Source organism: Rosa rugosa, chromosome 1 (assembly GCF_958449725.1).
Source record: "Rosa rugosa chromosome 1, drRosRugo1.1, whole genome shotgun sequence".
NCBI lineage: Eukaryota > Viridiplantae > Streptophyta > Magnoliopsida > Rosales > Rosaceae > Rosa > Rosa rugosa.
Genome location: NC_084820.1, coordinates 45,685,740 through 45,828,152, shown reverse-complemented (window position 1 = coordinate 45,828,152; position 142,413 = coordinate 45,685,740). Strand labels below are relative to the sequence as shown.

The 142,413-nt window shown below is 40.2% G+C and overlaps 9 protein-coding genes, 2 long non-coding RNA genes, 2 other non-coding genes and 1 pseudogene across 32 annotated transcripts; 9 read left to right on the top strand and 5 right to left on the bottom strand.

Annotated features, from left to right (window-relative positions):
* The first annotated feature begins 9,860 nt into the window (after window positions 1–9,860).
* Window positions 9,861–9,935, top strand: LOC133727578 (small nucleolar RNA Z267). Its single transcript, XR_009855259.1, has one exon. It is a non-coding gene; the product is annotated as a small nucleolar RNA Z267 (small nucleolar RNA).
* Window positions 9,936–39,073: 29,138 nt separating this feature from the next.
* On the bottom strand, window positions 39,074–40,304 carry LOC133738740 (protein LURP-one-related 12-like). The gene is made up of 2 exons (XM_062166333.1): window positions 39,894–40,304; window positions 39,074–39,669 (listed from the first exon to the last, which is right to left on the bottom strand). The coding sequence occupies exons 1-2, from the start codon at window positions 40,113–40,115 to the stop codon at window positions 39,277–39,279; spliced, it is 615 nt and encodes a 204-aa protein (XP_062022317.1). The 5' UTR covers window positions 40,116–40,304; the 3' UTR covers window positions 39,074–39,276.
* A 16,298-nt stretch (window positions 40,305–56,602) lies between these two features.
* LOC133738734 (uncharacterized) lies at window positions 56,603–58,005 on the top strand. The gene is made up of 2 exons (XR_009860253.1): window positions 56,603–57,190; window positions 57,337–58,005. It is a non-coding gene; the product is annotated as an uncharacterized LOC133738734 (long non-coding RNA).
* Window positions 58,006–59,897: 1,892 nt separating this feature from the next.
* LOC133725102 (uncharacterized) lies at window positions 59,898–64,771 on the top strand. Of its 3 annotated transcripts, none has more exons than XR_009854261.1 (5): window positions 59,898–60,162; window positions 60,749–60,830; window positions 60,957–61,183; window positions 61,846–64,091; window positions 64,669–64,771. It is a non-coding gene; the product is annotated as an uncharacterized LOC133725102 (long non-coding RNA). The 3 variants fall into 3 exon arrangements; XR_009854262.1 differs by having other exon boundaries at window positions 60,749–60,877; XR_009854263.1 differs by lacking the exon at window positions 60,749–60,830 and having other exon boundaries at window positions 60,148–60,162.
* Window positions 64,772–67,282: 2,511 nt separating this feature from the next.
* On the top strand, window positions 67,283–69,927 carry LOC133738722 (uncharacterized). 2 transcript variants are annotated; one of them, XM_062166316.1, is made up of 3 exons: window positions 67,283–67,824; window positions 68,041–68,388; window positions 68,541–69,927. In XM_062166316.1, the coding sequence occupies exons 1-3, from the start codon at window positions 67,473–67,475 to the stop codon at window positions 68,570–68,572; spliced, it is 732 nt and encodes a 243-aa protein (XP_062022300.1). In that variant the 5' UTR covers window positions 67,283–67,472; the 3' UTR covers window positions 68,573–69,927. The 2 variants fall into 2 exon arrangements, with proteins under 2 accessions (XP_062022300.1, XP_062022292.1); XM_062166308.1 differs by having other exon boundaries at window positions 67,285–68,388.
* A 1,696-nt stretch (window positions 69,928–71,623) lies between these two features.
* LOC133738712 (pseudo histidine-containing phosphotransfer protein 6) lies at window positions 71,624–73,537 on the bottom strand. The gene is made up of 5 exons (XM_062166295.1): window positions 73,243–73,537; window positions 73,012–73,142; window positions 72,745–72,888; window positions 72,441–72,513; window positions 71,624–71,949 (listed from the first exon to the last, which is right to left on the bottom strand). Exons 1-5 carry the CDS (start codon window positions 73,309–73,311, stop codon window positions 71,890–71,892), a joined length of 477 nt encoding a protein of 158 aa, XP_062022279.1. The 5' UTR covers window positions 73,312–73,537; the 3' UTR covers window positions 71,624–71,889.
* Window positions 73,538–85,874: 12,337 nt separating this feature from the next.
* On the top strand, window positions 85,875–87,669 carry LOC133729036 (uncharacterized). Its single transcript, XM_062156514.1, has 3 exons — window positions 85,875–86,238; window positions 86,324–86,875; window positions 87,113–87,669. The coding sequence occupies exons 1-3, from the start codon at window positions 85,875–85,877 to the stop codon at window positions 87,667–87,669; spliced, it is 1,473 nt and encodes a 490-aa protein (XP_062012498.1).
* Window positions 87,670–87,703: 34 nt separating this feature from the next.
* Window positions 87,704–88,180, top strand: LOC133729028 (uncharacterized). Its single transcript, XM_062156508.1, has one exon. The coding sequence runs from the start codon at window positions 87,704–87,706 to the stop codon at window positions 88,178–88,180; it is 477 nt and encodes a 158-aa protein (XP_062012492.1).
* A 6,716-nt stretch (window positions 88,181–94,896) lies between these two features.
* LOC133725100 (palmitoyl-monogalactosyldiacylglycerol delta-7 desaturase, chloroplastic) lies at window positions 94,897–97,081 on the bottom strand. Its single transcript, XM_062152219.1, has 5 exons — window positions 96,329–97,081; window positions 96,080–96,220; window positions 95,832–95,972; window positions 95,627–95,733; window positions 94,897–95,364 (listed from the first exon to the last, which is right to left on the bottom strand). The coding sequence occupies exons 1-5, from the start codon at window positions 96,923–96,925 to the stop codon at window positions 95,172–95,174; spliced, it is 1,179 nt and encodes a 392-aa protein (XP_062008203.1). The 5' UTR covers window positions 96,926–97,081; the 3' UTR covers window positions 94,897–95,171.
* Window positions 97,082–97,238: 157 nt separating this feature from the next.
* Window positions 97,239–101,101, top strand: LOC133725101 (protein POST-ILLUMINATION CHLOROPHYLL FLUORESCENCE INCREASE, chloroplastic). Its single transcript, XM_062152220.1, has 8 exons — window positions 97,239–97,481; window positions 98,176–98,302; window positions 98,519–98,603; window positions 98,683–98,761; window positions 99,876–99,989; window positions 100,082–100,194; window positions 100,579–100,689; window positions 100,785–101,101. The coding sequence occupies exons 1-8, from the start codon at window positions 97,379–97,381 to the stop codon at window positions 100,896–100,898; spliced, it is 846 nt and encodes a 281-aa protein (XP_062008204.1). The 5' UTR covers window positions 97,239–97,378; the 3' UTR covers window positions 100,899–101,101.
* Window positions 101,102–101,322: 221 nt separating this feature from the next.
* TRNAQ-CUG (transfer RNA glutamine (anticodon CUG)) lies at window positions 101,323–101,394 on the bottom strand. Its single transcript has one exon. It is a non-coding gene; the product is annotated as a tRNA-Gln (tRNA).
* Window positions 101,395–107,998: 6,604 nt separating this feature from the next.
* LOC133738658 (uncharacterized) lies at window positions 107,999–111,753 on the bottom strand. Of its 16 annotated transcripts, none has more exons than XR_009860224.1 (12): window positions 111,425–111,753; window positions 111,229–111,277; window positions 110,961–111,118; window positions 110,213–110,304; window positions 110,053–110,088; window positions 109,544–109,686; window positions 109,339–109,433; window positions 109,088–109,225; window positions 108,910–108,994; window positions 108,581–108,682; window positions 108,360–108,452; window positions 107,999–108,278 (listed from the first exon to the last, which is right to left on the bottom strand). XR_009860224.1 is itself a non-coding variant. In XM_062166240.1 (4 exons), the coding sequence occupies exons 2-4, from the start codon at window positions 111,084–111,086 to the stop codon at window positions 109,921–109,923; spliced, it is 378 nt and encodes a 125-aa protein (XP_062022224.1). In that variant the 5' UTR covers window positions 111,087–111,118; window positions 111,229–111,753; the 3' UTR covers window positions 109,693–109,920. The 16 variants fall into 16 exon arrangements, 1 of the variants encoding a protein (XP_062022224.1); XR_009860233.1 differs by having other exon boundaries at window positions 110,961–111,079; XR_009860226.1 differs by having other exon boundaries at window positions 111,513–111,753.
* A 7,108-nt stretch (window positions 111,754–118,861) lies between these two features.
* On the top strand, window positions 118,862–142,175 carry LOC133725099 (disease resistance protein RPM1-like). Of its 2 annotated transcripts, none has more exons than XM_062152217.1 (4): window positions 118,862–118,987; window positions 119,769–119,846; window positions 119,957–122,658; window positions 141,963–142,175. In XM_062152217.1, exons 3-4 carry the CDS (start codon window positions 119,995–119,997, stop codon window positions 142,032–142,034), a joined length of 2,736 nt encoding a protein of 911 aa, XP_062008201.1. In that variant the 5' UTR covers window positions 118,862–118,987; window positions 119,769–119,846; window positions 119,957–119,994; the 3' UTR covers window positions 142,035–142,175. The 2 variants fall into 2 exon arrangements, with proteins under 2 accessions (XP_062008201.1, XP_062008202.1); XM_062152218.1 differs by lacking the exon at window positions 141,963–142,175 and adding an exon at window positions 122,947–123,256 and having other exon boundaries at window positions 119,957–122,737.
* LOC133726444 (disease resistance protein RPM1-like) lies at window positions 133,416–141,086 on the top strand (annotated as a pseudogene).
* Window positions 142,176–142,413: the final 238 nt, after the last annotated feature.

The following is a 142,413-nucleotide window of genomic DNA, read 5'->3' as shown; positions in this document are numbered from 1 at the left end:
GGAACTTGTTGTAGTTGAGAAAAGTGTTAGGCTTGTTGAGTAGATGTTGTGGCTGAAATATGGTGGCCGGAGGTGAAGTTGGTCGGCGGCGCGTAGGCCCCTCACGCCACCACTATACGTCGCGCGTGGAGGCGCGTAGGGCAGCTTTTTAATTTCAATTTTCAGCCTATTAAATCCTATAAATGTTGTAGAGCTTATATATGAAGTTTGGTGAAGATTGGCGAAGTTTTGAATCAATTATAAATTCCTGGAAATTTAGAATTTCGGTTATCGATTTACGAGAATCCGACCGTCTGATTTCTCTCGAATTTACTTTAGAATTTGTAAGTCGACAAATAGAAATTATTGATGAAGTTTGGATGGAATCCTAAGTGAATTGAAGGAGTTGAGGTTAAGGGAAACGTTTAGAATTTCAACATATAATTATCGTAAATTTAGATTTCCCCGTCCTGTAATTATTTATTTACGAGCGTTATATTATACAGGACGTGAGGAGGAACCACACGGGGAAATTTTGAATGAACGGCAAGCTTAGCCTGTATATTGTGAGTGGACTTTTATTTTGAAATGCGATGCATGCGTTTATTTCTCAAATTAATGCTCTATTTAATTATCATATTACATTTCGAGCATATGATTTGATCTTGGAAAATTGATTTTTTCTATCTCGATTATGATTTGGGAAATGGATTCGTGATATTATTTTTCGGATATGAAACTCTTATACTCGGATTTGGACTTATGATTTATTTTCGGACATATGATTTAATTTTCGGAGATTAATTATGATTTATTTCAATTATGTTTCGGAAACGGATTTTGAGCCTTCGATAGTTTATCTCCGATATACGATTTTAATTGAAATCATGAATTATGTGATTCTCGACGAATTATTTTCCGAGGTGATTTCCGGAATTTAGTAATATATTTTATTCGTCGATTTTGAGATTTCTGCCATATTATCGGACTGGAGGTTTTTTGTAAGGATTGTTATATTAATTATTTCTCGCCTATTTGTTTATGACTTCAAGAATGTTTTGGCTTGCGGGGTCACGTCATTGGGAGATATTTTTTTCTTGTGAGATATTGGGGAAGCTTTATGGATTTATGGATTTACTGGTTTAAATTATTTTCTTCACCATACTGGGGTCATTCTATACTGTCTCCTCCTCACTTACTTTGTGTTTGTGAGTGGCAGTCGAGGATTCTCCTCCTCACGTGAGTGATAGTCGAGGTTATTAGTTCTCCTCCTCACACAATCTATGTGTGAGTGGCAGTCGAGGGTAGAGCCTAAGGGGCTCCTTTACCCGTATGGTGATATTTCTTCCCCATATCCTATTATTACTTGACTAGCGGGGCTAGTCCGATTTCTCTTAACCAGCGGGACTAGTATGTGTACATACCTCCAACAATATGGAAGATTTGCTACATCACCAAGCATAAGTAACACCCTCTTGGGGGGGGGCCTACAAGCCATGGTGGGGCCCAACCGAGACATGCATCCCATAGGCCGATGTCCAAGCTACGCCACGGTAGTCGGAAGTGGCCAATACCTCTTCGGGAAGCCACCTTCCCGGCCTTGCCAACATGCCTCCACAATATGGCTTTCTAGACTAGAATAGTGATTTTTACATCCCACATCTAAGAAAATGTAAATGAGAGGGGTTCCCTTACCTATAAAAGGGACCCCTCCTCCCACTTAAACATCATCCCATTACATCTCTTGTAATCCCCTTGGGCCGCAAGGCCCAACACACATAGTTAAGCTTTCAAGTGGACATAGTCTCCCGCTAAGGCGGGAGACAAACCACTATACTTCTTGTGTCTCTCTCTCTCTAATGTTAATTAGACCCCTCGGTCGCTTACATTAACATTGGCGCCGTATGTGGGAAGCCAACACAAAGGTTTCGTCACCTACCACGAACTTTGACCCGTAAGCGTCGAGTCAACGCTCGGTCAACATCAAATCAGGGCTGGTCAACGCCCATCAGAGTTGACACTTGGTCAACTCCCATCTAAAAAGTCAACGTTGGTCAAATGCCAACTCAAAAATGGTCAACGCACTACCTAAAAAAAAAAAATTCTTTGGCAACTCGTCCTCGTCAACTTTGGCTTGCTGCTCCAGCGTCAACACCATTCCATCTTTAGCAGTGAAACACACACACAAAGGCACTTGGCGGTAACACCAAAAAAAAAAAAAAAAAAAATTGGTGTCAATTTCCTTTGGACACCCAGAAGTATGCTTTGGGCACCCGGCCTCCTCCTTGGCTAATCGCACCACCAAAGCTTTGATTCCTCTTGATCCGCTAAGGACAGACCGCTAGCGGAAGCAAAGCACCGCCAGCAGGGAACACATCCATGACGAGCTTCTCCTCACCGCCGAAGAAGGCCCGTCAGCGGCAAAGCAGCTTGTCGCACTACCGCCAACAACCAGCTCCGTCAACGAGGTTACCGCTAGCAAGAGCTCTGCTGATCGCCAACCATCTTGACGCACCATGCAAGCCTCCTCTGCTAAGCTTTATCAGCGGCATCGCCAGGCTTCCTCCGTTAAGCTTCATCAGCGGAAAACTTCCTCCGTTAAGCTTCGTCAGCGGGAAACTTCTTCCGCTAAGCTCCAACAGCAGTATCGCCAAACCCGCCAGTGACAACCGCCATCCACTCCCTCCTCTTCATGACGAAGCATCAACTCCTGTTCTTGGCGCACGCACAGCGCCAAGCGCTATCTGCCATCCGCTATACGTCAAGCACCTCCGCCAAGGAAAACACCATCAACAACCCATGTTCTACGAACTTTCTTCGTTACGTTCAGCAGCACACCAGATTACACGCTCGCTCCCTCTGACGCAGCGGCTGTAATTTTCAGCGATCAAAGCTTGCATTCGCAACCCCTATGCCTGCACTCAATGTCAATCATCAGCTCACCCATGACGAGCTCTGTCATTGATCAACACTCATCCATCATCGGTCAACGCCCATCCATGAACTCCATCACTGGGCATTCACTTTATCCATTTGCTGGTCCTTATTTGAACACACAACTACCTCCTTCAAGCTAACTTTCATTCGAAAGCTTCACTTTACTACTCAAGCAGTAGTCGTCGACCCAACAACACCAACCTACCTTCGAGCATGGCTTGGTACTCTAAGCCTTGACTCTCGAACTCCTCCGACGGTCGAAGCAACAAACTATTATGAGAAAAAAAAAAGAGCCAAGCCTTTCATTCTTCCTCTCATTCCTTTTCATGCACCTCGCATCTCTATACATATGCTTACTGAGCTGCTAAGTTACTACCATCAGAACTATATGATTCATGTATAATTGGCAATCTCACCATCAATTAACTTGTCACACCTGTATACCCATGCAAATGCGCAGCTCACCGCTTCGTACATAGCTACCTAGCTTGAGAGAGTCTTACGTACGGCACCCGCACCACGTGGCAGTAGGGCGGGCCAATCAGTGCCCAAGTAGGGGGGTATTTTGGGTATTGTATATTAAAAAACAGGGGCATTTTCAGAAAAGAGGGAAAAGTTTGAGATTTTTGATTGGAGGGCCGCAAGGCCCCACCACGTGGCATCCCCTACCCAAGACTTTTTCACCTAGCTTACACATATATGTCTAATGCATGCCTGCTAGCTCGCCACATGTCTCAGTAATCGGTCCATCGACCACATTATTTTAATTACTTGCTGCCTTGCGGTGTCCATTAACCATCTCTACTACAAGTATATATGCTTTGATGAAATTCTATTATCTCAAATGCATATTTAACTTCATGATATGTGTGCTCCCACCGCCCAGGTGCCAATGAGTGTTGTACATTTCAATTAAAGTGACCACATGCATATATTCTTGTATAGTTCCAAAATAAGAAATCAACTCCAACTTGCCTACTTGCTGAGTCATGAAAATTCACTCTTTCAAGTTTGTTTTTTCATACCATGTCTATGTTTAATGGCCGCTGGCGCAATCACACTTGGTTAATAGGCATACAAACGTGCAATTGTTTGAACTCATGCCGTGTAGACATTTAGCTTCTTTAGTGTATAAAAAGCCAGCAAAAGTTCATGCTTCTACCATATATTTTGTGGGCAGGGACCTATATACATGTGTATAAGCTGCTGCATATGTATATCAAAAAGATTATCTCACTGGTGCCATATGACTAGTGCATTTACACATAAATGATGCCGTCATTACTATGTTCCAATTATCATTGCACATAATGAGTTCGGTAAAGCACAAATTTGACATTCAAAATAGATATATATGCATGTTATTTGTCATCAAACACTACATTTTCTTATACACTTCGCTTACAATTTTATCAAAGTACATATGCAAATTATTGATGTTTATTTTACAAATACACATATTAATCATCTATTTTGTTTTAAGGAAAATCAACTATTTATATCAAGCATTCAACCGCAACTACGACTTGACGTACATTATCGGAACACTTATCTAGGGATGGCAAAAATCCCCAGCGGGGTGGAGCTCCATTGGATACCCGCCCCTAATGGGGGGAGAATTTGGGGACAAATGGGGAAAGGGGATGGGGATCCCCAATCTCCGTTATCTAAGATTGGGGATGGGGCGGGGGTGATATTGTGATCCCCATCCCCAAACCCGCCCCAATAATATATACATATATATTTAATATATATATATATATATATATATATATATATATATATAAATTTATTTTTTATAATATAAATCACAAATATATACATTTACTACTTTACTTTAATGGCTACACTTTCGCTTTTAATTTTATTTGTTGTAGATTTTGATTTTAAAAAAGACAATATGAGAAAAAAATTATTTTATTTATTAAATTCTTATTGGGGATTTCGGGCGGGTTTGGAGGCTTAGTCCCCAGTGGGGATGGGGACGGAGAATCCCCAATATATTTTTATTGGGGATTGGGACGGGGATGGGGATGGTATTGTGATCCCCATCCCCAACCGGCCCCATTGCCATTCCTACACTTATCCGCCAAAGCAATGGAGCGTCATGCTTGGACAACTCCAACATGATTTGGGCACTTGTTTTAATTTCAATTCCGGCCTACTCCAAACCGGCACGAGATAAGTAACTATATCTTCTTTTTTACGCTCTTTCAATTTGAGCTAGTGGCATGCCAATGCCATGCTTTCATAACTCTTGAGCATGCCTACAACATTTTGTAGATTTGGCAATACTTTGTAGGCCTTACATGCTAGATATGCCATGCTTCAAATATCGATCTCAATGATCCTTAAGCATGCTTACAAAATGCAAAAATGTTATTAGCAACTTCACTACAAGTACATGCTATACACATACCATGCTTAAATCAATTTAATGTGACACTCACTTAAACAAACTATACCACCCCTAGAAGCTTGTGACACTTATGACTTAATTAAACATGCTCGGATAAACACTTGCAACGGTTACGACTCGCTTGGGTATCGAGCATGGCCACGACTTGGTTAGGCCACGCCCCGCATGCTCGCACAGCGCCTATTCGCTCAACTACACCCAACTTGCTCGAACACAACCTAACTCGCTCAAACATATCCAGCATGCTTTAGTTAAGCTCTAGGTTCACAATGCTTCATAGCTTTCATCAAGAGATACTCCTAAATTTTATATGGACACCCATTACACTTACAATTATCTAATATGCATGTCACATGGCCATAAGATCCATTTTTATTACTTGCTATACTTATTTGTCATTGTTCATACAATTACAAACTGTACATATACTCTATGTAAACATATGGTCTAGCCTCCGGGCACCATACTTTGTCAAACTTTCCCCACGGGAAATAGACCTAAACAGGTCTAGACTCCACAAGTCTATGGTCTACGGCCAACAGCCAAGCGGTAAGGCAACGCCTCATAATAACAGTGACCGCTACGTGACATTACAGTCAAGCTTTTCTCTTCCGGAAAAGAGCAAAGGGACCGGTTAACGCAGCCCAAGGCAGCCATTGATCCGGCAGTTAACACTCGACGCTTGGGTATCAAAGATTAGGTTCGCTACCTAACACCCACTTCTTAAACGCAGCTCCCCTCATCAAACAATTTTCTGACCATACAGAGGTCTATAGCCAGGAGTGGGGGACTCCTTGGAGGGCCTAGCAAGGGCCCACCCGAAAGGGCATAAGCGTTCGCTCCAGCAAATTTTAGATGGACGACGCACTTGCACTAATTATGCTCGATATACGGCACAAAGCTACGCTTTGGTATCAACCTCGCAAGAAAGCCCTCCTTCAACGGGGACTTCGGGGACTTGTACATACAACCTAGCATAATTAGCAACAGTTACATTTACGCCTCAGCGGCAACCTCGAGCTTTCACGCTCTTGCCTCAGCGGCACCCCCGAGCTTTCACGCTCTTGCCTCAGCGGCACCGCCGAGCTTTCACGCTCTCGCTTCAACTGCATCCCGAGCTTTTACTCTCTCGCCTCAGCGGCATCCCCGATCTTTCACGCTGTTGCCTCAGCGGCACCGCCGAGCTTTCACGCTCTTGCCTCAGCAACACCGCCCAACTTTCACGCTTTTGCCTCAGCAACACCGCCGAGCTTTTACACTCTCGCCTCAGCGGCATCCCGAGTTTTTAGGCTCTCGCCTCAGCGGCAACCTCGAGCTTCATTTCACGTCTTTGCAGCACCCCCAAGCTTCCCGCTCACGAGATCTAGTGCTCATGCCTTCACGGCAACCTCGAGCTTCCGCTCACGCCTTCGCGGCAACCTCGAGCTTCCGCTCACGCCTTCTCGGCAACCCCGAGCTTTCGCTAACGCCTTCACGGCACCCCCGAGCTTCCCGCTCACGAGCTTTCCGCTCATGCCTTCCCGGCACCCCCGAGCTTCCCGCTCACGAGCTTCCCGCTCACGAGCTCCCCGCTCATGCCTTCCCGGCAATCCCGAGCTTTCCGCTCATGCCTTCCCGGCACCCCCGAGCTTTCCGCTCACGAGCTCTAGAGCTTATGCCTTCGCGGCAACCCCGAGCTTCCGCTCACACCTTTGCAGCACCCCCGAGATTCCGCTCACGCCTTCGCGGCAACCCCGAGCTTTCGCTCGCTCCTTCGCAGCACCCCCGAGCTTCCTGCTCACGAGCTTTCCACTCATGCCTTCCCGGCACCCCCGAGCTTCCCGCTCACGAGCTCTCTGCTCATGCCTTCCCGGCAACCCCGAGCTTTCCGCTCAAGCCTTCCTGGCACACCCGAGCTTTCCGCTCGTGCCTTCCCGGCAACTCCGAGCTTTCCGCTCATGCCTTCCCGGCACCCCCGAGCTTCCCGCTCACGAGCTCTCCGCTCATGCCTTCCCGGCAACCCCAAGCTTTCCTCTCACGCCTTCCCGGCACACCCGAGCTTTCCGCTCGTGCCTTCCCGGCAACCCCGAGCTTTCCGCTCACGCCTTCCCGGCACCCCCGAGCTTCCCGCTCACGAGCTCTCCGCTCATGCCTTCCCGACAACCCCGAGCTTTCCGCTCACGCCTTCCCGGCACACCCGAGCTTTCCTCTCATGCCTTCCCGGCAACCCCGAGCTTTCCGTTCATGCCTTCCCGGTAACCCCGAGCTTTCCGCTCACGGCTTCCCGGTACACCCGAGCTTCCCCCTCACGCCTTCCCGGCACTCTCGAGCTTCCCCCTCACGCCTTCCTGGCACTCTCGAGCTTCCCCCTCACGCCTTCCCGGCAACCCCGAGTTTTCCGCTCACGCCTTCCCGGCACCCCCGAGCTTTCACGCTCTTGCCTTCCGGCATTTCCAAGTTTTACACTCACATCCCCTCGACATAATACACATTAATGGAACATTGAATTCTTCTACCATTTGTCCTCTGCAACAAATCGAATTCTTTTCGCGTTCCATTAATACGAGCGAAAACCAAACAAACACAAGCGTTCACGTATTCATCGTTCACGAATTACAAACGCTTGCCTTCATGGCACTCATGCAACTTAAACCGAGTGTAACCTCGTCAACTCAACCTCGTTCGTTTTCTTGCGCGCATCACTCATTTATCATATGCAATTCATATGTTCACACAACCACATGCGTGCTCCAGTTTATACGTCATACTCGATAGTACTCAGCGCCATTCACATGTATACATCAACATGTATCATGCACCCCGCACATTCGTATATGCCAACGCATATCGAAGCAACTCACGTACGTTGCCCAATACAACAAGCATTCTACATATGCACGTTTTTGTTGTGCAGGTTAACGAGTCCCTTCTTGCTTACGGAGTTCAGGGACTTGTAGGGGCTAGGCGCCTCTCGGACGTTACTTGTGCTTGACGACATCATATGTATAACTCCCCAACCAAGAAGCTCCTCTTACTTGGGGACTTTGGGGACTTGTACATACCTCCAACAATATGGAGGATTTGCTACATCACCAAGCATAAGTAACACCCTCTTGGGGGGGCCCACAAGCCATGGTGGGGCCCAATCGAGACATGCATCCCGTAGCCCGATGTCCAAGCTACGCCACGGTAGTCGGAAGCGGCCAATACCTCGCCGGAAAGCCACCTTCCCGGCCTTGCCAACATGCCTCCACAATATGGCTTTCTAGACTAGAATAGTGATTTTTACATCCCACATCTAAGAAAATGTAAATGAGAGGGGTTCCCTTATCTATAAAAGGGACCCCTCCTCCCACTTAAACATCATCCCATTACATCTCTTGTAATCCCCTTGGGCTGCAAGGCCCAACACACATAGTTAAGATTTCAAGTGGATCGAGGTTTTATAAATTTAAATAAGTGGGAAAGTATTCAAGTTTGCTTCATTTAAATTATCTTAATTATTTATTTTTGTCCACTCACACTAACGTGTTTTTCAATACTTTTCCCATGGGCCCTTCGGTTTCAAATGCCTAGTTTGAAGGCTAGATTAGTTGAGGTCGGGCGTACATGGAGTTGAGGCATAGTTGTCACTGCTTCCGCATTGTAGGATTTACTGATCTTTTTCCCTCTTTACTTTTTATTCTATTATACCTTTTGTTTTAGAATTGCTCTGATAACCGTGGAATTAATGTTATTTAGTTGAGAATTGTGTAATGTGAATTGGAGAATGTTGTGATTTGGAGAGCAGGGTGGCTCCAGGAGAATAAGGATGGATGGTTTAGAAGTGTAAAAGTCTTTCTACAGGTTTTGGATAGTCCATTTTTAGGGGATGTTCTGCCAAATTTTGGTAGAATTTCTTTTAAGGTGGGCCCTGCAGGGCCACTTCGGATTTCATGGTGAAATCCGGGGCGGGTCCTGTCACACAGTGTCGTTTTGGGAAGCATCGAATCGTTTATCATAGAACTATTGTACACCGGAAGCAGAGCCTCTATCGCCACCAGTCATGAATGGCACAACTTACCCATTCTGAGGTGCCGAGCTTGAATGGTCATTGAGATTTGGATCAACAATTTGTTATTGATCGGAATCAGTTGTTGTGGTTGTTGATCCGACAGCGGCCGAGCCCATGATGAAGGGGATGATGGGAGGCAGATCTTGGTCGCGGCGGAGACGGTCGAAGAAGGAAACAAATTTGGAGATCGCTTCTTTATAAACTCTAATTTGCAACTATATGAAAGAGGGGATAAGTAGAAAGAAAAAATAGAAAATTACATAGTAGCACATGACCAAAGATGTAAACACAGAAAACCTACTTTCAAAAAAATTTATACAAATAAGGACATAAGCCCAAGCCCAAAAGTCAAATGGTGCAAGCCTGACTCCCAATTTTAATGGAAAATGACCAAAATGCTCGAGTTTCATAACAATTTACGGGCATTACCACTGACCTAGTATGACTTTGTCGATTGTTTCCTCATTCCGTCTGTTTTCTCTTTTAGATTTGTTGATGCCTGTGATGGTGTTAAATATACTTTGCAGATTAGCTTCTATGAAAAAAACTTCAAATCTGAGGTAATAGGCTTTTAGATCTTTCTATTCTACACCGTTTTGTCTCTTTTATTTTTTGCTCGTATTTGGGCTTTGATTTTTCTCTCTGATTGTTAGTGTTTTTGGATTGCAAGTGACGACGACGGCGATGGCGTCATGACCAGGATATCCTAGCCCCAAATCGTCACTCGCGGCAAGCAAGTCACCTCCGACGCCGGCTACGTCGCCAAGAAGCTACTCAAGAGCACCGGCAAGGCCGCTTGGATCTTCGGTACCACCTTCCTCATCCTCGTCGTCCCTCTCATCATCAGGATGGACCTCGAGCAGCAGCTCACCGAGCTCGAGTTCCAACAGGCCAACATCCTCGCCACCTCCGCTCCTCCGGCCAAGTGAAATCAGACCGGGTCGAGCCTGGTCCGAGCAATCGGGTACCTTACTGTGGGGATTTTGAAATTGGTATACAGTTGGGGATTTTGTATGATGCTTTTCTTAATTTGCTAGTTTTAGTGATGAGATTCTGCTCTTAATAATTTTTAGTACTTACTATGGTTCCTGAACAATTAAATCACAGGTATGTGCTTTTTTTTAAGCTCTGCAATTTAATGTCCTACGAGTCAAGTTTCGGAATTCGAAGTAACTCAGCTTGGTGGATTGAGGGATGACTGGTAGCAGCATAGAGTTGTTGATATGTGGTTTATGTTTTGCGATGCTATTATCAAAGTGTTGTTTATGGGAACTGATCTCGGTTGGGACTCAATTGACTTGATTAGCTTAATGTTTTAGTGATGAGATTCTGCTACTGTTACTGCTCCTGCAGTCCTGCTACTGCTACTGCTATTACTACTACTCTTGATAATGCTACTATTACTGCTCCTGCTACTGCAAATGAAGCTGCTACTGAACCAAGGACACGTTTAGCAATAAAGAAGAAAAAGAAGTTTGACGAAGAGCTCTGAGATTCTCTCTCTTAGCAACATGTAAAAGGAAGAGATATATATATATATATATATATATATATATATATATATATATATATATATATATATATATTTTATTATTTTTTCTTCTTTTTAGAAGTAACATAAAGGGATTATTCTCATGAAAGTGATTTTTGGTTGCAAGATAGCTAGTTTCTGCATGATTATTAGCAGTGGCAGACTCAGGATAAAAAATTAGGGTGGGCTAATTTAAGTCGGTATAATTTTTTTTTTGTACATAATACTTTTAAAAATAGACATTAAAAATTAAATAAGAAAAAAATTTGGAAATTCTTTGCTAGTCTAGATCATGTTGTGGATCTTTGTTTAGATGAGGCTCCTGCTCTTATACAGGATGTTCTCTATGAGGCAGTGTTCTAAAAAACGGCCGCCCAGGCCGCCTAGGCGTTGGGCGGCGGGAGACCGAGGCGAGTATTGGCTAAACGGAGCTCTTAGGCGGAATTAATTTAGGCGGCCTGGGCATCCGTCTGGGCGGTCTGGGCGTCCGTCTGGGTAGCTGGGCGGCTGGGAGGGTTTAAATTTCTTTTTCTTTCTTTTTTCACGACACGGAAACCCCAAATCGACCAGATCTAATCTGCTAAACGCCTAAACCATTCGATCCCCACAACTCGTATTCGCTCTCCCCCACCAAGCCACCGCGTCTCTGCACCACTCCTCCACCGCAGCTCCACCGCGCCTCTGCTCCACCGCTTTATCTCGGCCCCAAACTCCCTCTGCTCCCCTCGAGCCACCGCAGCTTCTCCCCAAGCCACCCCCAACTTCACTTTAAATCAAGATCTTGAAATCTGATAATTGAAACCTTGTTTTTGTGAAGTTATTCACGAGGTGATTGAACAATGAAGAGAAATATGAGACTGTGGAGGGTGGTGGCTACTGGTTTTGCGCAAGAGAGGAAGAAAAGATGACAATGAACATCAGAACATTGCTGAGAGAGAGAGAGAGGGATGGCTGCTGTTTGTCGAGAGAGAGAGAGAGAGAGAGGATTCTTTTTTGGTCAGAGAGAGAGAGAGGATAGATGTGCAAGTGGCTGCATAATTGAGTATGTTTGAAACTTTGAATATGTTAGGTGGCGTGTAAGGCTTCCATGTTTCCCATACAAATTATATAAATATTCAATCAAGTTGTTGGAGAATGGAGGGAGAGTGGGAGGGACAGAGATAAGTATTCATATATTAGGCTATATATACTCGTATATATATTTTTATATGATATAAAAATAAATAAAAATTTAAAAATACAAAACCGTCTAGGCGCCGCCTAGACTCCTGCCTAGGCGCCTGGGCGCTCCTCCCCAGCCCACCGGCCGACTAGCGCCTAGCGATCTTTCGAACCTTGCTATGAGGATAATTGTAACGCAACTATGCTTGCTCGGGGTTTAGGTATTACATCCCCCCCCCCCCCCCGGTTGTAGCAGAATTTATTTAATAATATAAATAACGGCCGTGGGGCTAAGCCTCCCAGTTAGATTGGGTTTCAAACCCCAATTCAAAAAAAAAAAAAAAAAACACATCAATGGAAGTGCAGAACTAAATAGTGAAACATTTTAGAATTTTTTTTTCAAAGAAGAACAAATAGAAAAGTAAAAAAGTGGCAAAGAAGGAAGAGACAAGAAAATGAGAAGGAAAAAAATAGAAAGAATGACGCAAGAAGTAATCTAACCAAGAAGAAAAGATCATGAAGTGCGAGGTTGGTCAGTTGGTTATGCAGCCGAATTATCACATCTTTGGTATAGTGTTCGACACTTGGTAAAGACCCCATTTTTGTACCAAAAAATAAAAGAACAAAGAAAGGAGAAAATGGGGGAAAAGCATAAAAAACGAAAAAAAAGTAACGCAACTCGAACCTTAGATAAGTGGAAACAAACACAAATGCTTTGCGAATTAAACCAAAGCTAATATCTTTACATGAGAGCACTTATATGTTATATATTATATCAGGAATTTTAGGTTGGACTTCAGCCCAGGTAGCCCACTACACCCCACTAAATAGATACACCCCTGATTTTATTAGTTGATTGCAGCTGAGTTATTGCACAATCTTTGGTCCATTGCTGTTGAAAATCATGTAAAAATTTGGTTGCTTCCGGTCGAATTTAAGTTTAGTGAAATTGCACTAAACTATTGCGTAGTTTTAGGTTAAATCCAGCCTATCCTTCTCAAATTGGCCATTCGTAACACTAGCTTTGTTTACTTTGCCAGGATCGTGGTGTTGTAACTAGGCTAAACTGTGTGGACTTTTGCCGAATTAAAGAAGTAGTATCGAATTAACTATACCCAAATGAACTGAGTAACACAACTAATACTGCTCAAGCCTCAATGTCACTCCGCAATATTAAGCAAGTACATTCATTTTTCTGAGCCCTACCCAATTTTACACTATGGCATGAATGATATGGCTCCTTGCATAATGAGTCATAGACCTTGTTCCTAAGAGCAAGTTCACCCGTAGTCAAGAAATGTCAAGGTCGAGAAGTCAAGAATTCGACCAGTCAAGATATTGTTCACTGTCACTGGACATGGGTTTACACCTGTTGTTTTTCTTGACCGGTCAAGACTGGTCAAGACTGGTCAAAACTCCACCGAACATTACCGTTACAATTAATTCCTATCAATATTAATTCATCCACCGTCGGATTGTTCACCTTAATTGAAACCAACGGCCCAGATTAAAGGACCGTTGGTTTCAAATTTTCTGAAAAGCCAACGGGTCGATGCCACCTGTCCCCTGCCACAAAAGCAATGTCGCTATGCAACAAAATACTGATATGCAGAAGGTGCTAGGCCACATGGCGCTTCTCGATTGGTCCGTGGCCTCCACTCCCGCGTCTGTCTCCTTGCATCCGCACCTGACGTCACCCACGTTCTCCTCTTTGGCGAGCTGGCAGCTCCATGACCTTGGGCAAGAAAATAGTCAGAGGTTTGCCCATTTTTTTGGCCTGGGTCAAGAAAAGGCAAAGCTTGGCTGGTCATGCATGGGACGGCGGAAGCATAAAAATCAATTAACCGGTCAAACACATCATCATTCCCACCTTTTGCCCGGGCAAACCGATACCGCTGAACTTGCTCTAACACATACCATTCAACCATTGGACAAGGTCTCTAATTCAGAGTATCAACCGCTTTAATTATGAAAAGATTGGGGAGTTGAACACTGTTTTTGCTTTTTTCATAACTTCCTTTTAGAACCTCAAAACAGCAAGACTTCATTGGCAAAAGTAAAATTGTTAGAGCAAGTCCACCTGTTGAGGTTGGCTGGTCAAGACTATTCACTGCTTTTTGCCTTTCATTTCCACCTTTTTTCTTGACCAGTCAGATACTGTTCACAAAAAGTCACTCTGGGTCAATTTCTTGACCTGCCAACTGACATTTGGTGACTTTTTGTGAACAGTATCTGACTGGTCAAGAAAAAGGGTGGAAATGAAGGGCAAAAAGCAGTGAATAGTCTTGACTAGCCAACTTCAACGGGTGGACTACCATAGAAGAAGAAGAATAAAGAATCCTTTGAAATTAATTATAATTTTGTGTGCCTCTTTCTCTTTTATATGCTATAGCCAAATATTTGCTCTCTGTTTTAACATAAATATATGTTAAAATATATCTAAGTTAAATGTGATTGCATATCAACAAAATCTTAGGAGAATACAACGAATAACCGAGTCAAAATTTTGGTTCCGCCGCCGACTTAATTTTCCAACAAAATAAACCGTGTACAGACAAAAATTCGATACATTACATGTATCCGTAACTTGATATTCATTTCAATAATGCAACAAACACAAAAAAGCAAATCTCAAAATTTTGAATTCAAAGTGATATGACATATTGTTTGGAGTCATGTAGGTACCCTAGCTAGCTAATAATGCTAAGGTATGCTAAAAAATATGTATAAATGACTCACTACCCTACGTGTTGAGAACCTTGCTACATTGATATAGTTAGCAAAGGCAAAATCAATATCCTCGATCATCATCTACGTACTAATATGAACACCTAGTGACCTAACCAAAAATAATTTCCACAATTTGGATTTTTGAATCTAAAAGCGACAAGTAATTGAACCTACAATAGCACTAGTTTATATACGAACCTTTAGCTAAGCTAGTCCCTCAAGTCATGTCATGTCATGTCAATGCATGCCATAAACGAAACAATTTGGGACCTTCCTTCTCATCTTTTTATCCTCTTTTCTCCTTTTGATTTTTTTTTTTGGCGAGTTTCTCCTTTTGATTTCGTTTACGTTGGCTTGAAATCTTCCTCACACAGCACACGTATTAGATTCGATTTGCATGCAAATAATTTATTAGCCTTTAATAAAGTTCATGTCTAATTGAGTGGGTGTTCTGAAAAGCTGTTTCAAAAGAGTGAGAACGTCCCACTTCAAATTGCCTTTCCAATTTGCTGTGTTTCAATTTGTACAGGGTACTAGAACAGCGTAAAGAGAGTCACGTACTTTGAAATGGAATAGGATGCCAAAAGGAAAGGAATGAATGAAACCCTAATCTCACAAAAGCATTCTATATTAAAAAAACTGACTTTAAGTTATGTGTCAACTTAAAGTATATTAAACAAAACCCCACCCGCACATTGTATTCCAGATATCGAATAATTTTTCAAAGATCACATCTAAACATGCATGAACATCAAAATATGATTTGTATATCGTATTTTTTCTTTTTTCTTTTTTCTTTTAATGAAACTCATAGATGGGTAGCTCATTTATAAAGTACTTCAGAAATAAATGTAAAAGAGCCAAAAAAATAGTCACCCAAAACCTAAGGCGAAAGGCCAAGAAGCCAAGACAAAAACCAAATTCTTATTAACTAGATATGTTGTCTGCAAGTATTGCTAATAAAATAAATTAATAACTAAACATGAAGTAAAAGAAAACTGTCTTAACTTTTTCTAAAAAAAAAACCTAAACTAAAATTATAAATCCAGTACCTTAAAACTGGTCAAAATAGAGGAGCAAACTCAATAGGGAAAAATTCTAAATGAATGCACCACTTGTAGCCGAAGTAATTAAAGAACAAACCTAACAAAATTGAGTCAAGGATTTAGATATCTTCAAAACAAAATTTCTGTAATTTTTATCTTATGTATACTTTGGAAATTCTTCTATACACCAGCGGTGCAAGTGACCCAACATTTATTAGATAATTTCAACCCTTGATATTTATAGTCAACATTTTTTTAATAACCAAAGTGTATTTAATGTTATCCAACCGTTCATTTGTGTTGGTGCAAGTGCATGTTGGTGTTATGAATCATTCCCTTACTATACTTAAGCAATATCCAATATTTTCGAAACTAGCTAGCTTATGTACAAAAGTACTAATATTTATCAATATTTTCTAAAATATTCCTGTAAATATGAATTCGTAATATATCGACCAATATCATCTTTAAAATTTAGTCGATCGATCTCATGACTTGTAGACCAAATTGAGTCGGTCATCAATCCTGGATTCCTGGACTTGTCCTGATAATACTACTTAAACTCCAAACATAAACCGTGTATTACAATTCTAAATCTTATTGTCATCTACACAAAATCCCAACAAATGCACCAAACCGAAAATCGACCTATCCCTACTCACTGAAATTGACATAATATCTCTCTTGTGCATTATGTCAAAATTATAGTTCATATAAATATAGACGTCGGGTACTACATAGTACTTTAGAATATTCAGATTAATCTGGTTTAATTAGAAAATAACGTTGGTGGCCCTGTTGGTGATGGAAGAAAAAACAGCTGCATGTGTACTATTATTGGTGAAAACAAATAGTTTTTATGACTGTTTTGTTTTCTGTTCGAGTGATAGAGACTTTACATGGATTTATAGATATCAGATATATATCCTGTTGATCTTATATCTTGAAATTAATTCATCAAGTTGATGATAAAATACATGGACGTTCCAGTGATCTAGCTTCATACTTACTTGTATCGTCTCATGCAAGTTTGAAATGTCAGTGTCAGATTGTCAGTAAATGTATCCGATAACAAAGTTAAAAACGTGGAGGACAGGCGTCAAAGATTTCGGCCTCACACATGGCATACAGAGAAAATGGGGACATAGCATTTATAGATATATTTTCTTTTGTATAAACGTAGTTATACCAAACTAGTAATATTTATAAAAATAAGAAAATGACAACTGTGTTTAAGTAAATCTAGAATATGTGTCTGGCTCAAACTATAAGTTACTTGACCTAGTTGTAATAGGGTTTTGAATTAGAGATATTGTCGGAGATATTCATAGATATCCGATTAATTGTACAATTATTTTTCCTTGTACAACTCTGATTCTATGTCTTGTAATCCTCTATATAAAGAGGCCCATATTATCAATGAAAATAAGACTCAATTGTCTCCCAATTTCAGTTTTCCTTAAACACGTTATCAACACGACGTCCTAACCCTAAAACCTAATAGCCAAAACCCTAAATCCGAATACAAAACCTTGATACATTTTCTGCCTCCGCCACACAACTTGAAGGCCTTGACCCCAAGAATCCAGAACCGGCTGCAGAACCACCATAACCGGCCTGAAACTTATCGAACCGGCCACCGGAATCTCTAAATCACCCGCAACAAATACTCCACCGGTTCACCACCTTCCAGACCTCCAATTTCTACCAAATTTTTTCAGCAGAAGCTACTCAGACCAACAATTCAGGAACCGGAAGAATTAGACCAAAACCCGGTCTGGAACATCCTGAACCGGCTACGTAAACATCCGGCAGAAACCCGAACTGTGGGGTTTGTGCTCACTCCAAGCTTGGAGCTTGTAGAGTCCTCCAAACTTAGAGTTTGTTGAGAAGAAAACGATCGACCACATACATCGTTGTTTCGATCTAATCCAAAAACCGTCTTGGAACCGAATTTTCTTAGAAACGACTACGCTCAGAAATCCTTAATTTCTTGGAAGCGACTACGCTCAGAAATTTTTTATGTTTTCGTGGTAGCTTTTTCCGCTCCGAAACTAACCCTTTTTCTTGTTCTCTTTCAGGATGAGTAACCTGAACAAATTGGACTTTGCTCCATTGGGAACAACTGGCTCTGGATATCACAGGTGGGTTCGTGATGTCCGCCAACATCTCAAGGCCGAACGAATCTTGGGTACGATTCTCGAGCCTAGCCAGGACGTGCTAACTGTTGAGCAAGCTCAAGCTTTAGAAGCAAATAGAGCAGCCTTAGAGGCAAATAAGGTGAAAACCATCATCCTAATGACTCGTCATATGGATGATTCGCTCCAGTACGAGTATATGAATGAAGAAGACCCCAGAAGGCTGTGGGTCTCACTCAAAGAAAGATTTGGCAACGTCCATGACTCTCTGCTTCCTGACCAAGAAGTGAGATGGCATAGCCTCCGCTTTTGTGATTTCAAGTCAGTTCTTGACTACAACTCGGAAGCACTTCGCATTAAATCCTTAATGGAATTCGGTGGTAAAGAGATCACAGATGCAATGTTGATTGAGAAGACTCTCTCTACCTTCCCCGTCTCTACATTGATGGTAGCTAAGAACTATCGAATTGATGTTACTGCAGGACGGATCACAAGGTTTCATGACCTCATTGGAGCTATGAATGTCGCTGAAAAGCATGACAACATCCTTGTGAAGAACTATAATTCGAGATCCGTGGAAACAGAGCATATTCTGGAATCCAATTATAGTCGCGCCTCTAAGAGAGGGCGCCAAGAGCGAAACCCTAATGGTCCATATAATCGCTCTACTTGGGAAGGTAATCGCCAAAATAGGCGAACACGGAACCGAAGAGGTCAATGTGGAAAGAGAGAGGGAGGCAACGCCTCTGGCCATGTTAGTGGTGCCACCAACACTAGGAGCCATCTAAATGATGCTTTCAAAGCGCCTCAATCAATGGAGTCTGAGCAAAGAGATGTATGTTCTCGATGTTGAGTATCTGGTCATTGGGCACACATTTGTAGAGCTCGTGAAGAAATTGTCACCGCCTACAAAGCATATTGTGAAGCAAGAGAAGCTCACTATATGGAACAAGAAGATGATCTAGAGTGAAGGGTTGAAGACTACAAATCTGGCTGGGATCAATAGACCGCCAATTCTGTTTTAAGTCTTTATTTTCCAAGAGATGTAATAGGCAATTGCCATATACTTTGTACTAAATGCCGTTGGTTTAGTTTTTCTTCACATAGGCTCATCCAAAATGAGTATGATGTCTAGGAAGGTTTTGAGATAAGTGGTACTTAAGCGAGCTTTGCTCCACCGACATCTCTCTACTCACCTGGTCATATTTATTTTGGAATTACCGAAAGAAGTCAAACGACTACCTTTGTTTTGCATTAGCTAGCATTTGGATTAGATTCTCCTAATGGTTAAGAGACAATGATGTACTTCGTTGGCTTATGAATAAAATTTTGAGTTCTTTTCATGAATACTCCATTTTGATTCTGAGCACATTACTTTGTGACTACGATGGCTAGGCCATAAGTGTTAATTCAAGGACATGGAATAGCCCAAGTTCCCCTTGCCAAATGGCACCTTGATTACTGTCACAAAAACTCTCTACGCTCCTAGGGCAAATCGCACCTATGAATAGCCAACAGATTCCATGCGTAAACGCATGTAGAGAACGGAGATGAGTTCCTTTGCAATATCTCTAATGATTGCGAAGAAATGCGCATCTTAAAGAAGTTTATGTGTCTCTCTAGTGGACTCTATGTCACTATTCGAGCTATTAAATCCAATAAAGTTATGAGAGAAGATCTCTTGGATTTAGACACATAATGGCTTTGTCACGACAGGATAGATCATCCTAGTCATGATGATCCGTCTACTAAAGACTTCACACAGACATCTATTATTTTGAGCGAAACGAAGCATGAATCAAAAGTTGATTCCTGGACTAAGTATGACCGCCGCCGCTGCCTCTGGCATCGCCACCGTCCACCACCAGCCCAGGGCTGGAACAGTCCCTATCCATGACGCCATGGATGGCGTCCATCATGGTGATGGCGCCCCAGGTGATGCTGTAATCACCAATTTTGCTTCAAATAGCGTTTCAGACGCTCAGGCCCAACCACAATCCTCATTGGTTGCTTCTAAGGCCTATCGCTCAATTTACAAAGCCTGTTCCTTAGGGAAACTAGGACTGAGACCGTCCTATGCAAAGGATATGAAAATACTCATTTTTGTTCTTACATAGAATTCATGGGGATTCTATGGACTAATTCAATCAACTTGCGGACGTTTTAATATCTCATGATGTTGGTTGACACGTAAACACGTTGGTCACGTATTGTGCCATTGTCCATCTGTAAATGCTACTTATGCTACACTCCTAGCACATATCATATGACAACGGGGTCACTCCCCGAATCATCCTATTTAGTCAATTGGATTTGACTATGCTAGAGAGTTTACATTGAAGACTTATGATGGTTATTGCGTTGGGACTGATGTTGGACATCATATTCCCATGAACATACCCAATTGGTCTCGCAAAAACGACTACGATGGTAGTCTGGACATTGGTAATGTGCACCAATCTCCTTATATCCGCTTGGGGTGTTGCAATATCGCATGCAGCTATGCTAATTCGTCTACGACCCACCGCCACTCAATCTACCTTTGTGTTACAGCTAGTGACTGGGTACAAGTATCGTACTTACGCACATTTGAGTGAGCCATTTATGTGCCAATTGCGCTGCCACAGCGCTCTATGATGAGTCCTTACAGACGAATGGGCAACTATGTTGGATTTGAGATTCCAACAATCTTCCGCCACTTAATGCCCTTGCAAGGCAATCTCCTTACCGCTAGATTTGCGGGTTGTCACTTTGATGAGACAATCTTCCCGTCGTTAGGGGGAGATAAGAACACGAATGTTCAGCAGGAACGACAAGAATTGTCGTGGTCTGTCCCCACTATGTCTCATCTCGATCCCTGTTAAAGTGACGAGATCACACATCTGCTACAAATATGCCTGCAAGGAAGGACGTCCTTACGAGAGGACGTAGCGCCGCCATACATGGAGGTAGGCATGGCGCCAACGCCAAAGAAAGTGGCACTCTGGTGTTACAGGCCATGGCCCTAGCTAGGATGCATGGGAGGCCCGTGGGTTCGAATGATACTTTGGCACAACCCAATCCTTTGATCATCGACACTCAAAATCCGTCTCATGAGTATCTTCTAGATTATGGTTATCGTTGGGGGACGCCTCAACGTCAGAACCTATTCCTGAGAATATAGAGTTCTATGAAAATTACACTAGTGTACATGAGACGTGGGATAGAAACTCCACCATAATTGATGATGTAGTTGCGTATGAGTTTGTTGAGTCCAATGATATCGAACCACGCTCCGTTGATGAATGAATGCTAACGTAGAGAAATTTGGCCTAAATGGAAAGATGCGATCCAGGTTAAGTTGGATACTCTAACGAAGAGGAAGGTTTTTAAGCCAGTGATTCCAACACCTCCTAACGTAAAACCTATTGACTAATGGGTCTTTGTTAGAAAGCGTGATGAGAAAAAAGGATGGCAATCTCGCCTTATGGCACAAGGCTTCTCAGAAAATGCCCTAAAATTGACTACGATGAGACATATTCTTTCGTAATGGATGTCATTGCACTCCACTACCCTGTCAGTTTGGTAGTTTCCACATAACTGAACATGCAGCTTACAAGTGTGGTCACTATGTATCTCTATGAGGATCTAGATACGAAATATACACAAAGGTTCATGGTGAACTTCATTTACCAAAGTCAAGTGGCTCTAGACCATGGAGCGCGTTTACAAAGAGGTTGAAATGCTCACTAAAGTGACTACTTGATTGAGAAGGGATATGCCCACGCGTTTCCATAACAAGTTTCGGATTCTATCGCGGTTCATGTTGGACATGATCTTCATTAGAAGCCCTTAAAGAGTTAAGGGAAACCGCTGAACACTTGAAATCCGAGTTTGAGATGAAGGATTTTGGGAGAACACGATTATGTTTCGGTTTGGAACTTGAGCATCGTGTTGATAGATGCTTAGGAATTTTGACAAGGTCAAGCCTTCAAGCACCACCATGATCGTCCATAGTCTTGATCCTGAAAAGGATCTTCTTCGTCCAAAGGATGATGACAAAGATGTGCTAGAGGTAGAAGTGTCTTACTTAAGTACAATAGACGCATTATTGTACTTACCCCAATGCACAAGACCGGACGTCTCATATGTTCTGAACTTGTTAGCTAGATATAGCTTTGCGCCATCGCGATGCCATTGGATTGGTGTAAAAGATATCCTTCGGTACTTGAGATGTACAATTGATATGGGCTTGTTCTACCCCTACAGAGAGACGATGGATTCGGTACCATCACACACCAGGAACGCCGCCAACACTGGCCTGCGTCCACTATCCCCATCCCAAAACGACATGTGTTTTGGAAAGTTTTGCTGATATTGGGTATCTCTCTGACCCACACAAAGGTCATTCCCAGACTGGTTAAGTGTTCACCGTGGGTAAAGACCGTGATATCTTGGAGGTCTATAGAACAGACCCTAGTCGCTATATCTTCGAACGATGCAGAGATCATTGCTCTTCACAAAGTCGTTCGTGAATGTATATGGATTGGATCCATAATTACGCATGTTCGAAAAATTGTGGTTTAAAGTCTACCATAGATGAGCCTACAAGCATTTAGGATAATGCTGCTTGTTTTGAACAAATGAAGCAAGGCTACATCAAAAGCGACAACATCAAGGATAATCAGCAACAACAGACTCTCCTCAAGATCAAAGTGAACTAGGTTCAATCTGAGGACAGTGTGGCAGGCTTGCTCACTAAGTCATTTCCTAAATTCCACTTTCGAGAAACATGTTGGTAGCATCGTTTGCTGAAGTTATATATCCGAACTCTCATGATCGTAGTCATCAGGGGAAGATGGGGAGATGTCTACATGTATAGTCTTGAAACGTTAAGGGTGTGTTGTGCTCTTTTTCCCCTTCGACCGAGGTTATTTTGTCCCACCGGTTTTTGTTACTTGGCAAGGTTTTTAATGAGGCAACGAGAGGACCACCACATTTGGGCGACACAAGGGGGAGTGTTTAAGTAAATCCAGAATATGTGTCTGGCCCAAACTCTAGGTTACTTGACCTAGTTGTAATAGGGTTTTGAATTAGAGATATTCTCGGAGATATTCATAGATATCCGATAAATTGTACGATTATCTTTCCTTGTACAACTCTGATTCTATGTCTTGTAATCCTCTATATAAAGAGGCCTCTATTATCAATGAAAATACGACTCAATTCTCTCTTAATTTCAGTTTTCCTTAAACAAACTGAGAATATTATCAATATTAATATCGTATAAATATTTATAATTTTATATTACAAAACCTACATCCTATATCCTCCAGGCTGCTTCTTCATGGTTTTTTTGTTTTTTTGTCTGTTTTTGTTTCTTAGTTCCAATGTAAAAAAAAAATTACAGTGATTTTAGAAACATTTAAAACTCGAGTATGATTTGATTCTTAGCTTGGGAGATTAATTCACTTTTTAAAATTTATATTGCGGATCATTTGAAAACTATATCGAGAAGTTTTAAGATGATATCTAGACTTTAAGAGTTAACAATATGATACCTGGATTCAATTTTTCTTGTCAATGTAGTACCTATATTAGTTGATTGTCAGTAGTCTGTTTTTTTTTTTTTTTTTTTTTGACTTTGTTAAGGGGACCCCAAAGGCTTCCTAGGCCCAAGATAAACCCCTTCGGCGCATGTAAAATGCTCCAACTGTGCATTGCAGCACAGTGCCTCGCCACTTTGACAGCTTCGGGGTTCGAACCTAGGTTGGGGAGCACACCCAACTAGACAAGAACTACTAAGCCACTTGCAGTGGTTAGTAGTCTGTTAAAATGAAGCATGTGCTAGGGAGGTGATTTGATTGTCAGGGTAAAATTATCTTCTTACATCAATTTATTAAAAAATAATAATGATAAAACCATTGAAAATTCTTCAACTTTTTTTTTTCTCTCGGGTAAAAAATCGATGAAATTTCATACTCATCTAGAATTGAAATCAAATTCGCAATAAAGACAGCTACTCGATCGAATATCTTCCCAAAGTCACCCAATCTTCCCAAATTCACAACAGAGACTGATTAAAACCCCCATTGTCTCTTTGGCTCCATTGCCTCCACAATTGCAATCCACAACTACCCTTTTTCGGTTTTTCTCCTAACCAAATTTATACTGTGACTTATTTTCATTTCTTTTTCTGGGTTTTGATGATTGTATTAAATGGTTTGATGAAATTTTTTTTTCATCGTGTTTTGACAAGTTTCGTAATCTTGCCAAACTGAAAAGATTCCGGCTTTGAAACTTAATTTTCAAAAATGGGAATCAGAAGCAGTAGCGGTGGTCACGATTGGAGGCGGTCAAGTCTCTGAGATCGGATCTGAGGCGGAAGGTTGGGGTTCCATCTGAAACATAATACATTCTTCACCTTCTTCCAATTCACCCAATTCTCCTCCAGTTTTGACCCAAAGGCATCGACCTCTCCTCTCTCTCCATCTCTCTCCCGAAAATCCACCACCTCTCTCTCTCCAACTCTTACTCTTACTTTTCCCCGACCTCAAATTCAAAGTCATCTTTCTCTCTATGCATGCTTTACAAAATCAACAATTCAATCAATCTGGTACATAAATCAACAGCAGTAGCTGAATTTTATAGAATCTGGTCAATGTGGCCGAGATTTGATAGATCAACGCCCCTCTGCGGTTGCAATTAGGGATTCGTTTATGAGGAGAACTCTCTGAGCTTGCAATGTTCTCGGCGACCTTGGCCTGGTTGATTATACTCTTAGGCTTTCTTCAATCAACTTGCTTAGCTCTCCGCTAATGTCGAAAGCATGTTCATGGTTAATGGTTATGGAAATTATGCGTTGAACTGTGACTCATTAACTCTCACTGACTAGATTACAAGTGACGCATTGAACGGGTTAGAGAGCTGTAATTGTGAACATTGGGATCCATTTCTTCAGTTCAGGAGGAAGATGTCGACACTCAACAGTGGGGGGAGTGTAGAGGAAGAAGCCGAGAGGTCTGCATAAGAGGGTAGAAAAAATGATTAAAAAAAGAAAAGGTAAATAGGTTATAATGTCAGATGTAGGATAAATAAGTCTGTTTCTGTGGTAGAAACGGGGTTGTCATGAGAGTTTCCACCTCCGATATCTGTACCTGCCAACCATGAACAGAGGTCAGAGGGAAGACCGGGCTAGCCGGCCTTCAACCCTCTGACGCCTAAGAATACATGTAAGAATGTAGACTAGGTAGGAGTAAATGGAGAGTGGTGGCTTACCTTGAATGAGTGGAGAGACATGTATTTATAGTGTGGGGATGAGCTTCTCACCCCTTTATTTCCAATGTGGGACTTGGTGTGGCCTACCCGATACCTCAAGTGCATGGTATCGGCATCGTCTTTGGGCATTATCGTCATTGCTTCAAGTGGCTAACGAGCCTTGTGCTGTCGATACTTGTGCCTGAGAGGTATCTATACCAACAAAGTCTATCTTTTTACCTTCATTTTATGTCTCACGTGCGCCACACGTGGTAACTTAACAGAGCCGTGACGAAAAATTGACATAGGTACTACGTTGATAAGAAAAAATGAGCTCAGGTATCACATTGATAATTTTGAATTTCCAAGTATCATCTTAAAAGTACTCAAAGTGTCTAGACACTGGTGGTGAAAAAAAACCTATGGAAAATGGTTGGAATCGTTTAATTGTAAAATAATTAGATAATTAACTATTTTTATTTAATTTAAGATTATCTCAAAAAACACTTTGAAAATGGATCGTTCTAATTATGAGATAACATTTTGGATAAGAAATAACAAAGAATTTATTTACAGTTAGATGATTGAACTTATTCCGTTGAACTTTTTTAATTAAAGATTGTTAAAGTAAAATGACAATTGGAATTGGTCTACTCATTTCATTTCATAGCCCCTTTATATAGAGAGAGAATTACAACGGAAATATCAATTACAATGATGACATTAATTACTGATTGGTCCTTGATCCATGCTGATTGATGGTGATTGCTAATTACTTGATTCCCTCTCCGTCAATCACTTTGACGAAGGCACATAATGTGTTTTTCCTTTAACACTCCCCCTTGTGTCAAGTCAAAGATGAAATGGTGCATGAGTTGTTGCCTCACTAAAAACCTTGCCAAGTAACAATAAAAACCCTGTGGGACAAAAAATACACCTTGGTCGAAGGAAAAGAGCACAACGCACCTTTTACATTTGAGGATGACATGTGTGTGTTAGACTCCCCCTAACGTCTACACCTCCCCCTGATCCTTACATTAATCAAGGGAGCTTGGAAAGTCTTCACATTCCTATGCTTTTCACATGTTTCTCAAATATGGCCTTAGGCAATGATTTGGTGAACAAATCTGCCACATTCTCCTCAGACCTTACTTGATTCACTTGAATCTTGAGGAAGGCCTGTTGTTGCTGATTGTAGAAAAACTTTGGTGATATGTGTTTTGTATTATCACCCTTGATATGCCATAGCTTCATCTGTTCGATGCAAGCTGCATTATCTTTATTAATGCAAGTAGACTCTTCAGTGGTAGAACTCAAACCACTAGTCTCTCGAATATGTGTGATGATAGCTCTTAACCATACACACTCACGAACCGCCTCATGTAGAGTAATGATCTCTGAGTGGTTCGAGGAGGTAGCCACAAGAGTTTGCCTGGTTGATCTCCAAGATATTGTCGTGTTCCTAATGGTAAATACATAACCAGTTTGGGAACGACCTTTATGTGGGTCAGAGAGGTACCCAACATCAGCAAAACCAACCAAAACGTCATTTGGCGTTTTGGTGTAGTGAGTGGCGCTTTCGCCATCAACATTTCCTTTAGGGATTGCAGTTCCATCTGCGGTCCCTCATGTCTCTCTATAGGGAAAGAACAGTCCCAAGTCAATGGTTCCTTTTAGGTATCGAAAAATGTTCTTGATACCATTCCAGTGACGCTGCGTTGGCGCTGAGCTAAATCTAGCTAACAAGTTCACTGAGAATGCAATGTCTGGTCGAGTACATTAGGCTAGGTACAATAATGCGCCTATTGCATTTAGATAGGGAATTTCAACTCCCAACACCTCTTCGTCATCTTCCTTTGGACGAAATGGATCTTTCCTTGCATCCAAGCTTCGACCGATCATGGGAGTGCTAGCAGGATGCGCTTTGTCCATGTTATATCGCCTGACTTTTGGACATACACAGACTGGTGGATTAGTATTCCACAAACTCGATGTTCTAGTTCAAGGCCTAGATAGAATCGAGTTTTCCCAAGATCCTTCATCTCAAATTTAGATTTCAAGTAGCTCGTGTTTTCTCTTATTTCATCAAGAGTACCTATTATGTTCATATCATCGATATATACTGCTACAATTGCAAATCCGGAACTTGTTTTCTTTATGAATACGCATGGGCACAATTCATCGTTCTTATATCCCTTCCCAATCAAGTAGTCACTTAGACGGGTATACCACATCCGCCCAGATTGTTTCAATCCGTAAAGTGAGCGTTTCAACCTAATTGCAAACGCACTCCGTGGTTTAGAGTCACTTGACTTGGGTAATGAAAGGCCATCAGGCACTTTCATATATATCTCTGAATCTAGATCCCCATAGAGATATGCGGTAACCACATCCATAAGCTGCATTTCCAGTCCTTCGGAAACTACCAAGCTAACTAAGTAATGGAACGTTATAACGTCCGTTACGGGAGAGCATGTCTCCTCGTAGTCAATTCCAGAGCGTTGTGAGAAACCTTGCGCCACAAGGCGAGCCTTGTACCTCAGGACTTCATTCTTCTCATTACGCTTTCTGACAAAGACCCATTTATGTCCTACAGGCTTTACACTTGGTGGGGTTAGCACTACCGGACCAAATACCTGTCTCTTTGTCAGAGAATCTAATTCTGCCTGGATTGTTTCTTTCCATTTAGGCCAATCTGCTCTTTGTTGTCATTTTGCAATAGAGCGTGGTTCAATATCATCGTGCTCTATGATTCCTTGAGCAACAGTATATATCATCAATGTGTATGGAAGATCTTTCTATCAACTCATACGCACTCTCATAATCCTCTGAGATTTCTTTGTTCTCTGGAATCATTTTTAACATCGGAGCGTCCTCCAGTATTGATTAATGGACATAACTAATCAGAGACAATCTCATGGGAGGGATTCTATACATTGATGATTGGTTTGTGCCTTACTCACCCTCTTCTTCCTTGGGTGAGTGTCAATCGAACCAAGTGGCCTCCCCCTCTTCCTTGGAGAGCCACGGCCTCAACCACACCTCCACTAAGTGTGGTTGCAGTGCCTCTATCTGCGGCACCGTGCCCCTTGTTGGGGACTTCTAACCTTGCAGGCACATTTGCAGCTGGTATATGTGATCTCGTCACTTTTGCGATATCAGTAAATGCATCAGGCATCGAATCTGCTACGTTCTGAAGATCGATTATTCTTTTCACTTCACTTTCACTTTGTGAAGTGCGGGGATCAAAATGAGACAGAGTGGGGACAAACCACGACAATTCCTGTCGTTCCCTTGGAAAATCCTTTTTCCTATCTCCCCCTAACGACGAGAAGACTGTCTCATCAAAGTGACGACGGGAAGACTGTCTCATCAAAGTGACAATCCGCCAATCTAGCGGTAAAGAGATCGCCTGTCAAGGGTTTCCAAATAACGGATAATTGTTGGGGATTCGTATCCAACATAAATACTTAATCGTCTCTGAGGACCCATTTTGGTGCGCTGTGGGGGCGCAATAGGCACATATACTGCGTAACCAAATATGCGTAAGTATGAAATGTCAGGCTCATATCCAGTTACCAACTGGTACGCAGAAAATGGTTGGCTAGCAGTGGGTCTGAAACGAGTAAGTAAAGCTGTGTGCAATATTGCATAACCCGAAGCAGATATAGGCAGGTTGGTGCGCATAACCAATGCCCTAGCCACCATCTGTAGCCTTTTGATGGTGGCTTCTGTGAGACCGTTTTGTGTATGCACATGGGGTACAAGATGCTCTACATCGATCCCAATAGGCATGCAATATTCATCAAATGCTTTTGATGTAAACTCTCCAGCGTTATCAAGTCTTATAGACTTGATAGGGTGATCAGGGTGGTGAGCCCTTAAGCGTATAATCTGTGCTAGGAGTTTTGCAAATGCAGCATTTCTTGTGGACAATAAAAACGACATGTGACCAGCGTGTCGAAGCATCCACCAGAACCATAAAGTACTTGAATGGTCCGCATTCTGGATGGATAGGTCCACAGATATCTCCTTGTATCCTTTGTAAGAATGGAATGTTTTATGTTATATCTTTAGCATAGGGAGGTCTCGATCCTGTTTTTGCTAAAGAGCAGGCTTTGCAAAACGAGTGATGTGCCTTTGAGATAGTCAATGAGGCATAATGGGAGGGAGGTAGTGCTTCTGGTACTTCAGAAGGCAATGACTGCATTTGAGCAATACTAGAACCGACACCTTGCAGTGTGACGGATTTTTGTCCCATTTTATGTTTCACTCGAAAGAAGGGATGTCCATATGAGTTTTTTTTAAAATACGGATCATCATGTCACGACCGGGGTGCCCTAGGCGGTCATGCCAAAGCTTGTATGAGTCAGTGTCCCACATTTCATTATGGGTGACAATCTAGGATTCAATGATCCGAATCGTAGTGAGGTACAGTCCACTACATTGACTTATGAGTTTCTCTAAAATGCGTTTCCTTCCACATTCATTAGAGGTAATATAAAAGTATTCAATTTCATTCTCACAGTGTGTTTTTACATGATAACCGTTGGCACGAATATCTTTGATACTTTAACAAGGTTCGGTTAGCTCTTGGTGCATATAGAGCGTCTGTGACTTTAAATATATCTCATATTCTTTAGAGTATTTCTATTTTAGTAGAATGATAATCTTTTCATTCAAATAATTTTTCTCTAGATGTATTGCTTTACATCTTTATAGTGCTATTTCGAACAATGTAAATATGTGTAGTAAATAAAATCGAATAAATTCAGTGCTTCAGAATAAAATTCAAAATTTATTAATAAGCTAACGATAATCAAATCAAGGTCTTTGTTCAGAAATCTAATTCATCAAACCATTCTTTAAGACCAAATAATAGTCTAATTAAAAATGAGGCATTATGCCATCACAATTGTCTTTGGAAAATAGATAAAGCAGGTCAGTCAAAAACTAGTGCATCCATTGACTGAGTAAGTTCCTTGTTGCCATTGAGGTCTGCAATTGTGAGGTTGACATCTGAGTCATGGCCTCCTTCTTCCATATAGTGAGTTTCTTGTTCTTTAGACTCTCTATATCTCTTGTAAGTGGCTGCAACTATGTTGCTTGCTTGACAGTTCTTGTACCAATGCCCAATGACTCCACACCTATAGCATGGTTCATTGCCAACTCTATCCTGTTTGACTGAAGGGTTCTTAGGTGCCCTTTGCACCTTGTTTCCATGACCACTAGGGCCAGCACCACCATCTCTGCGCCATACATTGGGAGGGCCTCCACGACCCATATCACGACCCCCACGTCCCTTGCCACGTGGTGCATTGTTGCCACGTGGGTAGGGATCAACATGTCCAACCCCCTTTGCATTGGGGTTCTTTCCACATTTCACTTTGCCATAATTAGCCTCGGGAATTTTCTTTGTCCCAACAGGCCTGGCATTGTTGTTCAAAAGAACCTCATTATGCCTCTCAGCCACTTGCAGTAGGTTGATCAGCTTATTGACTGTTGTGATTCTTTTATTGTCATACTCCAGCCTATACTGGTTCGCTAGTATAATTGCTGAAGTAGGAAAAGTAGAAAGAGTCTTCTGGATCATATCATCTTCTGTGATTTCCATTCCACAGAAATTGAGACGTGCCTTTAAGCGCAACATATCCTTGTTGAAGTCATTGACCCTTTTATAGTCAAGCAAGCGGATTTTATTCCACTGAACAGTTAGTTCTGGGAGCAAGGTGTCATGAATGTTCCCAAAACGTCCCTTAAGGGCATCCCACAGTTCTTTGGGTGTCTTCAACTAAAGGTACTTCCAGCGTAGGCTAGGATCAATATGTCGCCTCAGAAACATTAAGGCATTTGCTTTCACCTTGTTAGATAGTTCATCATCTTTGGGGTCGGTAATGGTGGCAGTGTAGTCTTTTGCCACAAAGGCAGTTTCTACATCGGAAACCCAACGATGGTACTCAAGTCCGTCTGAGTCCAAAATGTCAAATTCAGGTCGAGTTGGATCAGCCATCTACATAAACAAGAGAGAATAAATAAATTACGCAGTCATAAAGACATCCACGTTAATTATTTTCCAAAACATATGAATTAGATTTCAAGACCAAGATTCGTAATGGTCACATTTTTCGATGCTATGTGAAAATGCTTTATCACAGTAAATGTGTGTGTGTATAATGCGCATGAATTTTCATTATCATGGCAAAATGAAATTTTATATGTTGCATTACAAAAATAATTATAACACATTTAATAATAAATAAATAAAATTAATTACATGACATGCTCAAATTTCACAAACATACAACAAAATATATGCTGCATATAATAATAGCAATAATATATCATGCGTAAAGTAAAATACAAACGATAGCATAATATAAAGGCATGCTTAGGAATAAGCATAAATCATTAATGAAATAAAAATATGCTCAAAATTTCATAAATAATATATAACAAAATGTATATATATATATATGGCATGCATAAAAATATATATATATATATATATATATATATATATATATATATATATATATATAAACAATAAAATATATAATCATTCTTAAAAATAATCATATAAAGCATAAATAACAATACATGCTTTAAAATGATCAAAATTATTTAACTAAACATGCTTAATAACAAAATATAATAAAGGCATAAACAATATGGTATAAAGCATGCTTAAAAAAAAAAAATATCACATGCTTGGTTAAAATCATAAAATAAAATAAAGAAAACATACTTGATTTCTAGAAAATAAAACGATCCTAGCGCACGCGCGTGTTGATGCAGGCGTGCGTAGCGATGTTTTTAAGCTTGAGAAAAACTAGGCCGCTTCCTTTCTCTTTTGAGCATTTTTTTTTTCTTTTTTTTTCAGTCTGGGCCGGGTCTGCTCTTTGGGCTGGCCCTTTTACTTTGGGTTGAGTTTCTTTTTCCTTTTTGTTTTTGTTTTTTTTTTTTTTTTTTCTCTCTAGGCCTTCTGTTCTTTGGGCCTTTTTTTTTAATTTTTTTTTTTTTGTGGTCCGAGGGGCCTGTTTCCTTTTTTTTCTTTGGGCCGGCTCTTTACTTTGGGTCGGGTCACCCTATTTTTTCTTTTTTTTTTCTTGTTTTTCTTTTGTTTTTTTTTTCTTTCTCTCTTCTTCGCGTCTGCTTCTGGTTTGCAGATGGGTAGAGTTGTGCGCAGATTGGCTGGCAGCGTGCTGGGCGTGCGCAGGCGGGGTGGCGATGGGATAGGCAAGAGCTGGGCTGCGCAAGACGTGGTTGTGCTGTGTTGCGCAGGCAGTGGGGCGGGGCTGCAGGGCTGCCGGATTCTGCAGCGATCTGTGTTGCGCAGGCGGCTGGGCGGGGCTGCTGGGCTGCCGAATTCTGTAGCGATCTGCGCTGTGGGCTGCGAGGGTGGGCTGGCCGCGTGGGTAGGAGGATGGACTAGGCTGGAGCAGGGCGGCTGGCTAGTTTGGATCGGTGCTGCAGGTGAGGCCGGTTTGGCCGGGCTGAGCGAGGAGCGGAGTTGGAGGCCCGTGGATGGGGAAGAAGAAATCGTTTTTTGAGTGGCGGCAGAAAAGAAGAAACAATTCTTTTTCGTCTAGGGTTTTTTCTTTGGCTATTGGCTCTGAGCGTGCTGATAACGTGTTAAAGTAAAATGACAATTGAAATTGGTCTACTCATTTCACTTCATAGCCCCTTTATATAGGGAGAGAATTACAACGGAAATATTAATTACAATGATGACATTAACTACTGATTGATCCTTGATCCATGCTGATTGATGGTGATTGCTAATTACTTGATTCCCTCTCCGTCAATCACTTTGACGAAGGCACATAATGTGTTTTTCCTTTAACAAAGATTATATTGTAAGACTGAACATTTTAAAAATTGATTACACGCATTTCTATACATGTAATCGCATCTTAAACACTCGAATTATGCTAATCCTCAAACTAATTATTACGTAATTAATCCAATTTTATATGTTTGTAGGGAATAAGTGGAGTTGTAGAAACTGAAAGGAAATAGCACAAAATCGGAGCAATTGAGAATTTTCGACAAGTGGATGAAATTATCGACGTGGTCAACTGTAGTCAATGCCGATAGAGAGAAAATAAAGGAAAAGAAAATAATATAATTATACAATTAATTAAGGGAAAAAAATACAAACAGTACCCAACTTAAGGGTCACTCCGAATTTCTATACCCAAATTTTCGAAACTATCACAATGGTACCCGAAATAGCCAGCCCGACCCAACTTTCGTACCCGCCGTCCATGACGGCATTAACCCGCATGCTACGCGCCAAAATTAGATGGGTATTTCGGTAATTTTCTCACCCAACCCTTGTTTGTCTCCTCCATCGAAGCACAGTCCCTTTTCTTTCTCCCTCTCTGCTTTTCTGCCTCTCTCTCTCTGTCTCTCTCCCTCCTCTCTCAGATCGCTTCACACCATTGACGGTGGAGGAACAAGCCTTAGCTTTTGAGCTCAAAAAAATCTTCCTTTACAAGCTTCTTCCTTCCATCTCTTTCACACTCTCTCTTCACCATCACAACGCCAAATCTCACTCTCAATCTCCGCCATCACCGCCTGATGCAGCCCTCTCTGGTAATGCTATTGGAGCCAACAACCAGCGATTCCGCCACCGAGATCGCTCACCGAGTTCTCTAAACTCTCTCTCTCTCTCTCTCTCTCTCTCTCTCTCTCTCTCTCTCTCTCGTTGAAAATAGAATTTTTTTTTCCTCCTAATTTTCCATTTGAAACATACACACAAGATTTATTTGGGTTGTAATTGAAAAATGAATTTGAGCCTATATTCTTTCCCTAACCTCCCCTAAAGATGCTTGCCGATTAGCCTTGGACTCCTCTGCATTTGGATCTGCAGATGGCCAAATGGTCATTAGAAGCCATTGACAGGGGGTCATAGGGGTAATAGGAATGTACTACAACTGGGGTTGGATGTTTGTTTATTGTAGCTTTAGTTGGTTCATTGAGGAATGCAGATCACGTGTTTGTGAAAATGCTTGAGAGGGATTGGAAAAATTTATACAGATGAGAATTGGGGAAGAAGAGATAGCTGGGTTATTGAAATAGGGGAGTAAGTGATGGACTCAATCCCAAGTTGTTTGGGAGCGTTTTTTAGCCTCAGACCACCGAGACCAAAGTGATGATGACTAGTTAGCAAATGATCAGTTGCTCACCATTTGGATCAGAATGGCTTCATATCTGCTGCTGAGCTGCGTCATGTGATGACAAACCTTGGGGAGAAGCTCACTGATGAGGAAGTGGATGAGATGATTCGCGAGGCTGATGTTGATGGTGACTTGGTGATGGAAAGATAAATTATGAGGAGTTTGTGTGATGACGGCCAAGTGATAACTCACAGCAGATCAAAAAGAAAAGAAAAAAAATGAGAATGGTGGACTTTGGAGGGTTGGTTCAAAAATGACATGGTGGGAACTGGGAATGGTGGAGGTGAAGACAGAGGGTCGGTTTTACCCCTAAGAAAATGCCACGTGGCATGATAGTTAACGCCGTCATGGACGGCGGGTATGAAAGTTGGGTCGGGCAGGATATTTGGCGTACCATTGTGATAGTTTCGGAAACTTAGGTATAGAAATTCGGAGTGGCCCTTAGGTTGGGTACTGTTTGTATTTTTTTCCCATTAATTAATGAACAGCAGCTTGGTTAATTGAAGCATGCTACACGTGATCATTGCTTTGGCTTATCCAGTAAGCCACTGACATGTGGCAGGAAAGAGGGGAAAAAATTCTCTCCTTTCTCTCCTTAATTCCACGCCACTGATCATATTTTGTCCCTTAAAAATCCCAGCCAGATTCCTCTCCCATTCCTTTTTCTGAGGGCAGCAGTCACAACCTATTCTCTATTCTTCTCCCCTACAAACAGTAGCCGCATCCCACCTCCATATCTCTCTCTTCCCATTTTAATTTCTCATCACCAATTTTCGTTGTTTTCAAAGATTTCAAGGAAACCAAGGGGCTTTTCACTACACATCATCATGGCTTGATTGGCTTCATCACCACAAAGAGATTTTGGCTTAGTAAAGAGTGGAGGCTTAATCTCAAGTTGGGTTCATATTTGCATATAGCAAATTGTGAGTTTAGCTTGCGTTCCCTCTCTCCTCTATCATCTCTTTCTTATGTATTTGATAATGAGTTGTGAGTAGTTCAATTTTGGGAGTTACAGTTGTGAAGCCCTAACTCATCTTGTATAATGTTGATGCTTTAATTTTAATAAATGCAATTTTCCTTGTGTATACTTTAAATCCGAATTTTTTTGTCATTGGAAGCATGCTTCTAGACTTTGTCACCCTTTGAAATTATGTTGTGGGCAATTGTGATGATTTGATTGATAAATTTACAACTTATTAGTCTATGACATCTAGGATTTAAGTGTGGTAACCATTAGCTACCTTAATTTTAGCTAAGCTTGCTTGGGTCTCTATTATCTTGCTCTCTAAGCCTCTAATGTTAGATATTGCGGCCTTAACCGGCATATATAATGCCTAAATTAGAGAGTCGATTGTGGCCTGAACGGGCATAATCAATACACTAAAAGGATAATTGGTCGAATAGCCTTAACCAGTATTAGATACGAGACTTAACACATATGGAAAATGCATGCATTTGTGAAAATGACATCGTATTTGCAAGATAGTTAGTGTAAATCACCCCACACTCCCATATTCACATTAATTTGAAAACCCAAATTTAATTTTCTAGTTCGATAATTAGTTGTTTTGATGTAGGACGAGAATGAGCCTGGTTTAGCCGGAAAACTAGAAAAATAAAGAAGCGGCGTGAAATCAAGAAGAGTGATTAGAAAATAGGTAATTCACGCATAATGAGGTTACGAGTCGCTGCAATATCCAAGAAAGTTTGGTTTTGGACTTTTCAGGTTTCTCGTGCGAAAAGTTAGGTTCTGGATTGTGAATCAGCTAGATTGGAGTAAATTTTGGCCAGAATGTCCGTTTGAGACGCATGATACCTTTCCAGAATGGGAACGACGAGATCTTCAAGACTCACTTAAGAGAGCCCTAACAGATTTAGGCCAAAATATATCGTTTAATCATCCAATTCGGGATTTAATATTTTTAGGCTTGTCTTACATTTGTTTTAGGATTCTTTTTATTTTAGGTTTTTAGTTTCCTTTTTAATTTGGATTATTTAGGATTTCTTGTTAGAATATGATTTAGGGTTTTGGATGCCTATATAAGCACCATTATGCTTTCTACTATAATCAGTTTATCATATCAAATTTAATAAAATGAGAGATTTTTCTCAAATTCTCTGGTGGACTCCAGATTTTTGTTTTTAGGGTTTATTGCCTGTAAACCCAGGTTACTTCCGACTGCGTCATGTTTAGTTTACTTTTCGGTTGCGTTTAATTTGATTAATTCCCAATTCACACTTCCCAACAAAATTCTACATTTCATTGTGCATAATCTGTTTTGGCTACAAGTTAGTGCCTTTGATTAGGCTTAGTGTGAGTTAAGTCGAGCATTGCCAAGACTTGATGCCTTGATTGTTTATAGTTTTTATTTTATTTTATATTTTTATTGTGTGCTTTTAGCATCCTATCGTCAATTTCCTCGGTTAGGTCCAACACCTAATTCCTGAGGTACGATAAACTAAGGTCCAAATACTTCCCTAACTTGACACGATTCGTACGCTTGTGAGAGTATATGCATCAAGTCAAAAATCAACCGTAATTATGAGATAACATTTTGGATGAGAAAGAACAAACTATTCGCAGTCAAATTAGAAAATTAGAAAATTGTAGTTTCAAAATAATGTAACCGAGATGTCAATGTCTCGTGCATTATGCATATATGCATGTATGATGTATGATGGATGATTCCCCAACTTCATTTCCAAATCTATCTTCGTCTATCCTCATTAATCTGGTACCACCACCCTCTGTGCCCCATTTACCAATTTGATCGACGATTCAAAATTTTCCATTCATCCTTTTAATTTAGAATTGATGGCAAGCGTCACCATCCAATTATAATTCCGTGGTTCAAATTCGAGAATGATAATGACCTTTTGCAAAGCAAAAATATCTGCATACATGATACATGAATGCCTCTGTCAAATTATTCGGTCGCCAGTTTCTTAACTACGCTAAATTAAAAGCTAATTACATTACAGGTTTTGCTAGAAAAGTCAGGAGGAGATCGTCCTTGGTAATAGAAAAGAATCTCAGCTCTCACTTCAGACAAATGGAGCTCACTTATTACACAAGCCTACAAATTGAGAAAAATTCTTTATCCCAAATCATCTTGCATTATACTGGTTTAAGAACTCCATCATCAATTATTGTACAAACGAAATGTCATCTCTTAAAAACTTAATAGCTGTCTCTCCTGCCTGCTCCCCCAGTCTGATTTTTCTTTGCGGCGTTTCTATATTTAGGATGTTCTTTCGCTTCTGTGTTTTAAAGTTCAGTTTGTACTGGGTTTCACTGTTCCACAGCTTTTTCTTGCTGTTTTGGATTTCAGTGTTCCAAAATAATAATAATAATTAATAATTATTATTATTATTACAGGTACACCTGCCAAAGTTTCTAATTTAAAGACAGCTACCAATTCCTAGTCAATCAAGCAAACTTAGGAATCATGATCTGAAGTTGGATACTAGAAGGGGAAAGTATATATATAATTAATTGGTTGATATTTATAAACTAACCAAGGTCGTCCTCCCTTGGCTAGTCCTTAACAACCACCAATGCGTGAGCGCACCAACACGATTTCTCTCCATTGGAACCAGACTGTAGATGCTAGACTCGGCGTGAATAGTGAGCTTGGCTTTTAGTGTACTTTTTGAAACTAAAAATTGACAAACCGCACCGAATGGGGCAAAAATGCAATTGAAATTGAACTGAACTAACGGTTGCAATACATTTCGGTTAGTACTTGAGATAAACTGACAAAAACATAATCAAAAGGTTACAGTTTAATTAATTCAAATTTATGTTTTAATTATAAGTAATTAGTGTTTTTTTTTTTTGATGAATTATAGGTAATTAGTTTCTATGATTTTTTATATTAGATTGTAGGTTCTCAAATATTAAATCATCGTCCGTGACTCTAACTATATTCACACGAATGAGCTAGTTAAAATAAAAAAAATTCACTACCTAAGAAATATCATCTATCAATTAGTGACAGTATGAGGAGACAACTCTTAGTATCACTTTATCTCATGACATTAATACATTAGTGCTTATTTTGTATATGAAATGCTATGTATTTGACTCACAATTAAACTCTTAGTATCACTTTGTCTTATGACATTAATACATTAGTGCTTACTTTGTCGTACATTTTCAAATGTGATATTATCATGTGTTTATTAACATTTTTATTAAAAAAGAAAAAAAAAAAAAGGAGACAACAACATAGCAATAACGCATGGCCAAACCAAAACAAAAGACAGCAAGAACCCCACTGTCAAGGACCTTTCACATAGAAGAATCTGGGCAAACCTCTACCCCAGCAACAATTCGATCAGTTGTTTTCAAGGACAAATGATACAGTTATACCTTAATTAGCACAAAAATTAGCTCACCTAATTTTTTTTCCCCTTCTAGCTGCACAACTTAAACTAACTCGATCAGCTGAGGGCCGACTACCATGATGGGGAGAGAAAACGAAGGCACAAGGTCAACCCTGCCATGGAGGCCGGATAGGAAGGTTTTTGAGCCAGAGCTCCCATGGAGGCCATTAACGGAAAAAAAATGACAAGAAACCACATCTAAAGACCGAATCGACATCGAAACGGCTAGAATTCAGGCAAAAACCTAATATTCTGCGTTTGTAGAAGACAAAGAGATGTCAAGAGCATCAGGTGCAAAGTAACATCATGTTGTTAATTATTATTAATTATTTTTGAGTGAGATACGAAGGAATAAAATTTTACATAATCTCGTTTTTAATTAGCAAGTGCAAGAAAAATACAAAGAAAGATCTACAACCAAGACAAGAGGTTCCCTCCCCGCTAAACACTCCAAATATTCAGCTGTACGTTTCAGTCCACCCAATCCAACTCACACTATTCCTCTGCGGTCAGGTCCATCTCCACCTCCTCCTCCACAAACCCATCGCCGTTGATCTGGTCAAGCACGAGCACCAGTCCCATGGAAAAAGCTGCATCGAATCCAGGCCTGAGTGCGAGAGAGAAGACGTCCTTCCCAAGCACCACTTGGGTGGAAGCATCCACTTTGCGTCGGATCTCAGCAACCGGTTCCTTCTCAGCGTTGAAGATCGTGCAGCAGCGCTGCGCGAACGACCCTTCGATCTGGTACTCCTCCGGTGACTCCCGGAAGACTTCCACGGTCACGCTCGACCGTCCGATTATGGACGAGCGGCGGACGCTGAAGATTGGCTTCTGGCCCTCCATCCTCTCCCCGACATACCCTTCCCACCGGTGATGCAGACTCGGCCTCTGTAGGGATTCATTCATATTTATTAGACTTAACTCACTGAGTTATGAAATCGAAAGTTGATTAACACACTCATTACTCGAATCGAAAAGTATCAAATAATGCACCCAAAAAAAAGTGGGAAAAGTGAAACAGTAAATGCTCGGCATGCAAGAAGAAAATTTTCACGAATCGCCGAGCAGACCCGGTGAGTCGACTCGGTGAGGGTTTTAGGGGTACGGGGTACCTTTCGACGGACGGTGAGAAGGCAGCGGCCGGTGGCGTCCATGAGGACGAGCTCGGTCCTGTCGTGGGGGTCGGGGCCGTACGAGTCGACTCGGAAGACGAGTTGAGCGTTGCGATCGTAGACGGAGAAGCCGTCGCCGGCGAAGAAGAGGGAGGTTTTGGAAACGGTGAGGTAGGTTTCTTCCTCGAATACGAAGGCAGGTTCCACGAGCCCTTCCTTCATCTTCTTGCTGTGCTTTGGCTCTGTCAAATGGATAGATGAAGAGCTCTCTCTGTGTGGTTTTGGGTATTTTGAGTTTTGTGAAAATGAAGGAGTGGTGAAATATGAACGTTATGAAGAAATTTCAGCGTCGAAAGGGAGATATATGGTGGGTTTTGATTTGAGAGAGACAGGGTGTGAACTCGGAGTTAGCTTTGTCTAGTATATGTGTGTGATATATATAACATAAGGATATATAATTAATATGCATGTGCATTAATATCATATGGTGTGGTTTATGGGCATGGACGAATGGGGCAATACTATAATTTTTGGTATGGACCATGGGATAGTATCACGAATCTGGGACAGATAGCTACGCCGGCCCGAATGATACTTATTATGACTCCATTGATTTTTCGGAGAAATTATAAGATAGTTTCAGTCTACAGATACATGATAATATGTAATTTTTTTTTTCAAAAATAATCTGTAACAATTTTATTGGTTTACGTTGTGTTATATTGACATTTTAATTGGTGGTATTAATGTATTGGTAGAGGATCACAAACACTAACAACGGTCAGAAATGTATACTATAATTTCGGACAACACAATAATTATTCGGACTGTGTTAAACCGGAGCGAGTTGCGAGTTGAGAATCGGGACGTGCATAAATTGATTGGAGTTGGTGGATTGCCCGTGGCTTCGGGTAAATGGCCTAAACTCTTTGGCCTCTAGTGCTGTCAGTTAGATGATACAGTTGCTGATTGCTAATTCATTCATTCATATATAAATGGGGTTTGGGTCGAAAGGAACAAGTGATGGTGTCACTTCACTTACCTCGCTGGGCCTCATCTGTGGCTTGCAATACCTACCTTAGTACCTCTGTACAACTACAGAAGAATCTCAAAGGTCCAGAACATAACATGTACGCAGCTCTAGTAGCCATATCGTCATGTAATCATTCAATTATTACTAAATGAGCTACTAATTAAGGATGATTAATTACATGTACTATTTTAACCGGTCAATCATCACTCAGTAATTTGAGGAACGATTATTACATATGCATGACCTAAGAGCAAGTTCACCCGTTGGGTTATCAGATCACATACTATTCACTGCTTTTTAGTGTATATTTTCATTCTCTGGGTCACGTAATACACTGTGTCCGTGACCCAGGGCACGAAATACACTATGCAGGTCACCATGGTGACCCAAAAAGTGATCCAGGGTGACCCAGAGCACGAAATACACTATGCCAGTGACCCAGAGGGTGAAAATACAATAAAAAACAGTGAATAGTAGGTGACCTGGTGACCCAACATGTGAACTTGCTCTAAATCACTTTGTGGCTAATCAAGACTCTCGCTTGTGCTCACGCCACTAGATATGGCTCAGTTTGGGATTGCTGTGCTGTGGCCAGAAGTGCTTTTAGTTTTGCTGTGAGAAGAAGCAGCGAGTGTTTGGTAAACTGTTTTTCAAAAGTGCTGTGAGAATGAAAAGTAGTTTGAAGGTGTTTGGTAAATTGAATCTAATTCTAATTGAGAGGAATACTAAAAGTACTTCTAATGGAGAGGAATCTCATTAAGAAGCTTGTATGATACAAATGGGAAAACCATAGTCTCATAAGAAAAAAAATAAAACTTGCTTGATTAGAATCCCCCCAAGTTCTCAATTAACAGCATCATGAAAAGATAAATTATTCAAGAAAATCTATCTAGCTGAGGAAGACCTTCAAAAATGAAGGTTGCCTAACGTAACAGATTCAAAGAATGAGTTCCATTGCCTTTTCTTTGAGTTTTGCACTAAAACACAGCCTCGAAGTTGTTGCTGGTTAACAAATTGGATCTTGGAGATAGGATCCTCACAACTCAAATCATGGAGAGCTTCTCTTTCATGTCATGATCACATAAATGCATCACCTTGTAACTTCTAGAGTAACAAAACTCTCTATGCCCTCAACGCCAGAAAAATTGCAAGCATCCTATAATTAGACAATAATAGGAATTGAGTATGATCTATATATGTAAAAAAACTATTTAAAGAAAAGGGGTGTAAGGGGTTCAAACTTAAAATCCCTGAAAGATGTACTATGCATATAGGGCTTAAAGAAAACAACAAACCAGAGGATTTGTCAAAGCAAAAATCACACAAAAGAGAGCCAAGAATCTGGAAACTAAACTCAACCAATATTGTGAAACTTCTCAGAGCAACTCCAACAGATTCCCTATATTTTTATTTTTCTCTACTTTAGGGAAAAATAAGCCTATTTTGCTCCAACAGATTCCCTATAACTATCTCTATTTTAGGGAAAGTGAGGAAAGAGAAAACCAAATTCCCTATATTTACAGCAAACTCTAAAATTTTAAGGAAGAATATGGGGATTTTAGAGATTGTTGTAAAATAGGGAATCTATTGGAGTTGGAGCAGAAACAGAGGCTAAAGCTTTGACTTTTGCTTCCCTATAATACAGAAATTATAGAGAAGCTGTTGGAGTTGCTCTCAGTAACTAAGTTCTCAATTAATAATAGCACTGCTAAGCTAACAGATGATGCATGAAATTTCAAACTATAATAATTCTCTCAAGCAACAAAGACCCAGATCAAGATTTATCATTCTTTCTTATAGATTCAGTCAATTCATCACTATCGCATCTGAGTTTCAATCAAACCATGTAAAGAATAAAGTTACCTGTTTCAAGAATTAGAGCAAGTCTTATGAAAGGCTTGGAGACTGAGATTGCTAGCAACAGTGAGAACCAATCCAATGCCTAGACCTTCAAACAGAGAAGTTGTGTTCCACTTTTTGAAATACCCAAATATTCCTCCACCCACCAGCAACAACCTGTAGAGGATCATGAAGAAGAAATCATGCATTTCTCAAACTGTGTCTGGGCTTGTTTTTCTGGGTAAACTCGGATTCATGGGAAATTTCAAATTTGTAAGCTTTCACAAACCAAATAAAGAAAGAAAAAGGCTTTGGCTTTATATTGTTGTACTGTATTTGTGCCTGAAATGAGGTTGAATGCTCTTCAAAAGGTGATCAGAAGTGGAAGTTCTCTCAATTTTCTGATAAGGATGAATGATGCTGCTCAAATTTTTTCAGCGACAGCAAAAGAAGGAGGAGGAGAAGTCGATCAGTAATAGAGGCGAGGCAATTCATTAATTTCTCCGTGTTTTTCATTCTTCCCGCAGAAGCTGTTTTCAAAAGCTACGAAATGTAGCTTCTCAATTTCCGCTGTTGGAAGAAGCTAGAGTGACCAAAAGCTGATATCTAGGATTTTACCAAACAGCCTACAATAGACCCAAAAGCAGTTTTGATCCCAAAAACAGTTTAGGACTCAATCCCGAACTGGGCCATAGTCTAATTTACAAATGTTGGGTGAAAAAAACAACTCACGGTTAAATTTTGTTGTGTTGGGTTGAAATTTTGATATGATAATTTTTATGCGTTTGAGATTATCCGACTCTTTTACTTAAAATTGGAGTTATTGTCACCATAACAATAAAGCTTAGAGTGCTCAAAGAAGAGAATGAGTTACCAAAAGAAAAAAGAATAGAATGTGGTAAAGATCAATTCAATTGATGATTGGAGATGGCAAAAAAGTGAAAGAGAAAAAAACATAATAATTCCATTTCTTCACGTGTACAATTTTTCATTTGTCATGATCAAATAAAAGTGAGACATTGACGTGGACTGAATACCAAAGATGAAGAGGCAAAATCAAGAGCAATATCTAGATTTGTGAAAATTGAAGGATAATCTAATTAAGACTGATTAATTTTTTTTTTTTTGAAATAAGGGCTGGTGCAACTGCCCTCAAGCCTTCATTAATGAAACTGCTGAATACAAAAAGGGGGGGATGTAAAGCCTAAACCTCGAACAATTAGTAATAAAGGAACATCCTGAATAATAACAAGAGCTCCCACTAATTCTATGTATTCAAACATGCATCAACTAGCAAGGGTTGACATATCAGATATCTGGGCAACTCCATTTGTTTCACAACGGTGACATACTGGAAAGATAAAACTCATACAAAGCCATAGAACAATTAAACTTGTTTTCCCACTATGCTGTCGACTAGAATTAACTCCAGCGACACTAGATTTCATCTTACCACTAAGAGGTTACAACCATTTTACAACGACTTACCTCCTCGCTAGGTCAGACAAGACATATTGAGTTTGCAGTCTGGGACACAAACACATAGCCTTACCAAAAATTAATAATTCTTATAGTAAGTTTGAAATTACTATTACATTTTTATTACTATTACATAATAATTCCATTTCTTCAGGTGTGCAATTATTCATTTGTCATGATCAGATAAAAGTGACACAATGACGTAAAGACGAAGAGGCAAAATCAAGAATTGCCCTGTAAAATATCTAGATTCGTGAAAACCAAAGAGTAATATAATTAAGGATTCAACGAACCGTTTAAAAAATGAATAGTTCTTTAATAAGTTTGAAATTACTATTATGGCGATGACTTTCACAACTTATACAAATCAAAAGCAAAATTGCATGTACATTTGTTTGTTCTTTATTTGTTTATCTTATCACATATAACAGTGAATGTTATTTTTTCCTTGAAAGGGAAATGTGAATATGATTAAGAATTTTGGACCAAAATAAAATATTATTAAGAATTCAATGTAGTGGCTTAGGGTTTATATATACATAGAAATTGACAATGTGTGCATTAATGTGATATTGCAAGCTCACCTTTGATATATGTCACCATTAACCAACAACAAGACAAATGAAACTTGATAATATTTTAAGGATTCAATTATTTGAACTAAAGATCTCTTGGTGTATCCAATCCTCATATATATTTAATATTTTATTTTATAATTTTTTATTTACTCTCTTTTTAATAATTAAACAAATAAAATAAAAAGGTAAATGTTCAAGTAAATCCCTATTTTGTGTCTGGCCCAAACTCTAGGTTACTTGACCTAGTGGTAATAAGGTTTAATTAGAAGAATCTAGAGATTCCTATTCAATGTATGATTACCTTTCCTTGTATGGTTCAGACTCTATACATTGTAATCCTCTATATAAAGAGGCCCCTATTATCAATGAGAAGACACATCAATTTTCTCTCAATTCCCGTTTCTCTAAAGCACGTTATCAGCATGAAGCCCTAACCCTGAAACCCTAAATTCGTAACCCTCAAATCCCAGAAACCTCCGCCGCCCACCTTGAAGCCACAGACTCCAGGAACTCAGAACCGACGGCGCCACCCCCAGAACAGGCCGAAATCAACCTGAACCGGCCGTTGGAAGTGACTGAACCGGCCCCAAGAAGAATCCGTAAATCCCCTGCCTGGTTCGCATTCTTCCCATCCATTTTTCACCACCATATTCTGTCAGAAGCTGTAGCCCTACCCAGAATCCGAGAATCGACCAAAAGTCTCCCGGAACCGGCCGTAAAAACCCTGAACCGGCCAGTAGATCCTCTGATGTTCCTAGCCGGTCTGCATCTGCCAGATTTTTGCATCTTCACCACCGAGCCCAATCCAGAAGGAAGCCCTAGGCCCAGAAGCTAAGCAGCAGCCCATGACCCAGAAGCACAACAGGCCTGAAGCCCACTGACGTCAGCTCAGAGCCTGATCCACGTCAGCATCCGCGTCAGCACCCACGTCAGCATCAGACTGCCACGTCAGCAGCCGGTGCCACGTCAGCTCCGGCGACCTCCGGCGACTTTTTTCAGGCCAAATTTTCCAGTGACCTATTTCGAGGTTTTTTTTTTGCTAAAAGTTCCCTTTTTTTTAGAGTTTTTTTTTTATTCAATTTTTTTTTTTTTTTTATCGGGGACTTGCAACCTCCCTTCTTCTACCCCCCCCCCTTTCTTCTTCATAGGGGAGACCAAAAGCAGAACTGTGGGGGTTCGTGCCCACTCCAAGCTTAGAGCTTGTAGAGTCCTCCAAACTTAGAGTTTGTTGAGAAGAAAACGATCGACCACATACATCGTTGTTTCGATCTAATCCAAACCCCTCTTGGAATAGGATTTTCTTGGAAGCGACTACGCTCAGAAATCCCTAATTTCTTGGAAGCGACTACGCTCAGAAATTTTATAGTTTTTCGTGGTAGCCTTTTTTCTGCTCCGAAACTAACCCTAATCTTGTGTTGTTTTTCAGGATGAGCAACCTGAACAAGTTGAACTTTGTTCCACTGGAGACAACAGGCGCAGGATACCATAGGTGGGTCCGTGATGTGCGCTAACATCTTAAGGCTGATGGACTTCTGGAAACCATCCAAGAGCCAAGTCAGGACGTGCTTAGTCCTCAACAAGCTGTTGCTTTTGAAGCAAATAGAGCTACGAGAGAGGCAAATGAAGCCAAAGCCATCATTCTCATGACAAGGCACATGAATGACGCGCTCCAAAGTGAATACCTCAACGAGGAAAACCCCAGAAAACTATTGGTGGAACTTGAGTAGTGATTTGGCAACGTTCGTGACTCCCTACTTCCGGATTTAGAAGTGAGATGGCATAGCCTCCGCTTTTGTGACTTCAAGTCTGTACTTGATTATAACTCGGAAGCCCTTCGTATCAAGTCTTTGATGGAGTTTTGTGGCAAAACCATAACTGATACGATGTTGATCGAGAAGACTCTCTCCCTTCCCCGTCTCTGCACTGATGATTTCTAAGAATTATCGGATTGATGTGAATGTAGGACGTATCACATGGTTTCATGAGCTTATTGGTGCCATGAACGTAGCTGAGAAGCACGACAATATCCTTCTGAAGGACTATAATGCTAGACCCGTGGGAACCAAGTCTATTCCGGAGTCTAACTATAGTCGCGCCCCCAAAGGAGGACGTAAGGAGCAAAACCCTAAGAAAAAGGACAATTCTGGACGTTCTGGTCCATATACTTGCCCCAAAGAGGAAGGAAACAGCCAAGAGAGGCGTGCACGGAACCGTGGAGGTCAACGTGTGAAGAGAGAGAGAGGCGGAGCCTCCGACCATGGTGGTGACGTCACCAAGAGCAATGGTCATCCAAATCGCGCCCCAAAGGCGCCTCGATCAAGGGAGCCTAACCATAATGATGTTTGTCTTCGATGTGGATCAACCGGACATTGGGTCAAAGCATGTAGAGTATCCCAGAATGTTGCAGACACATACAAGGCGTATCGTGAAGCAAGAGAGGCACACTACATGGAGCAAGAAGATCAAGAGGACGATCTCGCTCTTAGGGTGGACGACTTCAAGGGCCAAGAAACTGGCGATTTTGATTAAGTCCTTTTATTTTCCCAGAGATGTAAGCAATTGCCATATTATTTTTGTAGTAGATGCCAATGGTTTAGTCTTTCTTCAAAGTAGGCGTACTCAATAAAAATGTGATGTCTATGAAGGTTTTGAGATTAGTGGTACTTAAGTGAGCCTTGCTCCACCGACATCTCTCTACTCACCTGGTCACATTTGCATTGGAATTACCGAAAGAAGTTAGACGACTACCATTGTTTTGCATTAGCTAGTTTTTTGGATTAGATTTTCTCTAGTGAAAGAGACAATGATGTAATCCCGTTGGCTTATTAATAAAAGTTGAGTTATTTTCTTTATGACTCCCTTTTAATTACGAGCTTTTTCTTTTAGGAATGGATTCTGGAGAACTGCAATGTCTTGCGGATAGTGCGACTACGCACACCACTCTCCGCCATAGGCAATTATTCTTGGAGATGTTGCCTACATATTCCTCTATGACTACGATGGCTGGGCCATCAAAATTAGTTCAAGGACATGAAATGGCTCAATTCCTATTGCCAAATGGCACCTTGATTAAAGTCACAAAAGCTCTCTACGCTCCTAAGGTAAATCAGACCTTATTGAGCTTTAAAGATATAAGAACCAACGTATTCCATGCGGAAACGCATACTGAGAATGAAAAAGAGTTCATTTGCATTACCTCTAATGATTGCGGATGGAAGCGCATCTTAGAGAAGCTTATGTGTCAATCTAGTGGACTTTATGTCACTACAATTCGACCAATTGAATCCAATAATGTGATAAGAGAAGATCTCTTGGATTCTGACACATACTGGCTTTGGCATGACCGACTAGGACATCCTGGTCGTGACATGATGATCTGTATACTGAAAACTTCACACGGACATCCATTCTTTAGAGTGAGACGAAGCAAGAATTGAAAATTGATTCCTGGACTTAGTACGACAGCTGCCACCGCTGCTTCTGGCGCTGCAGCTGTCCTAAGCCGCCCTAGGGCCGCCCAAGTCCCCTGTGACGATGCCATAAATGGCGCCAATCATGGACATGACGCCATGAATACTTCTCCCCATGGCCAAGACGCCATGGATGCCACTTTCCATGGTTCCAACGCCATGATGGGTGATGTAGTCACACATTTTGCTTCTAATAGCGCTACAGATGCTCAGGCCCAACCAAAATCCTCATTGGTTGCTTCTAAGGCCTCTTCTCATTTTGCAAAGCTTGTTCCTACTGGAAATTAGGACCGAGACCATCCTACGCAAAGGATCCTAAAATACTCATTCCGTTCTTACAGAGAATCCATGGGGATATCTGTGGACCAATTCAACCATCATGCGGACCTTTTAAATACTTTATGGTATTGGTTGATGCGTCGACATGCTAGTCACATGTCGCACTGTTGTCCACTCGAAATGTTGCTTATGCTAAACTCCTAGCCTAGATTATCCGTCTACGGGCTCACTACCCAGACCACCCAATTAAGTCAATTCGACTTGATAATGCTGGGGAGTTTACATCGAAAATGTTCGATGACTATTGCATGTCACTGGGGATTGATGTAGAGCATCCAGTTTTCCATGTTCATACCCAAAATGGTCTCGCGGAAGCCACTATCAAACAACTACAGATGATAGCCCGGACATTGGTTATGCGCACGAATCTCCCTGTTTCTGCTTGGGGATATGCAATACTGCACGTAGCGACGCTAATTCGTCTACGACCCACTGCCACCCAACCTTACTCTGCGTTACAGCTAGTGACTGGGTACGAGCCTGATATCTCGCACTTACGCATTTTTGGGTGTGCCATTTATGTGCCTATTACGCCACCACAGCATACTAAAATGGGTCCACAAAGATGAATGGGCATCTACGTTGGATATGAATCTCCAACTATCGTCCGCTACCTTGAACCCTTGACATGCGATCTCTTTACCGCTAGATTTGCGGATTGTCACTTTGATGAGACAGTCTTCTCGTCGTTAGGGGGAGATAAAAACACAGATGTTCAACAGGAACGACATCAATTGTCGTGGTCTGTCCCACTATGTCTCATCTCGATCCCCGTACCGCACAATCCGAACTTGAAGTGCGAAGAATAATCGAGCTCCAGAACGTAGCAGACACTCTGCCTGATGCGTTTTCTGATGTTGCTAAAGTGACTAGATCACATATACCTACTGCAAACGTGCCTGCAAGGATTGACGTCCCAAATACTGGACGTAACACCACTCCCGTGACACCAGGAGATGGAGCCACTGCCCATAATGGCAGTGATGTGGCGTCTATGGTCGCAGGTCCCGCAAGGAAGCGCGGTAGACCGATTGGTTCGAAGAATACTCGCCCTAGAAAGAAAGTGAATGAGGCACAAACAAATCCTTTGATCATCGATACTCAAAATCCGTCCCATGAGAATGTTCCGGATTATGGTTATGTACATACATAGCACTTGCCGGCCATAATCAGCACTTAGACTTGACCATGTCACCTTGTCGGAGTGACTTCAAAAATTTAACCCCTGGACACACAGCAAGACAACCTCCACCGGCAAGCCAACTCTAGGCCGAAACATGACATGACGCGCCGACACGCGCCACCCAAAGTTGTCTCTGCGGAAAGGACCAAAACTCAGCAAACTGAGGTGTGTCATTCCCACATCGAAAACAAGACTGAGGTAACTCACTATGTCACCTATAAAAGGTCAACTTCTCTCTCTTCATTAACTACGCATTCAATAGCTATTTACCGCTACATTTGTCAATACAAGTACATCGTTTAACTTTAGCATCGGAGGAGCGAAGACCGCCAACCGCGGTCTCCCCTCTTGACGCCGTTGTATTTCTCTTGACAGATTAGCGGGATTTCACGAACTATATACATATCAGAAGATTGGACCCCTGTCCACGTTATCGGAAGCCGACATCATATGGCGGTATTCTGAGCATTAACAGGTTATGTCCAAGAGACATCTTTGGGGGACGCCTCAATGTCAGAACCTATCATTGAGAACGTAGAGATCTCTGTAAATTACACTAGTGTACATGGGACGTGGGAAAGAAACTCCATTATCATTGATGACGTATTCGCGTATTCAGTAGCGCGTGAGATTATTGAGACCGATAACATCGAACCACGCTCCGTTGATGAATGCCAACGTAGAGCTGATTGGCCATAATGGAAAGATGCGATCCAGGCAGAACTTGATTCTCTAGCGAAGAGAAAGGTATTTGGGCCAGTTGTGCTAATACTACCCAACACCAAACCAGTTGGTCATAAATGGGTATTCGTTAGAAAGTGTAATGAGAGAAACGAGATTGTAAGGTACAAAGCTCGCCTTGTGGCGCAAGGCTTCTCACAACGCCCTGGAATCGACTACGAGGAGACTTATTCTCCCGTAATGGACGTTACTACATTCCGCTACCTTGTCAGTTTAGTAGTTTCCGAAAAACTGAACATGCAGCTTATGGACGTGGTTACTGCGTATCTATATGGGGATCTAGATACAGAGATATACATGAAGGTTCCAGACGGACTTCAGTTACCCAAATCAAGTGGCTCTAAACCACGGAGCGCGTTTGCTATAAGATTGAAAAGCTCACTATATGGATTGAAACAATCCGGATGGATGTGGTATAACCGTCTAAGTGACTACTTGATTGGTAAGGGATATGGCAACAATGAACTATGCCCATGTGTGTTCATTAAAAGGACAAGTTCCGGATTTGCAATAGTAGCGGTTTATGTCGATGACATGAACATATTTGGCACCCTTAAAGAGTTAAGGGAAACCGCTGAACACTTGAAATCCGAGTTTGAGATGAAAGATCTTGGGAGAACACGGTTTTGCCTCGGTTTAGAACTTGAGCACCGTAGAGATGGTATCCTGATTCATCAATCAGCTTATACCCAAAAGATGCTTAGGCGTTTCAACACTGACAAAATTAAGCCTTCAAGCACCCCAATGGTCGTCCGTAGTCTTGATCCAAAGAAGGATCAATTTCGTCCAAAAGATGACGATGAAGAAGTGCTACAGGCAAAAGTGCCCTACCTAAGTGCAATAGGCGCATTATTGTACTTAGCACAATGCATAAGACCAGACATCTCATTTGCTGAACTTGCTAGCTAGATATAGCTCTGCGCCAACACGACGACATTGGACTGGTGTTAAAGATATCTTTCGATACCTAAGTGGTACGATTGATATGGACTTGTTCTATCCCTACAGAGAGACAATGGATTCGGACCCATCAAGTGCCAGGGACGCCACACATGGTGGACTGTGGTCCCTCTCCCCATCCCAAAACGATATAAGTGCTTTGGAAGGTTTTGCTGATGCTGGGCACCTCTCTAACCCACACAAAGGTCGCTCCCAAACTGACTATGTATTTACCATAGGAAAGACCGCGATATCTTGGAGGTCTACAAAGCAGACCTTAGTCGCTACCTCTTCGAATCATGCAGAGATTATTGCTCTTCACGAAGCAGTTCGTGAATGTATATGGCTCCGATCCATAGTGACGCATGTTCGAAGTAATTGTGGTCTGAAGTCTACCACAGATGAGCCCACTAGCATTTATAAGGATAATGCTGCTTGCATTGAACAAATGAAGCAAGCCTACATCAAAGGCGACAACACCAAACACATATCGCCTAAGTTCTTCTATAATCAGCAACAACAGAAGCTCATCAAGATCAAAGTGAACCAGGTTCGATCTGAGGACAATGTGCCAGACTTATTTACTATGTCATTGCCCAAATCCACGTTCGAGAAACATGTGGCAAGAATTGGCTTGCGAAGATTATCTGAACTCCCATGATCATAGTCATCAGGGGGAGGCACAGACATCAGGGGGAGATGTCTACGTGTTCATCTCGAAACGTGAAGGGTGTGTTATGCTCTTTTTCCCCTTCGACCGAGGTTATTTTTGTCCCACTGGGTTTTTGTTACTTGACAAGGTTTTTAGCGAGGCAACGAGAGAAGCACAGCGTTTGGGCGACACAAGGGGGAGTGTTCAAGTAAATCCCTATTTTGTGTCTGGCCCAAACTCTAGGTTACTTGACCTAGTGGTAATAGGATTTAATTAGAAGAATCTAGAGATTCCTATTCAATGTATGATTACCTTTCATTGTATGATTCAGACTCTATGCATTGTAATCCTCTATATAAAGATGCTCCTATTATCAATGAGAAGACACAGCAATTTTCTCTCAATTCCCGTTTCTCTAAAACAGTAAATGAAATTTATACTTCCTATTTTACAATCTAATTAAACTCAATGTTTCATTTTTTGGTATATTAATTTTATCTTTAAAAATGTGAATTTCATTTTTCAATAAAAATATTCCACACGTGATCGTCGACCACCAGGATCACCTCCTCTCTGCGCCACTGTTAGACACCTCTAAACCTAAACATTAGTAAGTGCTAGTCTTGTGGCTCTCTTTGCGCAAGCTAGTAATCTGGTTTAGTGATTTTTTTCTTAATTGGTTATGAGTTTATATGTTTAATTCGTCAAAATATATTGTTAAGTAATTAGTCAAAGCTTCACAAATTACATATAAGACTTACAAGTGTGATAACCTAAACACGTCGGTGAAATTTTGTGGGTCAAAGCTTAAATTGGAGTAGTGTCACATCCTAATACAACTGTGAGTGGGTACAACAATCCTCATAATCTTGGTTACCATTCTAACACTTTAAAGAATAGAGTATTTATATAGATTTTCAGTTGACCTATCCTCTTGTGGAACTTGTTGGAAGTGCGGATATTACGGCCAAATATTAATATACAGGGTCAAGTGGCTGATTTAGATCTACTGAAAAATATCTATTTTGAGGTCTTCCAAGACCCTGGAAGACTGGAAGTAAAGAATAAAAAAGCTTCTCATAGAATAAATCCTGAATAATATTAATTTATCACGACTTGCAGATCAAGTTTTAACTAGTTAGCTAGCAACTACGTGGAGAACCATATTACCAGTTCTTGCAATTTGTTCTGCCATTCTTTTGGTATTCACAATCTTGAAAGATTTTTTTTTTTTTTTTGGCAAAGAGAGAAATATATTAAACCAACAGAACGAAGTACAACACAACGAAACTAACAAACAGACCCAACACGTTGGGCCTAGAAACAAGAAAACCAAAATACAAATGGGCTTAAATCAGGCAAGCCCAGGGATACAACAACAGAGCAGCAAACAAAAGGCCCAACAGAAGGCCGAAGACTGTCCTTCACAGCGGCGATGCCGTCGAGAACGAAGTCAGACTCGCAATCTGGCCTAAACCGGAGAGGAGGAAGAGTGAAGCTTGCTGCACCTGGACGATCCGACACCAGAAAAGCTCCAATCAAGCACCCAAACAACTGCAATCAAGATACAAAGGCATGAAATCCAGGACTCAAACCATCTCCGAAACAGAGAACTTCTTCTGCCAAATTATCAACCAGAAAAGCCAGTTGAAGGGAGAGGGTGGTGAGATCCAAACATGGATCAAAGGGACAGGCACCCAAAGGGCGTTCAGTTCCTTGTAGCATCCCCCGATGCACTAACGGGACAACCCCGTTTCAAACCAGGCTCCTAGGAGCATATTTACAGGCTATGGCAGAAGGAAAGGGATAAGAGCCGCCACGGAGAGCGACCCACGATGACATCAACGGGTTTGAGAGGAAGAAGAACAGATCTGGAAAGAAAAGGATTTGGGTCATGAGGAACAGACTGAGAGGGAGATGAAAAAGGAAGACAAGCAACATAAGGAAAAAGCCGAAAAACGGAAAAGAGAGGCACGGAGCCTCAGATCGGAGACGAACTCCGGGCAAAAGCGCCCATAGCGGGCAGGGATTAGCGCCACTGACTCTCAAGGTTGCGGAGAGAAAAAAGGGAACAAAACCCTAAACGATTATCCACTTGAAAGATCTTATTTTGGAGTACAAATTGCAAGAGTGGTAGTATGGTTCTCCAAGTGATTACACAATGAAGAGAAAAGAGAAGGAAACCAAAAGGTAATTACTGTCATCATATGTGTTTTATGTAACTAGAACCGTGCAGAAGACAAAGCTTGATGAGGAAGAGGAATTGAAGCTAATTAACACACCTTATATAATGATTAATTTAACTCCTGCTGTTTGTTTTGCATGACAAGTCTATCAAACAGAGTAGTTCACACGGTTTGTTTGCATGATAAACCCTAAAATAAAACTTTTGTTGCTTTGGATCTTATTTCGGTCGAATCTCTGGACTCTCGGCTCGTTTTCTTTAATGTATGTTTTAGAAAAAAAAAAAAAAAGATTTTTTTGGAGAAGAACATAAACCCTTCAAACAAGAATATTATGTCTACTTATAATGAATATTATGTATTAAAAAAAATGAAGATACTCGATTATGTAGTTGTTTTTACTATGAGTATGTGATTTAGTAAAACATATAAGGGTGGCAATTTCACCCTGTAAAAAAAGTGTCTGATAACCCTGTGACACAAATAAAAGTGTGTTTAATTGGTCAAATTTTATCGGAGCATGGTTTAAAACTTAAATTGGATTGTCAAACCCCTAGCCTAGTACAAACTATAATTAATTTTTTTTTGAATCAAGGAAATAACTTTATAAATAGAAACTCAAATAGAGTTGATTACAAGCATATCGTAACACCTCCAGATAGCATTCGTGAAGTGTTATCAAATTACTAGAAATTTGTGTTAGCCTAAGGCCAGAGTAACCATTACATACCATTCCGCTGCCATCTACAGTCAGAACAAGAAGATGTGGTAGTACCCACTGTGGTACGTAGAGATAGGTCCACTCATTTGACATGTCATGCTCTGCCATTACAGAATAGCTTGAATCCTCCTTCAGTACTTCTCCAGAAGATTCGCAAGTACCACCAAACATAGCCGTAGTTTGTTGGATCAAGCCGCTGGGATGCCAAATACGATACCCTAGAGAACTAGAGCCCATCATTTTGGTCCACGAATGGGCCCAAATCCAAGCAACATTCTTAAAAACTTTGAACACTCCATTGGGCCTCAGAATTGGTTTGGGCACCCAATTGGGCCTCATAATTGGTTTGGGCCTCATAATTGTTTTGGCCACCCAATTGGGCCTCATAATTGGTTTGGGCACCCGATTAGAGTTGGGCCTACCAACTAATCTGGTCACCACCAATACCGCCGCCGTCGACTGCTTACCGACAGCTTCCACGCCAACTTCCACCTGCGTTTCTGCTTCCATCGGCTCCGCAACAATCCCAATCAGACCCACTGCCACTGTGCGGTGGAGAACACTGCAGATCCGCGCCAAAGCTTGCTCTGCACCCCCGCGTCCCTCTTGACCGGCAAATCCCACCCCGATCCACTTCATGCCCTGCCCCAGACCTGATCGGACCTAGAAACGGTCCCAAACAGCTCCATAATGCAGTTTTGTAACACACCTCACCTGCCATCTCAGCCCACACAACTCCGGCCAAACCCCCATGCCAAGACCATGGAGATTTCGAAAAAAATTCACGAGTAACAAGAGGTTTGAGTCTTCCCTTCTGTGGTCAAATCCGGAAGCCAGGAAACCAAGCATTCCTATCACTGCTCTCAACCAGATCCATCCCTCTGTCCTCATCGTCGCGCCCTTGAGAAAACGATTAGGTAATGCCTAGAGCGCAATGCATTTCACGAGTGATCGCCGGAAAAGGACGATGCTGGAGGGCGGGTGTAAAACCGCAGAGGTAGGAGAACAAGTCTCCACTTAGGGCGGAGATCAGAGTCGATCGCTAGATTAGAACACCATAGCCCCGGCGGCTAGGTTTTGGATAGAGCATTTTTTTTTGTTTTGGGTTGTCCTCCTTAGAGTTATAATTGAACGGTTGGGTTGTACAAACTATAATTAATATGATCGAATTTAAGCGCTTTAAAGTTAAACTATAATTCATTAAATTGAATTGCAACAATCCTGATAAACTTCACAATATTCTTGTTTGAGAAATTTTTAACAACAGTACACGATAAATGGGTGACTCCGAACTTCGGTACATTATGTTTTAAATAAATCATTTTGGTACATAAAGTTGTAATCCAGACCCAAAATTAGTACATGCCGTTGTATGCTCCGTTAGTTAGTGTGCCATTCTGAAATAATTAAAGGGTAAAGTTGTATTATCATATGTTCCAACCATCAACATCATCAGGTCTGATTCTATGAGCTCTCATAGAAATATATCAATAAAATAAGAGAATACAAACTTGGACCATTTTGGAACGTCGGATCAGGCAAACTAGTTGAATCAAGTAGATGAGAAGGAGCCACCGCATTGAATCTTTGAAAACCTGAGTCGACATGTTGTCCTCCTGTTTTTTTGGTCAGAACATGTTCTCTTCAAACCACACTTCTATCGCAAAATTAGACCTCTTTATCTCTCTTGAAGCTCTTGAGAAAATCAGTGAAATGTATGGAACCCAGCTGAATTTCTAGTCCATTCAACCTAAATTGAGAGAAAGCTACGAGATGAAAACTTTTTCAGGAGTTGTTTCCGTTAGCCAATTTCGAGGGTTAGAAACTACAATTTCTGATCTTCATTTCATAATGACTTCTACATGAAAATTGTTCAAAATCGTTTCTTATTTTCGTTGATCGAAAATCATCATGATCCAACTGTTAATTCGTTCTCAATCAAGGTGAGATCACTTACTGTTTGATGAAAATTCTGTTATGAGATTCCACTGATCTTTGATTCTAATTCGAGTTTTTACGCCATATCTCCTTTCAAATTCAATCTGTCCTTGCAATGGGTTGTATCCCTACATTGATAATGAGTTCAATTCATGAAATATCATCTTCCATCTTGAGCCAAAATTCAGAAATTTGATGATCGGTATGTTGGCTTGAACCATTGTAATTTCTGAGCTCGTTTCTTGCTTTTGAAAGTTGAAATTGGATTGTAATACTTATATATGTCCGTTGATATGTATATGTGATGATACTAAAATGGTTACTAATTAGACACGTTGTGTATTGTAGCATGAGTGCACAAGAGAAATCGAGGCCTTTGATATTGTCATCTTCGAGACATAAGAGAATTCTCATATATATATGTGATGATGTCTGTTGATGCATTCTGCATAGATGATTTTGGGATTCCAAGACTGGCCTCTCCCAAATCCTCGCCTCTCCGAATTCACCGAGTTCTGCTGGATCGACGACACCGATCCAAGTCCAAGCTCACCGAGGACAAAATCGACAAGAAAATCAAGGACTAAATCGGATTCCGGTGCCGGTGGACTTACAACAGAAGAATCGGAAGGAACAGGTGGATAGGATTATGGAGTCGTCGGTGTTCTTCTTGAGCACTGGGACTTCGACAAGAGAATCAAGGACCAAATCGGATTCCGGTGCCCAAAGAGAGAGAGAATCCTAGTTTAGTTTTTTCATCAATCTTAAAGAGACGGATTTACCCCTGAAAAATTGACCGAAAGCACACTAAATAACGGAGATTGTAATGGCGTGTATATATTTTGGGTCGGGACTTTAAGTTCATGTACCGAAATGATTGGTTTGAAACATAATGTACCGAAGTTCAGAGTCACCCATTTGTCGTATACTGTTGTTAAAAATTTCCCTTCTTGTTTTTTAAGAGAAAAGAAAAAATTATATTAAGTATTCACAAGATCTTGAGATCTTTCTCACTCACTATTGATTTGTCAGAGTTATTATCATTTTTTTTTTATATTCTTTTTTCGTGTTAAACTAATGGGTTATTATCACAAATGGTACCTGAACTATACCTCAATCTTATCGATGGTACCTGAACTTCAATTTTGATCACAACCAGTACCCGAACTTTTTGATTTTATTTTAAATGGTACCTAAGGCCACATTCAGTCACTATTCCGGCCAAAAAAGCCAAATCTAAAATTAAAAAAAAATTAAAAAAAAGTTCAAGGCAAGTCTATTACCAAAAAGATCATCACTATATATGATCGCAATCCTTGAAATCATCAAAGATCATCACTATGATCGCCTTACATGCTGTTTTTAGTCGGAATAGTGACCGGAGGTGGCTCTAGGTACCATTTAAAATGAAATCGAAAAGTTTGGGTACTGGTTATGATCAAAATTGAAGTTCAGGTACCATCGATAAAATTGAGGTATAATTCAGGTACCATTTGTGATAATAACCCTAAACTAATTATACATACTTTACATGACTTAATTTAAATTGTTTTTATATGTTTAGCTCAAGTTTCATTTCTTCTCGAAACTCAATTTTAGCTAATAGAGAATAAAGACAAGAACAACATCCAAGATTCGCATATTAGAATGGTTTCAGACCCTTTCACTTGCAGCAGGTAATGGAGCCATCATTTTAGTTGTGGGAAAAGTCAATCACCTATTAAGTATGTTGTTGGTGAAACAACTTGTATGTTGGCAAATTCAATAATCAATATACCGTAGGGAAAAAAGAGAAAATGCAGAAAGGAGAGCGAACCTAGACCTAGGGTTCAAGCAAACGGCGTTGTAGCGTCCAACCGTGTCTAGCGTCGGTCTTAGGCCAAGCGCGGTGTTCTTTTGTCTGGGTTCTTTCTTAGGCGGGCGGGAGCGGTGCGGCGATAGGCGTAGAGAAGGTTGCGGCGGTGGGTTTGTGTTTTTCAGGTTTGGATCTGACAAACCTTGGCTTGTCGGATTGCGCTAAAGTTCGGCGGAGATGGAGGGGCGTAGCAGGTTGAGGCAATGTCGATGTATTGTCTGCCGACTTGGACGAGGTTTGCTTCGCTGGTGAAGAGCGAAGCACAGATTGTTATTTTCCGGCCGGGAGGGTTTGGTCTTTGCTCGATGTCGATGTTGCTGCACGATTGGAAAAGCCGGCCACCAGAGCTTTTCGAACAGTGCGCCGCGGGAGGACAGGACGGCGGTGGAGGCAAAGGAGCAACGAGCAGTGATGCTCCTTCTCTGTTAGCTTGGGTTTGGGCCTAGGTCTCTGGGCCTGGGCTCATCCTTGGGCTGATGGGGCAGGGGAGTCTTCCTGCTAGGCAAGTATTGATTTGGGCTTGGGCCTACGAGCTTAGGCTCAGGTCAATGCAATCTGGGCCTTAATGTATTAGGATATTGAGCCTGTGTGCGGTTAGATTAACTTCTGTGAGTCTTCTATGACGTTTGTAGTGTCTTGCTTGTACTACAATTGTGTGATTGGCAAGTCGGGGCTAGTTGAATGATTTATTTTCCGTAGGAGGCGATGTTTTTTTTATTCTTGTATAGGTTCGTTTAAATGTGAGCGTTTCAGTGATCTTTAATAGTTTGCTTTAGCTTAGGTAGGTTATTTTGAATTTTCTTGCCCTGATTTCTTATGTAAGTTTTGGTAGACTACAACAATTTTGCTGTTGATCTAATGAATTCAACTTCTATTTTCATTCAAAAAAAAAAAAAAAAATCCTATATTAAGTATATAGATTTTCAGTCGACCTATCTCTCTGTGGTAGTGTCAAAATAACGGCCCAATAGTAGGGACGGTAATTGATGCGGCTGGCCCAGATTTACATAGATATACTTCTGAAACGACGATACAGCACCGGCTTTCCCTTTAGCCTTGTGGTTAAGGCCTTTGGCTTTTCCCAAAGATAGAGGGGTTCGAAAGCTGGTATGGTGGTGGTGTGGTGGCGGTGAACTGGTTGTGGTGTTTGTTCCTTGAACTCCAAGGCCCAAAAGAAAAAGAAAAAATATAGGATATATATACCAATGAGGTATTCTAAAATACCTCTGTTTTGTTTTTGCCTCATCCCATTCTCTTTTGACCTTGTGCAGATTCTCCACAACTGAATGTTTGATATTGCTGGTATAAAGTCTCTGCAGGTTCGCTTTTGCACATTTGATGTGTATTATTTTTCGGTTATTGATTCTATTATATGTAGTTGATCTCGACTCTTGAGGACTATATGGAATTTTAGGGAATGGTCATTAATAGAGCTTTGGATTCGGGTAGAAGTTCGAGAATTTATAACAGACCAACCCTTTTCAGTGTTAATGTTGAACTCAAAGCTTCTGCAGATACATAGGTTTTCGAAAATGAAGCTGAATGGCTAATGCATTATGTAAAGGGTGTATACATAGAATAATGCTCCTTATCAAAGTTCAGTGAACTCACTAATTTAGAATTGCTTGTAATGAAGCATTAGTGATGATGAATTACATAGACGTGATGGAATACTGATCACTGATCATATTCTATTCCTCATATTCCTATGCTAGTCATGCTGTAATGCAATTGGCGTTGACATCTTTTTCTTCCTTGTTCATGGAAACATCTTCTTTTCCCTTATAATCACTATTGGCAATTTAAAGTAAAGAAGCAGCACTTGTTCTTTTCCTTGGTCTTGTTCCTACTCTCTCTGTCTCTATGAATCTCAAAACCAATAAAAGGATTTTGCATTTGGTGTAGGTTCCTGGTGGCATCTTTCATAGACATTCTATCCTTTGGTGATTCTTCCTAGCATGCACTTCCGATCTCAAGGATTGGAAATGTATTCTCTTGATATAGTCTGATATATCTTTGGTTCTCCCAGTCTATGTATTCTTCTTCAGCTTCTGTTTCGTTCTTATAACCACTGATGTAGTTCACTACTTCACTTAAACTTCTGATTCTTCAGGAGTTGGCTCTTGACAATGGTGAGAACTGAGAAGAGAAGGGTCTACAATATAAAGTTTTCCCCATATTTGCGCCGCTCTGCAACCTTTTCATGGTTAGATCGGAGGGATATAGGAAGACACGGCTTCGATAATTCGAAAGCTGGTATGGTGTTGGTGATGAAGATGTTCTTGCTTGCTTTAAATATGAAACCCTGAAAGAAAGAACACAAGGCATGACTATAATGAGGTATTCTAAAGTACCTCTGTTTTGTTTCTTTGGCCGGATTCACTTGGCTTCTTAACTTCACAATATTTCTCTTTTTTGATTATCTGCATATATTATTGTATTTTATTTATTGGTGAAGGATGTTGGTTCTATGTTATTGGTCTTCAGTACTATGTGGAATGAGGTTTTGATGGAATGAGGATATTTCATACCAATTTTCAAAACCCGTTTTTCACCTGCTTATAAATGAGAATGAGGGTGGGTTTTGTTAGAAGGAAAAACAGTGGTCAAAGTTGGCTGCTGCCTACAACTTCTACGTGTTTTTCTTATAGCTATTGTAAGCTATGCATATAACTATAAGTGAGAGTGTAGATCGACTAGATACATAATTACGCAACCGTACGTATTATTGTCAAGATAGGGAAGTAGTAAGCCCAAAATTATCGTACCACGGGGATTAGTGGCTAACCCACAATCCTTGGGTAGACAGTTTTGGTTGAGCTTTTCATTAGAGATTTAATGCATTCACATATGCATAAGTGAAGTTGTATAAGTTTACCATAGACAAAGCTTGTCTGGTCTTTGGTTGTAAGGTGCCTACACCATATGTTATATGTTTCAGTAATCTGAATATCAGAAATAAGATCTAGAGGAATAATATTCTTCCTCTCATATTTTATCAGGTTTCTATGAAATGGTTTGGATTCAGAAGGGTAGAAGTTCGACATTTTACAACAGGTTAGCCTTTTTCAGTGTCCTAGAACTCAGAGCTTCTGCAGATGCAAAGGTTTTCTTCAGTAGGGCTGAATGACCAATACATTTTCAAAGATGGTCATATACCTTACACAACTTTGGAAGGCATGAACTGTGGTTTTAAGTGCATTGATCTAAAGTATATCTGGCATGAGACCTGATATTACAAATACTTGTGTATAGGCTTATCGCTGTATATAGATAAAAATTTGCCTAATCAAAGTTCACTGAAATCACTCATTGAGAAATGCTTATATGGAAGCATTAATGATGATGAATTACGTGGCCAATAATGGATTAGTGATATCATCAATCTTCAATCAGTTTTTTTTTTTTTCCTTATGTTCCTATATTAGTAATAGTGACATCATTCACTATAATTGGTCTTGACTACAAAAAGTTACCTTCTGGTATATGTCATGTAAGAGAAAAGAAACAGTACCATTTCCTCACAAGTTGTTGTATCTTGAAAATGTGTGGGGTTACTGATTCCAGAAAAGGGTATCTTGTCTGTACAGTGATTTTGTTTTTATTGCAATGAGTAGCTAAACCGTACCATAATGGTTATTTTGACATTGATCCATGTGGTAAATTTTGTATTTAGTGTGCTCCAATATTTGCTGTACTTGGTTGAGTATTGAGGGTACGTACTTTTCAATGTTTCTTCATAGACAGCATTCAATTTAGACTGCTGAAAGTTTACGTCTTGGACATGAACTTATTCTTGGTTCACTTGTGTACAGAATTCTGTTTCCTCCAGAATGCATGGTGGCTTTACATTTTGTGTTTTGAACTTTTGAAGCTAGGAAAACTATGTTGTGAACTTGTGATGTTATGAGAAATTGCAAAAAAAAGGTCATCCTGTTAATGATTTTTTGTTTGAATTTCTTTTCGAACTATGTGATTCTATTTCTGTAGTTCCAGGAAATTAGATTTTAAACTTGGATAACCTTTTGTTTTGCCTAGTTGTAAGGGTTTTTGTTGAATGTGTTGTTTTGGAGATTTTTTCTTCTGTTTTGTGCTTTCAACTTCAGGAGCTTCCTGAAGGTAGCTGGTATTGTCCGCATTGCACCTGTTGGATAGATGGCAATTCTGCTGATGATAAAGAGGCTTCAAGCACTTCTGATGGATTTCAATGTTCACAGTGCAAGCAAAAACCTTTTGTTAGACTATCTTTCTTGCACCTAAATAGTTTTCATTACCTGTAGAGAGGGCTTAAAGTTGTTTGTTGTGGACGTGTGCTATGTACATCAGAACCGACAGGTAACTGATATTGGTAAAAGAAAATCACCCTTAGTATAAAGAGTTTCCATGCTAGAAATCAAGATTTTCAATTAACTTTTAAGTTGGCATGCTGAAGCTGGTTAACGTTTTTAGAAGGTGTATAGCATTAGAAGCTTATGAGATGGTTAAAGAACAGAAGTATTATGTTTGAAAGCAGACAATTATTTGCTATCATCTTTCAGCTTTGACTTGTTATGAATTCTCAATTTCACATCCTGTCTATGTGCTATTATAATCGCTTTATCTGCTTCTACTTCTTAGATCAGTCGGAACTGGTTTTCAATTAATTATCTTGGTTTTAAAAATTATTTCCTCTGTGTGTTACTAATGACCTTGTGGAGAAGTTAAATTACCTTTCCATCTTGGTTTCACGGAAGTTCGATGTCTACCTTGATCATGAGGCATGTCTCAATAAAAAATGCATTTATGTAGGAGCCATGCATACTGAATTCTTGGTTGTGTTGTAGAAGCTGGCAAGAGGTATGTTAGCAATTCTAAATACACTTAGGAGGATCAGTTGATTTTAACAAATGAGGAAATTAAGGATTTCTCTTTTATCCTGCCATGTTTTTATTGGTAAAGCAAGGACTTCACTTACAGCTTGCTAGTGTTCAATCCCATTGTTTCGATATGGAATATTGTGGTTTTACTTTCCCGAAGCTTCATTCTAACTTTAGGCAAATACTTGCAAACTGTTAGTGTCTTGTTAATTATATCAAGGACTCCATTTTTTAACAAAGAGGTCTAGCTTGCTTGCTGCATGTCTTCTGTTTTTCAGAGTCAAATGAGGTTAATATTCAACTTAATGCGTATATTTTTCTCTTGCCAGAGTTCTCTTCCAAGGCTTGACAGAGGGGTGGTAGTGGAACTCTATTGAAGATGTATTTCCCAGGTCAGGCCTTTGCCAAGAATCCTTATCGACCCTTGCCCTATTTGGTGCATGTCTTGTGAATTGTGACAGTACACATCCTTAGTTCCTTATTCCCAACCTTTTGATTTGAGTCTCTGTGGTTGAAGCGCAAGGTATTTCAATACTTTGTTCAAGTCCTCCTAGCCAACACTCTAGTTGCTGTATAATACATTAAAGCCTTTTGGCACTTGTTTCATAGCCAAAGAGAAGTTCTGGTTAACTTATACTCAGAAGGCCGTAAGTTCCAATGGGGGATGTTTCATTTTTTCTTCTAGGAAAAAAACTAGCAAATATGCCTTGGTTTTTCATGGCAGCACTCGTTACATTTCAACCTCTGCAGACAATGTAAAGTTGAGTACATAGCAGCACTAGTTCTGCATCTTCATTCTATTCTTTGGTGATGCCTCCAAGCATACAAAGTCCGATCTTAAGAATCAAAAGTATGCACTTCTACACGTGTTCATTTTCCTCAGATTCTCACATACAGTTTCTGTTTTCAACTTCAATTCTGCTTTGATTTCGTTTTCACAAGCACTCATTTAGTTCACTTGATTTTCAGATGTGCTCATTCGACAGTGGCAGAAAGAGCAAGGTCCAAAATTTGCACAAGTCTTCCGAGTGTTGCCAGATAACAAAGTTGTGGAGATTCAAACCGTCTTTAACCACGACCCTTAAACATTACTTTGGTGATTTTTCTTTCTTCGAAGATTTCCAACACAATGATCCCATTACCATATACATCTCCTTTTCTTGAATGCTCAACACCAATTGCATGCTCTGCAACTCAGAAAGCAATAGAGTTTCTATGTACTATATACATTCTCTAGATGTTTAATTAGACCCATTTCATCATCAATATGAAAGCACAGGTAAACCTTAAAAGGATATTGAGATTGGTAATCTTAGAACTCTATGACCTCTGCCTTTACATTTAATGGATACTTCAAGAAAGACTCATGAGACCAAGACTGGCTAAACAGACACTTTGGATGTGCCAATCAAAGCATATGGCTCCAAGGACGTACTAACCCAACCGGGTTAAGGGATGAAAGAACTGTACACTAAGAACAACATTGGCGGATCAAAACCCACATAGGCTCCTTGGACGGGATTGAGATTGAGAACTGCCGGTCTCTCTTCATCATGCTCTTAGACAAGAAATGCTCAGAGACAACGTCTATATATAGCAATGATTAGTCGAATGCTGGCTGGGGTTAGCATGAAGGCGACAATAGGGTGTGAGGCTCTCGCATATGAAAGCACTTCAACCAACTAGCATTTAGTCTACCTAGTACTTCTAAGGTATTTCCCCTGCAAAAGGAAGCGTCAGTAAAGATGTCAAGTTCAACATCTAAGGTAACATTAAGGCCTCGTTTGGTTCACGGAAAGGAAAGTAATTCCTTTGCCTTTCCCATGGGAAGGGAAATGAAATTTTCCAAAAACTTTCCATTCTGATGTTTGGTAACATAAGGAAAGTTATTAGGAAAGTTGTTAAAAAATTTGTAAATAATGTAATAAAATAATATGTTGTGAGTAATAAATACAAGGAAAGAATAGGGGAAAATGATTCATTTGGAGTTTGGAAGGAACCACTTTCCCCCTTATTTTTCCTTCTTTCAGGAAATGATTTCCTTTTCTTTTGCATCCCAAACGCAAGAAAAGAACAAATTTCAAAAAGAAAAAAGATGAGAGGGCCTCCTAAACTTCCGGAGCGACCCGAGCAGGCGAAACCTAGGTTTCGCGCCAACGGCGGGGAGCGCCATGTTCTCCAGACCAGACAGAGGCGGGTGGACGGCGGCGTGGGCTTGAAGAGGCCGTGGCCTTTTCTGAAACGGCGCTGGAACCTTGACCAAGCTTTTCCAAGGCTCCGGTTGAGTCAAGACTCGACTGAGGGTGGTTTTACGAATGTGGATGGCCGGATCGGGTCGAAGCCACGTCGTTGGTATCGACGCCGGCAGATTTCTGGGCAACTAGGATCTGCGTTGGTATGGTGGCGTCAGCGCACTGAGATTGGGCTCAAGTCGGGGCTGCTGGGGAGTTCGGTGGCTTCTGGCTCTGGGACTGTGCCGCACTTCTTGGAGGCGGCAGGAGGGCCGGTGATGACTGAGCCGGTCATTATACTGGAGATCAGGGCGGCGGTACGTCGCAAGAAAGAAGACGGTCCGGAAAAAATGGAGGGAAGCCCTAGTCTTGACCTAGGGTTGACTCCGAGCTGGACTGGGCCTGCTTCTGGGGCAAAGACTGGGCCTAGGACAAGAAATGGGCCAAAGGCAGGGACTGGGCTGAAGGCAAGGAGTGGGCCTCTGTGGCTTAAATCTGAAAAAGACACCAATATGCTACAGACCCTCAAGAAGAGCTCAAGGAGCAACCTGATGCCGAGGTTGTTGGCTACTGAGGAGGCTGCAGATGGTGTTAGTTCCAACCCTACGGGGAAGGGACTCGCGCTTTCTTAAGTCCTCCAAGCTTCTAGACATTCTGGACTCAAGCCTTTTGAAGTAGGGGTAATTTCTATAAGCTTTTCTAAGACGTTTCTAGTTGATATTTGTACTACAATTGCGTACTGGCAGATTAGACTAGATGAATATTTCTTCCTTGGAGAGAGAGACTACTCTTGCTTAGTTTTAGGCTTGCTGTTCAGCGAGCGTCCCTTTAGATTTTAATGAGTTTAGAGTGGCTTAGATAGGTTATCCGGTTTGTCCCGGGTTTTCTTATGTAAGTTCTGTTAGACTCTGGCCTGTCTCTTATGGCTTTGATATCTAATTAAATCAAATCCTTTCAAAAAAAAAAAAAAAGAACAAATTTCATTTTCTGATGCTTACTTTCCGCGAATCAAACGTGGCCTAAAAGAAGTTACATACTTAATACACTAACCATTTGACACAATCTTCACACGTGACAATTAGTCTTTTCATTTTATGTTATTTTTGGAACAAACATTGGTCCTTTTATTTGTGTAATATTATTAATTTTATATGTCTCATTTTTTTTGTTGAAGTAATCTGCTTATTATTTGTTTTGGAGAATGATTTATCCTGCAAATTATATAAAAAATTGATATTCCCCCTTTCATTTCATTTTCTTGGAATAAAAGAAAACAACGCGTTTAGAAACGCGCTAAATTTTAGACCCTAATACATAGCACGACGCCGTATTGGCAACCGACCCTTTCCTTTTCCTTGTCATATTCGGAGTCTGAGGAGAATAAGAAGATCACTCTCTGAAATCACTGTGTCTCTGTGTGGGTCTTGCGTTTCATAAGGGATCTCCAATTGCACTCGCTTCGCTTATTTGTTTTCTTCTATCACTCTTAGTTTCTGCGTTATATCTGTCTCTTTCTGGGTTTTGCGCTTCAGAATTGCAGATATGGGTTGCGATTCTAAAAGAAGGCGTAGAGAGGATGTGGGTGACACAACGATTTCATCATCCAAGAAGCAAAAGCTAATGCCGGTGACAGGTTTGGAGCAGACCCAAAAGGTTCTTTGTTGCGGCATCTTGCAGGAGCTTATTGATCACCGTCTTGGCTCTGTGGCTGTTCGAATCCCTGATTCTCAGGAGGTTCGAAGACCTATGGATCTGTCCACCGTCAAATCCAAGTTGGAGAGAGACAACTACTCCAGTATTGATGCCTTTGTGGCCGATGTCAGGCTTACCTTCCAAAACGCGTTATGGTATTACCCTCCTGGAGTTAAACAGCGTGCAATGGCCAAGAATCTTGGTCAGATTTTTGAGGCTAAGTGGAAATTAGGGTTTCCTGAAACTAGGTCTTCAAGCTTGAAAGCTTCTTGTGCTAGTTTGGATAGGTTTGTGTCTCCTATTAGTCCAGTGAGTCCATTAGGTCTTAAACAACTTAACAACAACAAAAGAGAGGCCAAGAGGTCATCCAGAAACCTTGACGAAGAGAAGGGTTCTGCTTCTGCTATCACTTCTGCAGTGGATAAAGATAAGGAACACCGAATCAAGCGCGGCCTTGACGAAGGGAAGGGTTCTGCTTCTGCTATCACTTGTGCAGTGAATAAAGATAAGGAGCACCGAATCAAGCGGCTAAGGGAACAGGCTCGTAAGGAAATTTTGAGGGTTGAAGAGGCTGCTCGCTTGAAAGTCGAGAATCCTTTACAAGATCTTCAACAACTCAAGTTGTTGTGCAGTGGTGGCATCAAACAGGATTCTTGTTACAGGGTTTATCGTTGGTTGACACTTGAGAAGTTGGGCATCTATTTGAAGAGGGATGAACTTGAAGATGTTGATGAGGATGAATTTCGCATTGGAGATTGGGAAGAAGGTGAAATCCGTTGATGGAGCTCGCAGAATTTCCATTTTACTTAATTGATTATCACTTCTTTAACTTGAAATTCTTTGTTGAAATTAAAGAAACTGTTTCAGTTTCTTCTCTAATTGTCTGTCCCTTGCATTGTGATTTGTTATGGTGAGCAGATGGAGAACAGAGTCCACAAACAACTAAATAGTACATCCACATATGGTGGCATATCATCATCATCATCAAGTACATACTGCTACGTAGCAAAATTTATTCTATGTACAAAAATTCATGTAATGGTGACAGAAACTTTTGTAGGTGAGTACTTGATTGCATAGCTGTGTGGAGAGTTTGGTGCATGTGTTCCGAATTGGAATAAGTTCTACTATACGTGTTAGGATTTTGCTTCTAAGTGTTGGATTGCTTTCATTACATATGGTAGGTTGCCTCATGAGTTGGCAAGTAGTCTAACCACTCTAGTCCTTAAAGTGGTAGATCTGAAGACTATGGTCCCCAAGTGAGGAAACTAATTAGTCCTACCCAAGTGCATAAGGTTCATTTTGGAAGGTTTGTTTCCGGCATATTGCTAGTTTCTCAAGAGATTCTTCATACCTTCAAGGACACTAAGATTTACAAGTTAAGGTCTATGTTAAACTAAAGTGGAAACTGATTGAAGGGGTACTAAGCGGGAGTGCCAATTCTGGGTTACTTGTACTGAACTCTCCATCTTTTCTTTCAAGGAAGACTTTCAGAGGTCTTCTGGCCGGTCTGCATACCTTATACAACTTTATATTCAACGGCGTACTACTTTCAAAGATTGCTGGAAGGAATTGGGAAATTACTTTCATCATCAAGGTCATCAACTATGTGGAAACATACCTACCATTGCCTTTGCTTATGAAGAATTTGGAAGTGCAGGACTCAGAAGATATATGAGCGTTGCGAGCTGTGCGTTTATTGATGGCTCAGGTTAACCATCGAGTCTGTACGCTGTTGCTACAGCTCAGCATAGGAGCTAAGACAACTAAACAGCATTAACTACTGGCAATTGCCACCACTAGGTTATGTGGATTGCCATGGTCTCATGGAGCATGGATAAAGGGACTACAAGTACTAGCTGGAGGAGCGGGTTGCATTATATGGAATGAAAATGGCGACTTTTTGAGTGTGGTATATGTAGTGGATGAAAGTGTTATGGCGGAGGCTAAGGCTGAGGGTCATTTCCAAGTGGCATTGATATGCGCAAGGATGGAAGTATGCCACCACATAGTCAGACGCAAAGGATCTCATTTGACCAACTTCAAGGTCACATTCTAGACCTGCCGAGATGGAGCGGAAGGGTTGCTGCATGATATTACCTCTTTGGTGCAGCGTTTAGAGATGGTATGTTTTTCTTATGTTTTCTAGAGGATTTAAAGGCAGCACACTTTTTGGCAACCAATGTAACTATACGTGGGAAATTGCATGTTCCTAGGATTCTTCTATACGTTTGTTGGCTACAGAGCTTGAAACTGATCCAGCATTTTTTTGGTTACAAGAAACTGATCTAATTTTGATGTTTAATTTAAGAAAATTTCCAGTTGGTTTGAAAATAAATAAATAATAAACACTTCCATTTTTGAATTCTAACATACTGCGGCAAGAGCTTACAAATTTTGTGCAATCCAAGTCTATCGTTTGGCAGACCAACAAACACAAAGCCGGACCTGACATGAGGCCCGTGACTCGGCCGTCTCAGGCCCGGTGTCTCGTCGGGGCCTAATATTTCTTTTTCTGGAGATATTTAAAAAATGGATCGTTTACGGTACATTAATGTACCGATACATCAAATAGACTAGTTCAATACAGAGGTAGACTAGCTCAGTACATGGGTAGACTAGTCTATTTATGCATGGAGTTAGTCTATCCTTGTACCGAGCTAGTCTACCTCTATATTAAACTAGTCTACTTGATGTATCGGTACATTAATGTATTGAAGTCTTTTCCATAAAATTATTAAGTAAAAAAAAATGTAAGTCTTTTACCAAACAATGAGATTGATTTAGTTGGCAAGTTGTATTCCTTTCCTTTATGTTACTCCTAGACTAGGTTTGAATCTCATTGTTGTTATGTATTTATTTTTGTTTTCAATTTTTTTTGCAAATATTTTTTTTGGCTTTTTTTTTCTTTTCTATAAAAAAACATGTAGGCCCATTTTTATTTTTCGTCTCAAGCCTCAAAATCTCAAGTCCGGGCCTGTTAATACAAACAGTTCCGTCAGCTATATAATGTCACGCCCTAATTAGTTATTAACCATTCACATAAAGAACAAAGATGTCACCTGATCTCACTTTCCTATTTGCGTGAAGGGTAGATGATGCATTTGCATGGAGTGTAAATAGCTTCCGTTGCATCTGTGTTTCGATCTTTCATGTGTATAGCAATCAATTGCTTCTAACCGAGATAGGTGCCATGAATTAGTACTCTCGATGGAATTTTGTTTGTGCCTTGAATTTGATTAAAAGAACTTGAGATATCTCTTACAGGACCCTATGGAAAGACATGAACTTGTTTTCAACGTCCTCCCAGACTCTCTTTGCCGGTTGGCCTATGGAGCCTTGGCCATTATGAGCTGAGTTAGTTTGGACTTTTTTTGCATTTTTCTTTCCATTTTGTGTAAAAATTTTTACCATGTTTTTCAACAATCATAATTCGTGTAGCAAAGTGGCCTAGTTCGTAACAAAAAACTAATTAAACTGTTTATAATCACTTAACAAAAGTTCAATCATCCAGTTCATGATCATTCAATAAAGTGAAGTTCGGCAATATATGCATCACTTATTATAGTAGGTTTTGGTAACAAGGTAGCATAGTTCTTGCCTTCGTGGTGTAGTTTCAAATTTGGGTTGTTTAGACTTTGAAGTTTGAAACCGTTACAGCGGAAGGAGCATTATATGCATCACTTAAAAGCATATTAGTGGTTGGATGAGTTGATCCAATCAATCACTCAATCATTCATTTGCGGTGGGTCGAAACTTATTAAAAACATTTTTTGACATTCAAAACATGAAAGTTCTGCTGACAAAGCTCCCGTACTTACTGTTCATTGATTGATAGCTTTAAGCAGCCATCTAATCAAATTAATACGGAAGTACTATTTGAGTATGACAGACAACTCTTTCCACTTTCAATCAATATCTGCAGGTAGATATTTAATTATAACTTTAATATATAAAACAGCCATGCATGCAGTTAAGGAAGCTAGCTAAGCTTAGCTCGAAAAGGTAGAAGTAGAACTAGCTAGATTTCAGTTTCACTCAAACTCTCAAAGCATACTGATCTCTACAATAATGGCCTACATACACATGCATGCTGGTGGGTTTACAGCAGTGACATAAAAACCTTGCGTCCTCAATGGATCTATTTTTCTTCTGCAATAGGGTAGCTAGCAGTACTCCAACTACAGTGGTACTGGGGTTATGAATGTGCTTGATTTTGAGTGAGAGACGAGCAGCAACAGCTGGGTTTTACGGCTGAATTATTGCTTTAATTGATCTGCTGTATTGGGTACCGAACCCCAGCTGCCAACACTCGTTGCTGCTCTATCTGTATCATTGAAAATGAGAAGCTTAACCACAGTGATTAAGAAAAAAATAAACATGGTAATCAATAGAGAATTAGGAAAAATTGACACCATTGTTGTATCTGTGAACCTTGGGAATGAACTTTTTTTTATATATATATTTTTTTCATGTTTGGTAATTGCAATTTTGGAAAATCATGCACGACACATGGGAAATTGTTACTACATCGGAGAAAGTGAAACATTCGTTCCCTATTTGGTTTGGGGTTGGGAAAGAAAAAAGCGAAAGCAAAAACCATAAGGAGAAAATGTTGATTTCTTCGCATCTACATTATTTACGCGTGACATATATTTTGTTTTAATGTTGCACTTACCAAACATGAGAAATGAAACGTACACAAGCATTCTCAAGTTTCTTAATCTACGACACACTTACTTGAACTGATTCAACGAACGAAGTTCAACAATACATTAGTGTGTGACTAGCATTACTCTCGAAAAGTAATTAAATTACCTGGAATAACTCGTGCAGTTTATTCTTGAGGTAGCAATAGTCATGTTCCAGCAGCTCTAAAGCTCTCAAGCACCTGAAACGCACACAAACAAACAAAATCCATTTTAGTATAGAATATTAAGCACCAACTTGTTTGATAGCAAGAATGTTCCTGTTTCTCATGTGAAACTGGAATGCAAGTACGGTGGTTGAAGTGTTTAAAAAATGACAGAGGAATTAATGAGATACATTACAAATCTGAAAGCGCAAGAAATGAGGAGGAGAAAAGAGACGAAAGGGGCTGGTGAGTGAGAGGATGACTGACCCAGCACGGTTGTGTTGTTCAGAAGCGGCTCGAAAAGCAACGCAGACGTTTCTGAGTCTCTTGGCACCAATGCTTGAGCTGCTTCCGATGAACTGATTCAAATGGATTCCCATTTTCTTGTAGTCCGAGAACTCCCTATCCATCCTGTACGTTGATCATCGATCATCGATCATCACCAACCCATAATCCCGGCTAATTGGTACTTGTTCATATGAATTCAACCAAAATGACAAACAAAGAGAGACATATGATGATATGATGACTCACAGAAGCGCTCTGAGATTTCTCAAGAGCTTCTCCGACTCTTGGAAGTAGATGTTGACAACTTCAGAAACAAAGTTCGGAGAGCTCTCGTCTTGAAGCTGCTGCAGTTGCAAGAATTGCTCATCCAATACTCCCTACATCCAGTGAGAATGTTGGTGCTTACTCGTTAAACAATGTAGGATATAAAAACGAACATAAACAAGAAGAAAAACCAGTGAGATAGATTGTACGTACCTGATGAAAGAGCATTGCGAGCAACCGATTCATATCGGCTCGCAACCGATCAACACCCAACCCCAACATCCACACTGGCACACCCGTCTTGGCTAAACAAGGAAATGATCCAACAACAACAAAGAATTCAGTTTTGCTTCACGCAGCAGCTAGCTAGCTTTAGTTTAGGGCTCTCCTTTAACTTGGGACACCTTGACTGCTAAAGCGGGAAATGCCACCTGGGTTTTTAAAGGGGTAGTGATCGAACACCATTGGGTTTCGGACCCCACTCTTTCCCCAAACTTAACTGAAGCAAATAATGAAACACCTACAGCTCTAAATTTTTAAATGCCCATTTTGACAGTTTCAGTTCTCAGACGAAGCGTGACATTGTGGAACACAATCTCGAGGCGAATGTGGGGCATCAACCGGACCACCCTACAAGCTCTTAGCTCTCAAAATGCCTCGAACCCAATTCAGTAATTTTAAACAGCTAGTAACTTATCTGAGTCTGAGTCTGAGTCCGAGTCTGATGAGTCGGGGTGAGGGAGGTGGTGACCTGCTGTCCCCGTAGCCAGTGAGGCTCGGCGTGCTGTCTGTTGTGGCAGAATGGTGCGGCGGTGAAAAGCTGTAACCTCACTCTCTCCACTCGACAACCGCGGGTAAATTGTCAGTCACTCACTCCATCAATCCAGACACCTATGGAGGAGTAAAAAACAATTCAAATCGAGAGAAATGCAAAGTAAACACCTTTCCACATTTAATAGTGATTTTCACAGTTTTTTTTACCTTTTTTGGTTTCACTTTTCCCCTGCTACTTTCTGTCTCTTTCTTGAGAAAAATTGTTGGCTTCTTTTTGGTTCTGAGCGAGAGAATTGAGAATAGGAGAAGGTGGAAGAAGCGCCCGCTAAACAAGGCTCTGAGGCAAAATGGGTAATGTTGTTTCTTTTGACACACCCAGATTTAGAAGAAAATACAGAAAGTTACCCATTTCGCCACATGTCCTGTTGGTCTCTTAACCAGAATAGCATCATGAGGAGGGTACTTTTCAAAAGGGAGTGATTGGTCACAAAATCATAGGCCAAATAATGGTCTCAATTTCTATGGAAGACGATGCATTTTGGTGTTTGAGTTGGGTAATTAGTAGTGGTGACCTTGTAAAAGTTGTTAGCCCTCTAATCGATCTCTTTTGTGTTCATTAGGTACTAATTGAATTCCAAACTTCATAAAACTAAAAGTTGTAATGGAGTAATGGACCTATAAAAGGTATTATATGATGATCATGGCTCTTTATTTTTCGGACTTATATATACATTCATGCATAATGATGCTGCACCAAAAGTTGGATCTTCATTTGTAAGAAATTAAGTAAAAGTTTGAAATAGGTAAGAGCATTATAGCTCGGCAATGACCCTTCTTTGCTAGTTTTATTTTATTTTATTTTATTTATCAGACTTATTATTTTCATTCTAAACTTCATTTAATGCTTTTTATGTTAAGAGCAAATATTTTGACTCCAAAACATTCCGAAACTTAGTGGTAGAGATGTTGGCGGCGGAGGCAGCAGTGATTCTAGTGGCGGAGATGCTGGCGGCGGAAAGGTTGGTGATGGTATCGGCATTGCTGGTGCAGGGATGCGTAGGGATTTGCATGGGGTCCGGGCCTCTATTTGAAAACCCAATAGTATTGTTTATTTAAGTTTTGTTTAAGGAAATCTATCTTTTATGTGTTTGGCCCAAACTCTAGGTTACTTGACCTAGTGGTAATAGGATTTAATTAGAAGGATCTAGAATCCTAATCAATGTAGAATTCATTTCCTTGTATGATTGAGATTCTATGCATTGTAATCCTCTATATAAAGAGGCCCCTATTATCAATGAGAATACACAGCAAATTCCTCTCAATTTCAGTTTCTCTACAACACGTTATCAGCACGAGCCCTAACCCTAGCTTTAGAAACCAAAACCCCAGAAATTGATCAAGCTCCACCAGATTTGCCTTGCCTACGCTACTACTGCCCCCGCAGCCCCCGCGTCGCAACTCATCGCTAACCCTACCAGGTTAGCCTCGTTGCCCCTGTAGCGCCCGCAAGCACTGCTTGCCTTCTACCTTCGCGCGCGCTCGCCTGCCCTCGCGACCGCGACTCACTAGCGGCCTCGTGGCATCTCCACAGCATCCCCGCAACTATCCTCGCGGCCTCGCGACATCCCCGCAGCAGTCGCATCCCCACAGCATCCCCGCAACTGTCCTCGCGGCCTTGCGACATCCCCGCAGCGGCCCCGCAACTGTCCTCGCGACATCCCCGCAGCAGTCGCATCCCCGCAGTGGCCCCGCAACAGTCCTCGCGACATCTCCGTAGCGTCCTCGCGACATCCTCGCAGCGACCCTGCAGTATCACTGCACAGCCCAACCAACATCTTTCCCGAACAACATTTTTCCGGCCATCTTTTAAGGTAAACTTTTCTAAAAGTTCCCGTTTTTGAAGTTTTTATTACTTTTCTTTTTCTTTTCTCGGGGACTTGCAACCTCCCTTCTTCTACCCCCATTTCTTCTGCATAAGGGAGACCAATAGCCGAACTGTGGGGGTTCGTGCTCACTCCAAGCTTGGAGCTTGTTGAGATCTCCAAACTTAGAGTTTGTAGAGAATCTATGATCGACCACTTACATCATTGTTTCGATCTAATCCAATCCCTCTTGGAATCGAATTTCTTGGAAGCGACTACGCTCGGAAATTCCTAATTTCTTGGAAGCGATTACGCTCAGAAATTTTATATGTTTTCGTGGTAGCTTTTTCCGCTCCGAAACTAACCCTAATTTCTTGTTCTCTTTCAGGATGCGTAACCTGAACAAATTGGACTTTGCTCCATTGGGAACAACTGGCTCTGGATATCACAGGTGGGTTCGTGATGTCCGCCAGCATCTCAAGGCCGATGGAATCCTGGATATGATTCTCGAGCCTAGCCAGGACGTGCTAACTGTTGAGCAAGCTCAAGCTTTGGAAGCAAATAGAGCAGCCTTCGAGGCAAATAAGGCGAAAGCCATCATCCTAATGACTCGTCATATGGATGATTCGCTCCAGTACGAGTGTATGAATGAAGAAGACCTCATAAGGCTGTGGGTCTCACTCGAAGATAGATTTGGCAACGTCCGTGACTCCCTGCTTCCTGACCTAGAAGTGAGATGGCATAGCCTCCACCTCTGTGATTTCAAGTCAATTCTTGACTACAACTCGGAAGTACTTCGCATTAAATCCTTAATGGAATTCTGTGGTAAAGAGATCACACATGCGATGTTGATTGAGAAGACTCTCTCCACTTTCCCCGTCTCTGCATTGATGGTTGCTAAGAACTATCGAATCGATGTTAATGCAAGACGAATCACAAGGTTTCATGAGCTCATTGGAGCTATGAATGTTGCTGAAAAGCATGACAACATCCTTGTGAAGAACTATAATTCGAGATCCGTGGAAATAGAGCATATTCCGGAATCCAATTATAGTCGCACCTCGAAAAGAGGGCGCCAAGAGCGAAACCCTAATCTTAGGGATACTTCTGGACGTTCTGGTCCATATAATCGCTCTACTTGGGAAGGTAATCGCCAAAATAGGCGAACACGGAACCGAAGAGGTCAACGTGGAAAGAGAGAGGGAGGCAACGCCTCTGACCATGTTGGTGGCTCCACCAACACTAAGAGCCATCCTAATGACGCTTTCAAAGCGCCTCAATCAATGGAGTTTGAGCAAAGAGATGTATGTTCTCAATGTGGAGTGTCTGATCGTTGGGCACACATTTGTTGAGCTCGTGAAGAAATTGTCACCGCCTACAAAGCATATTGTGAAGCAAGAAAAGCTCACTATGTGGAACAAGAAGATCAAGAAGATGATCTAGAGTAAAGGGTTGAAGACTACGAATCTGGCTGGGATCAATAGATCGCCAATTCTGTTTAAGTCTTTATTTTCAAGAGATGTAGGCAATTGCCATATTATTTTTGTAGTAGATGCCTATGGTTTAGTCTTTCTTCAAAGTAGGCGTACTCAATGTAAATGTGATGTCTAGGAAGGTTTTGAGATAAGTGATAATTAAGCGAGCTTTGCTCCACCGACATCTCCCTACTCACCTGGTCACATTTGCGTTGGAATTACCGAAGAAGTTAGACGACTACCATTGTTTTGCATTAGCTAAGCATTTGGATTAGATTCTCCTAATGGTTAAGAGACAATGATGTACTCCGTTGGCTTATGAATAAAATTTTGAGTTCTTTTCATTATGACTCCATTTTGATTCATGAGCATGTTACTTTGTGACTACGATGGCTAGGCCATCAATATTAATTCAAGGACATGGAATAGCCCAAGTTCTCTTTGCCAAATGGCACCTTGATTAATGTCACAGAAACTCTCTACGCTCCTAGGGCAACTCGCACCTATGGATAGCCAACGGATTCCATGCGAAAACGCATGTAGAGAACAGAAATGAGTTCCTTTGTAATGCCTCTAATGATTGCGAACGAAGGCGCATCTTAGAGAAGTTTATGTGTCTCTCTAGTGGACTCTATGTCACTATTCGAGCTATTAAATCCAATAAAGTTATGAGAGAAGATCTCTTGGATTTAGACACATATTGGCTTCGTCTCGACAGGATAAGTCACCCTGGTCATGATATGGTGATCCGTCTACTAAAGACTTCATATGGACACCCTCGAGCGAAATGAAGCAAGAATCAAAAATTGGTTCCTGGACTTAGCAAGACCGCAACAATTGCAGCATCTGGCGCTGCAGCTATCTTGGGGCGCCATATGGCCTCCCAAGTCCCTTGTGACAACGCCATATATGGCGCTACCCATGGCCATGACGCCATGGATGTCAATCCCCATGGTTATAACGCCATTGATGCCACTTCCCATGGTCATGACACCATGATGGGTGATGTAGTCACAAACTTTGCTTCAATATGCGTTTCAGACTCTCAGGCCCAACCAAAATTCTCATTAGTTGCTTCTAAAGCCTCTCGCTCATTTTACAAAGCCACTTCCTTAGGAAAATTAGGACTGAGACCGTCCTATGCAAAGGATATGAAAATACTCATTATGTTCTTACATAGAATCCGTAGGGATTCTGTGGACTAATTCCACCAACTTGCGGACGTTTAAATATCTCATGATGTTGGTTGATATGCAAACACGCTGGTCACGTGTTGTGCCATTGTCCACTTGTAATGCTGCTTATGAAACACTCCTAGCACACATCATATGACAACGGGCTCACTCCCCGAATCATCCTATTCAGTCAATTGGATTTGACTATGCTAGTGAGTTTACATCGAATACTTTCGATAGTTATTGCATTTGGAACTGATGTTGGACATCATATTCCCATGAGCACACCCAAATGGTCTCGCGGAAACGACTACGATGGTAGTCCGGACATTGGTAATGCGCACCAATATCCGCCTGGGGTGATGCAATATCGCATGCAGCTATGCTAATTCGTCTACGACCTACCGCCACTCAATGTCTCTCTGCGTTACAGCTAGTGACTGGGTACAAGTATTTTGTACTTACGCACATTTGAGTGAGCCATTTATGTGCCAATTGCGCCACCACAACGCTCTATAATGGGTCCTTACAGACGAATGAGCAACTCAGTTGGATTTGAGACTCCAACAATCGTCCGCCACTTAATGCCATTGCATGGCGATCTCCTTACCGCTAGATTTGCGGATGTCACTTTGATGAGACAGTCTTCCCGTCGTTAGGGGGAGATAAGAACACAGATGTTCAGCAGGAACGACAGGAATTGTCGTGGCCTGTCCCCACTATGTCTCATCTCGATCCCTGTTAAAGTGACGAGATCACACAAATATGCTGCAAACATGCCTGCAAGGATGGACGTCCCTACGAGAGGACGTAGCGCCACCCTACACGGAGGTAGGCATGGCGCCAACGCCATAGAGAGTGGCACTCTGGCGTTACAGGCCATGGCCCCAGCTAGGATGCATGGGAGGCCCGTGGGTTCGAAGGATACTTTGGCACATTCCAATCCTTTGATCATCGACACTCAAAATCCGTCTCATGAGAATCTTCCGGGTTATGGTTATCGTTGGGGGACGCCTCAACGTTAGAACCCTATTCCTGAGAATATAGAGCTCTATGAAAACTTACACTAGTGTACATGAGACGTGGGATAAAAACTCCATCATAATTGATGATGTAGTCACGCATTTCGTTGCGCATGAGTTTGTTGAGTCCGATGATATCGAACCACGCTCCGTTGATGAATGAATGCCAACGTAGAGAGATTTGGCCCAAAATGGAAAGATGCGATCCAGGTTAAGATGAATTCTCTAACGAAGAGGAAGGTTTTCTGAGCTAGTGATGCCAACACCTCCTGACATAAAACCTATTGACTAATGGGTCTTCGTTAGAAAGCGTGATGAGAAAAAGAGATGGCAATCTCGCCTTATGGCGCAAGGCTTCTCACAAAACGCCCTGGAATCGACTACGATGAGACATATTCTCTCGTAATGGATGTCATTGCACTCCACTACCTTGTCAGTTTGGTAGTTTTCGAATAACTGAACATGCAGCTTACAAATGTGGTCACTACGTATCTCTATGGGGATCTAGATACGGAATATACATGAAGGTTCATGGTGAACTTCATTTACCCAAGTCAAGTGGCTCTAGACCACGGAGCGCGTTACAAAGAGGTTGAAACGCTCACTAAAGTGACTACTTGATTGGGAAGGGATATGCCCACGCGTTTCCATAACAAGTTTCGGATTCTATCGCGGTTCATGTTGGACATGATCTTCATTAGAAGCCCTTAAAGAGTTAAGGGAAACCGCTGAACACTAGAAATCTGAGTTTGAGATGAAGGATTTTGGGAGAACACGATTATGTCTCGGTTTGGAACTTGAGCATCGTGTTGATAGATGCTTAGGCATTTTGACAAGGTCAAACCTTCAAGCACCCCCATGATCGTCCGTAGTCTTGATCCTGAAAAGGATCCTCTTCGTTCAAAGGATGATGACGAAGATGCGCTAGGGGCAGAAATGCCCTAGTTAAGTACAATATGCGCATTATTGTACTTAGCTCCATGCACAAGACCGGACATCTCATATATTGTGAACTTGTTAGCTAGATATAGCTCTGCGCCAACGCGACGCCATTGGATTGGTGTAAAAGATATCTTTCGATACTTGAGATGTACGATTGATATGGGCTTGTTCTATCCCTACAGAGAGATGATGGATTCGGACCCATCACACACCAGGAACGCCGCCAACACTGGCCTGCGTCCCCTCTCCCCATCCCAAAACGAAGTTAGCGTTTTGGAAGGTTTTGCTGATGTTGGGTATCTCTCTGACCCACACAAAGGTCATTCCCAAAATGATTAAGTGTTCACCATGGGTAAAGACCGTGATATCTTGAAGGTCTACAGAAATAGACCCTAGTCGCTATATCTTCGAACAATGCAGAGATCATTGCTCTTCACGAAGAGGTTCGTGAATGTATATGGATTGGATCCATAATTACGCATGTTCGAACAATTGTGGTTTGAAGTCTACCACAAATGAGTCTATGAGCATTTAGGATAATGCTGCTTGTTTTGAACAAATGAAGTAAGGCTACATCAAAAGCGACAATGCCAAGCATAATCAGCAACAACAGACTCTCCTCAAGATCAAAGTGAACTAGGTTCAATCTGAGGACAGTGTGGCAGACTTGCTCACTAAGTCATTGCCTAAATTCCACTTTCGAGAGACATGTTGGTAGTATCGTTTGCGGAAGTTACCCGAACTCCCATGACCGTAGTCATCAGGGACCGTAGTCATCAGGGGGAGATGCAGACATCAGGGGGAGATGTCTACATGTATAGTCTCGAAACGTGAAGGGTGTGTTGTGCTCTTTTTCCCCTTCGACCGAGGTTATTTTTGTCCCACTGGGTTTTTGTTACTCGGCAAGGTTTTTAACGAGGCAACGAGAGAAGCACCGCGTTTGGGCAACACAAGGGGGAGTGTTTAAGGAAATCTCTCTTTTATGTGTTTGGCCCAGTGTTCTAAAACTCGGCCGCCTAGCCCGCCTAGGCGGCGTCTAGGCGCTGGGCGGTGGGTCTCCGCCGCGAGTAATGGCCAGTCGGTGGGATAGGCGTTCTGGGTTTTGGGCGGCCGCCTAGGCGGCCTAGGCGGGCGACTAGGCTTCTAGGCGGCTGGGTTTTGCTGGGCGGCTGGGTTTTGCTGGGCGTCCGCGTCGAAATGTCTCTCCCTTGCTCATCAGATCTTGATACCCGATCGCCGAGACATCCTTGGCTCCTTGACCGCTCCGATTCATGATTCATAAATGCTATTTTGAGGGAACATATGAGTTTTCATTTCAGAAATTGGTTGTAGGTGGATGGATGTTTAGGACGATGAGCAAAATAGGGCCTGTGTTTGGTTGATCTGATCAAATTCTCTTCATGGAATATTGATTTTGGTGATCTGCGAATTGGGTTTTGAAAGATTGAAGGTGCGGATTGGTTTTGGAAGATTGGGGAAGATTGGTTTTGGAAGATTTTGGGGGATTTTGAAAAATTGAAGGTGTGAATTGGTTTTGAAGAGTTCGGAAGATTGGGGAAGATCCGTTTTGGAAGACTCTGGGTTATCTCATATCTGTTGGGTTTGTCACTTGGTGTTTGAATAGGGAATCATCACTCATCACTTCATCAGGCCATGTGTTCACTAAAAAAAAAAATCAAGCCATGTGTTCGACATGCATGAAATTATCTTATAGAAAATTAATATTATTTTTATTTATAAATTATTATATATTCTTTTTAAGTCTATAATATGTTTATATGGTATAAAAATCAATTAAAATTAAAAAAATTAAAAACCGCCTAGGCGTCGCCTAGGCACCCGACTAGGCGTCTGGGCGCTAGTCGTCTGGCCACTGCCCGACTAGCGCCTAGCGATTTTTCGAACCTTGGTTTGGCCAAACTCTAGGTTACTTGACCTAGTGGTAATAGGATTTAATTAGAAGGATCTAGAATCCTAATCAATGTAGAATTCCTTTCCTTGTATGATTGAGATTCTATGCATTGTAATCCTCTATATAAAAAGGCCCCTATTATCAATGAGAATACACAGCAAATTCCTCTCAATTTCAGTTTCTCTACAACAAGTTTTTATTTTTTGGGTTGGAATTGGGAGTTGGAGCCCGATGTCCTTTTATTTTTTTTTCATTTCCTCTTTGTTGTTGGGCTTGGAGGTGATAGGCTAAATCTAGCACACTGGATGTAGGTTTTCCTTCTTTGTTTTTTAGTTTTTCATATGTGGAAAATGGCGTGGGCGTGCTTTTTAGTATGGCTGTAGTCGGCTTAGCATACCCACTATAGTTCTGTATATGTGAGGCTCTTGATGTTGGAGTTTGTTACTAATTAGGGGTTTGATTCTAGTTCGTGGCTGGCTCCTAGTAATGGTTATTACTGTCTATACTTGAGTCTTATTTAATAAAGTGTTTTCGTTTCTCCTTAAAAAACTTGAAAACATTCCTAAACTACTCTAATTTTGCCCGGGCTAAATCGGTGGGACTTCCTCTTTGTGTGCCTGTTTGTGGCTTTCTTCTTTTTTTAAGTAGAGATCAAAATCTGATGCTCAAATTCGTTCAAAAGACAACCTATAAACTTTAACAAAAGGGTGTTATCCAATCAATGATAATTGTCAAACCAAAATTCATAATTAAGAAACTTTAATTATATATATTATGTTCCATTGATGTGTAACTCTCGAAAAAAACTCTCGAAATGATCGTGTAAAATTTTTAACTTTCTGCACAGAGCTGCTGCACGCACAAACGTACCATCCTAAGATAATGGTTTTTTTTTTTTTTTGGGATCATATAGATAATGGGTTTTGGCTAGCTCTTAGCTCTATATACTTCTAATTTTTTATGTGGGGCAGGTTAATGAACCTCGGATTGCTCGCATGAAATGCATAATTTGGTTTAAACAGATCGACCTCTGGTCTAGCATATAATGATTTTTGGATATTGTATTGGCCAAACAAACCCACTCCTTGATTGATACATGAACATTTTCTTACTTTCGGGTTGGATGAGGCTCGTAGACTTAGATGAGGAGTCTTTATGTAATAATGTTGGAAAAGTGACTTAAATTAGAGTCTTTTGAAATCTCACATCAGTTAAATAAAGAATCATCTTTGAATTATAAAGAATGGTACCACATACATTAATGTCAAGACTTTTTTTTTTTTTTTTTTTAAACTCCATGTGGTTAAAGTGAGAGGAATATCGGTATTATTGGACTGGTATCTGTATAACTTATTTGCTACTTTCACCCAACACTATACTTTTTTGAGCAATGTAAATGAATTGTTATTTTATTTTATTCTATTAGTATTGAACAAGGTTAGTAATGAGATCACCTATAAAAAAAGTGTTAGCTCAGTGGTTAGAGCACCCACTACCTATGTACGAAGTCATGGGTTTGAGTCACCATGGAGGCAGGAGTCAAACCTTTTTTTTTTTTTTTTTTTTTTTTTTAAAAGGTTAGTAATGAGATCACCTATAAATGTTTATTGGCTTTAAAACTATACCTTCTTTTTTCGTCACTATTTAAAACCTTACTCTTGAGATCGATGACACAAAACTGATTAAATAGAACACACCCTCTGTACTGCTAACTAGCATGCCAAAATTATTGATCACTTTAACAATGCAAGGCCTAAATCCCAAGAGTATGTTATGTTTGTTTAATTGGATTATTAATAGACGAACATGAAAAGGAAGAAAGCATGCTTTTGTATTGACGTAAGCTGAGTATTGGGTGAGGGACCAAAAATAGTTCTTTATAGGAAGCACTTTTTTATATCTGATTATTTCTAATCAACTCAAGAAAACATTCATCTTAAACCATATCATATGTAATAACATTTACTTCATATGCATGCTTCTTGTGCTCCCATGCTTACTTTCCATGGCCCTTACTTTACCTTAATTTTATACCTTCAAGACACACATTCTTCTTTTTTGTCTTACTACCAAAACTTTTTACACTTTTTTTTTTTTTTTGGTTACAAAAACTTTTTACACTTTGAGCTTTGAAGTTCCAAATGTTTGTACTAAGATTCCTAATTCTTTTTATGTTTTTTGTAAGTGGATTCCTAAACCCTTTATAACCCTAAAATGTAATAATATGGAGCAACACATTACCTACTGTACCTAACTTAGAATACACTTCATCAGAATGCTATATAGTAGAGATTGAACTCATTGCTCGAGACAGTTTAAAAAAAAAAAAAAATCACTTGGTTCGAGTACATACATATCTAACCACTTTTATTTTACTCCTAAAAAAAAAAAAAACAACTTTTATTTTATTTTAGCTGTTGCATCAAATTTTAGTTGAATATAATTTAGGGGAAATGATCATTTACCCAATTTTAGCTTAAAAATTGTCCACTTAAACAACAGTTTTCATTTTAAAACCCCAATTACCCAATAGTTTCAAAACGTTCCTATTTTATCCATTTTTTCTGACCGTTTTGCCCTTTCATAACTGCAACGCTTTCAAATTGTAACAGAAACGGGATTTAGGGAGAGAAGCTCTCCGATTTTAGAGAGAGAGAGGATCGGCTGCATTTGTAGAGAGAGAAGCTCCCTGGTTGTTGAGAGTGGAGCTCTGCCATTTGAGAGAGAGAGAGAGAGAGAGGAGCTATGCGATTTCTAGAGATAGGACAGAGGAGCCATGCGATTTCTGTGTGTGAAGCTCTGCGGCTATTTCAGTGTGTGAAGTTCTGCGTTTTGTAGTTAGAGCTAGTGACAGAAGACCTGCGATTCCTAGAGAGAGAAGATCTGCTGCGATTTTCACATGGAGCGAGATGGATATCCTCGTGTTCCTCCATTGCTGTTTGTTTATTTTCCGCATCGATCTTTTACTGTTTGATTTTAGCTCGATTTAATCTGTTTGATTTTAGGTCTTTTTGTGTACGAATTGTTGTGTTAACTTCGTACTGATTTTGCTGAATCTGAGCTTTGTGTAATGTTTGTACTGGTTTTGAATTGTTTTTGCAGTTCTGATTTCAAATTTCCAGGTCTTCTTGAGTGCATTGTGTTAGTTTTGAATTTCTGTGTTAACTTTGTGCTTTTTTTGGTGAATTCATGCTTCATGTTGGTTTTGAGTTGGTTCTGTAGTGTTTTTGTCATTCTGATTATATTATTGGGGGGCAATAATCATTCCATTGGGGAGCAATAATGTGTTTTAATCGGTAGTTAGCCTATCTAATTGTTGTGTAATGATCTTTTTATTTGTTTGAATTGCGATTTGTTACATTTTCCACAGTGTTTTTGTTGTTTGACTATATTATTGGGCCCCAGTAATGTCTGTATTGGGGGGCAGTAATATGTATTATGTGTTAGTATGTTGTTGTAATTGTATTCTAGTTTTTTTTTTGTTATTTTAAAAGCAATTTGATACTGATTATGATTTGTTTAGGTAGTTTTGATTACGTTATTGGGTGGCAATAATCTTTTTATTGGGGGGCAATAATAGATTCGTTCTCCTTTTTTTCCCCCAGGATTATCGCTGATCCTTTGGTTGCAAGGTGCATTTACTCTGGCAAAGGCTAGGTTATATGATTCCTTTGAATCAATATATGAGCTATTTTGACTTGTATGAAGACATTTTCCGTACATTCCAGTTTTTGCCAAGTGATGTTATTGAGCTTCAGTATTCAGTTCCTGGTTGTGAAGTTTGTTTTCTTCGTAACGATCGTGATTTCCAAATGCTCTTCTGCGCTGCTAGAATACATAAGTTAGATTGTGTTGAGATTTTTGTTTTAAAGATTGGTGGAAGCTGCAGCAGAACTTGTTCAGTGGATAGTTGTTCGGCAGTTATTGATGAAGACGATTATTTGGGGGAGGCCTTTAGGACTGAAGTTCACAAGACGTATTTGTCTGATGAGTGGAGTTCTTATATTCATCATGTTGGGGAGAAGTTTCATGGTGCAGCTGAGCTCTGTGAGAAGCTCAGGAAGTATGCATGCAATTGCAGTTGGTTTCGAGTTTGTATTTTTGAGAAATGATTTGGACCGTATTCATGCAGTCTGTTCAAATGTTGGAACCAAAGGTTGTGATTGGCATCTTCGCGCTCTGTCATCATCTGCCAATGGTTGCCTTTATATAACAGAGTTGAATAATATTCACACTTGCAAGGGTGTAGTTAGGACTCAAAAGCACAAGCTTTTGGGATCCAAGGTTGTCAAGACTTGCATTGCTGCTGATGTTAGCTATAATCTTTCATTGAAGCCAATGGAGATTATGAGTAAGTTCAAGTCAACATATGAGTTTGATATTTCCTACAAGGTTGCCTTGAAAGCAAAGCATAGCGCTAAGGAAGCGATTTATGGTTCCGATGCAGATTCATTCAGCAAGTTATCTTGGTATAAGGAAGCTATTTTGCAGAGTAACCCGGGCTCTTCTTTTGTGTTGGAAGTTGACCCATCTACTAATCGTTTTCAGCGGCTTTTCGTGGCTTACGGAGGTTGTGTTGAAGGCTTCCAATTCTGTTTGCCTATGTTGTATGTTGATGGAACGTTTGGTAAAAGCATGTACAAGGGTCAGATTCTTTCTGCAACTGGAAGGAATGGAAATCAAGGTAGCTGTATACTTTATTGCCCCCCCCCCCCATAATTTTATTATTGGCCCCCAGTAATTTTGGCTTTTGATTTAGTTTCTTCATCTGTGTGTTTAATATTTCTTGTTTTAGTTTTTTTTTTAATGTTATTGATATCATTTTTTCTGTGTAGTGGCACGCTGCAATAGTTTACTATCCTGCAATAAGAACATTATTGGCCCCCAATAGACTGATTTTTTTGTGCTCTGGTTTATGTAGGTTTCTACCCTCTAGCCATATGTTTCTGTGATTCTGAGACAGATGCAAATTGGACATTCTTTTTCAACAATTTGAAAAGTTTGCTTGAACCTCAAGGAAGAGTCATCACATTTATTAGTGATCTGGGTATTGGATTGTTGAGTGCTTTCGATAAGGTATTTGCTGGTCATCCTCATTTGTTTTGTTACAAGCATTTGGTGGCGAACCTTGCCGGTAAATATAAGGGTAAAGGTGATTCTGTCTTGATAGAAGATGTTAAGCAGAAGTTTTTTAAGGTTGCATATTCCTCTATTAAGAAGGAATACTGTTTCAATTTGCAGTTGCTTAGAGAAGTTGGTGGTGCCGATATTATTGACCCTTTTCTTGCTGAAATCCCTGTGCAAAATTGGTGCCGTGCATTTTATACTAGCTGCCGATATGGAATTATGGCTAATGGGATTGTTGAATCATTTAACTCTTGGATTGCAATTGAGCGTTTGATGCCGGTATATTGTATGTTGGATCAGACCAGAATAAAACAAATGGGGCTGATGGGTGAGAGGAGGGATGAGGGATGAGGCACAACGTTGGACCACAGAACTAACTCCCAAAATGGAGGAAAGGTTGAAGGTGCAGATGGAGAAATCTCGTCGTTTCAGTGTCCATTATTCTAGTCCTGGAGTTTATGAGGTTCGATCTGACTTTTCTTATGTAGTTAACATTTCCGAGCATTCATGTTCATGTGTGAAATGGCAGATCAATTGTTTTCCTTGTCCTCACTGCCTTGCTGCAATACAAGCTGCCTCTGAAAATGTCTATGATTATATTGATAAGTACTTTTGTGTTGCTATGTTCAAGAAGAGCTACAGTTTTCCTATCCGGCTGATAACCAATGTTGATATGTCTTCTTTTGAATCTGCTACTGACTGTATATTAGCTCCCCTTGCGAAGAGGCCACCTGGGAGGCCTAGGGTGAAGTGGTTCAAGTCTGTTGGAGAGGTTGAAAAGAAGCAGATCATGTGCGGCCGTTGTGGCAAAATGGGCACTCATAACAAGTTGAGCTGCACTGAACCTCTCGTTCAGCAGTAGTATATGTTTACGTAAAGGGTTGATAGGTTAATCTTTTTTCTATTGGGGGCCAGTAATGGGTTTATTGGGGGCCAGTAATTGTTTATATTCAGGCTCAAACAATCATTATTCTTTTCAGATGACAGATTTTTACTTTTGGGTTTATTACAGTTACTTTTAGATAGTTGAAGTTAAATTTCGAACAGGGTTGAGTTGCAATTATTGCTTAAAGGTGGTTTCTGGGGGGGGGGGGGGGGGCAATAATCTGATTATTGCCCCCCAGTAATGTCATCTATTCAAGGACTCATAGTGATTTGAACTCCTTCTCAACTGTTGCCAAATTTAAATACCAACTGAGATACTTCTGACCATCTTCATAAATATTAGTGGGGCCCAATACTATTCTGACCAATAGTACGAAGATTATTGGGGGGCAATAAACATGTCTATTTTGGAGCATGAATCGGATACTGCATGTAATGTTACCATAATTTGTGTAAAGGACCTGCTACTAATTGAAGTCAGCAAGAGTATATTATATCATCCAATACTGCAGTTCATTTCACCATAGTTTGAAAATAAGGCTAGTACTAGAACTTTACAATCCCTACTCTTCGAATACTAAAAATAAATTTCTACATATGTTATCTCTAATTTCGCTCCTCACTTTCTGCCCAATAGAAGGTGCATGAACCTCTCAAGCAATCTTTTCCTCATGTTGTCCCCGCCTTCCTTGGTTGGTTCTACGCCATTTACTATGCTATCCATGAAATGGAGCGTAAACGGCCCGCAATCACCACTGCAAAGAAGTAAAAAGAATTTATGTTAACTTTTTTGGGGGGCAATAAACAGAGAGATTGTTTTGCAGCATTTAGGAATGTAGTCAGAAACAACATGTTTCGCGACTACAACGCCAAATAGTTTGGTTTAATGTACTTACGATGATGGTTTCTGTTGCGGGCAGTCAAAGTCTTCATAGAGTTCATAGTCTGTCTCCACAACGTTATTCTGCAAGATCCAGTTCCTGGTTTGTTTTTCCTCCTCAGTCATTGCTTCTTCAACAATAATTAGGTTTTCCTTGTCATCTTCGCCTTTGCATTTTTCTCGAGTGACATCTGGATCTTGGCTTTCACCCGGTATTCTCATCTTAGTCAAGTTCATAGCATGTATGAACTTCTTGATGTGCTTTACTTGTTTTTTGGCAGATATAAAATTTTAGTTCAACAAAAGCATGCTAAACAGTATGGAAAACATAAACAAGCATTTGTGGAATGATTACATACCACTCTTGCTGCATTCAGGTGGTACTTCTCCTCATTGGTGAATTCATCGATTGGTGGCCTCAATGAATTCATATGACTGAAGCTCCTTTTTTCATTGTCGATTACCAGCAAGGTGTAGTGCATGGTTGTACTATGGTGAATTGGTACTAGCACTTTTTTGAAACGGAAGATTGACCACAGGGGTTCATAAATCATTGTCTCGACACCACACTCAAAAGGTCTAGTATCCTCATCTTTTTCTTTGGTCTGTTCATACTTTATAGCATAGTACTGTATACACAACATAACCAAGTTAAAACTAAAAACTGTTGGGTAATAATCCATTACTGACGCCAAAAAAACACATTACTGGGGGGCAATAATATGCCTACTGGCCCCCAATAGACCGACATAGAACACTTGATTTTCATTCAATAAACACAAATAAACAGAACAGCTTTAAAACACATAATTTCAACGCAAAATGACATTATTTGGGGGGCAATAATCTATCTACTGCCCCCAAGTAGACCAACCAAAAGTCTTCCATAATTCAGCCTTTTACACACTACTGCTCTCCAATAAACACAAAACTCAATGTGTTTGGTTTAGGTTACTTACCCCTCCGTCTACAGTGAGAAATCCCACTTGCGCATTTTGCTTTGCGGCATCAAACTTCAACAAGTCAATATAAACGCTGATCACCTGCAATTGGGTCATTGGATTTTCCATCATAACAGTATAATTGAACAAGATAAAAGTAAATTGCATGAAATACACATATTACTGGGGGGGCATTAATCTTTCTAATGGGACCCAATAATTCATTAAATGGAGCCTTTCATTGAAAGACTTACATCAGTTTCGATATCCCCCTCTTGGATGATTAATCTGAGGTCGTGCTTGGTGATCCGGCGTAGAAGATCACTGCTGATCCAGTACTCGGTTCTGTTCAAACAGAAACATTTGATTCCAATGCAGATGTAATCAGTATGAAATACAGAAATTGAATTGTTGTACCATAATAAACCAGGCTGTGTACTTACGTGTCTTTCACAGCAACGTTGAAGAAGTCTCGATAGTGCCTTGCCACTGCTGGGTCCAGTGTTTTCCATGTTGGCTTATCGCAGTTGACACCCTTGATCTTGATCTTGTTCTCCATTTTTCTCTGGGCCTGCGGCATGATTCCAGCTTTCTTAGGTGCATCTCACTTCCTCATTTTTGCTTCTTTGGGAGTGTTGTACTCCCATTCCTCTTCTCTGGCCTTCTTGGCACCCCTCCTATATGTTTTCACATTCTTCTCTATTGAATGTATCTCCGCAGTTTTCTTCTGTTTTTGCTGTTCGATTTGGGCACCTTCTTTCCTTTTTTCCTTTCCTACAACTGCCATCACTTCTTTCTCAGCAATCATCCTTATTATGTTATCGAGTTGTTCTTCCTCTTCTTGATTCCCACCTTCTGTTTGTTCCGGTTGTTCTCGGCTTTCTTCTTGTTGTTCAGGTAGTTCCATTGAGAGAGGAAACGCATTTGAGGTCACCGTCTCTGTTGAATGCCCCACACTGGCTGCATAATGTGTTTCCTCCCCCACGCTTGGTCCAAAGTTTGGATTTCCATCCTCAACTTCATCTTGGTGGGGCACTTTGGGCGAAAAAAAAAAAGGAACTATCTGAAGCTGTCTTTGTGGTGGGGGGACATCTCCCTTTTCATTTCCAAGCCTGATGTACAAAGCCCTGATGAGGTTATTTTTGGCCCTCTTTTCTTTCTCCAGATCTTTAATCCTCTCATCGGCAACCTTTAGCTTGGCCCATAATTCTCTGTTCTGCGCATTCAGTTCATCATTTGCTTTGGCAAGCCTTCCTAGCTTTGCCTCCACTTCCTTCGCGGGCTTTGTCTCACCAATGACTGCCTCCATCTCACTGATCAGTTCTTTGATATTCTCGGTTAGCCTTTCATTTTGTTGCTGTTCTACTTGGCTTGCCTGTGGCACCTGCAAATAATACAACCAAAACCTGTAAGTAATTGATCCCCAATAATGTGTTCACTGGGGGTCAACAATAATATTATTAGCCCCCAGTAGATCACCATAGAAGCACCCACTACATAGATTTACAAGCCAATTTCACATCAAAGGCCTAATTTAAGTTATAACAGAACTAGTGAAAAACATTATTGGGGGCCAATAATGTTTCTATTGCCCCCAAATAACTGGTAGTAGACAAGCTCGGTTAAGTTACTAACCCAATTGTCAAAGCTTGGTGTGTCCTGCACCTCATCACCCAAGTCGAGGTCTTCCAGTCCTATATTCGCAGACCACGGTCCAGCTTTTATTAGATCCTGTTACAGTCAAAATGTCAGATCGATGTAATAATGAGATATGTAAATGCATGTAAAGTTATCATGTTTTGCTTACCACGGAAAGGTTCTCATTGCTGTACAGCTGCTCCAGGTTAAATATTTCCTTTATCGACCATCAGATGAATCTTGGAGTTTCATGCTGCTTTCCAGGTATCCAGGTCTTTGCCTTGGTCTTCTCAAGAAACCAGTAGTAGATGAGAAGAAGACATCCATTCATTGTAGCTGGACTGTTTTTCCTATACTTTTGGAGCCCTTCCATGAGGAAGTCCAGAATAAGCCTTGGCCAATTGTACATGTTTATGGTCCCAATTCGTTCACATACGGCGACCATATCCCATGTGATCTGAGCTCCGGTTCTGCTGAAGAAGAATGTGCTGAAGAGATAGGTTATCATCAGCACGGCTATCTTACGGGCGTCTTTCTGTTTTGCCGGCTTCGTTAACTTAGCTGTCAGCTTCGATTCTACTTGAGTTCTCAGGATAGCTTGCTTCTTCAAAGGGCTGCCAAATATTGGGGAGACTACCATCTCATCCCTCACCACCCTCCTGTTCACATTGAACACTTCTCCTTCAGCCGGAAGGTGAAATAAAGCTGTGACATCCTCCTCCGTTATTTCCATAACAATATCCCCAAACTTCCACTTGTTGTCTGTGCGGTCGAAGTGCCTCATAATTATATCCAGGTCCGCTTCATGCTTGTGGAGCTGGATCTCGGTTATCTTGTCTTGCCAGAATGGTTCTATCATTTCACCAAAATCTGTGCTCCTCAATATTTCCTTCGTTTCTTCTGGTATTCTCTCCTTGTGTGCATCTACCACTCTCCAGAAGGAATTGAGCGTGCACTTCTGCTGCTTCCACTCAATCTTTGCTTTTTGGACCTCTTTCTTCTGAACATCCTTCTTATTTTCCCCTTTCCTTGGCTTCTTGGCTTGACTCATCTTCAATTTAACATTTCTCCTCTTCTTTGTTTCTTCTTCTTCTTCTGAATCCTCTTCCTCTTGAACTGTTTTCCTTTTCGGCTGTTGTCTTGTTTTGATTACAAACCTCTTCGTTGTCTGTTCGCCTTTTGATTCTGATTCTTCTTCAATCGATTGTTTTGAATCTTCATTGACGTCCTCATCAGCAGATTCTTCATAGGAAATTGCCTCTTCCTCTTGTCGCTTCCTCTTTCTTATTTGGTGTAATTTTTGTTGCAGAGGCTGGTCAAATGTTGACTCTGTACCTTGGTCGGAACTCTCTGAACTCCGGACATCTTCTTCGGAGTCATTGAATAGGTTGAACTTTGGTGTAGCCATTCTGCGCGCAAGCAAAACCAAAATGATCAACTTATAATAAAAAAGAAAACATTACTGACAACTAAAAAACTCATTATGGGGTGGCAATAATGACTCTACTGCCCCCCAATAGATCACCAAAAATGCACCATTTTGTAGGATTCACAGAGTATTGGACTTTATTACACAGAAAACAACAAGTATTCTCTGTTCTAGAATTGGAAGCCTTCAACAAAATGGGGACACCACATTATAGTGATCATTGTCCCCCATTTCAAAGTCTACTGGGGGCCAATAATGTGTCTACTGCCCCCCAGTAGACCAACAAAAAACACCACGTTTACATTGCAATATCAGATTACTCACATTGTAGAACAGAGTATAGATTTTGGCCCCCAATACAAAGTCTACTAGGAGGCAATAATGTTATATATTTTATGGGTGGCAATAAAAGAAAACATTACTGACAACTAAAAAACTCATTATGGGGTGGCAATAATGTCTCTACTGCCCCCCAATAGACCACCAAAAAAACACCATTTTGTAGGATTCACAGAGTATTGGACTTTATTACACAGAAAACAACAGGTAACTTATCAAAACACCACATTGTAGTGATCATTGTCCCCCATTTCAAAGTCTACTGGGGGCCAATAATGTGTCTACTGCCCCCCAGTAGACCAACAAAAAGCACCACGTTTACATTGCAATATCAGATTACTCACATTGTAGAACAGAGAATAGATTTTGGCCCCCAATACAAAGTCTACTAGGAGGCAATAATGTTATATATTTTATGGGTGGCAATAAAAGAAAACATTACTGACAACTAAAAAACTCATTATGGGGTGGCAATAATGTCTCTACTGCCCCCCAATAGACCACAAAAAATGCATCATTTTGTAGGATTCACAGAGTATTGGACTTTATTACACAGAAAACAACAGGTAACTTATCAAAACACCACATTGTAGTGATCATTGTCCCCCATTTCAAAGTCTACTGGGTGCCAATAATGTGTCTACTGCCCCCCAGTAGACCAACAAAAAACACCACGTTTACATTGCAATATCAGATTACTCACATTGTAGAACAGAGAATAGATTTTGGCCCCCAATACAAAGTCTACTAGGAGGCAATAATGTTATATCTTTTATGGGTAGGACTCCACAATAGGCTTTCAATCAGTCTGCATTTTCACTCCATTTACACTTTATATTCAAAAACCAACTTTCATAACTCTATTTCGCAAGTATTATCCAGAAACCCTAGATTTCACAGATTACCGCTCATCCAAAGTCGGTTTCACAAAACATGAACCAAAATTAAGCTTTTAACAATTTTACATTGATTTATGTAATAGATTCCGCAGAAAACATGAAATTCTGAAAGACGAAGTTAGAAATTGAATTTTTATCTGTTTCGATGTCTCCGAAGCCGGAAAAAGGGAGAACCGTTGCAGGACCTGGAAGCGTAGTCGCCGTTCAACGGTGAGTACTCAGGTCTGTGTGACAGAGAGAGCGAGCGAGCAAGAGAGAGAGAGAGAGAGAGAGAGAGAGAGATATGGAGGGACAAATAGTTTTGAATTAGTTTGACGTCTCTGAGAGAGTGGTAACTGACGAGTCGTGTGCTTTTAGTGTAGTGGCACTACCGTAATATCATTTTTTTCGAAGCCTAGATGAGTAATGACACTGTTGAATTGGGAAAGTCCATAAGTGGGCACAAACAGTTGAAGGTAGAGTGATTGGGGAAATTATGGTCCAATTATGAATAAGTGGTCACAGCCCCTATAATTTATATGTTGATTATTGTATGTGCTGATTATAATTTATCATAACAAGTGTGCGAACACTACAATCACGTCACGTAAGTGACAAATATTAAATTCCTCATAAAAAACAAGAAACTGCTATTTTGTGTGTGTACTATACCTCATACACCGAGTCACTTTACCTACACGCATCAGTCAACACTCAAATCATGTTTTACACGAAACTTTCAGATGGATATCAACCTCAGGTTCAGTTGCCTTGTGTAACCGAAATATGAATTGTGAAGCATGCGTCTTAAATGGGAGGCATGCTTTTTGAATGATATTCAAGCTTAGCTTGGTTCCTTTAGTTCACAAAGCCATCCTTTGTTTCTGTACCTCTGTTGGTACCTTCACATCGGTGGCCAATCCAATAGCTTGGAGCAATCTCACAACATACCAAGTCATGTCAAGCTGCCACCAATCCAGACCATGTCTAGCTGAGTACTCAAAAGCGTGGTGATTATTATGCCATCCCTCTCCAAATGCTAGTAATGCCACCCACCTGAACAAAATGAAATTTGTTAGCATCACCTATCTGATACTAGTTAATTCAGCCCAATAATATTCTTGTCGATAACAGCTCGCATGCTATGTTGCCAGTTATCATGAATGAACGGTACATTTAATTTTAGATTCTACATGAACAGGCATTCAAATTCACAAGCACAGGGCACAGCATATCAAAATCTTTGACAAAAGAAACCTTTTGTTGTTGTAAAAAATGTACATATAGCAAAGGTGTAGAGATATAGTAGAAGCAATACCAATTGTTCCTAGACAAATCACCAGTTTTCCATGCTTTCTCTCCCCAAACATGGCAAGCTGAATTTACCAGCCAAGTAATGTGGTACACCCAAATAATCCTCACACCCTGCAATAGTAATTTTGCAACACATTATTGTTTAAAAACTGTTATATGACACAGAAGTCCCTTCAGCAAAATCAAAACTAAAAGGCCATCACACTTACCATTCCCCAAACAATGAAAGGGAACCCTCCCATCGCATATAGTAGAACACCAAGAGCAATTGGGTGAGCAATGTAAGTTGCCTTTAGGACCTGATAGAAGGGCTGCTTCTGTAAATCCCCAACATTATCTAGGCCCCCACACTGCAAATTTCACAATAACATATAATTCATAAGAAAACATAACACTGAGTGAATATGTATTTGTACCACATTTGATGCACAGAACAAAGTGGCAGAGAATTTCATACCCTTTCAGCCACAGAATCAGTATCAAAGAGCCAACTCATGTGACTGTACCAGAATCCTTCAACTGGGCTATGTGGGTCTTTCTCAGAATCACAAAACTGGTGGTGGTACCTATGTGTACAAACCCAATCAATTGGGCTCCCCTACAAACCCATAAGTTCAAACACTTCAAAAACCATTATAACTCCGAATAAATACAGGCTATTTCAAAATCCAAATCTTTCCCACAATGAAATTGAAATTGCACATACCTGAAGTGCTTGAGCTCCAAAATAAGCAAACAAGTACTCAAGCCATTTGGGAAGCTTGAAACTCCGATGTGAAAGATTCCTATGAAAAGAAAGAGTGATACCAAATAGACCGGTCACAACATAAAGTGACACTGCCACCCAAAAAGCTCCCCAATTGAATTGAAAAGGCGCAAAAAGACTCAGAACATGCATTCCCACCACAACACCAGCTGTGGCCAGATCCTTTGAGCTCCATTTTCTCCCCTTAAACAAATATCTAGGCCTCTTCACAATCACATCAGATAATATAATTCTCTTATATTTCTCTGGCTCTGTTTCTGGCTCTGGTTCTGTGGATTCTGCCACAGCTGCATTGGTGGTTATGGAAGGTACCGTTCTATTAGAGTTGGTGAGAAAATGGGTGAAAAGCTTGGTGCTTGATAAACATTTATTGGGTTCTGATTGTTTTGAACTGCAATGAACAAAGTTGAGGACCTTGGAGCTCTGAGGAAGTGGCCGGAGACCAAATATTGGGCTCCCTGGCCGGCGAAATGAGCGGTGGAGATTGAAATAATGGTGGGTTTTGGGATTGGATGGTGGTGATGTGATCAACCCCATGATGGAGGAGGAGGGTTGTAGTTGTTCGTTAACTGATACAGAATTGAGTTTTATGCAATACTAGCACAAAAAGTTGAAGAATTTGGTTGGGGGTTTTGGTGGGGTAGATGGTTTGATATTTTGTGGCGGTGTCAAATTGCTTAGATTTCGTTCAAAGTCCACCAGAAGAAGAGAAAGAGACAAGAGAGATTGGATTGGGTTTGGGCTTTGGTTTTTGGGTTCACACTGTGAGGCTGTATATGATCCAGATATCTTTTATCCTTGCTAAAGATTTTTCCTTTCTCTGATATTTGTGTTAAATTTGTGTCTCTGATTGCTTATGCCCTGTCATTATCTGCATCTAAAGATCTCTCTAATTTACTCAACTGTAGACTCTGCCTAACTGAGGACTAAAGCTATACAGTTTTCTCTCTCTCTTTGTTCTTGGCAAAGCACACTACTAAAGTGTGATTCATGGCAGCAACAAATGGGTCAATCTTTGCTTCTTCCACTAAACCATTTCAGACCACACCGTCCATTCTCAGCAGCAAAGCAAGTCCAGCTTCAAACACACTTGGTGGGTTCTCCTTAATCTCTGCTATTGCTTCAAATTATTGGTTTTCCTTCAAATTAATTATTTTATGGTTACGTGTCAAAAACTTGTGATATGTGATTTGTTGGAAATTTTAAAACCAAATTCCATGATTCAGATTGTGTACATGTTTCGATTGTTAATTTGTTACTCATAATAGTTTATCTTGGTCAAAACAATCACTTCAAGTGGGCGTGTATACGTGTTTTGCAGGCCACAATTGAAAATCATTTATCTTATAGAAGTCACTTTTGAATTTGTAAAAGAGATAAGGATTTGCTGTTAACCTTATCCCATTTTCTTAGGTTTGGATGCCACAATAAATCTATTTAGGTTGATTATATTGTGTGATTGCATTATCCTTTATCTTTTTTATCTTCCCCTTCCATGATCTATCCTGTGTGGCTTTGTTGATACTTCCTGAGTCATCAATTATCCTTGATTCATTGGAGTTGAGATAACTTGAGCATGTGTTGTTTATTGATATCCTTTTTTTGGTTGCTTTTCTGATTCTTGACTTGTTCTGCAACTCCACTCTATGATTTCATTGAATATTAAACTTTTTGAGGGTTTTGAGTTCTATTTCAATTCCATGTTTTGCATATAATTTTCTCTGGTCATATTGTAGTTAAACGTGTGGTCATTCCTCAAATGCATAAACTTCTACAATGTAATGCAGGTAGCAGTTTTAAGGGTTCTTCATTGCCCAAATGCCCTTTAAAATGGAAGAAAGTTGTCAAAAGCAGTGGAAAAGTTTGTGCCGCTGCAACAGCTGTTGCAACAACTCCAGTAGAGGAAGCCAAAGAGTATGTATGAGTTTTCAAATTCCTCTTACTGCAATTGTATTAGTTTCATTCTTTTTAAATTTGAATTAATGAAATGAAACATCAACTGAGATTGAAGTGAACATATTATTGACAATGGCGTACTGGATTTCTGTTTCTGACAAAATATTTCTTTGCCTCCGGCTTGAGAAGTTGAATTGTGATCATGTTATTGAACATTCAACTTCTTTTTCTCAGGTTCACACTTCCCTCATGGGCCATGTTTGAACTTGGAAGGGCCCCTGTATATTGGAAAACCATGAACGGTCTTCCTCCTACGGCTGTAAGTATGTTGTACAGATCTCATTGTGTTTTCTTAATTGTCAATTTGCGATAGTAATATCAATTACAATCTTTGACAGGGAGAAAAGCTAAGGATTTTCTACAATCCAGCTGCAAAGAATCTTGTTCCAAATGAAGAATACGGGGTTGCCTTCAATGGTATTTTTCGATACACCATGTCCATGTGACTTGAGGCAACTTACAAATGCAAAGTTGCAAACAAGCTTTTGTCTATAGCTTCTTTTACGTTATCTTTCTGCTTCCTCTTTGCATTGCAACTGGAGAAGGCACTGTAGATAAGCAACAGATTCTAGATCATCCAATATAACCTAAACAACTTATTTTTAAGGGCGCAAGGGTAGTCCTCTATTCAGTGTTTAAAACCTCTCCTCCCTAGGCTCCTGTTCTGTGTTTAAGACCCATCACACCTATTCCCCCTGTTATTTGTTAACTTTTTATGCTTGCCCCTTCTCAGGCTACATGAGAAGGAGAATGTTTGCTTGATGAACATTGTTTCCTATTCCCTGAGCTTACTTTTTTATTCTCATTTGTACTACAAGAGTACTAAAGGCTAACGACTTGTTGTTGTTGTTGTTTTTTTTTTTTTTTTTGTTTCAATAATATCTTCTTCTTAAGTTCCTGTTTAACAGCATTGTTGTTTTCTCTTTGCCTCACTTATGTTAATAAGCCTTGAGGGATTAGTACAATGCTCAAATATTTGGAGTCTGTCTTGGCTCCTTGTGCTGCATTTTGGGCCCTGGAGCTTCGAAAGTTCTCCCACATTTCAGTTCCTTTTTTTTTTTTCTTCTTTTCAACAGCACAGTTGCTTCCTCTTGATCTCACTTATGATTATGAGCCACGAGGGATTCGTAACAATGCTGAAATGGATTTGGAGTCTGTCTTGGCTCCTTGTGCTGCATTTTGGGCTTTGGAGCTTCGAAAGTTCTCCCACATTTTAGCTTTAGTTTTCTTTCTACAACAGCATTGTTTTTTCCTCTTGATTTCACTAGTGATTAGGAGCGAATTGCAGTTACGTCATTCATGTCTCTTTGCTTTAGAGCTTCAAAACTCTTTTCTAAAGCTAAATTCTAGAGTTAATCATGTTTTACTATAGGAAGCAGCATTACCATGGATCAGCATACTATTTAGTATTGTAACATTCTGATTGCTTATGTTCTTCTACTCTTCGATTCACCGTTCAGTTTGGATCACTTATGCCTTTTCAACTTTTAAGTCACAGTTCAATTCCTTGACCTGGATGTATTCTCCACAGGAGGTTTTAATCAACCTATAATGTGTGGTGGTGAGCCAAGGGCAATGCTTAGAAAAAATCGAGGCAAAGCGGATTCCCCAATATATTCCATCCAAATTTGCATTCCGAAGCATGGTTAGTAGTGTTTGTTTTATTTTATTTATCTCTCATTTCTTGGCCATACAATTTTGTTTCCTGACAGTGTTCAACTGTTCATTATTCTCCAGCTCTGAACTTAATTTTTTCATTTACGAATGGAGATGAATGGGATGGTCCTTACAGATTACAATTTCAAGTTCCCAAGGGTTTCAAAAACAAACCAATTGAATTCTTCAACGAGGTAAAAGGACAGTCAGTCAGCATTTTCAATCTATTACCCCTTTAGCTTCGAATTGCTTACACCTTACAGTATGCTGCCCAAGGCCAAGTTCTTGTTTAGGAGGAAACGAGAATTAGTTTTGAAATTTTAAATCAGTGGATTTATGAATCACCTCTGTCATCATGAGTAAAAACTTGGAAATTTAGCATAGTGAGTAATTCTGAAATACATAAATTAGACAGTAGATGCACATGTGTTTAGAATTCTAAAAAAAAAGTGAAAGACTGAAACACACTCCTGATATATGTTGCAAAAGCACTCAAAAGACACCTTTTTTTTTTTTTTTACCAAGTACAAAACTTGGAAGGCCTCCTAAAAGTACTTGGATGATGCATTTTATGGCAGGGACTTGCCGAAGAGCTGAGTAAAGATGGTGCTTGCGAAAGAGCAATCTTTCCTGATTCGAGCATTGTTGTGAATAGATGTACCATCATGGGAAATTTGACCGTTGAAGGAGTAAGCGAATTCTTCATATTCACAACTATTTATCTATCCCTATAATCCTATTGTTAACCGTATCCGTAAATTTAATGGATTGAATACCATTGCAGGGTGATCGTTGCAACCTTGATCTCAGACTGGGATGCACAGATCCCAGCTCACCTCTTTATGACCCGAATGCCAATGTAGACGACGGAACATGCCCAATGGATCTGGATTCTTAGTAGCACTTTGTATTGCAGTACTATCCCCATCTCACTCGTAAATATGTCGCGGTGTGTAAAACATATATCGTTGTATTGTGTCAGTCTCTGAAGGGTATAGTGGAAAGCTACTGAGATTGTTAGCACTATATCATAAATTTTTATACGGACTACAAGCCATAGATGCAAATTTCATCCGTGCTATTTAAGGTAGCATTGTTTTTGTCTCCCTGCTGATTTCCTAAAGGAATGTATACTAGTCAGGCGGATACATATATAGTTACATAAATGAGTTTATAGTTAGACATCAATTTGAGACTGTTTTCATCGCACTGTAGGATTTAAACTCAGGAGCTCACATACAAAGCCTGGATCCTGATCTGTCCGGCTGTTTCAAAAAAAAGTAGATTGTCAATTTGTGAAAGTCACTAATACCAAAAAAAGGAGGTTCCACCGAGATTTGAACTCGGGTTACTGGATTCAGAGTCCAATGTCCTAACCGCTAGACCATGGAACCGTTCGTTTATTTGTTGATGCTTTAAATTATAAGTATGCGGCGGCATAAGAAAGAGTCAAACTTTGTCAGCATGAGTCTGATTGTGATATACATAGAACACTGGTACAGATGAGATAGTATTATACCCGACATCGTAATGTGAGATCCAAATTGTTTGGTATTTGGGCTAAGACTTCGTTTGATCTTCGATTTGGGATTCAAATCTTAACTTCACGTTTACTTATCTGAAAAAAAAAATAAAAAAAAAATCATAAATAGGAGACATGTGGAATGAGAGAATGAAGGAATCAGTATGAGAATATTTCATTTTCATTAAGTTGTTTCCTTACCATATGAAATCAGAGTAATGCAACTTATTACAATTGATGTTGTTTACTAATGTTCATGAATCAAAATTAAACTAGTTCAATTACTAAAATAACCCTACTAAAATAAATGTTAATGAGAGAGTATATATATTTCTAGGGTTATGGTAATTTGGGGTTATTGATGAATATACATAAGGATATTTTGGGTAGAAAAAAATACATTTTTGAGGCTTTCATTCCTAAACTCACACCCCATCTTGGTTGTTAAATTCCGAGTTATTCAAAAATCGATTCTTGACAATGAAGTGTGACCCACACCCATTCCAATACTTATATATGTTAGTAAATGCATGAACACCGAAATCATACCCTTAATTTCCATTCTCATTCTAAGTAAAGGTGCTATAAGAGTAAAGAGAATTCTTGTTCTAAAAGTCCAATTTAGTGTTGACTAATCTAATTTGATGTTTTGTAGAAAATCTTGACAAGAGGAGAAAAAAGTGAAATTCCAGCGAATTTTTCATGCACTACCACTTTAGATAATAGAAATTAGATAATGACTTCCGATAATAAATCCCATATGTCCATAAAATGAAAAAAGTGTTCACTTTTAAAAAATGGTTGCATGCATATTTACTTTCAAAACAAAAGTTCACTCACAGTATACGGCTAAGCCTGCCGTCGATCCGAACTCTCCTCGTGTGGGCCTTCCTCATGTTCTGTACGGAGTAGCACTCATAAATAACTAACCAAAGACCGGAATTTCATTTTACGTTAACCAGAAACTAAATTCTAAACAACGCCTCCAAGTACTAAATCCTCCAATCTTCCTCGGATTCAACCCAAACTTCACCACTAATATCGATTCATCGATTTAAGTATTCCATAGCATAAACGAGGGAAATCCAACGGTCGGATTCCCAAAAATCGACATCTGAAATTCCAAACTTTGGAAATTCATGATCGATAACAAACTTCCTCTGATTTCTACCAAAATCATAACCACACGTTCTATACACTACAACCAACCCAACTAGCTAAAACAGAACTCCGGAATCGGTCCCACGCACCGCCAACAGAAGGCCAACCCTCGAACCGGTTATCAACACCTATGCCAAATTCTTCCTCTCATCATCTCAAACAACATTCACTACTGCCACAAAATCCAATTTAAAGTACAAAGACCAGAATTTACCTCGAAAGCGAAAGGGGCAATTTGAAACCCTAGATCTTCAATTCTTCGATTAGTCCTCCACACCTCAAATTGGAACAATAGGTTTAGAGGGATTGATGTGCGTTCCAAGAGCTCCAAGACCCAACAAGAAATTCCATCGGACGTGGCCGGAAACTCAAGTTCCGACCAAAAATGCAGAAAGACGGCGCTGACCTCTTCTCCTCCTTGGTGCACCTTCTACAGCTTGAATTAAGCCACCAAACCACCTCAGACTTGAAGAGGATGGTGAGAGCTTTCTAATTGTACTTGTGGTGTCCAAAACCGTCACTGGACGGAGGAGAAATCGTCGGATGAAAATTGACAGTGTCGGGGGGAAGAGAGAGAGAGAGAGAGAGAATCGCGGGGTAGGTTTCCGAAAATAGAAACCTACCATAGTAAATTTCTTCATTTGATAGAAAGTTACCATGAATAGTAATTTTAGTTTTTTTATCATAACTTTGGACCCCCTAATCGGTAAAACAAAAATCGAGGAAGGTAAAACTTAGGGAAAAATTCATGAATAGTATCCGAAGTATGACCCACTATTAATTTTAGTACACCAAGTTTCAAAACATAAACTTTAGTACATGAGGTTTCAAAATCGATCCATTATACATACACGACGTCAATGACGCCGTTAGTTTTGTGTAAGCTGTCGTATTTCAAAGGGTAAAACAGTCTCTTCAATTTTTTTGCTCTGAGCACCCAGCTATCTCTCTTATCTTATTCTGGGCACCCAACTCTCTCTCTCTCTCTCCCCAAAAGCCCTCCCTAGAACACGACTAGTCTACTGCTATCTGGCCTCACAGTAATGGCGACCTCCCTTTCCTCAATTCTGAACCAACCTCGCCTTCATCTCTAGAAGTCATGTCATTTCGCTCTCAGGTTCCTCAATTGGAAATCGGAAGCAGCTTCCGGAATCCGATGCTACCATCGGCAGCAGACCACTACTCGGCTACAAAGGAGGAGTTGTGGCTCCAGAAACTTCTTTCACTCCAGCTCTTCTCCTCCGAACCACTTCAACGGCCGCAGCCTCTGCCACTTCGTTGCCTAGACTGCCGCTGTCACTACCTCTGAAGCTGGAGAGTCAGATCAGGTCGGTATTGAGCTTGGTCTGGAGGAAGAACTGGAGCGAAAGGGCAGACGCCGGACAGGTGAGATTTCGGGTCGTGGACCAGAAAGACGGTCTCCATGTCTCCCTTGCCGAGGACTGTGATGGCTTTGAGGTTGTCGAGGTTGAGCTCCGGTAAAAAATCTTACTGTTATGGAGGGTAGGATTGGGGATAGGGGCTGTAATCGGAGTAGAAACGTGGTGATCGGTGACAACGAAAAGAATAAGGAAAAGAGATCCAGGCGGTGATGGATATGAGAGTGGCTATGAAGGAGATAAGAAGAGGAAGAAGCGAAGTCACAAAAGGCCAAGGGGTCATGATTCTAGACCATAATCTAGTGCTTCTGATTCTTCAAGTGATGACAAAAGACATAGGCCTCTTGAACCCGTACTTCTCGTCATCAACAGTGGCGGACATGGAGGAGAAGCCGTCGGAGGCCATTGTTAGAGTTTGGGGTAGCAGAGTCGGTGAGCAAGGTTGAGAGAGAGAGAGAGAGAACCCATTAACAAATGAAAAACCAATTTTGCCCTTCATTATGTGCATAATGGCATGCAGACTGACGGAGTTATTGACGTCGTGTACGTATATTTGGTCGGGCTTCATATTTGATGTACTAAAGTTTATGTTTTGGAATTTGGTGTACTGAAATTAATAGTGGGCCATACTTCGGGTACTATTCATGAATTTTTTCCAAAAACTTAAACTAATTAACTTATATACAATAAAAGGAGGTAAATTGGATACGAGACGTATCATGGATCCGCCACTGAGCAGGGATGTCAGATGCATACAGTGGCAGATGGACTTAGAAGGCTATATGGGCTCAAGCCTAGACAAGATTTTGGGCTAAAAACCCTTAGGTATATATATATCTCTACCTTTCAGCCCATACCAGCCCAAAGAAAAAAAATATATATATATATCCATCAATCCGCCACGACTCACTCGCGTGTATTCCCAGTCTCCCATAGACCACAGCACAGCCTCACACAGTCACACTACCTTTCGCCTTCTCGTAAACGAGGTATGTCTATCGATCTCCCCTGTTTTGAATTTTTGATAAATCTCTGTTCAGCTGTTCTTTAGTTCTTCTTCCTGCTCTATTTTTCCCAATGGGGTTTTCTCAAAGAAATCCCAGATCTCCTCTCGCCGATTCTGAATTTCTGATGTAATTGACTAATTGTGAGTTCGGCTTTTCTGTATAAGTTGAGGATTTGGGGGGGGGGGGGGGAGAGAGAGAGATTCCATGTTAGCTGAGGTCTGAGGATCTTGATCATGGTCGGTCAGTCGGTGGATACTTCTTTCGGTTGGTATGACCGTATGAGAGTTCGTTATGTACTTCTTTCGTTATGTACTTGGACACTTGGTATGAGAGTTCGTTATGTTGCAGGAATGAAAGTTGGGCTTTTGTGTATAAGTTGAGGATTGGGATTGTTGGGAGTTGTTTCATACTTTGTTTTGTTGTGAGAGCTAGTGTTTGCTAATTAATTAGGCTCAATTTCATGTTCTGTTGCTTGCTTCAATTCTTGATTTTTCAGATTTCCAGTTTGATTGGTGTAGATTTCATTTTCGAGGGTTTAGGTTCGTCAAGAATCTGTGACTTGGTTTTGTTGTGAGAGAAAGATGAAGCTAATTAATTAGGCTAAATTCCTGTTCAGATTTTTTGTTATGTTGATTAATTGCTTCAATTCTTGATTTTCTCAGAAATTGATTAACAATGGCAAGCAAAAGCTCCAAATCCAACACCAAGATTAGCACGATCAAGATTAACAGCCCCCACTGTAGCGATATAGTCTTTGATTGGTGAGTTGGGTGCTATCGGTTTTGGGTTTGTTTGTGTACACTGTTTCTGGTGGGTGTTCGGAAACATCAAACATGGACTGGTTTTTCAGCTCAAACATCAAAAAAATTTGTGCACTTCTAATTAGCCTAGACAACAATTGGATCCTGGATCCGCCACTGGATGCATAGAGATGCATTCAATCTTTAGTACATACAAGAAACCAACTGAATAGTTTAACTTTAGGAGGAAGCTTTAGTTTCCACATGCAGGATAAAAGCTTTGATCAAGAATGGGAGTCCAGATGGGCCTACTGGAGATGATAGACGGATTTAATTATGAATTGACCATTACCCGAGGGACCCTAAACAAATTCATCTGGTCTATTAGATAGAGGAAGAGGAATAGAAGCAATGAATTTGTGAGTGTCTTCTTTCAAAAGGTCTTGAACCAAATTTAGATTCCAAGCACCATTATGAATAACTTCAGCAACAGTAAGATTTAAATCTAGTAGAGGTTTAAGATGATCAGAAACCAAATTGTACAGAGGAAACGGATACCACCAATTAAAAGTCCAAAAATTAATTTGATGGCCAGTGCCAACTAACCATTGTATTCCTTGAAGCAATAAAGGCTGAGAATCAATTATACATTTCCAAGCATGAGATTGAGTAGCATTTTTATGAACAGTAAAGAAAGAGTCTCAATGAAAGTACTTTTTGTTTAAAAATTACGAACGCACCAGTTAGTAGGTCTAGTTAAGACTTTCCAACCCAATTTAGCTAAAGTTGCACAATTAAAGATGGAGGTCTGTCTAACTCCAAGCCACCTTTGTCTTTATGGGAACATACCTAGGACCAAGCAATAGGAGGACGGGCAGCAGAAGAGCCCTAAAAGAACTTGCGGCATTTAGCGTCAAGTTTATTAGTAACTGTAGCAAGACACTGGAAACAAGAAAGGACATGGTTAGGAAGACCAGTAAGATTAGCTTTTAATAAGGTGAGTTAATCTCCTTTGGAAAGCAGATAAGCATTCCAACCTGCAATCTTTTTTGTATACGAAGAAGCAATTCTGAAGCATTAACAGGATCCTTCCAGAAGACAATGTTCTGGATGCCAAGATATTTTCCAATGGTAGCCTTATGAGGAATTCCCAACAATGCACAAATATCTTCTTTAATAACACGATGAACATTAGAAGAGAAATAACAAGTAGATTTGTGGAAATTAATTTGCTTACCTAAAGATGTAGAAAACATATTAAGGGTCGGATGAATATTCCTAGCTGCTGTACTAGTAGCTTGTCCCAAAACTAAGACAATATATCATCTGCAAATACAGGATTAGAAATCCGCACTACTAGAAATCTGTTCATTTACATCAGTCCAGAACCGATGTAAAACTAAATTCTGACCGATCTCTTAGTGGCTGATGTAAAAGATGCAGACATCAGTATAAGCGCATTTTTAACCGATGTCCCAGACAACGACCAACATCGATTCTAAACCACAAATCGATGTATAATCGTTATAATCATCATAATCTTATATGTTAACTATATTTAATTCTTCATATTTTCACATTTTATGCTTAATAAAGTATATCTCGAACAATATCTAAGTGAACATTTAAATCGATTACAATTTCAGAAATGATGTCTAATACTCTCGTAGACATCAGTCTCTAAAAAATTTTGTTTGTTCGTGTCCATTTTTACGTGCATCTTGCCGCCTTATTCTCCTGAGAACGATGTATGTGCCTTTAGGCAACATCAGTTAATCTATTAAGAATGATGTTTTATGTTACTAGGAACATCGCTTTTCGTTAGTTGAAACGATGTCTAGTAGTTTTGTAGACATCATTTCTATTTTTTAAAACCGATGTCCTGTATTTCATGGTAAATCAGTTTACTTTATAACAGCTGATTTGTACGTTGACAGTAGATAACGGTTTGATATTTAGATATCGATGTGCATTGGTTTTATGTACATCGATTTTTGGGTGACATTTTGATATGTTCATAATCATGAGACATCAGTCCAGTTTTAGGTATTGATTTGGAATCTCTGAATTGACATCGTTTTCTTTGACATTAGTGTTTTGTTTCCCATTTATATACATAAGTTCATATATATAAGAATGATGTGCAAATAATCATCTAGCTGCTGGAAAAAGAAATACATTTCTCATCACCCAAAAATTGGGGCTTTCCATTAATTTTCTTTCCAAATTCATGATTCAACATAATTCACAAAATAAAACCCAAAACCTACAAAGGCTAGCCTAGAAACATATTAGCAACCAACTACAAAAGTACGTTCTACACCAAACTTTGCTTCAAGCAAAAACTAGCCTTACTCAAAATCATGGAAGCCAAAAGTCTTACACCAAACTCTGTATATAATCAGCCACTTCAATGCACACCTCGTCAATATCATTTTGGCTATATGATTTGCATGCCTTTGCTGCCCACTAGAAATGTATAAAACAACATATAAGTCACAATCATTGAGTAAAATCCCACAGTTCACTCAAAGTAGGATAAAGTCTTACCTCTTTCCTTAAAACATGTGTTATCAATAAGGGACCCTATAAGTAATGTAACAAAATTCTTCAACCAGGGGTGCACAGATCTCCTCATATTTTCTGGAAATATAAAGTATTTTGTCAAAATCATGTGCCAAGTGTAAAAGAGAACAAAATATAAGATGAACAATCAATACATAAGTAGTTTTAACACACTGCAAACAAAGAAGGATGTAAGTTCTTACGACCTTGTGATTAATTGTTTTCTTTGTTCTTTTTTCTTTCTCAGCCTTGTGCTTATACCAAACCCAAAGTCCAATCAACATCCCTTACTTCAATGGAATAGTCAACTACACTTCAGATACATGGATGAAAATGTTATCACAGCATTTTAGAAACTATGAATTCAAAAATGCAGTTCATTAACAGCAGTCACAAGCATGCTTTCCAGAATTTTGTCATAGGACATAAATATTTAGGAACTTTATGCCCACTGAGCACAATAGCAAACAAGTGACAACAGCAAACATGATACTTTCTGCCCCCAAACAAAATATGTAACAGAAGACATGCATACCTGACATAATGAACATCCCATCTGGGCTAAAAGAAGCCTCTAATTTAGCATTGCTTGAGACAAGCTTTACATTGTACGTGGATAACTAAACAACAATGACGGCAAAACCATATTAGAAAGACTACATTATCCATAAATCCAAAGCAAAAAAAAAAAAGAGAAGGAGAAATCTACTTACAAGCGTGCCACAGAACGAATCAAGTACAAGAATATGTCCATCTGTAGTAGTTAACAGCATAAGTCTCCCATCATTACTGAACTTCACAACATTTGCATCAAACATATCTCCCCCAACAGAAAAGATATCAAAGGGACCCTAAGAAGATTTAAATATCAAAATCAGCCGTGCTAAATTTGTCATACACAAAAGTCAAAAGATAGCTCCTAACTTGCTCAATCCACATATGTATTGAAATACAAATAACTGACCTTTTAATACACGTGGGCATCAAACATTTGTATGTATCCACCAAAGGCAATTGTAAAAACTAACCCCTGATCATCATAAGCTGTGGCATGCCTTCCTTGTACACGCAAAAGACCATATCATATGAATACAAATTGGAAATCTTTTGAAGAAGCAATATAAGAAACCTGCACAGTTTCACCCAATATCCAAACTCCAAGCATCTACCTGGCACTTCTTAGCTCGTTGATCCCAAAGCAGAACTGTTCGATCAAGAGAACCAGAAACGAAGCACTCTTTGCGTGGTAGGATGAGAAGTAAAGCAAACCAAATCAACCCCATACTTTTTGCTGTTAATGGTCTTCAAGCACCTGTTAAATACAAACAAAAGAGTAAACCTTAAACCCTAAATCCTACAAGCGAATAGACTCATCATCACTAGCAGTCACTCTATAACTCGAAGCCTTGTGAAAATCCAACGAACTGATTCTACCATTCTGTAAAAACGCAATTACTTTTTCCCTTTCAAATTCACCAAGTTAAAAAGATTAGGGTTTTGATTCAATTGAGCTAAAAGCGATCAGAAACAGAGAGAGACAGAGCCATTACGTAGTCCCTGAAAGGCTGAAAGCCAGCCCAACTTCCATGCTTTGGAGAATCTCCACTAGATACAAATTTAAGAATGAAATTACTAATGGAAAAATAATACAAGAAAGCAGTAGGCAAAGAAAGAAAACCTGTAAAGGTGACTGCAAGAAATCCCTGTAACCAAGCTGGCATAAGATATTGAAAGAGTCAAACAAAGATAAGAGCTGGGGAAAAATGTACATTCCATATACGTGCGCACAAATACACACATACAAATGCATACAGAGAGAGAGAGAGAGAGAGAGAGACCTCAAACCGTTCTTGCTCAGGAAGAGGATCCATCCTTTGGTAAAGAAAGCCAACATAATCCAAATACGGTCTCAAGGGATGTTTCTGTACACCTGAATGACAAGAATTCTTTAGAAAAGGAAATATGAAAAAGAGGAACTGAACATCTGTGCTTTTTTTTTTGGACGAATAAACATATAAGCTTAAGTTAATAAAGCTCATTCATTTATGAAACATTTTAATTCTGAAAATTCTTTTCTGAAAATGCAAATGGTAATAATTAACAGGCAATCAGAAGCACTTCTGAAAAATTTGGTGTCAATATAGTGGCTTTAGCTTTCCTGGCTCATCCAGTTAATTTACTTTTTCAAGGAAATAGTATATGCTTCAAGTATTCAGGATGATACATTTGTAAGCTGAATATAAGTCTTACATCAACATTGTTTTCATTATTATTTGCAGCTATGTCTAAATTCATCTTGGTAAGACTGTGTATAGATTGTCCTGATAGAACTATCTGAAAATTTTCCATGACAAAGATTAGTAAGGTGACAATAAGATTAAAAGCATTGATAAAATTAAAAATAATCAGGTCACATTTAGTTGGGTAAATAATAGACAATCGCTCAACTCCCAAAATGCAATCGCTCACAAGCTAAAGAAGAACAATAAACCACAATGAACAATCAAGAGCTAAAAAGACTGAATCAAATCCATATGAACGAATAAAAGCTGAGAAGCTAAGACTAAAATCAAATCCACAACTCACATCGGAAGCATTGCTGAAAAGCTGGTTGATCTCTGTCGGGGTCAGGGTTGGGGTCGGAGGCTGAGAAAGGTGGAGATGGAGCTCAACATTCAGAGCCTCTTCAATTTCTTCGACTCTTTCTGCCATTGTAACAGTGTCTACTTGGTTGAATTAAAATTCTACATTCCAAATGAAAAAATTGAAAAGTAGAAAACTGGATTGAAGCAACAATAAATATAAAACAAATCCAAATTCAAAATTCAAATAGGAATGAGGCAAATTGACTCACACTGGCTTTTGGGAGGAGGAGCAATGATGGGCTTCTTCGTTTGGGCAACCTGGAAAGTCAGAAACAAAGTTAGAAAAGAGAGATTTGCCAATCGGAAAGAAATTACCAAATCACGGGAAGAGTTGAATAGGGTTTCGGGCGGAAGCAAAATCGACTCGAATCCCTCAAGTAGAAGAAATCAAATTCGAAACCGGACCTGTTTAACAGCGGGCTCACCGGAGCAGTGTCATATTAGAAGAGAGAGAAAATCAGTATTGGTGGTGGAGAGAAGAGAGAGAGAGAACCTACGCTGGTGGTGGTCGGAGAAAAAGCTCGAGGTGGCTCAGGTCGGAGAACGAGCTCGAGGTCAGGACGGAGAACGAGCTCCAGGCTCTGAGCTGAGGTCGGGGCCCCGGGTTAGGTCGGAGAAGGAGTTGTGGTCGGCGGCGCGGGTCAGGTTAATTGGAGAAGAGCTGAGGTTGAGGGACTCGAAGAAGGAGGCAGTGAGAGTTTATCAATTAGGGTTCGAAAGTTTCAGACAAAATGACCAAGTGTTGGGGAGAATTAAAATTTTGGACCCAACGTTTCTCAAATTTTTAAACTTAGTCCCTCCGTGTTTTTTTCAAAATTTTTGAACGAAAACTTACACATCAGTTAATTTAACGACCGATGTTTATAACCACAATAGAAATCGATATTTCATAAGCCGATGTTTATACGTTTTTTTTACATCGCGTACAATTCCGACCGATTTAATAGTGGTGATGTAAATGAACAGATTTCTAGTAGTGCCGGAAGCCTAAAGGTGAGGGTAGAATGCCAACTTGTGGCTTAGCAGTCTGAGTAAGGTTATTAAGCTGTCGAATTAAAGGTTCCATAGTTCCATACACAGAATAAATAAATAAGGAGGTCGGGATTCTGAAAAATTTACCGAAAAATGCTGCAAACTCGTGACGACCTCTACTTTTCACTTCCAATCTCAAAAATAAAATTCGACCAACTTCAAAATTTGAGATCTCACAGTAATCAACCAAGCTGAGCATTTCTAGCCTAAAGCTGAATTTTTATCCAAAACACCATATAGAGCAACACAATCATACAAATATCATAAACTTCTTGTCTTAACTCTAATGGTTAATTAGGACTACATATGCAAACACAAATCATTAGTTCCTCAACAGAAAACTTAAACTGGCTTAAAGCAATCATCTTTATTCAAAGCATGTAAAGAAAATGAAGACAAAATGGTGAAAGGGGCACAAAAAACGAATCTGTCCCAGTTCACATCAGTATCGGCAAGGGCCAGCTCTGCCCTAGTCTCAACCTTAGCTTCCACTGCCATGTTCTTGCTCACCGTTTCTTTCTTTTTTCCGGGTCAGACAGATTGATTACACGCATTTCTATGCATGTAATTGTATCTAAAACACTAGAAATAAGCTAATCCCTAAGTTAATTAATATGTAATTAATTCATTTTTATTTATTTTGTAGAAAATAAGCGGAGTTGCGGAAACTAGAGAAAATTGTGCGAAATTGGAGCAAATTTGAGTTTCCGACAAAAGGACAAAATTTTCAATGCGGGTCAACCGTGGTCAACGCCATTAAGGGAGCGGAATTCAATTACCTCCGGTAGTATTTGCGGAAGTGCATTGAGAAGAGAGAAGAAGAAGAAGAAGAAGAAGAAAAAAAAAAGAGAGAAAGCAAAACAAAATAAAAGAGAAAAGGAAAAGAAAAAAAATATATATATATCTGCACTATGATGACGTCATCATGACGTCAGCACACCATTCCCTTTTCCCTTCTAGCTTCCTCACCCGTGCAGCCTTTCCTTTCTTTTTTTTTTTCTTTTTCTTTTTCCCTCTCTTCCTCTCATTGTTGGCCAGCTAGCCCTCTCTCTCTCTCTCTTCTTCCTCTCACGCCCAGACCACATATATATATATATATATATATATATATAGATAATTCCCCCATTCCTCTGGCTCCCAAGAACAGCCGCGCCACACCAAATAGAGGCAGCCCCTTTGGGCTGCTCTCTCTCTCTCTCTCTCCTCCTTCTCCTCCATTTTTCCTCTTTTCTTTAGTTTTATTTTAGGGATTTTAAGGATTTACTCACACAAAGCTTCAAGGATCTATCAAATGGCTCAACCTCTACAAGATTCAAGATTTGGGTAATTGTGGGAGTTATAATTCAAGAGTAGTCATGTTGGCTTTCTAGCTAATTGTGGCTATCATTGTTTTCTCCTACACTTCTCTTTTCTTTTCTCTTTGAATTTTGTAGTTTTGATGTCTATAATTATGGGTTGTGAGTAATTTTCTTGTTGGGTTTTAGGGTTGTGTCCCTAACCCAAATTTTGTGTAAAAGATGTTTAATTTAATGTAATGATGCAATTTTCATATGATGGATGCTTATATCTATTTTTGTTGGGTTAAAATGCATGTCTAGGAGCCTAGTCAACTCTAGGGTGTGTATTTTGAGCATGTCTAGGATGGAGTTAGGGGCTTGACTCCCTCTAATTCCTAAGCTAGAAACCTTCAATTTCGTATTCGAGGGGTTATAAGCATGGTGATTTACACCCGTTGCGTGATTGCGCGGGCGGGTCGCTTAGTAGTCTAATTCCTCAATCTCTACGCCTCTTGATGTGAATTAGTGACCCTTGAACCGGCTCTAATTCACGTCAAGTGAGTCCCTACGACCCTTGAACCGGAGTAGGAATACCATGAAAGGGAATTTCGGTCCTTGAGCCTTGAACCGCCTTGGATACGACTACCGCCAAAGTAGGAATTTGCATCTACATTAGATTAGCTTCCGACACATGAGATTTTGGGTGAAGGAACCTCCCTAACACCCGACATTCCCATTTATTTGGTTACACTTTTATTAATTTATTTTCATTTTTATTAATTGCTTTACATTTCATTATATTTTGTTAATCTAAAATCAACTCTCTCAAAATATTGAATTTCGACTCATTGTAAATATTCATCACTAGGCTCTTAGTTTTGATTAGGCTTTGGTGAAAATCAAAGCCGAGCATTGCTAAGGCTTGGTGCCTTAGATTAACATTTTTATTTATTTTCTTTTTCTTTTCTTTGTTTGCTAAGTGTCTTTATTTCCGATTACCCAAGGATTGTGGGTTAGCCACTAATCTCCGTGGTACGATAAACTTTGGGCATAATATTTCCCTATCTTGACAATGATACGTACGCTTGCGTAAATGTGTATCCAAGTCACAGATCTTCTTGCTTTCACCTTTCGAGGGAAGGTGAAAGTAGAATAATTTTAACAATTAGATTGCAAACATCAAATTCGTGATTCAGGGAACAAAGTTGAAAGATAAAAAAAAAAAAAAAAAAAAAAGGGAAAATCGTCCAAACAGTGTCTGAACTTTTCCAGACTATTAATTTTCATACCTATACTTCAAAAAATATCAAAATGGTACCTGACGATTTAAGCTCGACCCAATTTATGTACCTTGAACTTTTCCAGACTATTAATTTTCATACCTATACTTCAAAAAATATCAAAATGGTACCTGACGATTTAAGCTCGACCCAATTTATGTACCTAGCAACAGTAAAGCCGTCAACTCTGTTAAATTTTGAGGGGCAAAATTGGTACTTCATGTATTTTGATACAGTAAATTAATTTTAAAACAATGAAAATCCAAAATAACCCATCCCGACACAAATGGGAATGAAAGCCCCAACCACCAGAATGCTTGCATGGTATTAGTATGTGGCAAACAAAAATTATATATATCATTTAGTTTAAAAACACTTTTTCTTTGACCATTCTGTCATCTTCCTTCTCGTGTTTTGCAGTCTCTGCAAATATCTCTCTCTCTCCTCCTTCTTCATTCCAGATTCAAATTTACCGATTTACAGTTATAATGAAGATCCGAAAACTTACTGTGCTTCTGGTAAAACAATCATTACGAGTTTACTACTACGAATCATAAGCCCGAGACTGAAATGAATTGAATCATAAGCAATCTCAGAGCCCTCTCTCCGATTCTAGAGAGAGAGAGAGAGGATCGTTGACCCAATCCAATGGCTCAGATCTTCGAGAACTTCGTCGTCTGCGGGATCGGACCGGAGATCCGAACCCTCGACTGCGCCAGAGGCTTCCACGGCTTCGCCGAAATGTACCTGTTGTCTTTGCTCGACCAGTTCCCTCCTACCAACCACACTCTCTACCCTCCTCCGCCGCCTCAGCTCCCCACCGTAAGTACCAAAACGACGCTGTTTTTGCTTTGTTTTTTGTCGCCGAAATCGGCTGTGTTCAATTTCATTTGTGGTTTTTCAGTGTGTGTTGTCGGCTGGCGTTTCGTTCTACTCCTTAGGATTTGATTCTAGTGATGCGACGACGTTTCCACAGAGCTATCCCATTGTTCTAACTGGTGAGATACCGGGGGGTGGAGAATGGGTCGTCGATGTCACATGCGGCGCGTGAGGTGGAGACGAACTTTTCCAGCTTCCGAATCTTGGCTTTCACACTCGCTCCTCCTCCGACTGGCTTCACATGCTGCTGATTATAAAACCCCACTCTGCATCAAAATCAATTTCTTGTTCTTCTTTCTTTCTTCCCCTAAAGAGCACTATTGTGAAGTGAATCAATCAATCAGAGAAAGAGAGAGAAAAGATTGGAGTTGTTCTGTTTAGTTGCCTACTTGCCTTGAAGTTGTTTGATAATATGCTTGGTTGTTTGATAATATGCTTGGGTGAAAAAAGCTGGAGTCTTTAAAGTTGATATTAGTGGTTTTCTTATGAGATTTGGAGACAAAGATGAAATCTTTGAGTAGTGTAGGACTTGGTTTGAGTTGGTTTTTGGTTGCTTATTCTTGGCTCTAATTGCTGAGCTTTACTACTTGCTGTGGTGGAAGAAGAGGCTGACCAACAAAGAGATAGAAGATGACTACAGCAGCCCATCAAAAGAGGTGTTCTACATGTTCTGCTGGAGAAGGACTTCTAAGTCTTTGAGCCACATGGCTCATAGCCCCCAATAGCTTTGTTCTTCATTCAGAATCACAGACACACTTGTCCATGAACCAAATGCTCAGCTTCAGCTTTATATGAGAAAGAGAGAGAAGAATTTGAAAGCAGCTGGAAGGGGGTCAACTCCAAAAAAAAAATTCAGAAGTACCAATTTTACCCCTCAAAATTTATCGGAGTTGACGGCTTTACTGTTGCTAGGTACATAAATTGGGTCGGGTTTAAATCGTTAGGTACCATTTTGATGTTTTTCAAAGTATAGGTATGAAAATTAACAGTTTGGAAAAGTTCAGACACTGTTTGAACGATTTTCCCAAAAAAAAATCAATATTGGGATATGTTATGTTGAATATGATAGAAATTACCTAAGGTTCAATTTGTGAGCGAAAAAGAAACCTAAATTCGTGATTCAATTTCTGTATCTCTGTGGTTGGTTTAAGAAACGAATTATTAATAGTAAAATTAGACGGACTTAGATCGCCCGACTGTAGCTGGGTTACATAGATACTCCGGAATGATAGTATCCTTTTAAGCAACTGGTCTTACTCTGATACCTCCTCTCTTTTTTTCTCTCTCGCCTGCTCTTTACCTCTCACTATCGGGGAATAACGGAGCGGTGGAAAAAAACACACACACGTCGAAACCACTTGGTGCCACAGGAGATGCACAGGTGTCAGGGGCAAGCAGGTAAAAAGCCAAAAAAAATAGGGGCAAAACGGACATATCACTATTTATTCAACAATAACCTTCTTCATTTTGTTTTAAATCTTTAATATAGGGTTCTTGACCCATAGCACCAAAATAGGATAAAATTAGTCCACTTATACCACAAACAAAATTTGTTTCCCACCAATCCCACTTAATAGCTAAATGACAATTTTGGGCTCTAAAAAATTAAAAATTACATGTCGCCACTCTATCTCTCTCGCTGTCTCTCTCTCACATCATCGATCTCTCTCTGCAAGGACGACGTCGACGACTCTCTCTCTGCAAGGACGCCGTCGACGACTCTCTCTCATCACCGATCTCTCTCTCTTTTTGTGCAAGGAAGACATCGACTACTCTCTCTCTCATCACCGATCTCTTTCTTTGCAAGGACGAGGACCCCAACATCGACGACCACCTGAGGATCCATCTCTCTCTCTCTCGCTCTGCAAGGAGAAGGACCACAACGCCGACGACGAGGATCCGTCTCTCTCTCTCTCTCTCTCTCTGTGCAAGGACATCGTCGACGACGGCAACGAGGATCTTAATTACAAAAGCTCCGAGTCCGATCATGACCTTCTTCCCCGCACTAATCCCTCCGTCAGCCTTCTTCCCCGTAGTTTTCCAGCACCGACGTCATCTTCGGCATCGTCGGCGTCACGTTCTATGTTTGTACTTTCTCTCTCTCACTCTAAGGCTGTGATTGATTGATTGATTGATCGATCTACAGTACAGTACAAGTCGTCGGCGTCATCTTCTGTGCTCAGTCACTGGTTATATATGAAAAGCATTGAAAACGACCTCAAGCTATCTCTATGGCCATGATGGTTTGCTATTATGGGATTGGTGACCAACTACTTTGGACCGGCTCGACCAAATGCACCTAAGAGCTCAAATTGATTGGACCAAAGAGATGAGATGTAATAGTATGCAGTTTCGTTTAATCTGACTACAGTTTTATTTGTCTAGATTCAAAGTTTGGTTTAAGTTTGGTAATAGACTATTTTTATCAATTCTATTTTGAGGGAAAAAAAGGAAAAAAATATTTTACTGGGGGGCAATAAATGTTTTGAATTGATGTAATCTCCTCGTTTTTTTTCCTTGATCAAAGTTTTATTTGTCTAATTTTAGGGAGATTAATTTTCATTCCGGCGATCGAAAGGTCTATTGACGGGCAATACATGTCTATTGGGGGGCAATACAGGTCTATTGAGGGGGCAATAATCCTCTTTGTCCCTATATGAGATCTCTGACAACCTCTTTGAGGACTTCCGGCGAGGTTTTATAAACCTCTGTTGCCCCCCAATAAAGGTCTATTAAGGGGCAATAAAAGTTTATTGCCCCTCTATTGGGGGGGGGGGGGGGCAATACATGTCTATTTGGGGGGAATAAACCTTTCCGACGACTTATGAGATCTCCGACGACCTCTTTAGAGATCTCGAGCGAGGTTTTCAGAGAAGTCTGGTGGATGGCGATAAGTGACCAGAATTCGACGGTCGGTGATAGGAATCCGGCGAAGTCTTCTATGCTCTCTCTCTCTCTATTTAACAAAAATATGCGGGTAAAATAGTCTATAAAAAGACAAAAAACAAAAAAAAAACTTAATGGGAAGACCTCCTTAGAGTGTTTTGGGTAAGAGAGAATTAAAAAAACTTAATGGGGTAAGTGGGAAAAAATCCCTAAAATTAAGGTAAATTGACAAAATCCCTTTAATATAATATAATTACTATGGTTAGTTCTGGATAAAGGCGTAATATCAGTAAAAAGTCATGAACCATGTTCACCATGCACTGAATCCTTCACAAAAGACCAATATTTTTGAAAGAATTACATACCATCAGGACCAATTGCTTTTGTCTTGTTATCCCTGGCCTTTCATTTCTTATCTGAAATCTGAATCACAGTAAAGTGTCTTTAACATAATGAGTAGAAAGTTACATCAACCAGCCTGTTACCTTATTTATTATTTGTTTCAGTCAACAAGTTTTCACCGACCGCATTACTCTCCAAATTTCTGAGTTCCATATCCGGCCAGTTCTTTCAAACTGATCTATGCAGTGGTATTAGGATACATCCAAGACATGGTATGTAATTCTGCAATCTCAGTATCGTCATGGCTAACATTACTCTGAAAATAGCAATTTCACTTAGATATCTTGCTTCTGCTTTATATCGATAACTATTGTCAATTTATCAATATTACTGCATTTACATAGATCTTCTTTGTGAATTAGTCAAGACATGTCTTGACTTTGTTTAATTTCCTCGTCATTGTCAGGCTCTCTCTCTCTCTCTCAAATATAGTCAGTTTGCAGAATTAAGTAGACATGTCTTGACTTCGTTTAACATCCTCCATATGGTTACTAAATTGAACATTTTGATCCATTTTCACTTATTATTTATTTATTTATTATTTGGTCTGAATTACCTAGTATTCGATCATCAAGCTCGCTTGCTCGATCTGTATGTTAATTTTCCTTAATTTTCTAAGATGTTGCCCCGTATATCTCCTAGCTAGAGTTGCACAAATATTATGTAAGATACATCTAATTTAGCTTTTAAGTAGTAGCCGCACCATTTTCTACATCAAATCTAGTTTAGTCCTTAATTTTATGGGAATAATTTTATCCCAATCTCCAAATGAACTTCTCTCATCCATTGGACTTGTATCTGAACGTAATCATCATTTGCAGAACGACGTATCAATTAAGTTTCAAGTCTTCTTCAAAGCAATTTGTGTGTGGTTAATTGTTGTGCAACTTGATTGCACTTGACTTAACCATATATATAGGGTTTTTGTCCATTTACCCCATTTCTAGAGATTATATATATATATATATTTATTTATTTTTTGTTTCATTTAAGAAAACAAATTTAGGGAGCAAGCAACTGGAGCAAAATGGGACATTTCCGAAGAACTGATGATCTATACGAGACAAATTGGTATGTTAGTCCCCAGAGGGTGCTTTAATTTACCAAGTAATTTCATTTCTGCAGTTCGAATAGTAGCATTTTTCTAATAAAATAAACTATACATGTCACTTCATTTACAGAACGTGCTTGTTGAGAAGGTTACAATCGAAAGCTCAATATGGCGTCAGCTGCACAAGATCTCTTGCTTGGCAAAATTGTAACCATTCTTGAGAACGAAGCATCCTCCATAGCCGGTGTTCGCGATAAAGTTGATGACATTAAACAAGAGCTTGTAAGCATGAAAGCCTTCCTAAAGGATGCTGAAGGAAAGAAAGCACAAATGGAGGGAGGGGAGACATGGATAACAAGAGTGAGAGACTCTGTCTATGACGTTGAAGATACCATTGATGAATTCACATATCGCATCAATGAGCTGAAATGCGGAGGTCCAGTTGCAAGGTGTCTTCACGTAACATTTCATATTCCAAAGAATCTTTGGTATAGGCGTCAAATCGCTAAAAAATTAGACAAAATCAAAGGAACCATCAAAGCCAATTCGGAGAGGAATCAGACATATGGTGTTAGTGTTGTTACTGCTCTAGAAGGAACGAGTTCTTCTCATGATCATATTCAAAAATGGATGCGGAACCAAGCAGAGGCTTCTCTCTTTACTAATGAAGATGAGCTTGTCGGGATTGAAGCCCCAAAAAAAGAATTAATGGAGTATATAGTGAATGGACAGCAGAGCCAAACCATTGTCTCCGTGGTCGGGATGGGAGGATCTGGGAAAACCACTCTTGTTGCAAAGATCTTCAACAGTGATATTGTAAAGAGACATTTCAATTGCTATGCATGGGTTACAGTTTCCCAAACTTATGTGATTGAAGACTTATTTAGAAGCTTGATCAAGCAATTCCATGAAGCAAGGAAGGAGGAGGTTCCAACAGACATTAATACAATGAGCTTTAGAGAATTGGTAGAGATTCTTGTGAACTACTTGAACTCAAAAAGGTATCTAGTTGTGCTAGATGATGTATGGGACATAAATCTTTGGACACAAATAAGGGTATCACTCCAAGATAGACAACTTGGAAGTCGAGTTGTACTCACCGCTCGGAACAATGGCATAGCAAGCTATGCTTTTGGAGTTGCAAGTCATGTTCACCATATTCAACCCTTGGGAAAGAAGGACGCTTGGGAGCTTTTTTGCAAGAAGACATTCTCTACTCATCCTAATAAATCTTGTCCACTTGAGCTCGAGCCATTAGCTCGGGAACTTGTGGGGAAGTGTAATGGCCTTCCTCTGGCAATTGTAGCATTAGGCGGTCTCATGTCATCCAAAACGTCTTGTTCAGAGTGGAGCGATGTTTGCAACAGCTTAAATTGGCATGTCACAAACCATCCTTTACTGGGCTATATGAAGAGCATTTTATTGCTCAGTTTTAATGACTTGTCATACCGATTGAAGCAGTGTTTCCTCCATTGTTCTCTTTTTCCAGAAGATTATTTAATCAAAAGAAAACGACTTATTAGATTGTGGATAGCCGAAGGATTCGTTGAACATGTGAAAGGTGTCACACCGGAAGTGGTTGCAGATGGATATCTTTTGGAACTTTGTTTTCGTAGCATGCTACAAGTTGTGAAGAGGAATGAAGCAGGAAGGCCGAAAAAATGCAAGATGCACGATGTCATGCGTGAGCTTGCTCTTTCAACATCTGAGAAAGAAAAGTTTTGTGCTGTGTATGATGGGAAAGATGAAGCAATTAAAGCCCGCCGTTTGTCAATTCAATCTGAAGGAGAAATTAAATCCGGCACAGGTACATCACAGCTTCGATCTATTCTTGTCTTTGTCGAAGAGACAACGTTGCCTTCTGATTGCAAATTTTTGAGGGTGCTAGACTTGGAGGATGTGTCGATCACTAAACTGCCAGATGATCTTGGGTACTTGTTCAACTTAAGATATTTGAATTTGAGGGGAACGTCTATCAAGGAGCTTCCAAAATCCATAGGAAAGCTACGCAACCTTCAAACCTTGAACATCCTGGACAGTAAGATAGAGGAACTTCCAAAAGGAATTGCCAAGTTGTTAAATCTGCGCCATCTTATTATGTACCGTTACACTCATGATCCTCTTGGGTTTAGATATGTCAAGGGAACAAGAGTACCAGTGGATGTTAGTAAGATGAATAAATTGCAAGTTTTGTCATGTGTTGAGGCAGAAGGAGACACTATTAGGCAGGTCGGTTGTATGACCCAACTTGTAAGGATTGGAATTACTAATGTGAAAGGAAGTGACGAGAGGCACCTGTGTGACAGCATTCAAAAGTTACAGCTCCTTCACTACTTGTTTCTAATGGCAAGCGATGAAGAGGAGATTCTTCGAACAAATGCACTATGTTCACCTCCTCCCTTACTTCGAGTGGTTATTTTGGTTGGCCGACTGGAGAATGTACCACTTTGGTTTCACTCACTCCAAAACGTTACACATCTGTATCTGCATTGGTCTAAACTTGAAGAAAATTTGGTACCTCACATTGAAGCACTGCCCAATCTGGGAAATCTTGTTCTGATCAATGCATATGTCGGGAAACAGCTGTATTTTCGCAGAGGCTTTGTAAAGCTAAAGATGCTGGAATTGTATAATCATCCCTTCTTGACAGAAATAACTATAGAGAATGGGGTGATGCCAAATCTCAATCACTTGCATGTTCAAAGCTGCATGTCATTAAAGACATTGCCATTGGGTCTTGAATACCTGACTAATCTTCAAAAGTTGACGTTAGTGAGGGTTCCAGAGGAAATTATACAGTCCATTCGGAAAGGAGCTGTGGATCGTCCAAAGGTTCAACACATCCCTGAAATCCGTGTTTATGTAGGCTGGTCCCAAGAAAGATTGTCCTAGCACTTCTTTCTCCCGATAGGTAATTGGTTTCTTAGTCTTACATTTATATCTCTTTTTCTGTTTTTCATATTATACAAGAAATTGCTCACTGAATATGTCCAATTTAATTTTTCAAGAGCCACCAAAATGCAAGAAATTACTTGTTAGTTACTTGTGCACTTGTAATCAACTAGAAATTGTTCATTCAATACTAGTTGATTTTTCTTTTATTATGTCGATCTTTTGCAGAATCTATCAAGTTCCAGGAGTATTGAAGAAGATTTGGTCCATTCTGCCCCATGTCTCGTGAAGAATCCATTTTCTGTGTGCAGCTGCAAGAACAGATTTTTTTTTTTTAAATTCGATAGTACAGAAGACTTTGACTGCTCTATTGCATTTGCTATTATTTGTGTGTATTTGCATGTATAATGTTGGATTGAACATGTCACTTTAGCAGTAAATGGGGTGTGGTACTCTTTTCCCTTGTATCTGGGCAAGGTTTTGATGAGACCACTATATAAACCCCTTATCAATTTGTATTGTGTGCCCCCAGATAAAAAAAAAAGGAGTTATTTTAGTTATTTTTCACTGTAGAAGCTGCTTTGTACATGTGTTACGATTCCATGTTGATCATCTTGCATTTCTTTTAACGTTTGGTCATGGAGGAGCTGATGCTCATGATCCCTGCCCATAACGTCTCTAATAAAGACTTAAAAGAGGTAGGCTATACATGAGGAAGAGTTTTCCAGCGAGTCTTTCTCTAATGAAGAAAGTTCTCAGATGGAAGTTCTTTACGATTCAACAATGGTAGACATGTAATCACAGTGGCAACGAATTGCTCATGTAAACAATATGATGCATGCCACTTTCATTTTTCATTGTTTCTGTTTCAAAAAGGTTGGTAAGATCCTCATCCATTCTCAAGTGACTGCAACCCATTCAGAAGATTGTATGACTCGTATCTTTGAGACAGACGAGAATCTAATCACAACTTTGAAGGAATTAGGCTAACCTCCATTAAACTTCTATCCTATTATTTGACTCATTATTGGTGAAGTACCCAACCAATTACCCCTTTCGTCCTTCACATTGTTTGTTCAAGCTAATGATTTTAAACTATAGATGAAATTGATACCAAGAAAGTGATGAATAGATCGAAATTGAGAAAAAAGAAAAGACCTAGGTTAGCCACAACCCAAAGCGTCATTGAGAGCTCTCTAAGTCTGTACAGTTTTAAACACCCAACTACTCGATCTCGCCCTACCTCGGTTAGCCTCACCACTACCCGGTTAGCCTTGCTAGCTTCTGCCACCGTTAGCCTCGCCTCGCTAGCCTCACTTCGTTAGCCTCGTTTCTACACGCATATTCTCTAGTTTCGAATCAAACAAGTAAGTCTTTACATTAAAGTTCCCGCTTTATGTAATTTACATTTTACTCTTTCTTTTTCCTCGGGGACTTGCAACCTCCCTTCTTCTTCATCCCACCTTTCTGCAATGTGGGTTCGATTCTCTAAAGAGCATAATCGTGGAAATTCACGCTATATACAAACTAAGAGCGTTCGTGATCTTCGGACTAAGAGCATCCGTAAGCATCAATTTTGACCATACAAACATCATTGTTTTGGTCTAATCCAAATATTCTTGGAAATCTATTTCTTGGTAGCATTAAAGCTCGGAAATCTTATATTAGTTGTCGTGGTAGCTTTGACTCCGAAACTAATCTATTTTCTCCTTCTTCTTTTTCAGGATGTCGAAACCAAAGCTCGACTTTCCTATGCTTGACTCAACAGGCTCAGAATACCACAGCTGGGTAACTGATGTTGAGAACCATCTCACTTTGAAAGGGATCTTACCCATAATTCAGGCCCCAAACCCGGACCTCATATTTGAGCCTACGCCTACAAAGAATGCCACAGCACTCATCTTGATGCGATGTCACATGGATAAATCGCTCCGAATGGAGTACATGTCGATCAAGGATTCAAGAGAACTATGGGTGGCGCTACAAGAGTGCTTTGGCAATATCCAAGATTCCCTCCTTCCTGACTTGAAGGTTCAATAGAGCAACTTGCGCTTTGCCGACTTCAAGTCCGTCTCTGAATATAATTCAGAAGCTCTACGCCTCAAATCCATGTTGGGGTTTAGTGGACAAGTCATCACAGGTCAAGTGCTAATTGAGAAAACTCTCTCCACCTTTTCCGTCTCAGCACTTTTGTATCAAAGCAATACAGAGGTGAGTACAATGCTGGATGGATCACGAGGTTTTAGCAGCTAATCAATGTTATGTCTGTAGCTGGAAAACATGATAACATACTCGTGAAAAATTATAATTCAAGGCCCATTGGAACTAAGAGCATTCACGAGGCGAATTATAATGCACCCAAAGGAGAGCGCAAGGAGCGGAACCCTAAAATTGAGGGACAAAACGAACGTGTAGGTCCATATGACCGCCCTAAATAGGAAGGTAATTGCCAAACTGGAGCGGGATCACGTGGAAACATTGCACAACGTGGGAGAGGTGGCCGTGGTGCAGTCGGCCGTGGTGGAGCTGCCATAGGCCGTGGTGGTGGCACCAATCCCCTAGGGGAGGTCCACAATGTGCACCTCAATTAAAGGGAGGCAACCACAATGACATGTGTAATTGTAGAATCGATGTAAATCTGTATGTAATTAGGATTTTATTTAATTAGGATATCCTGCAATTACGGAAAGATTGTTTCCTATTAGAGTTAGACTACTCCTTTGTACATGTATATATACACCCATTGTGGGATGAATAGAATCATCAAATTAACCCTGAATTGAAATATTCTTCACTACTTGGTATCAGAGAAGGTTCAATCCTTTGAACTTGCACTGCATTCTTTGAATCCTGAATCCCAAAAAAATCACAAACTGCTGCGTACCACCACCATTGAAATCAAACCATCCCTGAATTCCAAACCACCATCACCCTACCTTTTTTCGAAAAAAAAAAAAAAAAATTCAGATCCATCTTGAAACCCTAGAAAACCCAATCCTGCAAAAATCCCGAATTCCTCAATGGGCGGACCTGTAATTGAAGGCGAACAGTCAAATCCCGAGAAGGCAATGGTGCCATCCTCACAAGTCATCCATCACCACTTGATGGTATTCCTGCAAGTATACAGGGTGGATGTAGTATAGTAATGGAAGAGAAGGGGTTGTCGTTCCCACGAGGATATTAAGTCAATTCACAATATGAAAACCTAAATGAATTAAAACCAAAAACACACAAAACAAGAAACACAAATCGATTAAGACACACACAATGACTCAAACTAAGACTATGATTTTCACGGTTTTGAAAAGAGTTGTTGATAATGGGAAAATAACTTGAAAACAGAAACTTAAAAAATGAATCTAAATAAACTGAAATTGAAAAGAGTCTATAATGATTGAAAGTAAAAATATGATGATGATGAGCCTAGGGTGTCGGAATCAACCACAAGCAATCTTATCTACGTTTTGAACCAACCAATGGATTCTTTCGTTTCTCTAGATGATAATTCCCGTATCTAAGTCCTTCTCAGGTACTCTAGACCATAGTTTTCCTTAAGTGCATGATTCTCTCCCTCTCGGGTAAAGGTCGTATATCCTAACTATGCAGTTTATCCTTCTCAGGTATAAATTTAACATGCAGGACTCATTACGTTTTAGAAAACAAGGAAATCAAGCAAATCATTATTCTTTCTCAAGTAATAATGTAATTTACAATTCTTAATCACATGAAGCTAATATGAATTATATTGCAGCTATGCCTCAAATTCATCTTCTGATAACTAGATGCAAAGCCCTAAAGGTCGCGAATCAATAGAACTTTAACATAAGCACAATTCAAGCAGAGATTAAGAATTCATCTAAAAAGAAACTAATAATCCATCAATTGAATATCAAAACATGTAAACAATCATGCTAGGGCCTCATCCTAGCCGTAGGAAAGGAGTTTAGCTACTCATGTTCAAGAAAAACATAATAGAAAATCTTAAAAACATAAAAGAACTTGTTGAATGGAGATGGAAGGTGAACACGTGATGGCAGCAGCTTTCTTTGATGAAAATCTGATATTGAATGGTACTTCTCCATCTTGACACATTCTCCTTTTATAAGATGCAACTTTTCCTTCTTGCTTTAGGCCTCTGGAACTCCTTAATAACTTAGCACAAAAGAAAGGTGATGTGGCACCCTAAAATTCCAAGGAAACATATGTTTGGGCTCTCAAACGGTCCATAATGCTATGTTAATTTTTCCAGAATTTTGCTAAGTCATTTAGGCCTTGAAAACTCGAGGTCTTAGAAACACATCACAGATTCGCGTATCGACTGAACTGCCTGTACTTAAACTGCCATATCTCCCTCTAGGGATATCGAAATCACGAACCATAAAATTCTCCAGAAACTAGACATTCAGGGCTTTCCGTGCATATAAGGGTCGTCTTCTGGTTATCTCTGGATCAGTACAGTTTAATCCTCAAAGTTGGCTGTTCTGCAGAAGCTGCTTCAGTTTTTAGGATTGCAAAGCACCTTCAATCCTTTTCCTCTCTTTTTCTTTCTTTTTCTCATCCTTGCTCTCCATACCTATAAACACACTAAACTAAGTAAATGAACCATAAACAAGGAGAACGAGACATAAATATCAAGATTAAGAAGCACAAAAATATTGGAAAATATAAGCACATCACCACTACACCACCCAACAAGACAACTCTGCGTTCCCAACAAGTGTTGTCTTGAATGAATCCAACTACACCATATGGGCTCCTCTCATGCGGATGCGCATTGGAGCACGAGGGAAGGTTGGTTATCTGACCGGAGTGAAGGCTGAACCTGCCATGAATTCTGCAGAGTATGAAGCTTGGGCCACGGACAATGAAAACGTGAAAAGTTGGCTCATTGACTCCATGGAGTCCTCTCTTATGGACCGGTATATTCGTCTTCCTACTGCAAAAGATATTGGGAAGCTGTAGAGAAAACTTTTTATGATGATTCTGATGAAACCTGGATCTTTGAATTGAACAAGAAGTGTTTTGAAGCAAAGCAAAATGGACGGCCCATTCCTACCTACTATAATGAGTTAGTGGCGATGTTCCAGGAGATTGATCAAAGGGTGGCCTCTCAAAATGATAATGTTGCAGCTGTAGTTCAAGAGACCTCAGCGATGTCCCGGATGCGTGTTCACATGTTTTTGAGTGGACTTGACCCAAAGTATGATCAGGTGCGTGGAGAAATCCTGCGCAAGGAACCTAAATTCTCTTTGAAGCAGAGCTATGCTTACATTCGCAAGGTGCAATCAGAGAAATAGGCTATGGGGCATTCGATACCTACCAAATCTTCTGTTCTGGCTGTCCAACGCAAACCAGGTCCTCATCCAGGCTTCTCAGGTCCTTCTCCACGTCGTCCTCTAGGTGAACCAAATCCATATGCAAACAGAAAGTGCATTGTTTGTGGGGAACTAGGTCATAGCAAGGAGCGGTGCTATGAAGTGATTGGTTACCCTGATTGGTGAGACTTCACCAAGAAACCACAAAAGAATCTGGGCAAGGCCGCCATTGCTACTACAGAGGAAGAGCGTCTAGACAATGCCTCTGCTAATATAGCGCAATCAGGTATGAAGGGTAAGGTTACTTTGAATAATACATGGATAATTGATACAGGTGCATCTGATCATATGACCAATGACCCTAATCTTGTGAAAAACCTTAGACATTCCCCTCAAGTTGTTGTCTCTACTGCTGATGGTACTCCAACTCCGGTCACCGGAGAGGGTTCTATTGTTTTATCTGATACCTTAACTCTTGAATATGTCTTAGTTGTTCCATCACTAGCTTATAATCTCCTGTCTGTTGGTCAAATTATTTTAGCTCTTGCATGTATTGTGACCTTCTATCCGTCTTTCTGTGTGTTTCAGGACATTCTGACTCGGCGGATTCTTGGTTATGGTGTTAGAAGGGGGAAATTGTACTACCTGGATCTGACAGAGACTGGAGAGAACTAGAAGCATCTTTTGGGGCAAGCTAATCAGATCAATGGGGTAGAGAATGCGAAGGAAGCTATATGGTTATGGCATCGCCGTTTAGGTCATCTATGTTTTAGTTATCTTAAGAAGCTGCAACCTCATTTGTTTTCTGTTGTCAGTGATTTGGATTTCCATTGTGACATTTGTGAACTGGCCAAGAGCCACTGTGTTTCATATTCACCAAGCTAGTCTTGATAAAAGTCATGTTCCTTTTATGAAAATTCACTCTGATGTCTGGGGTCCTGCGAAAATTCCTTCTCTTTCTGGAGCTCGATATTATGTAACGTTTATTGATGATTGTACTCGCATGACATGGGTATCATCATTACTGAAGAATAAGAGTGATGTATTTGGGATGTTTATCGAATTTCACAAAATGGTGGCAACTCAGTATTGAAAATCCATCAGAGTGTTTCAGTCTGACAATGGTGGAGAGTTTGTGAATGGCCCTATGATTGAGTTTTGCCGGCCACATGGAATTCGTCATCAAACCTCCAATTCTTATACTCCTCAATAGAATGGTTTAGCAGAACGGAAGAATAGGCAGTTGATGGAAGTCGTTCGTGCTTCCTTATTTGGCATGAATGTACCTCGGTCCTATTGGGGAGAAGTAGTGAAATCAGCAGCATATCTCATCAACCGTACTCCTTCACGGGTAATTGAGTTTCAGAATCCTTATCAAAAGCTTCATACATTTTTAACCATCCCCTCTATGCCTAATTTGGAGCCCCGAGTGTTTGGGTGCACAGCTTATGTCCACATACCAAAGCCACAACGGAGCAAACTTGATCCCCGTGCAAAGAAGTGTATTTTTGTGGGTTATGCAGAGTTTCAGAAGGGCTACAGATGTTATGATCCGCTCACTAATACAGTACATATATCTCTTGATGTCTCATTCCGTGAATCTGAGCCATATTACTCAGGGGGAGCTTCTCAGTCTTCCCTTTGGGGGGAGAGAGGTTGTGAAGGGAATCCTTGTTCTATTATTGATTTTGATGTCTTTGAAGACTTGGAAAATTTGGAGGAACGATTTGAAGGGGGAGTGTAGAATCGCTGTAAATCTGTATGTAATTAGGATTTTATTTAATTAGGATATCCTGTAATTATGGAAAGATTGCTTCCTATTAGAGTTAGATTACTCCTTTGTAGTTGTATATATACACCCATTGTGGGATGAATAAAATCATCAAATTAACCCTGAATTGAAATATTCTTCACTACTGTCATCGATGTGGATCAAGTGAGCATTGGTTCAAACAATGCAATGCAAGCAACAAGTTAGCTGCACAATACAAGGCATATAGCGACTTGAGGGAGCAAGAAGCCTATCTTGCCGAAGAGGGAGATGACGGAGATGACAATGACGTCAATCTCACCATAGCGGACTTCAAATCTGGCGAAGAAGTGCACAAGGATGCCGCAGATTTTGATTAGAATAGTCCTTTTTATTTTCCAAGAATTATGTAATGGCAACTATGCCTTAATCAATAAAATGACTTTTTGTTTTAACTCTTTCTCGACTAGGCTCATCCAATTAATTGTGATGTCTAGCAAAGGTTTGAACTGAGAGAACTATTTTACAAGAGAGCATCGCTCCACCAAAATCTCGACTTACCTTACCTGGTCACAACCAAATTGGAGTTACTAAAAGGATTGAGTGACTATAATTTGTCTATGTTTGATTTTTATTTTGGATTAAATTTTGGTCAAGAAACTTTGATGTAATCATTGGCTATTATTAATAAAGTCTCCATTAATTTTTATTGAATATCTTGGACGTATTTTAATTTTGAACTTCATTATTTTTCAGTATGTTTTCCAGAGAGCTAGAGTGCCTCGTGGATAGTGCTACTATGCACAACATACTTCGAAATAGGCAATTATTCCTATGGATGTCGCCTACTTGATCTTCAGTGACTACGATGGCTGGGTCATCCAAATTGATTCATGATCGAGGACCAGCTCAATTTCTGTTGTCAAATGGCACAATTATAAATGTCACTGAAGCTCTATATGCTCCTAGGGCTGGAAGAACCCTATTGAGTTTTAAAGATATAAGAGCTAATGGTTTTCATCGTAAAACTTATTTGGATTTTTCTTGTTACTTGGTGGGATGTTGAAGAAGGGATGTTGCAAGTCCCGGAGAAAAAGAAGAGAAATTTAAAGTACAGAAAGCAGAAACTTTAATCGTAAAACTTACTTGGATTTTTCTTGTTCTTCTTCTCAGTCTTGAACTTAAAAGGCGATGGCACACAGGTGCGCAAGAGAATGGCAGGGTTGGAGGTGGTACTCGGCCAAGGAAGGTGCGCACAGTGTTCCTAGGGTTTTGGGGTTATAGGGTTTGAATTTTGCATAGTAGGATGCTTTGCAGAAAAGTATTTGGCTTCTGATTTCAAGGTTAGGGCTTGTGCTGATAACGTGTTTAAGGAAAAGAGAATTGTATAGAGAATTTGGAAAATAGTTGTGTCTTTCATTGATAATAGGAGCCTCTATATATAGAGGATACAAGTACATAATCTTTGAGTACAAGAAATCCTATTCTAATTAGAACTAGGAACTATAACATTCTTCTTCTATTACAACAATAGAAAGTAATCCTAGTTTGGTAAGACACACATAAATCGAATATCCTTCAACAATACCATCAGGATCAACTGCTTTTGTCTTGTTATCAGGGCCTTTCATTTCTTATCTGAAATCTGAATTACATTAAAGTGTCTTTAACATAATGAGTGGAGGACCACTAAAAAAACATTGAACTTTCGTAGGAACGCGCTCGTTCACGCGCCTGAGAGAAAAAGCTGGTTTCTTCCTTCCTGTCCGGCTGCGAGCCCTTCCGCCATCGTCGGACGGGCCTTTGTCGGCCTGGTGTAGGTCTGGAGTGAGCCGGATTCCTCAATCGACTTATGGATCAGATCGAGAAGATTACGGTGGTGGTTCTTGTGGTGAGGATTGGGGAGATCGTGGAGGCTGTCGGGCTTTGGTGTGTCCCTCAGTGGTCTAGTCGGCAGAATGGCGTGGTGGAGCGAGTCTGGACCTTTCTGTGTGGCGCCGTTGTCGTGGTGGCACCGTTCGGGTCTGATTGGATCAGTCCAATCTGGGTTAGTTCTTTCCGATCTGATCTGGGGATAGATATATTTGGCAGAGGCTGTGCGTTTCCATGGCGAAGAAATGACGAAGGAATGATGCTGGGGGGTGCCGGGGTCATGGCGGCGCGGATTGGGTCTGATCAGATCAATCCGATCTGGTTTGGTTCTCTTTGAACTGATCTGGGGTTGGGGCTGTTTGACAGGTCTAGCGCAATTCCATGGCGCGGTAGGGAGGGTGGAATGATGATGGCGGCGGTTCGGCGACTCTAGCGGCGAGGTGCAGTTGGTGGTCTATCAGTGGTGGCCGTGGTGGGGTTGGGCCAGGCTTGGATGGCATCATGGATCTCCCTTGTTTCCTTGGTAGAAGCTTGGGCTTGGGCCCTCCTTTTGGGCTCGGCCTGGGTTGGTTTTTTTATTTATGTTTTAAATTTTATTTATATTAGTTGGTTAGTGATGTCTCGCCTTCGACGTGTAATAAGTCCCTACAGCTATTTTGTAGGACTAATCGGGCTAAATGCCTGTGCGTGCACTCTAAGTGCCTTATCTGGCCTAGCGAGGCGACGATCAATTGTTAAATGATCTCAACCTCCTAGTGGCAGAATGAAACTAAGTGTCGTCGGAATTATTTTCCGGCGGCAACATAGTGGGAAAACTGTGATTTTACTAATTATGCTTCGTTGTAATTGAGTTATCTTTCCAATATGTCACCGCTATGTCAAAGCAAATGAAGCAGCCAATAGTGCACTCTTTGCTAATTGGTGCTTGTTAGAATACATGTATTTTGTAGAGACTTCTGATATCATTTCGGGACTTTCTCTAGATGCTTATTGTAATCAGGGGTTTATTCAGTTTCATTAATCAAGGCTTGAGGGCAGCCGCACAAGCCATTTATTAAAAAAAAAAAAAACATAATGAGTGAAAAGTTAAATCAACCAGCCTGTTACCTTATTTATTACTTGTTTCAGTCACCAAGTTTTCACCGACCGCATTACTCTCCAAATTTCTGAATTTAATATCCGGCCAGTTCTTGAAAATTGATCTATCATCTATGCAGTGAAACATGGTATGTACTATGTAATTCTACAATCTCAGTATCGTCATGGCTAGCATCTCTGAATATAGCAATTTCACTCAGAACTCTTGCTTCTGCTTTATATCGATAACTATTGTGAATTTATCAATAATACAGCATTAATTTACATAAATATTCTTTGTGAATTAGTCAAGACATGTCTTGACTTTGTTTAATTTCCTCGTCGTTGTCAGGTTACCTAGTATTCGATCATCAAGCTCGCTTGCTCGATCTGTATGTTAATTTTCCTTAATTTTCTAAGATGTTGCCCCGTATGTCTCCTAGCTAGAGTTGCACAAATATTATGTAAGATACATCTAATTTAGCTTTTAAGTAGTAGCCGCACCATTTTCTACATCAAATCTAGTTTACTCCTTAATTTTATGGGAATAATTTTATCCCAATCTCCAAATGAACTTCTCTCATCCATTGGACTTGTATCTGAACGTAATCATCATTTGCAGAACGACGTATCAATTAAGTTTCAAGTCTTCTTCAAAGCAATTTGTGCGTGGTTAATTGTTGTGCAACTTGATTGCACTTGATTGCAAAATTGTAACCATTCTTGAGAACGAAGCTTCCTCCATAGCCGGTGTTCGCGATAAAGTTGATGACATTAAACAAGAGCTTGTAAGCATGAAAGCCTTCCTAAAGGATGCTGAAGGAAAGAAAGCACAAATGGAGGGAGGGGAGACATGGATAACAAGAGTAAGAGACTCTGTCTATGACGTTGAAGATACCATTGATGAATTCACATATCGCATCAATGGGCTGAAATGCGGAGGTCCAGTTGCAAGGTGTCTTCACATAACATTTCATATTCCAAAGAATCTTTGGTATAGGCGTCAAATCGCTAAAAAATTAGACAAAATCAAAGGAACCATCAAAGCCAATTCGGAGAGGAATCAGACATATGGTGTTAGTGTTGTTACTGCTCTAGAAGGAACGAGTTCTTCTCATGATCATATTCAAAAATGGATACGGAACCAAGCAGAGGCTTCTCTCTTTACTAATGAAGATGAGCTTGTCGGGATTGAAGCCCCAAAAAAAGAATTAATGGAGTATATAGTGAATGGACAGCAGAGCCAAACCATTGTCTCCGTGGTCGGGATGGGAGGATCTAGGAAAACCACTCTTGTTGCTAAGATCTTCAATAATGACATTGTAAAGAGACATTTCAATTGCTATGCATGGGTTACTGTTTCACAAACTTATGTGGTTGAAGTCTTATTTAGAAGCTTGATCAAGCAATTCCATGAAGCAAGGAAGGAGGAGGTTCCAAGAGACATTAACATGATGAGCTTCAGAGAATTGGTAGAGATTCTTGTGAACTACTGAACTAAAAAAGGTATCTAGTTGTGCTGGATGATGTATGGGACATAAATCTTTGGTCACAAATAAGGGTATCACTTCAAGACAGACGACTTGGAAGTCGAGTTGTACTCACCGCTCGGAACAATGGCATAGCAAGCTATGCTTTTGGAGTTGCAAGCCATGTTCACCATATTCAACCCCTAAGAAAGGAGAACACTTGAGAGCTTTTTTGCAAGAAGGCATTCTCTACTCATCCTAATAAATCTTGTCCACATGAACTTGAGCCATTTGCTCGGGAACTTGTGGGGAAGTGTAATGGCCTTCCTCTGGTAATTGTAGCATTAAGTAGTCTCATGTCATCCATAAAGTCATGTTTAGAGTGGAGCAATGTTTGCAATAGCTTAAATTGGCATCTCACAAATGATCCTTTACTGGGCTATATGAAGAGCATTTTATTGCTCAGTTTCAATGACTTGTCATACCGATTGAAGCATTGTTTCCTCTATTGTTCTCTTTTTCCATGCAGTTGTCAAAAATAATAACGGCCTCTGAAAAAAATTAAATAACAGAAACTCAGTTACTAAAATATGATCACACAAAAGGTGATGTATCGAAGGACGTTTTAAGGGTCAGGGAGTAAAGGAATCAGTCATTGTGTGTTATATATGAACTTTTGCATATACCTACAAGGTTTTGCGATTATTTAATGAGAAGAAAACGACTCATTAGATTGTGGATAGCTGAAGGATTCGTTGAACATGTGAAAGGTGTCGCACCGGAAGTGACTGCAGATAGATATCTTTCGGAACTTTGTTTTCGGAGCGTGCTACAAGTTGTAGAGAGGAATGAAGCAGGATGGCCAAAAAAATGCATGATGTCATGCGAGAGCTTGCTCTTTCAATATCCGAGAAAGAAAAGTTTGGTGCTGTGTATGATGGGAAAGATGAAGCAATTGAAGCCCGCCGTTTGTCAATTCAATCTGAAGGAGATAATAAATCCAGCACAGGTATATCACAGCTTTGATCTATTCTTGTCTTTGTCAAAGAGACAACGTTGCCTTCTGATTGCAAATTTTTGAGGGTGCTAGACTTGGAGAATGTGTCAATCACTAAACTACCAGATGATCTTGAGTACTTGTTCAACTTAAGATATTTAAATTTGAGGGGAACGGATATCAAGGAGCTTCCAAAGTCCATAGGAAAGCTTCGCAGTAGAAAAGAATAGGATTAATTTCAGTTTACCTCCTTGAGGTTTGGGGGTGACACCCTCGACTCTTAATTTTGAATTTTTACCCCCCAAACTTTCCAATTTCAGTCAGTCATGTCCAATTTCTCAGATTCCGTTCAAATTGGACGTTAATTATAACGATCTAACCCAATTTGAAGCCTTTTAAGGACACATATGAGTTTTTTTTGTCTTGAAATAACCATTTTAGCCCTCAAAGTGGGTTAGATTGTCAAAATTAACGTCCACGGAATCTGAGAAATTGGACATGACTGACTGAAATTAGAAAGTTTGGGGGGTAAAAATTCAAAATTGAGAGTCGAGGGGGTAACATGATGACACCCCCAAACCTCAGGGGGGTAAACTGAAATTAATCCAAAAGAATACTTCAATTTAGGGTTAATTCGATGATTCTATTCATCCCACAATGAAGGTATATATACAATTACAAAGGAGTAGTCTAACTCTAATAGGAAACAAACTTTCCATAATTGCAGGATATCCTAATTAAATAAATTCCTAATTACATACAGATTTACAACGATTCTACACTCCCTCTCAAGTTGGTGCATAAATGTCTATCATGCCCAACTTGTCAACCGAGCTGTCAAATACCTTCCTGGACACTCTTTTAGTAAGAACATCAGCTAATTGCTCATCTGAGTTTACAAATGGAAAGCGAATAACCTTTATGTCAAGATTTTCTTTAATAAAATGACGGTCAACCTCCACATGCTTTGTTCTATCATGCTGAACTGAATTATGTGCAATCTCAATGGCAGCTGTATTATCACAATGCAAATCCATAGGCTTTTTAAGCTTGTAACCCAGGTCTTTCAAGACATTACGAATCCACAACATTTCACAGACTTCATGTGCCATACCTCGGAACTCAGCTTCTGCACTTGATCTGGCAACGACTTTCTGCTTCTTGCTACACCAAGTGACGAAGTTCCCTCCAACAAAAGTGAAGTATCCAGATGTAGAACGTCAGTCAGTTTTATCACCAGCCCAATCTGCATCTGTGTACCCAACAACTTCCAATTCATCTTTTTCTGAAACAATAACCTTTTACCTAGCGCCATCTTCAAGTACCTCAAAATACGAAAGACTGCATCCATATGCTCTTCACTAGAACAATGCATAAATTGACTAACAACACTCACAGCATAAACAATATCAGGTCTAGTGTGTGAAAGATAAATCAACCTTCCTACAAGACGTTGATACCTCCCTATATCTGTTGGAACTTGATCAGGATAAATGGCAAGTCTGTGATTCATCTCAATGGGTGTCTCCATTGGTCTGCAGTCCAACATCCCTATTTCAGCAAGTAAATCAAGGACATACTTCCTTTGTGAAAGAAAAATCCCCTTCTTAGACCTTGCAACTTCAATACCCAGAAAATACTTCAGTTGTCCCAGATCCTTCATTTCAAACTCCTTTGACAGATACTTTTGCAATTCATTCATCTCTTTCGGATCATCTCATGTAACAATCATGTCATCAACATACACAATAAGAGCTGTAATCTTACCATTCTTGCATTTGATAAACAAGGTATGGTCAGAATTGCTCTGTCTGTATCCAAAGGCTTTCATGGACTTTGAAAATCTTCCAAACCAAGCTCTTGGAGACTGCTTCAGGCCATACAAAGACTTCTTCAATTTACACACCTTGCCAACGTCACTTGGGTAATTCTTAACACCTGGGGGCACATCCATGTACACTTCCTCCTCCAAATTCTCATTAAGAAATGCATTCTTCACATCAAACTAGTGCAAGGGCCAATCTTTGTTTGCTGTAAGTGAGATTAGAATCCAGACAGTATTAATCTTTGTCACAGGTGCAAAAGTCTCCTAATAATCAATCCCATAGCGTTGTGTATATCCTTTGGTAACCAACCTCGCCTTATATCTATTAATAGTTCCATCTGCATTAAGCTTCACAGTAAATACCCAACGACATCCTACAGTCTTCTTTCCAACGGGCATAGGTACTAGCTCCCATGTTGCATTCTTTTGAAGAGCTTCCAATTCTTCATTCATCGTCTTTGTCCATTTTGGATCCGTCAATGCATCCTGCACGTTACTAGGAATAGATATAGTAGATAATTGATCAACAGCAAGTGCATGTGACCCAGAAATCCTATGGTTAGACATAAAATTAGCTATATGGTATTTAGCTTTGGCTTTGATATCTGGTTCATATTGTTTCTTAGGAATTCCCTTAGTAACCCTTTGTGATTTCCTAGGTTCGACACTTTCTAACCCAGAAGACTCATTAAAGTATAGGGGTACCTGAGGTGGATCATTCTGACCGGGATCTTCAATTAGTGATGCAGAAGGGGGAATATCTTGTGTGTGAGCTTCAGATACGTCTTGATTTTGATTCAAACTATCCAGAAAAGTCATCTCTTCTGTCTCGGAACTCACAACGCTCTGTTCGGCAGTTGCATTTTCTGTCTCGGAATTCACAACACTCTGTTTGGCAGTTGCATTTTCTGTTTCTGAATTCACAATGCTCTGTTCGGCAACTGCATTTTCTGTTTCAGAATTTCTACCTTCAAATCGTTTCTCCAAATTTTCCAAGTCTTCAAAGGCATCAAAATCAATAACAGAACAAGGATTCCCTTCACAACCTCTCTCCCCCTGAAGGGAAGACTGAGAAGCCCCCCCTGAGTCATAAGGCTCGGATTCACGAAAAGCAACATCAAGAGAGACATGTATAGTGCTAGTAAGAGGATCATAACATCGATAACCCTTCTGGAAGTCAGCATAACCAACAAATATACACTTACGGGCACGGGGATCAAGCTTGTTGCGTTGAGGCTTGAGAATATGAACATAAGCTGTGCACCCAAACACCCGGGGCTCCAAATTAGGCATAGAAGGGATTGTCAAAAGTGTATGAAGCTTCTGATGAGGATTCTGAAACTCAATCACCCGTGAAGGAGTACGGTTGATAAGATATGCTGCTGATTTCACTGCTTCTCCCCAATAGGATTGAGGTATATTCATGCCAAACAAGGAAGCACGAACAACTTCCATCAACTACTTGTTCTTCCGTTCTGCTAAACCATTCTGTTGAGGAGTATAAGAATTGGAGGTTTGATGACGAATTCCATGTGACCGGCAAAACTCAATCATAGGGCCATGCACAAACTCTCCACCATTGTCAGACTGAAACACTCTGATGGATTGTTGATACTGAGTTGCCACCATTTTGTGAAATTCGGTAAACATTCCAAATACATCACTCTTATTCTTCAGTAATGACACCCATGTCATGCGAGTGCAATCATCAATAAACGTTACAAAATACCGAGCTCCAGAAAGAGAAGGAATTTTCGCAGGACCCCAGACATCAGAGTGAATCTTCATAAAAGGAACAAGACTTTTATTAAGACTTGGTGAATATGAAATACGGTGACTCTTGGCCAGTTCACAAATGTCACAGTGGAAATCCAAATCACTAACAACTGAAAACAAATGAGGTTGCAGCTTCTTAAGATAACTAAAGGATAGATGACCTAAACGGCGATGCCATAACCATACAGCTTCCTTCGCATTCTCTACCCCGTTGATCTGATTAGCTTGTCCCAAAAGATGCTTCTGTTTCTTTCCAGTCTCTGTCATGTCCAGATAGTATAATTTCCCCTTTCAAACACCATAACCAAGAATCCGTCGAGTCAGAATGTCCTGAAACACACAGAAAGACAGATAGAAGGTCACAATACATGCAAGAGCTAAAACAATTTGACCAACAGATAGGATATTATAAGCTAGTGATGGAACAACTAAGACAGATTCAAGGGTTAAGGTATCAGATAAAGCAATAGAACCTTCTCCGGTGACCAGAGTTGGAGTACCATCAGCAGTAGAGACAACGTTTTGAGGGGAACGTCTAAGGTTTTTCACAAGACTTGGGTCATTGGTCATATGGTCAGATGCACATATATCAATTATCCATGTACTATTAAAAGTAATCTTACCCTTCCTACCTGACTGCACTACATTAGTTGAGGCATTGTCTAGGTAAATTTCCTCTGTAGTAGCAACAGCGGCCTTGCTCAGATTCTTTCGCGGTTTCTTGGTGAAGTCCCACTAGTCAGGTTAACCAATCACTTCATAGCACCGCTCCTTGCTATGACCTAATTCCCCACAGATAATGCACCTTTTGTTTGCATATGGATTTGGTTTACCTAGAGGACGGCGTGGAGAAGGTCCTGAGAAGCCTGGAGGAGGACCTTGTTTGCGTTGAGCCATAACAGAAAATTCAGTAGTTACCGAATGCCCCATAGCCTGTTTCTCTGATTGCACCATTGAGGAATTCAGGATTTTCGCAGGATTGGATTTTCTAGGGTTTCAAGATGGAAATGAATGTTTTGGAAAAAAAAAAAAGTTTTTTTTTTTTTCTTCTTTTTCCAAAAAAAGGTAGGGTGATGGTGGTTTGAAATTCAGGATGGTTTGATTTCATGGTGGTGGTACACAGCGGTTTGTGGTGTTTTTCGGGATTCAGGATTCAAAGGATGCAGCGCAAGTTCAAAGGATTGAACCTATTGAACCTGCTCTGATACCAAGTAGAAAAGAATACTTCAATTTAGAGTTAATTCGATGATTCTATTCATCCCACAATGAGGGTATATATACAAGTACAAAGGAGTAGTCTAATTTTAATAGGAAACAAACTTTCCATAATTACATGATATCCTAATTAAATAAAATCCTAATTACATACAGATTTACAGCGATTCTACATTCGCAACCTTCAAACCTTGAACATCCGCGAAAGTATGATAGAGGAACTTCCAAAAGGAATTGCCAAGTTGTTAAATCTGCGCCATCTAATTATGCACCGTTACACTGATGATTTTCTTGGGTTTAGTTATGTCAAAGGGACCAGAGTAGCAGTGGATGAGTGGATCTTAGTCAAATGAATAAATTGCAAGTTTTGTCATGTGTTGAGGCAGAAGGAGACACTATTAGGCGGGTCGGTTGTATGACCCAACTTGTAAGGATTGGAATTACTAATGTTAAAGAAGGTGATGAGATGCACCTGTGTCATTCAGAAGCTGCAGCTCCTTGCCTCCTTCACTACTTGTTTCTAATGGCAAGTGATGAAGAGGAGATTCTTCGAACAAATGCACTATGTTCACCTCCTTTCCTACTTAAAACGGTTATTTTGGTTGGCCGACTAGAGAATGTACCACTTTGGTTTCATTCACTCCAGAGCGTTACAACTCTGTATCTGCATTGGTCTAAACTTGAAGAAGATTTGGTACCTCACATTGAAGCACTGCCCAATCTGGGACTTCTTGGTCTTGTGAATGCATATGTCGGGAAACAGCTGTATTTTCGCAGAGGCTTTGGAAAGCTTAAAGAACTGGTGTTGGCAAATAATCCCTTGTTGACAGAAATAACTATAGAGAATGGGGTGATGCCAACTCTCCATGACTTGCGTGTTGCCAGCTGCATGTCATTAAAGACATTGCCACTGGGTCTTGAATACCTGACTAATCTTCAAAATTTGACACTAAAGATGGTTCCAGAGAAAATTATACGGCCTATTTGGAAAGGAGGTGTGGATCATCCAGGGCTGTCCCGTGATAAAGTGAGGCCTAAGGCGAACATTAGAGAGGCCTATTCTAAAATCTAAATTAAGAAGAAAAAAATGGCCAAACAAACTGTACTAATAAGTTTCTGGAGTGTGCATCAATGTTTTTCTATTGGCTAGGATCAAAAATATTTGTATTAATATCGTTTAATTGTGACACCTTTTCTACTAGATTTGGTTCAACACTCTCTGCTAGATTTTCCACCACATTCGGTTCAACACTTTCTGCTAGATTTTCCACCACATTTTGTTCAACACTTTCTGCTAGATTTTCTACCACACTTGGTTGAGTTGGTTCAACACTTTCTGCTAGATTTTCTACCACATTTGGTTCAACACTCTCTGCTACATTTACATTTTCAACTACATCTTCTTCTACAATTGGCACTAAATTCTCTATTGGACTTGCTACTGTCTCTTCTCTTGATCCTATAGCTTTTTCTTTAACAGTTACATACTTATCTAGTGCTCCTTTTTGGGATTGAATTAGCTTTTCTATCCTTCTTTTTTTCTTAAGTTTATCAAACCCACATTCAAACTTCCTAGTAGACATATTATGATACTCAGTACTAAAAAACAAATCAAACTACTATTCAATTATTCAAGGTCTCAAGGATTCTAAATTTCTAATCAAAAACAAAACGAACAATAATTTCATATTCCAACAAAAAACAAGCAAATTCCAACCAAAAACAAAGAGAACAATTCAACCTTGAATAAAATGATAAAGAACAATAAAACCTGGTTATCTTCTACTCCGATAATTGATTGATTGATTGATGAAGAAAGGGAGGCTTCGGGGTGTTTAATGTTGTACCAATACAAAAAAGATGGAGGAAATTGAGTGCAGAACTGCAGAAGAATGCCCAAAATGCCAGAGCCCAGAAGAGTCAGTTGCAGCCCTTTCTTTCTATGAAGGTTCAACGCATCCCTGAAATCCTCCATTTCTATGAAGAGTCATCTATGATGTTCTATGAAAGCTTGTCCTAGCATTTCTTTCTCCCGATAGGTAATTGCTTTCTTAGTCTTACATTTATATCTCTTTTTCATATTATACAAGAAATTGCTCACTGAATATGTCCGATTTAGTTTTCCGAGAGCCACCATAATGCAAGAAATTACTTGTTGATTGCTTGTGCACTTGTAATCAACTTGAATTTGTTCATTCAATACTAGTTGATTTTTCTCTCATTGTGTCGATCTTTGAAGAATCTATCGAGTTCCAGGAGTATTGAAGAAGATTTGGCCCATTCTGTCCCATGTCCCATGAAGAATCCATTTTCTGTGTGCAGCTGCAAGGAGCCACCTTTTTTTTTTCTTTTTTAATTGAATAATACAGAAGACTTTGACTGCTCTATTGCAGTTGATA

What these genes read in the sequence shown, in the direction of transcription:
- LOC133738740 (XM_062166333.1), bottom strand. Translation starts at nt 40,115, where the DNA reads ATGAAGGAAGGGCTCGTGGAACCTGCCTTCGTATTCGAGGAAGAAACC. An exon ending in TTCTCACCGTCCGTCGAAAG is followed by an intron (nt 39,670 to 39,893) that starts GTACCCCGTACC and finishes GAATCCCTACAG; the next exon opens with AGGCCGAGTCTGCATCACCG.
- LOC133738722 (XM_062166308.1), top strand. Translation starts at nt 67,473, where the DNA reads ATGGGTTGCGATTCTAAAAGAAGGCGTAGAGAGGATGTGGGTGACACA. An exon ending in CATTGGAGATTGGGAAGAAG is followed by an intron (nt 68,389 to 68,540) that starts GTGAAATCCGTT and finishes TATGGTGAGCAG; the next exon opens with ATGGAGAACAGAGTCCACAA.
- LOC133738712 (XM_062166295.1), bottom strand. Translation starts at nt 73,311, where the DNA reads ATGTTGGGGTTGGGTGTTGATCGGTTGCGAGCCGATATGAATCGGTTG. An exon ending in AGAAATCTCAGAGCGCTTCT is followed by an intron (nt 72,889 to 73,011) that starts GTGAGTCATCAT and finishes ATCAACGTACAG; the next exon opens with GATGGATAGGGAGTTCTCGG. An exon ending in AACTGCACGAGTTATTCCAG is followed by an intron (nt 71,950 to 72,440) that starts GTAATTTAATTA and finishes TCAATGATACAG; the next exon opens with ATAGAGCAGCAACGAGTGTT.
- LOC133729036 (XM_062156514.1), top strand. Translation starts at nt 85,875, where the DNA reads ATGAGCTATTTTGACTTGTATGAAGACATTTTCCGTACATTCCAGTTT. An exon ending in TCATGGTGCAGCTGAGCTCT is followed by an intron (nt 86,239 to 86,323) that starts GTGAGAAGCTCA and finishes GTATTCATGCAG; the next exon opens with TCTGTTCAAATGTTGGAACC. An exon ending in TGGAAGGAATGGAAATCAAG is followed by an intron (nt 86,876 to 87,112) that starts GTAGCTGTATAC and finishes TGGTTTATGTAG; the next exon opens with GTTTCTACCCTCTAGCCATA.
- LOC133729028 (XM_062156508.1), top strand. Translation starts at nt 87,704, where the DNA reads ATGGAGGAAAGGTTGAAGGTGCAGATGGAGAAATCTCGTCGTTTCAGT.
- LOC133725100 (XM_062152219.1), bottom strand. Translation starts at nt 96,925, where the DNA reads ATGGGGTTGATCACATCACCACCATCCAATCCCAAAACCCACCATTAT. An exon ending in TTGGAGCTCAAGCACTTCAG is followed by an intron (nt 96,221 to 96,328) that starts GTATGTGCAATT and finishes ATGGGTTTGTAG; the next exon opens with GGGAGCCCAATTGATTGGGT. An exon ending in CTGATTCTGTGGCTGAAAGG is followed by an intron (nt 95,973 to 96,079) that starts GTATGAAATTCT and finishes TGAAATTTGCAG; the next exon opens with TGTGGGGGCCTAGATAATGT.
- LOC133725101 (XM_062152220.1), top strand. Translation starts at nt 97,379, where the DNA reads ATGGCAGCAACAAATGGGTCAATCTTTGCTTCTTCCACTAAACCATTT. An exon ending in CCAGTAGAGGAAGCCAAAGA is followed by an intron (nt 98,303 to 98,518) that starts GTATGTATGAGT and finishes TCTTTTTCTCAG; the next exon opens with GTTCACACTTCCCTCATGGG. An exon ending in ACGGTCTTCCTCCTACGGCT is followed by an intron (nt 98,604 to 98,682) that starts GTAAGTATGTTG and finishes AATCTTTGACAG; the next exon opens with GGAGAAAAGCTAAGGATTTT.
- LOC133738658 (XM_062166240.1), bottom strand. Translation starts at nt 111,086, where the DNA reads ATGGCAGAAAGAGTCGAAGAAATTGAAGAGGCTCTGAATGTTGAGCTC. An exon ending in TTTTCAGCAATGCTTCCGAT is followed by an intron (nt 110,297 to 110,960) that starts GTGAGTTGTGGA and finishes TCAGGTGTACAG; the next exon opens with AAACATCCCTTGAGACCGTA. An exon ending in CTGAGCAAGAACGGTTTGAG is followed by an intron (nt 110,089 to 110,212) that starts GTCTCTCTCTCT and finishes ATCTTATGCCAG; the next exon opens with CTTGGTTACAGGGATTTCTT.
- LOC133725099 (XM_062152217.1), top strand. Translation starts at nt 119,995, where the DNA reads ATGGCGTCAGCTGCACAAGATCTCTTGCTTGGCAAAATTGTAACCATT. An exon ending in GAGCTGTGGATCGTCCAAAG is followed by an intron (nt 122,659 to 141,962) that starts GTTCAACACATC and finishes CTTTCTATGAAG; the next exon opens with GTTCAACGCATCCCTGAAAT.